The following is a 144,179-nucleotide window of genomic DNA, read 5'->3' on the forward strand; positions in this document are numbered from 1 at the left end:
GCCCACCAACTTCACAATTCACCCCCGGGAGGAGTCAGCACCTGTGGAACAGCAGAGACCCTCTTAGTCCATCTTTTCAGGACTTACATGTTGCAGTGATCTTATGTTGGTTCAGTATTTGAGGGAATAATTTTAGTAAGACTTGATTTAAAGACATCTTTTTAGGTAAGAGAGTCAACCTATGATAGCTATTGTTTGGTGCAAACCTTACTGTTTGTGGTTTGAAGTCTACCTGAAATATGTCTTTCCTGAGGGAAGGCTGTAGCATAATACATTTCCTCATTTCAGCTGTAGCATAATACATTTTACTCCCCACCCCAAGAATTTGCCAAAAGTGAAATATCTTTTTCTGCCGTATCCAGGATCAATGACTTTACTGACATCTGGGTTGTATCTAACTGAACATATAGTTCTACATACATTGTAAATATGCAAAATGAAAACTTTTTTGACAGTAAGGTAACCATGGAAGTTTAATAGTTTCATCCTTCTTCAGATACTTGGTGATGTATGAGAGTGTATCCTGCTGAATCTGCTAGCCTGCTTGTCTTCATTAGGGACAGACATTACACATAAACTGGTTTAAGCGATCAAAAACTGGTTTAAACCTGTAACAGAACAGAAGCTCAGTGAACACTAACCAGTTTGAAAATAGCTGAAACTGGTTTGAGATAGGTCTGGTTGAATGTAGTATCACACTTAACTGATTTGGCTCAAACCGGTTTATGAAATATCTGTCTCAGACCCCTCGCTGGTTTAAGATAAATCAGACTCCCCCAACATCCTGGCATGCTCTCTGAGCTGGGCAGGCCTCTCTGCTTCACAGCAGGGCTGTCCCATCCCCTCTGCTCCCTGGCTGTAGCTCCAGCAGGGACTGCAGGCTGCTCACCCCTCTCCCCAACTCCCTGCTAAGCAGGAATTCCCCCCTCCCCTCTGCCTTGGGGAGAAGTGTCTGTGTATTAGCTAGCAGATCACATGCTGGCTACGGTCTGTGCTGAGTCAACAGGCAGAATCAACAGATAGCTGGTAATATCCCTTTGTTATTTTCTTAATGGGGTAATAAGCACTGAGTTAAGGGTGATAAACACTGTTATCAATTCTCTGCTGGGCTAATCAGAGCCTCTTGCTGGGGCCTGGCCATACCCCTCCTCAGCTCAGTGCTATGGAAGGAAGGGAGGGCTGCTCTAGGGCTCCCCCTCCCCGCCACGCCTTCTAGCCTGAGCCACTGCAGGCATGTGCCTGCATTTCTAGGATGTCTGTATAATTACAAAGTGATTTAGACTAGCCAGATTAGACTAACCTGCAAAGCTTGAATCAATTCAGGCTCAGGTTTTTTGAATGTCTGTCCCTAGCCCCTATGCCCAAGCAAGATGGTATTGTACTGAGCGTATGCACAGTGAAAGGAGAGCAAATTATCAATGAGATAGTGGACTCATGATGCTATTTTACTGACAGGTCAGTGTCAAACAGGCAGGAAGAGATTAATTTAAAAACATCTGGGTGCAGATTTGAGTCACATGAACCTGCTATTAGGCCTGATCCAACCTCAGTTGAAATCAGTGAGTGTTTTCATTAATTTAAATGGCAGTTGAATAAGAATAATCTTTGACATTCGTTGCAAATTCTGGATCCCCCATTTATACGGGCAACAAAATAACATGGGGTTGAATATGGTGGGGGAATGGGACAGGACTTTGGGTACAGGCCTTGTCGATGTAGCATATAAATAGTGGATTCCATAATAGCTTCAGGAAGCCCTGAGTCTCAGATACCTGCTTGAAATAAAACTTGTTTGCTGCTTGCCCCTTCTTTCACAGCATTGCTGACTTGCTGTCAAAGTCTAAGGTGCCTGCCAACCCTGTATATGAAAGGTGGCACTGACCTAGTTGGCACAGTATTATTCTGTGCTATTCCTGGCTGGAGCTAGAGCTATCACTTTCAAACACATTCAGTTCACTTGTGGCTATAAAAGAGCAATTACCTCACATTTTACCTCTCTTGCTGTATTATCTTTCTCAAGCCCCTTGTTTGCTCTGTCTCACCTTCATGTCCTCCTTTAACTGTGGGCCAGCTGCAAACTGTGTTTTGGTCTGCAACCTTGGAATGGTCCTTTAGTCATGTTCATTACACCAGCAAGGGGTTTGGCCCTTATATGGACGCTATGTGCTGGGAGATTATGTTTAGATTTAAATACTTTCTGTTTTCTTTTAAAGGTTTAGTAGTTTAATCATGCAACATGAAAGAATCTCAACTGATAAGAACAAGTGAAAGATAAAAGGTGTTCTAGGGAGAAACTGAAAAGAAACCCTTTTGGGTTTCTGAACCCAGGGCTGACTGCTTTATACATGACCACCTGATAACAAGCAAGGGATTAGAAATCTTGAGGGCTGTAGAACACTCCATTTTCACAGCAGATCAGCACAAAGTTATTTTGCACAGATGTTTCTGTAATTGTGATACACTGGGAAAATTCTCCATGTTCAAACTTCAATGGCTCCCAGACTCACACTTCCACTTGTGTGTTGTGGTGGTCCAGCCCTAATACTCTGGGCTGTAATGTAAACCATGTGGTAACATGTCTGGCTCAAACTTGTTAAGGTTTTTTTTCTCCTTCCTATGTTTTCCACACATCTTTAGATATGGGCCTTTGTTTCTATGTATATGTTTTAAAAGATTTACAAAACGGGAAAATGAAGACCCAGAGCAGCTTATGGGATTAGTTATGTAGGAAGGGCCTAATTGAAATCCATTCAATTTGGTAGTGATCAGAACTCATTATCCTGTGATGTCTGCAGTGACCTCTGTGGTGGTGCCAATTAAAGCTGGTGGGGCTACTTGTAGGGAACAACTTATTTGATTCAGTTGCTTCCTCTTCATGTTTGTAAATTATTTGTGAAGAGACTTTATGCTTTAAAAATATACTTATTTTTGAACAAATAAAAGATGCAAATATATTTCAACTTAAGGATATGGCTTGTGAGCTATTTATTACAGCTATTATCCTCTTATTGCAAGAACAACAATATCAAATGGCTCTTAGCACTTTCCCCCAGTAAATGGCAAAATGCTTTACAACAGAAGGTCATTCTAAGCCATTTATAATCAAATATTTGTTCTTTGTGATTGGCTACTTAAGCTGTATCATACTGGTTTTTAATGGATGATTCTTAACCCTATGTGAGTGTGTTCTTCTAAGGCACACAACAAGATGATGTTAGAGTTTCATTTTCCCTCGTTTCGGTGTCAATTTTGCCTGCAACAGCTTTGATGGGAGTGATTAAAGGGGGACACCACACGAGAGGAATGCTCACTTAGTTTTAGTAACGAGCATCAACAATGCCCGCTCACAAGAAGTACAACTCGGCTAGCTGCCAGCTATAGGTCCCTCAGCCGGCTCTCCCTACACATTTCCAATTCACATATCAGTCCCACAATAAACACTCACCAGGTGGGCATTTGCAAGTCTGCCCTGCTTATCAATTCACAGCAGCAACGTCCCTGTCACAGATCCGGATGGAGCTGCAATCGTCCGGCTGAATCAGCAACTCGTTTTCCAACAGGTCGGATGCCCAGCACTCGTTGGTTCAACAAGAAGTTCTTGGCAAATTTCTCTCTCATCGCCTGTGCCTCCGCACAGGCTGCTTGCCATCTCTGGTGTCTAAAGCCTTGGCTCCTCTTCCCCTTCTGGGGAAAAGCTGATCGCACCGACAGTCCTTTATACAATGTTTCCACCCAGCTGTTGTCACTCTCTGGTTGTCTGCCGCCAGCCAGGAAGACTTAATTGGGAATGAAGCCTTTAGTTATCTCAATCTGTTTGAGCATCTCATCACTGTCAGCAAGTAATGGACACTTCGCCAAAGTCCATAGCGGGTATTTAGCATCCTGGATGGGCAAACAGTCAATATGTTGTCCAGTTCCATGGGTCCGACAGAAAGTTCTCAACAAATTGGGTGCTTTTCCTGAACGTTCCCATAACAGGCAGTCTCTCCCTGTTATACCCTACAAAGAGCTTTCAAGGTGGTGTGAACATTTGTATTGCAAGGGCTTTTACATATATATATAACTGCATGAGTGCTAACATAACTATCTTTCTTTGAAACTCTTGATCTAAAAAGGCATCACCTGTACATATATTAGTAGAAAACAAACAAAGGGAAATTAAAAAATCCAATTAATTCAAATTTACATTTTTCCTCTCCTCCCAGTACCAATTAAAGGGATATATATGGATATACAATATGGCTGCTTACAGAAGTACAAAAAACCCCAACAAAAACAAAACAAACAACCCTTCCTCCCCCCAAATCCTCCATCTCTTTACTTTAAGTTCTGCATTCTCAGAAGAGGCATCATGTTAGTTGGACCTAGCTCACCCAACAACTGTATAGATTGGGTGCTTTCCTGGGGCTTCTGTGATGCTTTTAGCTAATTGCTGATTGACTCAGCTTTAGATAAAAGTGCCAAAAAGCCTGAAGTGCCTGTTCTGCACAGACGCTGCAGTGAGGGTAGAAGTAACATACTGCTTCTTCCAGTAAAGCACGTCACATTTTAGTTTGTTTGTTTTTTTCCACATCTGTCAGCAGCCTATATTCATAGCCCCAGTTAGTCATCCTCTCTCCCATGCCATGAGTAACATTCACATTATGCTACACATGGATCAGAGTTGCCAACCTAGACCTTTTTTTTACTGACAATCTGCACATTTTTACTGATATAAAACTCTTTTAATGACAGATGTTTAACATGATATAAATGTAGTTCTTTTGCCAGGCCCTGGAAAGCAGTAACTGGCACCATGGTGCTGTACTTCAGGGGGCCCCTTACTCACTGAACACCCTGATATCCCCATCACACCCTGTACCATGCTGATCCCCACAGCTATCCCTATCCCAGTTGCACTGCTTTCCTTGCTGTCTTGCCCAGTGCCTCAGACTCTCCAGGACTGAAGCCCTGCCAACCTTGGAGGCGAGCAACTGATTACAGGCCAACAAGATGCAGTAGCAGCATGAAGCTGAAGGGGGAAAAGGGGCTATGGGGGCATCTGTGGGCCACAAAACATGATGGAAAGCACCCTGCAGGGCACTGAGCTTCACTACTGCTTAGACACAAGGTGGTACTGCTCTGCTCTGTCCATCAGCATTTGCATGCAGTCTCATTCCAGCAACTGATCTTCAATCAAGCTCATTATTTCTTAGTTTTTTTTTCTTACAGCTAGCCTTTTTCTTTTTTTTTTTGATAGACAGTTGGTAACCCTGACAGACCTATGCAAAGTATACAGTTTCAATTAACTATAATAATGCTTCCTCCCTGTATATGCAGTTCTTGGCTTCCTACTCACACCCTCTAATATAACTGCCCCGTTTCAGCTATTCTACTCCTCTCCCTGACCTTGGGCTAGGCACCATTCAAGTATGAAATAAAAATAATTGATAGATTTGTTTAAATAAGAGTGTGCACTTCAAGGCTTATAAAATTATGAATAACATTTTTGTTAAAATAGCGAATGAGTCACAGACAATTTGAAAACAAAAGGTACAAGTGTATTGAATAACCTGTTCACAATGAATAGTGTGGCTAGCTCTAATTTACAGGCCCAGCAGATGATTGAACACAGCTGGTCAACCGATTTGCAAAACTTTTTTTATTATTCTTTTTGTTAAAATTTGACATTTTTAGACAAACGCTTGGAATATGTTCAATTTAGAAAGTTTAACTGCAATTTTTTTTTCACAGAAATGACATTTTGACAAAAAGTAAAACCATAACAATTAAAGATTTATAACTAGAACTTCAGTGGAACATCTTTCATAACAACAAAGGACACACCTGAAACAATTATATTAAATAAAGAGGCTGTCTCTCTGTGTATGTTACATGCAGATTATTACTATTTGATATTAGGGGCTAGATCTTACTCCCTAATTCTGTTTTCCCAGCTCTGTAATGCAAAACAAAATGGTGGCCTCCCTACCCAGAGCAGATATCTATATACTGCATCTTTACATCCCCTGATGTTTTATAGGACAGTCAGGTATATGGCACAAAGGATATAGGTTCTGATCAAAATCTTGTTAGGAACTGTTGCATTTGGGTGAAATTAAAGGAGCTGCAAGGCAACTTGTATTCTGTCAGGAATCAAGCGACCCCCACCATCAGCTCCAGGAATGTGAACAAAGATAGCACGTGCTCACCTTTTTTCCTGCACTGTAAGTAGTCTATAATTGTCAAAGATATAGGTAACTTACTCTGGTTTATATTTTCTACAAGTTGAAGAAAAGATTCATGTCCTAGCGAAATCTATAATATTGACATTTTCATTATTACCCATTTTTTTTCTATGCAACCTATGTCTCCTACTCCAAGATACACAGAAGGTTGTGATAATTAATTAGCACTTAAGCATCTATGACATAATCATTAATCACAACTTAATATCACACAGAGAAAAAAAAACAATAGTCACTTCTTGACTTAAACAAGAGTTACATTCATTTAAAAGTCTAAATAAATTCTCTCTCTTCCCTGAAAACATATTCTTACAAGAAGCAACAGGCCTATTGAATCACTTAAGTGCTTAGTCTACAATTCATGTGCTTTGTCTTTGAAGCATAGATTGGATATGCGTCTTGGAAAAGACGTTTGGGATCTTGTGCAAACAAATCTGAAGATAATGCTGTGCTATAATGATGTTTGTGTTTACTTTGTGAGCTGCAATGGAAGCCTAGTAACCACTGGAAAACATTCATCTTTCTAGTATATTCACCTATAATGGTGAGCGATCAGACATGGCAGAAATGAACTGATATGATCTTTCACTATAATTCATGGCCTGCAGATTAAACTGAGAGAGAAACCAGCACACTGCAACAGCATGAGTGCTGGAAGCTGTTTGCTAAATGTAGATCTAAAAGAGATCTCACATATTCTAACTAGGACTATGAACAATGGACTCAAGCTGAAGCAGTGGAAATCTAGGTTGGATATTAAGAGGGTAGTCAAGCATTTGAACAGGCTACCTAAGAAGTTGTTAATGTCCACCCCTGGACATTTTTAAGAGCAGAGGTGGAGAAAGACCTAAGCGTACTAGTTGATCACAGGATGACTACAAGCTACCAATGTGATGTAGCTGTGAAGAAACAGATCAGAAGAGGTATTTCTGGTAGATACATGGATGTATTGATTATGTTGTGAGCTGTTGATGATGTTGTGCAAGGCTCTGGTACAGACCTCCTAATTTTCATGGGGAATTAGCACATAGCTTATGCACCATGTTGGCACATCCTACTCATCCTGCAGAACCACATAGCTCTTGAGTTTATTTTCATAGGAAGAACTTCAGCTACCTCCAGGCACAGATTAGAACAGTGGTTTTCAATATTTTTTCATTTGCAGACCTGTAAAAGATTTTGAATGGAGGTGCGGACCCCTTTGAATTGTAAGTGTAGGTAGTCGCATATTTTGATCATAGTCATCTTTCATAGACCGCTTAGACATAGTCTGTGGACCCCAGCTTGAAAACCATTGTATTAGAGCACTTGCTGAGGAGAGGGGAGACCTGGGTTCTAGACTTCCTCTTAGCTTGAGGTGGATTTGAGCCCACAACAACTATGTCCCAGCAGAGTAGCCTGATCACTAACTTGTGAGACAGGCATGACTATGAACACATTTCATTCCCTTCTTCTTGAAACTGGGCAGCCAAGAATCTGAGTCATGAGATCAGAAGGTGAGCAACTAAAGGGCGGCTATGTCTGTGACCCAACGAGGGGCTCTGATTTCTGGCTCTTGCTCCCAAGGTTGTTATGCATCTTACTCAAAGATTATGCCAAATGAATCATGTACATTGGTGCATATCTGGATTTATGCCAATATAAATCATGGCAACATTGTGGATTACATATTAATGACAATGGGCAGGATCTGCCCCCATGGAGTTAGATTCATAGATTCATAGTTTCATAGATGTTAGGGTCGGAAGGGACCTCAATAGATCATCGAGTCCGACCCCCTGCATAGGCAGGAAAGAGTGCTGGGTCTAGATGACCCCAGCTAGATGCTCATCTAACCTCCTCTTGAAGACCCCCAGGGTAGGGGAGAGCACCACCTCCCTTGGGAGCCCGTTCCAGACCTTGGCCACTCGAACTGTGAAGAAGTTCTTCCTAATATCCAATCTAAATCTGCTGTCTGCTAGCTTGTGGCCATTATTTCTTGTAACCCCTGGGGGCGCCTCGGTGAATAAATACTCACCAATTCCCTTCTGTGCCCCCGTGATGAACTTATAGGCAGCCACAAGGTTGCCTCTCAACCTTCTCTTGCGGAGGCTGAAAAGGTCCAGATTCTCTAGGCTCTCCTCGTAGGGCTTGGTCTGCAGGCCCTTAACCGTACGAGTCGCCCTTCTCTGGACCCTCTTGACTTCTCTGGACCCAGTGATACAGAGTTGTATCACTGCAAGTGGGAGGGGGCTCTGGCTTGCAGGGTAGTGCACAGTGTGATCTGAGAACAAATAGTTCAGCAATCTTTAGTGTGAACACCCTTCCATACTTTGCAATCTAGATGTGTAGTGAGGGAGGTCAGAGACAAAGTGTTATTTCAGGAGAGATTTGACAGCTGCTCCCACAGGAGTTAGGAAAGGGGGCTAATGGCAGAGGGCTGGAGAATGCTGAGTGATATACATTTGTGGCCTTGTTTCTCCTGAGCAGGAAGTCTAACACTATGAGGTTTTGAAGGCTTTCCAAATACTGCAGTCTGGACATCTACTTCAGCTGCATTGATAGGGAGCTCCAGGCAGGTGATGCCTGCTCTTTGTTTCAAGGAGGTTCATGTAGTTCTTCCAGTGACCCTGGAATTGGCCTTCTGTCCATAGTTTCATAGTTCCATAGTTGGTAGGGTCGGAAGGAACCTGAGCAGATCATCAAGTCTGACCCCCTGCCATGGGCAGGAAATAATGCTGGGGCAAACGACTCTGGCTAGGTGTCTATCTAGCCTCCTTTTGAAGACCCCCAAGGTAGAAGCGAGCACCATTTCCCTTGGAAGTAGGTTCCAGATCCTGGCTGCCCTGACTGTGAAGTAGTGCCTCCAGATATCTAGCCTGAATCTACTCTCAGTCAATTTATGGCCATTATTCCTTGTTAATCCCGGTAGTACTTGGAGGAACAGGGACTCTCCCATTGCCTGCTGGTCCCCCTTGGCCAGTTTGTAGGTGACTAACAGATCCCCTCTCAGTCTTCTTTTGTGGAGGCTGAACAGGTTCAGGTCCCTCAGCCTCTCCTCATAGGGCCTGCCCTGCTGACCCCTAATCATGTGAGTGGCCCTTCTCTGGACCCTCTCCATGTTGTCCACATCCCTCCTGAAGTGCAGCGCCCAGAACTGGACGCAGTACTCCAACTGTGGCCTAACCAGTGTCACATAGAGGGGGAAGATCACCTCCTTGGACCTGCTTGAGATGCATCTGTGGATGCATGACAAGGTATGGTTGGCCTTCCTGACCGTGTTCCCACACTGTCGGCCCATGTTCATTTTGGCATCAATAATGATTCCAAGGTCCTTTTCTGCCTCTGCACTGATGAGAAGGGAGTTCCCCAGGCTGTAGATATGCTGCTGGTTCTTCCCCCCAGGTGCAGTACCCTGCACTCGTCAGTGTTGAAACCCATTTGCCCACCCCTGTAACCTGTTTAGGTCCGATTGCAGCCTAGTCCTCTCTTGTAGTGTGCCCACTTCTCCCCACATCTTAGTGTCATCTGCGAATTTGAACAGGGTGCTTTTTACACCCTCGTCCAAGTCGCTGATGAAGATGTTGAACAGTGCAGGCCCGAGCCCTGCGGAACCCCACTGCCCACATCCCTCTAGGTTGAAAATGACCCATCCACCACCACTCTCTGGGTGCAGCCCTTCAGCCAACTAGTGACCCATTTGACTGTGTAGGTGTTGACACCACAGTCCCATAGTTTTTTAATGAGCATGGGATGAGAGACAGTGTCGAAGGCATTCCTAAAGTCCAGAAAGACTACGTCCACTGCCTCACCTGCATCTAAGGATTTTGTGACCTGGTCATAGAAGGCCACCAGGCTGGTCTGACAGGACCTGCCTCTAATGAACCCATGTTGATTCTCCCTAAGTATAATCTCCCCTTCTGGTCCCTCGCAGATGTACTCCTGGATAATTTTCTCAAAGAGCTTTCCCAGGACCGAGGTAAGACTAACAGGCCTATAGTTTCCTGGGTCCTCCTTCCTCCCTTTTTTGAAAATGGGAACCACATTGGCCATTTCCCAGTCCTTTGGCACCTCACCAGAGCACCACGAGTGCTCGTAAAGCTGTGCCAGGGGTCCAGCAATGGCCTCTGCCAATTCCCTCAGCACCCTGCGGTGGAGATCATCAGGACCAGCTGATTTGAACACATCTAGTCCCACCATAAGTTTCCTGACTAGGTCCTCACTAACCCTGGGCCTGCTGCGCCTCCCTTGGGACCAGCCGGGATCCCAGTGTGGGGGGATGTCCCGGTCCCTGCTTGGAGAAATGGAGGCAAGGACATTGTTAAAGAGGTTAGCTTTGTTGTCTGGTGTGACCACCAGATTTCCAGAGTTGGAATCCTTTCCAGTTTCATTCCCTGTGAAAAAACTATGTGACTAAGTTAGGTGCTTTAAGGTGTGCTGTGGGTTCAATGAACCCCCACTGATTATTCTAAAACTACAGTTACTGTGTGACATGCCAAATCTTTGCAAGGAGGAGTTAAGTGGCCAAGAATTTCATGCAAGAGATATTGTTGCTTATGACATGGAGGCCAAGTATGGTTTCCCCAATGCTTATATATCAACTTGACATCATCACAAATGTGCTTCTGAGCTTTTTCTGAATAAAGACTGAAAGTAATGTTGGGTTGTATGTGTCCTGGCTTGGTTGGATGCGTGTCACTTATGAATTCAGACTGAGACTATACATTTTACTGTTCATCTGTGACTAAATACAAAAGCTGAACCTTAAGACATAAAGACTGATTCCTAAATTCACTCTGTACTGGCTTTATGCTGTCTCCACTCCGCTTCTCTTGTAGCTGGACTGTATAACCTCAGGCTTCCTTCAGTCCTTGTAAAGTGCCATTCACCTCAGACCTGACCTGCAGCAGCCCTTCCTGTTGCCAACCTGTAGAAAAATTTATTGCACTATTTTATCAGATTACATGAGGCAATGCAAGCAATTTCTCCACTGCTATCTGATTGTGATCAAACAACTCTGTATCTGTAAATTGAGCAAAGTTATATTGGGTACTATTGAACATTTTTGACCTGTAAAGTCTACTGGTCATGTACTTGTTTGACAAGAAGTAAATAACAGATATTTAAACTGAAAGTCTGTCAGAGACAATGCTTGGAAAAGTCTCATTTTTGTACATCAGGACTGTGCAGTATCTTTCTGATTTATAGTTCATCCCCTTGACATTATTTTTGTTTATGGGGTAATTTCTGCAATCAGTCTTAAAATGCATGCCCCCCACATCAGTAATCAGGGATGAAGAAGATTAAATAACAACGTAAACCAAACTTTTGCATATGTTTGTGCACTGTGTCAGTTTGTATTTTTTGTAAAAAATATGATACATCAGAGAGATCTTCATTTTACTTGTGAGACAAAATATACAAATATCATTTCCTAACATTCGCAGATATTTTAAAGACATCTCTAAGTTCAGTGTTTGTCACAACTTTTTACATAAAAAGAAAACTAGGATTTCTTACGGCTAAGGTACTTTCATGGACCCCGTGTGACTGCATAGTACATTTGTAACTGCACTGCCAGACCACTGATTTAGATTTGCTTCTTAAGTTAAGGTGCCTAATTTTTAGGCCTTGCAACTTGCAAGTGGAGACACCTAAAAGACTTGCCTAAGTTCTCAGGGAACGTGTCTATATGAGACATTCACTGCAGAGCTGCCTAAATAGCTCCACAGTAAGGTCTCCACATGTACACAAGAGGTCTTACTAGGCCGCAGTAAACTAATAAATGCTACCTGTAGGTTAGTACTTGTGTTTACAAGTACTATCCTGTGGCAGCATTATTTACTGTGCAGCAATGTATATGTAGATGCAGACATGGCTGGCTGATGTATGAGGGTGCTTTAATGGGGGTGCTGCCTGCTGGCTAGCCCCACCATGAAGCACCCTCATGCCCCAGCCACCCCCTGTACAGCACGTTGGGCTGGGTCAGAGCAACCCCAGGCAGCCAGGCTGATCCTTTGGATCCCCTACCAGCTGCAGCTACTCCAGCCCAGCTCAGCATGCTGTGGTGCCAGGCACATGTTCAAACAGTGTGCCTGGGAGCAATAAACTCCAGCATGATATGCTTCTCATTAATCATACATGTAGGTGCACCCAGGAAATCTGAAGCAATCAGAAAACTGAAGCAAGTTAGACACCTGTTGAAACCATTGTACTATATTCTAATATTTTTTTAGGTAGAACAAAAAGTAGAGGGTGCATCTTATACTATATTTTAGGTTGAAAGCCAAGTACCATTCCTGTTTAAACCAGTGCACATCTTGCATATGTCCACTATAGTCAGTGGAAGAATTCCCATGGAAGGTTTTTGAAACTATGAACTCAGTAGTTAATAATGAACACTTTAATGAACGTATCTCCTGTCTATTGCTTTATTGTGTATTGTCTAGTTTTCTATGTGTTCTGTAAAATGAATATACTATTTAGCAATACACTTTATAAATGAGAAATGTAAACACTAAAATAGCACTAGCGACTTTTATTCTGTAGTTAAATTCAAGGGGAGTTTTGCACATACAGGCTGCATCTACACGTGCTTAATTGCGGAGTGAACTAATTAGCTGTGGAGTAAAGTATCACCATCTGATTAGATGCTAGATTAGTGTTTTCACATTATACAAGCTTCACTCCTTTCTCCCCAGTCTCCACTACATATTATAGTTTCCACTACTGTATATTGCTTACTTTAATTTAGTAGTAGAAAGTATACTCCAAATCTAATTGGAAATCATAGTACAGTGACTTAAATGTATTACCCTTCATTTTCATAGCTTAGTTTTCTATGTTTATTTTTGGTTATGTTTGCTCTTCCTTTATTTTTTCTTTTCCATAGTGGCCTTAGCTACTTTTGCAGGTTTTTATAAATTTACCTTTAGAATAATATTTGGAAACAACCAACCTCTTATAATTAAAGTTTTACTCACTCTTTCCCCACAAACATGTTGGCAGCTGAACAAAATCTAAACTATCAAGTAGTATTTATTTAATTGTGATTTTCTGGAGAGTTATTTAAGAGGGCTTATTAGGTCAGAGCTATTTAAACCTATCTGCATTGAACAGAATATGCTTTGTACTGAATTAGATCAAAGCTGTATTGCCCAGAATATTAGACTAATATAGCAGCATTTATGTTTTGCTTTAATATTTCAGGGATATTTTTATGGGGAAGAAGTAGACATATGCATGGAAAAAACCCAACATCATTAATAATATTTTACCATGAACAAGCTAGCTTTCTTGGGTAAATTCTGTGAATTAAATATGACTAGCTATGGAGATTAGTGTTTTCACATTATACAGGCTTCATTCTTTCCTCCTCCCCCCCGGTCCTCTGACATTGTCATGTGAGCTGGACAAAAATGCCTGTACATATTTTGGGATTCACACAACATGTCCACCCAAGAAAAGGAAGGAGCTGAAGATATCCTGTTACTTCCCTGTGTAGGTTATGCATTTTGAATCTGGTGCGGGGAGAGCATGTTAATCCTGATCCATGTAGGTGGGAGTGGTCAAAATCTTGGATCCATTTCCTTAGTGTACCAGCCAACACAGATGAGTTGGCACATGGGAGTAGAAGTAATCTGGGCCAGGTGCAGAGCTGGCATAGATTCCTTCCCCCAGGAGTAGGATAGAAACCAGGCACTATATTGTGACTGACAGGGTCACAATGCAAAGGTCTCCTCTTGGGGCAGAATAACTATCACTCCATTCTTCCCCATCCCCAGCACACGAGGCAAAGCCACAATTTAGTCCTCATATACTCCATGACATTCATTGCAGACTTTTGTGGCTATCACACAATGTAAACTTGTTGGCCAACAAAAAGACCAGGCTAGCAAACTTGCTACCTATAAATGTGATAGCTTTGGCGCTTGTGGTTGTGAAAAGTAATTCTTTGTACATAATAAACATTCATAAAATATGGAAAATGGCCCTGAGTTTCCTAAAAAAAAAATTAAAAAATAATAATTTCATTTGAACGAGTTATTTGCCTGTTGAAAATCTTTTAAAAAATAGGGGGCTAGCTTAGAGGAATTTTAATGTGTTTTTGTGCCTGATTTATTGTAGGAACTGTGTTCTGATGAGTTGTTAGCAACTTGGTGAATGCATGTTTGTCTCCATGGGAAGGAAGATGGATGTGTGAAGAGACACAAAGTTCCAGGGAGAAACTGAGCAAGACTGATTAGTTCCACCTCAGCATGACACCTGGACCATGTCCTTATCTAAGGGGGTAAATGGATCAGAATGTTACTGCCCGTTTATTTATTCTCCTTCTGTTTGGAGACTTTCCCTGATTAATTGCTCTCTAGTAATTGCTGCTGTTAACTAATGTCAAACCTCATTAACCTGGAGTTCCTTCATCTAGTACCTCAGTCATCCCGCTTTCAAAGAAGGGAAGGTCATCAGCTAGGAGGTTCTGAGGATGGCCACACTTTGCCCATTCGTTTATTTGCTTTGGGCCTTGTTTGCTATTCCTGCTGCAATGCCTGGCGACAGCTTTCTCGAATTCCCATCAAGTCTAATTGGCCTGCTGAAGCAGCAGTGAACACAAGATTTAAGAAATGTTTTCTTTAAAAACTTCTGGTCCTACAGACACTTTGAGATCAAGTTTCACTCTGCTGAAATCACACACGATTCCCTGTGATTTTCATGAGAAATACTGTAAGAAAGTATTAAAAGAGAAACACATCTCAGTGGTTTGGAGGGACTGATGGCCAGGGGGGTTGAAGAGTGGGTGGTGGTAACATAGCAAGGCATCTACAGAATCTTTAGAGATTGCCAAAATTAACACATACAAGGTATTCAGTATCAAAGTTTTCAATATTTGGCTCCATAAACACAATACCGGTTGCAAAAACAAAGCTAAGGATTTCATGCTGATTACTTAAATAAAAACTGTTTAATTATGAACGTTTGGGAAATGAAGTTATGAAGAACTGACCAATATTGCTATGGCTTCCTAGTGTTCATACCAGACTGTGAACACTGTGCCAGCATCCTACTGCTCAGCATACTGGAGATTCAGCTATATAGGAAGCAGTTTCTGAAACTTAGCACAGCTCAGGCACGTAGCTTAATGCAGGAGGAGTGCTGTCTTCTTGGGCATGCTTATCTCTTTTAACTTTAACTAGTTGTCTGATTGATGCAGCCTAGTTGTAGTATAGCCTAAATAATGAAGTCTAGAGATGCTGGTGCTAGTCAGGCTGATTTTTTAAAAGTTATTCCATATGAGAGAGGAAGATTTGTGGTAGAAATAATACCCTTTGGTAGTTAGGATATACCACATTCACTGCAGGCATAGTTGTCACACTAGATCCTATTTTTATTCTTTCTCTGCTGAAGTAAATCCTTGGTTATACTAATAAATATTTTACTAACATTGGATATTATAAAATAGCACTGGCATGTCATTTCCTTTGTGTTGAAACATCTTAAAAGAGTTTTCCCTCAAAACAAAATGTAACGACGTGATAGTTGTTCTTTCCTCTCTGTGGGCATTGCCAAACTGCTTGTCTATTCCTCTCTCATTTCTTACCTTGATTGCTTCTTTCATTTTCGTTTTGCCTATTTTCCCCCGCATTCATCAGGACCTCCCCTAGATGTTTTTACCACAACAAATTTGTTCAAATATTTAAGGATTGACTTTCCTTCCTCTCTGCTCAGGTCTCCTGTTTCTCTCTCTTTTGCTTCATATGGCCTTAATTCAGTAAGGCATTTAAAAATGTGCCCAACTTTAATCATGTGCACAGGCAAGGACATTATAACTACTCTTTAGCTTCAAGATCAGCATGGGCTTTGGGACCTTGTTGCATTAGGGTATGCACTCCCCTCAATTCCTCTTTTTATCTCCTACCATGTTAGGCTTCGCAGCCTCATATGATCAAGCTCTTAAGCTCAAAACAGTCACTCTTTTGATAATCTTTGCTTACTTTCTTCCTCTCATAAATTCATTTCAAATTGTCTGGAAATATAAGTGCCCATCAGCAATTGCATAACTAAGGAGGAGCAACCAGGCCAGCAGGTTCAGGTGCCCACTTGGCTGGGGAGGTGTGGGGGTCATAAATATACAGTTGCTGCAGCTGCCAACTAGCTACATTGCCACTGGCGGTGGCCCAGCATCCATCACTGCCCTCTGCGCTGCTGCTGTCCAGGGCACAGAATTGCCTTGTCATGTGTCTGTCATAATTGTGTAGTAAGTTCCTGTGAAAATACTATTAAAAAAAGGAAAAAGAGCTGGGAGCAATCAACCTGAAGGAGACAGATATTCACAAAAGTTGCTGCTTCTACGTTAGCCATATCACTGTAAATAAAACAAAGTTTATATAGCATGATAAAAGTTATAGAATTTCTATGTTTAGCAAAAGGATACAAACATGGTTGCTGGCATCTTAAAAAAAATTAGGAATAAATATATAGCAAAAATATTCTCCAGTTGTTTTGAGGTGAAAGAATGACCCAGTATGGTTAGTGTTAACTAGTAATGCACTATTATCATGCCGATTTTTAAAAAGAGTTAAGAAAAAGGTCAGCGAAAACATGTCTATTTTTTTAGTTATACTATGTGGCACCTTTAAAATGTCATCAATCCTAAAGAAAGCAAATGTCTTTTATATAAAAACTTGTCAATACTGAATGAAATTCATATGGTCATGTAGAGAATTCTCTACTAAATATGATGAGTTTCCAGGTTGCATGACTATAGTCCCTTTTATCACATTTCCATTTTAGCTCAGGCTGACTGGACTGGCCTGGAAAATAAAAAAAAATAATTTACATTATCCCAGAACTTACACCTGGCCTTGGGAACCAAACTTAAAGTAAACGTTTTGCTGAGGTTCTTAAAAACTTGGAACTTCTTGAGTTCTGGTGTCTGGGAATGGGCTGTGAAATAAAGAAATTCTAGAGAAAGACTCTTTTCATCTTTTTAATAGCTAGAGCCAGAAGTAATAGTAACTGGAAATTGCAGAAGATTTAGCCAAAAAACCCCTGGCTGAGGAATCAACTTTTGGAAGTTGGTCTGAACCCACCCCTCCTTGCAATTTTGACCCAGCTAGAGATTATTCCTTGGCTTTATACATAGATTTTAAACCTGTCTAAACACATACTACCCACACAGCATTTTCACATATAATATAGCCACTGCCACTATAGAAACTGAGGACCAGATTCAGATAGTTCTATAGTGCCTGCCTGGGATATAGGTGGAATTCAGGTTTCTAAAATCCCAAGTGTGATCCAGATTGTCACTACTCCACAAGTCCACAAAACTCGGTAGGTATCTAACAGCACATCCATTTGGGAATGCAAACTTCCTTCAGTGCCTATATTTGGGTTTCTGCATATTTTCAGAGGTCACCAATTTTGATTCCTGAGGCATCTAGCTACCACATAAGCTCCATTATGGTCCAGGTTGATGGTGGGAGGTGCCTAAACCCAGGAGGGCCCCTGTGCATTACACATACTTGAAGAATACCAACTTGCACACAGTTCAGCTTGGAGATTTTGGTGCTGCTGCTCTACAACTTGTCTCTAATAGCTCAGTGGTTATCTCACTTATCTAGGAGGTGGGAGACCTTGGCTCTGTACCTTCCTTAGCCCAAAAGGTCTCCACTTCCCAAAACAGTGCCCTAATCACTGTGTGCCAATTTTCACTCCACCTCTGTGCAAAGGGAAATTAAATTCCACCCTTGATGCATCCAAATGAATGTGTATGCATGTTTCTCTGGGGACAAATAGCAGTGTCACATAGTTGTACTGCTGCTTCTTGTCCCCAAGGAACACTTGGGCATGCATACTCTGGCATGTGGCAAGTTGCTCTGGCTGGGGCCAGCATCTAAGCTGGCCCCAGTGGCTTCATCTAGGATCTTAGGAGGCTCCTTGGGCTCTAGCAGCAGTGATCTGGGTGTACAGATGGAGTATGGCTTTGGCCAACCAGGCTCCACTTTTTTGCAGCTCATGCGGCTGCCATGAGTGCCACCCAGCTTTCTTCTGCCATGGGTTTTTTTGGCACTGGGATCTCCTGGTGTAAAAAAAATCATACCATACTGAAAATTCCTGCATGTGCAGCATGTGCAGGTTGCCGTGTCGCAGACAGGTCTGCACCTGTGCAAACTGCATGTTCACACTCATCTGAATGTGCCCTGAGATGTGTGACAGGTGGAACAGAATATAGCTCCAAGAGGCTATATTACTGCACCAGATCTGACTGGGTGTGTCTACATGTGCAATTAGTGCATGTGAATAAACTTTGGAGCTTATTGTTTTGGAGTTTTTGCTCCTTAGCTTGCTGTTTTGAACATGTGCCTGGGAGCAGTTAACTCAGGAGCAATCAGTTCCAGAGCTTATTCATGTGCAGCATGTGCAGCCTGGTCGGAGCAGCCCTGGGGGTCGGCCTGCCAGCCCAAGGCTGCTTCAACTGGGCTCAGTGTGCTGCGGAGGGGCTGGCTGGAGCATGAGCATGCTTCAGTGTGGAGCTAGCTGACATGAAAAGACTCTTCAGCGGGGTAGTACTTATATTTACAAGTACTACCCTGCTGTAGAGTTTATTAGTTTCCTGCGCCCATGCTGCACCATGCCCAGAAGCTGAGACATTTACTGTGGAGCTAATTAGTCAGTTCCACAGTAAATGTCTTGTGTAGATGTGTGCACTGAGTGTCACACGATCTACTAAATTTATCCTTAAACAGCCTTGTGAGCCAGGGAAGTGCTGTTCTTATTTTTAAAAGGGAACTTAGGCACAAAGAGACTAAAACCTACAGGATTTAGGCACCTTCCTTCCATTAAATGTAATGGGAATAAGGTGCTTAAATACCTTTGAAGATCTGGGTCTAAGTGATTTTTCCCATGGTTACACAGGTCAGCAGTCATGGTGTCAGAACTTGATTTATTCCTTTCTCTCTGTGCCACCTATATACATGCCCGCATAGATAGTAACAAATTTACGTTCTTTCTATTTATGTAGATAATGCCATGAAGCTATAAATATCATTCTTCAAGACCCAGGCTGGAGCTTTTGTATCATACCAAGAATAAAGTTTTTTAGGGTTAAAGTACTAGTATGCTAAAAGAAAATGTGAGAAGCAAGTTATGTTTGGTACTGTCTCTTATTGGACCAGCTAAAGAGTTTGGGGAAGTATTTTACCAGCTTTTGGGCACAAAGAGCCCTTCCAAAGACATATTTCAACTCCATTGTTACTTCTTGGACAATTCCTTTATTTCTTTGTTTTTATTTTCCCCCTATGAATAAAAATGTAAAATTGATATGCTTACAAACAAATGGTGCACAGCCAGATGTGTGTACATAAGACTACTTTTGCTGCCCAGTGGAGATTCATCTGTGCAGCTGCTGCATCTCGGAACCAATGGGGGTGAACTAAAGATACCAGCAGCAATTCTCTAAAACTGATGGAATTACTTAAAGTTTACACTGGCGTAGCCGAGGGCAAAAATGACCCCTTGTTACTGGCCTGTGTTTCAATGTACAGGTCTTGTAAATGCTTAAACATTATGTCAGTAAGAGGGCTGATACTTTTCTGCTGTTTTGTAATCGCAGTTGCTATGTAGTTAAAAGCCCCATAGCAGATGCAAACTAACAAATCCTTCTGCTGATATAACTTATTTATCGAGGGAACTAGTTTAAGGTAGAGACTTACAAAAACTCCACTAGTGGACTTTGATGGTATATCTCAGTATAGCTATATAGACAAACCCTTTCAAGTGTAGATAAGGGCTAATATGCCTCTGTACAATTTTCTTGATGAAGATCAGCAGCTTGTTAGGTAGCCTTAAAAGTGTCTGTGCCTGTTGAGGGGTACTATGGGACAAGAGAAAAATTGCCCATGTTCTATCACTGAAATACTTACGCAATGAGTTGTGTCACAATGGAGAGTGTGTGGGTGAAGTCTTCTTAGGAGTCTTTGTGTTTACTAGGTGCCTAAGGCAGTTCCAGTCAGGTTATCCATCACAGTCAAACATGTCTACTCTAGCTTGTCTGTAAGTGGATACTGTATGTTTCACTTACCATGACAGATTCATCTCCACAGCTCTTAGTGGCAGCTCATATCTTCAACCAATCTTTCATTACCAAACAAACTGGAAGATTGAAAAGCAAAAGATATAAGATGCCACCTTTATAGCATGTGGCATAAGAGTTTCCTACTTGAGTGAATATAAGCTGCATAGATCATATTAGGGAACCTGGTGGTATTAACCATGCCTGGGCTAAAAGAAATGCTTTTGTGTCTTCAAAGAGAAGTTAATTGACCAGAATGGGAGAACCTGGGCACAATGATGTGCAATTAATACAAAGCAATACATTCTGGCACTTATTGTACCAGAGTTTATTGCTCCTAGGTGCCATGTTTGTACGTGCACCTGGTACCGCAACACATTGAGCCGGGTCAGAGCAACCCCATCTAGTAGGGGCCTTGGGGACTCAACCTGCCAGCCTGGGGCTGCTACAACACAGCTCAATGTGCTGCAGACAGGCTGCCAGGGCACAAGAGTGCTCCCTTGAGGGGCTAGCTGGGAGACAAGGTGTGTCACTACTACTTGTCCCCAGGAAAACACACGTCCATGCTTGAATGGCCTTGCCCAATGAGTAGAATTGTATTTGCCTTTTTCCATCCAAGTGCCATTGTTGACACTTGCATGCAGGTAGTGATTCTACTTCCTTTGTAGTGTGAACATAAATGTGAATGTGTATACTGATTATGGTCAGGAGGGTATGCACTGGCCAGGAATGTATGCATCTATGTATGTACACCCATTCTGGATATGTACCTGCATCCAAGTCACAAATGTGCTTTCCAGCTGGCCAGAAAACTTAAACTAGCAGCTATTGGACTGTAGAGGTTGAGGATGGCCCTCTCATATTTTAACTTAATTATCTCAGTGGTTAGAGCACCTGCTCAGGGATCAGGAGACTTAAATTATAGGTCTCATTTCCCACAAGGGGAGTATCCACACAAGTACATACATGTGGTTTGTGCTGCCTCAAAGCTGTTTGAAGTGCCACAAACCACATGGCACATGTTGCACAGCTAATTTACTGTGCAGTATATTTTTTTGACACCAGGAGATCCTGCTTATGGGGATGTGCCCAGGAGGTTTAAACCTGTATCTCTCTGATTTTCTTCTGACAAGGTTTTAACTACCACACTACAGGTCAGACATTATCTAGTGTCTTCTTCAGCATTTCTTTGAAGGCTGATCCCCTCAGTAGCCAAGATAGAGAGATATATAGGGGGATGAGAAAGTGAATGAGCCACTAGTTTTGTGATTCATTGAGATGGATGCTGCTCTAAGTCCTAGTGTAGAATTTCTAGGGGAGTAAAAGTTTTCCCACACCATGGCTATTTATCCACTGGCTTTAAAATTCAAAGAGCAATGACTCAGGATCAAAAGGAGCATGGGAGAGGTGCTTTTGCCCTAGTGTTACAATATCTTGTTGGAAAATCAAAGAAGATGCAGGTTCATTTAGGTTGGGGCGGGAAATTATTTTGGGCGGAGGGCCACTTACAGAGTTTTGGCAAGCTGTCGCAGACTGCATTTGTAGCCCTTCCCCTTTACAGATGCCCCGGCCCCGGTTGCCATCTTGTGACCAGAAGTCCTGCCCCCTAACGCCTGACCTTTGCCACCAGAAGTCCCTCCCCTTGCCCCCAGAAGTACTCCTTTTAGGAAGAGGTGTTGCCATCTTGGAACCAGGAAAATACTAAATTATATTTTAAAAAGCAAACATCTACAGCATTCATTAATTTGATTTCAGAAAATATTTTTTTCTCAATGTATGTGTGTTTGTGTAGTCTACATAGAGGTGATTGCACAGTATTTTAAAATGAAGTTTTACTCTTGTATATTGTGGGGTGTGGGCATAGGTTTGTGGGGGGATGTGGATGTGTGGGTATGTGAGGTGTGGGGGAGGGTGTGGGGGGGTGTGTGTGTGGATATGTGGAGTGTGGGTAGGTATGGGGTTTATAGGGGATTGGGTGCCTGGGGTGTGTGAGGTGATGTGGGGGTTTGCGTGTATGGCAGTGCAAGGTAGGTGTGGGTGCATGTATATGGTGGGGTATGCATGTGGGACTCAGCCTATGAACACACACACACAATCTGTCCCTGCCTATACACACGCACACACACACACACACACACACACACACACACACACAGACACACACAGAGTCCCTGTCTTCTCCCCCACACCCCACACACACTGTCCCTGCCTTGCATACATACACACTGGTGCGGCCCCATGCTCCCTGGTCTGGTGATGTAGCTGGCAGCCACATGGTGCTGGAGCAGGGTGGGGGCAGGAAGGGAGTGAAATGGCTGGGGGTGGGCAGGGCTGGGCTGTTCAGTCCTGCTGAGGCTTCCCCTGGTCCTACTGCCCTTTGCACTTGTCAGCTTTGACAAGCTGCTGGGGCAGATAAATATTAATTTTCTAAATTTTTTAGGAGCTCTGTGGGCTGGATAAGATGGCCTGGCAGGTCGGATCTGGCCCACAAGCCATATTTTGCCCACCCCTGATTTAGATGTGAGGAGAAATTGAATTCTGCCCTAAGTCTTTTATTTAGGTGCTTAAATGTATTAATGTTTGAAAATGTTTAGTTATTTTTTTCTGTTGTTTTGTCCATATGTAAAATAAGGATAATTATTTGCTTTGTAGACCTTGTGCGGGCGGGGTCAGACCCCGGGCCCTTTTTGTCGCTCTGCACGCGGGCTGTGGCCAGCAGCCCGGGCAGGCCAGGTCGGAAAGGGAGGTTGCTGAGCTAGAATTAGGCACAGACACTTAACGGTTGATTTTAAGATTGTTTACTTACACCGAGATGGTAGAGATGGTCGTGGTGTAGGCTGAGAACTTGCTTGAGTTGCGGTTATAACAGAAAACACAAACACATGTGGAGTTTGCAAGGCTCCACGCAGACAGAACACGAACACACGTGGAGCTTGCTAGGCTCCACGCAGACAAAACTCCAGATGTCCAGGACAAGCGCGCATAAAACTCGTCGGTACATCTTATAGTAGGCTCCGTTCGAAGACAGGAAGAGGTGGGCGGTGGATCAGGCCGCCAAACTCCTCTGGGCAACACACAGGGTTTCTATTACCCTGCTGTGCACACCCAGAGTCCCCACGAGATGGATGCGGAGTCCTCTTCGGCTTGGGCGGAAACTGCTCAAGCCTCTTATATGGCTAGCAGGCCAATCGCTAGCCGCCACGTGTGAATAATTTAGCACTAGCCAATTGCGGGGCGCGAATTTGCATGCGACAAGCGGGATCTCCTTTGCACCGTGCATTTCTGTGTTGCAAAGGAAATGCACCCTGCAAAGATAGCTGCAAAGTGGCGGGAACACTCCTTTGCACGCGGGTTCTCTGCGCAGCAGAACTCCACCGTGCAATGAAGCTGTAAACCCACGGGAATAATTCTTAGTGCTGAAGCACACACAAAAAAAATCAGACCTTTGGGTCATGACAGACCTGAGATAAAATTATTGGATTCACTTAGTTGCAAAAGTAAGTCGAGACTTGAGTCAAACCAGAAGTTCTGGATCTCTAGCCTTATAGATTCATAGTTTCATAGATGCTAGGGTCGGAAGGGACCTCAATAGATCATTGAGTCCGACCCTCTGCATAGGCAGGAAAGAGTGCTGGGTTTAGAGTGCTGGCCTTCTGCTGTTGGCCACAGAGTCTTTAGAGCAGTGGTTCATCTCCATTTTAGACTCAACACCTATTGATACTCAAGGCCCCTGTCAGAAAATTGCAGCTCTTAGTTTTGAAGCCCACAACCAGTCAGAATGTTTTTTAACACTATGGATTCCTGTTTGAAATATCTAGGTTTAACTTGTGAATCATCTTTGCATACTTACCAGTGTTAACACTGCCTGGCTCCCTATGGCAGTGTTTCTTAACCCATGAGTTGCGACCTAAAAGTGGTTTGCAAGAATATTTGAAAAGGTCACAAACAGCCAGAGAAAAATACAGGAAAGAATGGGTTTTCCCTTGCAGGCTGGCAGAGTTCCAGCCTGCAAGAAGCTGCTTAGGTCTGGGTGGAGTGGGAGGAGGGCAATTAGGCAGGGGGCACTACATGCATGTGCATGTGCACACATGCACATGGTAACCAGGCAGGGTAGAGAGCAGTTTCTGTAGCTGCCCATGGGTAAGTCTGTGGGGGCGGGGTGGGTGGGGCATAGACAATGTGTCAGGGCAGCAGGACAGGACACAGGCAACTTGCTGGGTGGGGGGGTTATGTGCCCTCCGCCCCCATTTGTGCACCCATAGTGGGCATGGGACTGCAATCTGGCCAGACCAGAATGGGCAGGAACTGTCTCTGGGGTCCAGCAGGTGGCTCCCAGCATGGGAGGGTGGAGCAGGGGAGTAAGACTTGCTGCTGCCATTGCCATAAATCCTGGAACAGCTGGAGCACCAGTGGCATGAGGAGTAATGGATGAGATGGGGTGGGGGGTGGGGCATGCTGCCCTCACCATTTCCCACCACCAGCCACTTGCACACTGCACCACAGCTCTACCCTGCCACCATGGCCCGGCTGCCACCACCACCAGTCCCTTCAGGCCACCCATGATGCTCACCATCCCACTTTCCCTGTGGGGTAGAGCTGGGGTCAGGGGGCAGCAGTTGAGTAGTTCAGGAGTGGTGGGTATTGGACTGTGGGTTGGGAGTGAGGGGCACTAGCAGGGCCAAGGGGCTATTTTCAACCTAAACTATTTACTGGTCAGAACTGGCCATTGATGTTTACAAATGGGTCCTGGTATAAAAAAAGTTGAGAACCACTGCCCTATGGCACCCTTGGATGGTTTTTAAGGCAACCCAGGGTTGCATAGCACCTGGCTGAGAATCACTGCTCTAAAGGAATACTCTCTCCCTGGCTACTATTAAATGGTCCGTGCATACTAAAAAATTATAAAGACTTGTCTTCCTTAAATGTCTTAGAAGGTCTCAATTATAAACCCAAATTCTATATTACCCTTCAATGTACCATACAGTTTTACATTAAGAAATATGTAAATCTGTTGACCATGAGAGCTTCCAAAGAATTAAGTCTGAGATCAGTTAACAAACCCTAACAAGAAATCCAGCCAGGCATACACAGGAAACAACCTTTCAGTTTCAGTGTTGTTTCCAGGACTGAACAAGTTAATGTTATACCTGATACATTATTAGAGAAACTTGGATTCAATAGAGTTTTGCCTAAGCAACATTTCCAACTGGAACATAGGGGAAAAGTAGTGTTTTGTTTTGGTAGAGCCCCACGCACAGCATTATAATATAGTCAATTATTTATTATTAGTAAGTTTGCCAGAAAGTCCTAAACAATGCCTTGGAAACAAGAGAAATAATAACTGAAAGATGTTAGTTATTATTAAACTTAAACCCTTCACTATAAGCAGACAGGCAGCTTTGAGTGTTGACACAAAAATCAATTATTTTAGTTATAAAAAAAATCAGTTTCACATACATAAAAAGGAGGGAATAGGCAATCACCAGGGATCCTGGCTTTCTCTGGTTAAAAATCACAAATTGTCTGATAAAAAACACAATTTCTCTGATTAAGACCCCCAAATCTGTGATTAAAATGAAATGCCACTATACAGGTATCAACTGAACAGTGTTTTATTGATATATGTACAATTTGAAAGCACTTTGGAAGCCTACCAGTGCCTCAGTCACTATAATAAAATACATTCTAAGTACTTATACATTTTGGTATTTGATTTTGGGGGTTTTGTCATGGAAAACCACAGCTTCTCTTGTCCTGTTTGCTTACTAGGATGTGGGTCCAGGCCCCTCACTCCCAACCCACAGCCTCCCAGCCCTGCTGGTGCCCCTCACTGCCCACCTGCAGCCCCCCAAACCTCAGCCCTTCCAGAGGGGGGCCCCAGCCATGGGGCCAGGGACCTGGATCGACAGCCCCCTGCCTTTCCCAGCAGCACCTGAGCTGCAGTTGCTGCCCATGGGAGGTGGAGAATGCTGCAGCAGAGAGCAGGGTAGAGCGTGGCTCCTGCTCCTCCACGGGTGGTATGGCCGGTGTGGAGCCTGATGCGGGGAGCGGATGTGAGCTGCCCATAGCAGACGTGGGCTCCCTGCTCTGTTGACCTCCCCCAGGGGCCTTTGTGGCCCAGCGAGTGGGACCCGGCAAGACAGGGCAGACAGGGCCAGGTGGGGAAGCTCGATGCTGCCACTGGGAGCCCTGCACTGCCATGGTGAGGTGCTGAGCCACTCAGCAGCAGCAAGGGGCATGACTCTGCCCCAACATGCCCGCTGCTGCTGGGCAGGCAGGGCACGTATCATCAGGGTGGCTCAGGGCTCGCAGCAGCAAGGAGCTTCCGCCACCCAGCCCCACTCTGGTCTGCTGTGCTGCATCCTGCCCATTGGTCCAAAGAGACCCCAAGGGAGGGCAGCAGGGCAGGGAACCTGAGCCAGCAGTGGGAAGCCTGCACCCACCCCGAGCACAAATCTGGGGGGCATGTGCTCCCCATGTCCCCTGGTAGTGCACACAGTGGTGGGGAGCCAGCCTCACTCCTCCTACCCCCTGGATGAGCTGCCTGCAGCCCCATCTCACTCTCCACTAGGGCCCTGCAGTTGTGCATGGCTCCAGGCCCCAGCCTCACACACCACCCAGCTGGGCAGCATCCCCAGTGCCAGCCCCAGCCCTGCCCAACTCTCTCCCTTCCTATGTTAACATGAAAATTCAGTGTTTTTCTCGGTCAAGGGGGAAAATCTGTGGTTTTTAAAATTTTTCTGTGGGAAACAGAAAACCCAGATCCTTGGTAATAATTACAGACCAGTGTATTAATTAATCATTTAATCATGAATTAGATGTATATTCTTCTGTATCCAAAAGGCTCAGAGTGGCTTATAATAAGCAAACAACTCAAAGTGTACCCTGACTTTCTTTTCTCAAGGTATATCCAGTCTCATGAGAAAGGTTTATTTTTATTATTATAATTATAAAAAATTATTTTCATGTTCTGTTACTGATGACACTCTCTATCCCAAGTATATTTTCACTGAAGACATTCCTGGCTTTGTAAATAGAGAATTTTGCCTCAATAGCCTCATACCCAAATCTGAACTATAAATGAGGCACGATTTTTTCAGCGGTGAGGGTAATTGAGTGAATGGATAACTTACATAGGGATGTGATTGATTCTCCATGGCTGAAAAGCATTAAGGCAGAGCTGGATGTCTTTCTAGAGGATATGTGAGACAGGAGAACCCTGATACTGTGCAGGGTTTGTGAAGTATCCAGGGATATACTGAGCTGCAAGCAGACAGCTGCTCAGAACCACTGACATCCTTCCCCCTGTTTGCTTCAGCTTTTGTTTCAGAGTGATGATTCTCCTGGACCACCAATGAGCCCCAGAGGACTGGAGAAGTGGTGCCCTTTGAACTGAAAACTGCAGCAAACAGCAAAGCAATTCTTCCCTAATTTGGCAACCCACTGCAGATTAAGTGAGTTTCAGACCACTTGGATAGGAATGTAGGAGTTTCAGACCACTTGGCTTTTAGTGTAATTCAAATGAGCTATGAGTCTGATGCACACCTTACTGGGTCCTGTGTCCTTATGTAGGCGGTGAGAACAGATGTCCATAATAGTCCTTTTGGCCCATGAAATCTGCACTCTAGTGTTCAGGATGCCGTCAAGTTATGCTTCATCTTTCAAGAATGGTTCTGCTTTGGTATGTAACAGCAGACATAGCAAGGTTTGTTTTGCAGTTGAATGAACAAATAAGATGCTTTAACAGGGCTGTTAAGTACTACAAGCAAAATGGTTATTGCATGCAGTCCACACAGGTCAGCTTTGTTTGTTTATACCTGTCATCAGGTATCACAAAAATGCTATTCATTGTTAGTGTTAGAGTAAATATCAGAAATTTTCATCAAGATTAAAGGTCAGTAATTACCTATAGTGTCTTTTCATTGGACAAGTAAACAACAAAAACAAACAAACAACGCCTGTCTTAACATTTGCCACCATGTAACTATGCATGTTGTTAGCTTTTATCAATGTGTAATTGGATCAGAATATCCCTTTGCTTTTTACTGTTTATTATATTCACTTTTATGTCTTAAAATATATGAAAGGCACAGATTTTTGGTGATATCTTTTATTGGGCAAAATTAAAAACAATTGCTCTACTTTGTATTTAGCTTGGATGGTAACTGCTTCTTTTCTAGACCCAGTAAATGGCCCTTGGTGTGGGAGACAGCAGACAAGCTTTTAGGCATCAATATGATCAAAGCATCTCGATAACGTACTCCAGGCTCTACAAGTATCTGTACAAATAGAACGAATACAACTGTTGTGCTCAGTTTGTTTCTTTTATCCCAGTTTCTGTGTCAGCAGGGTAAAAGTTTGTTTCATATTTAAATACATATTCCATCTGTCTAGCACAGAAAATCATCTATTACATGCTTTGGTACAAATGTCTCATGTGAAGATCCCTTGAAATATCTTTGATGTCACATTTGTATCTCAGTGAAGCACTGTCTCCTTTCCTGTGCATTCAGATCCCATCTCTAATGGCTTTCCCATATGTGCCCACTTGTCACCCGTTCCTCATCCCCCTAACAAAGAAACATGACAAGATATTATCAAGGCTCAAGAGATGTATTAAAATTTAGCATGTCCTTAAGGATGGATGTATTTTACTTCATCCATCTCTTTGCCTTCCCCCCAGGTGGTAGAGAGGGACTATCCCATCTTGGCTCTGACCCTCCAGTCCTGCTACTGTTGTTGATACTGCCGTTGACTCTGTTGTCATGATTGATTCCTTGCTGACAGGCACATAAATCATGTCCATTCATAATGAATACTGTCAGCATTCACATGTATTAGGCATGTTTTTGCTCCAGCACACTTAGCGCCATGTGTGCAGCTTTCTGTTACATCAGGGTTTTGAGGGGAAGGGAGTTAGCAGCTTATACATATTTTTGTTTGGGCAATAGGGAGAACAGAGACCACTGTTAAGGAACTTTGGAGATGAAAGGGGATGAACTTTGCAGCTGGAGCCCAATTGTCTCAGACAATGAGGCCCAACAGGCTATTCTGTCTGGCCCATTGCATATCAGCAGCTGCACAAAAAAAAAAAAGGGAAACAATTCTTTCCCACTGACACACAAACTGGACAATGGACAGCTCGCTGATGATTCCTGAAGAAGGCACAATTCCTTGGATTTCATGTGCTTGACCAGAATAATCTCACACACACATACATACATACATACACACATATATAGAGATCCATAGGTATATATATGACAGAAATAACTAAGAAACTGCTCTTATTTGGTTACAAGATAATTAGCAATAATCATGACTCCTTTGTTCTTGTCCTCTGCCAAACGTCTCAGAAAGGAACAATGTGTTCCAGAATGCAGCAGCTCTGAGTGGGCTGTGGTTTCTATGTAACCTCTTGATGGGGATAAAGTTTAGGCAGAGTGTGGGGCCATGAAGACCCATGAAAGCCAAGACGGCAGAAAATCCAAATGCCAAACCACAGATCTCCAAAGAGAGCTGCCCTTTGGGTACCTCTAGTTCTTCAATATCCCCAGCTATGACTGTGCCTTCTGGCTATAGGAGAAAGGGTAAATGCAGCATTAGTTCACCATCTTCATTTCTTCTGCGTGTCTGTCTTTGAGGAATTTGCAGCTGACAGTTTCTCTCCTGGATTCTCTCCCATTCTCTGGCCACTTTCCTTTTCTCCATGATGATCTTCCTTCACCCTCTGTTTCAATCCATGGCTTCAGTTCCTTCTGTGATACAGGGTGAGGGAATGAAGAGAAGAGAATAGGGACCCAGAGAAATACATGATGGATAAAGCAAGGGGAAAAAGCCCTGAAAGAAAAGGAGGAATGGGTCATCCTTTTTCCCAGTAAACATACAACTAACAGGTATATCGGTCAAATTAAAATAAGGATACAATTAAAACTAATGTTCCAGAGTACTTCCCTACTTGGATAGGATTTAAAATCCTCTGAATTTTCAGTATCATGATTTTCAAAGATTTTTAAAGAAGGGGGCCTAAAATTAGTCTCCTAAATTAATATTTTGGCATCTATGGAACTTGATTTTTAGAAGTACTTAAACCTCCCAACATGTGCCACTGATTTCATAATCAGGTAATGTCCTTAACGTCTGTTCTGACCTGGTAGCCAAGTTAGGATTTCACAATGTCCCTTTCATCTGATATCAGTACTCATGGGTTCTATTCAGTACCAAAAGGAATTTGGATCAGTGAAATGAGCACTAGCCGCAGTGGTGAATGAGCTTTATTTAAAGCACTCCTGCCACCATTTTGAAGCACAGAGACACTGATACACAAGACAAGGAGGCTGGGTGGAGTGCACTAATTAGCACGCTCCAGCAAACTTGTTTAATCAAGTCTGCTCCAATGCACTGTAATTAAAGTGCATCAGAGCAGCTTCCCGGCACATGTACTGGCACCCTAGAGTTAGTAGGTGAAAAAGTGAGAGCATCTTCATCCTCTATTGTTTTACTGTGATTTATATGAAGCTATGTGCCTTTTGGGGGAAGTAGAAACTAATATCTGCATAAGTGGCCAAAATGCCACTTATGGGTACATCCACATTCAAATAGAAGTGGTGCAAATTTGAGCCAGGGCTTTTTGCCTCAGTGCACATGCTTGGATGTGCATTTTGTTGTGGAGCAAATTGTGCCACTTGGGGCAAAATAACCCTGCCTGGCTCCTCCCGGATCTGCAGCCAAGGGGAACTAAAGCCCAGGGCCAGCACCTATGCTTTCCCCAGAAATATAAAAAGCCACTCTGGCAAGTAGCTCAGGGCTGCTCACTCTCAGGAGCTTCTGGGGCCCAGCCAGTTGGTGCCTGGGGACACTACCCCTTATCCCAGTTGGACTGCTGAAACAGCCCTGAGAGTTCCCTGCACCCTTTACCCACTGCAGCAGTCTGGCACTGGGGGCTGCTGTCTGGCTGTGATCTGCTGTGTACCTGCCAGACCCAGATGGGGACTGCAGAGTCAGTAGAGGCATCTGCCCCTCTGGGCCAGATATCAGTGGGCTGTGGCTACAGGGTTGGCCTCTGTTCAGTACTACTGCCACATGTGCCCCCCGCCCAGCTGTCTGGGTAGCTATCACCTGGAAGATGTTCCCAGTGTGGTGGCCTGCTTTGAACTGTCAAAGCATGTCCTCCTGGCCCCATTTGGCCAGGAGGTCAGCCACAGCCAGCTGGGTCCAAGGTGCCAGATCTGAGCAGGCAGGATCCTGCCACTGGCCTCCCTAGCAGGATTTCTGGTGTCCCTATTGGAAAACTGAAAAATCCCTGATAAAAAAAAAAAATCCCCAAGTCACTCTGTAAAATACCCCAAAATCCATGTTCCTCCACAAGTAAAACAAAAGACCACTATAAAGAGAGTGAGAGAGTGAGACAGAGACAGCAGTCAGTTGGGCAATGTTTTATTGATATATCTACAGTGTTAAGGTATGTCTCATCATAATAATTAAGTGAACTCTAAATACACATTTCATGAATTCATGAATACATGAATATATATTTTGCTGCCCTCCCACAGGGGATATGGCCCCCACAAAGGGATTACGGCCTCCCAACAGGGGATTTGGCCCCCACACAGGGGCTACAGCTCCCCAACAAGGGCTATGCACCCCCAACAGGGGAATCAGACCCCACACAGGGGCTATGGCCCCCCAAAAGTGGTTACGGCCCCCACGCAGGGGCTACGGCCCCCAAAGAGGGGCCAAATGGCCCCTGCAGGGGCTACTACCTCTCCTGCAAGTCCCACATGCCTTACTCCAGCCCCCTGATTACTGCCCCACCTGGCCCCATCCCCCATCAGCTGCTGCAGCCCCCTGATGACTGCCCCACCCAGCCCCACCCCCCACTTGCACCCCCAGGCCCCCATGGCTACCCCCCCAACCCCAGGCACCATCACTTTAAAGAAAAAAAAAGCATCTTCTTACCAAAGAAGCAGGGGTGAGGGGTGGCTCCAGGGCCTCCTGGCAGAGCCCCCCTGGGCAGCACAGGGCAGTGGGGCAGGAGGGCCTGAGCTGGGGCTGCTGGGGCTGTTCCTCTACCCTGAAGTGTGCGGGTGGGGCCTCAGTGAGACAGACAGCAGCCACACTGATGGTAAGTGCTGGGGTTTGTCTTTTGTTTTTTTTAAACTATGAGGTGGGGTGGCAGGGATTGGGGTGACTTTGAGGGCTGAGGCCAGGCAGGGCAGGGTTTGTAAGATGTGTAAGTGTTACTTATGCAATAAAAGTGGACTTGGCTACGGACCTAAGTGTCAGAGTGTCTCTCATGGCAAAGCAGTAGCAGGTGATATCTCACATAACATCTCACAAAATCTGTATGTTACTCAGTGGCTTATTCCATCTGCATAAAGTCCCTCACACTACTGTATGGACAATTGCAGCATCATTTTTGAGGATTAGTTTCTCTCATATCCTTGCTTGGTTATTGACCCACCTACAGAAAGAAGAACAACAATTAAGCATGTACTGGACTGGCTAAGCCCTACACTATTGCTTTCTCCCAGAAAGGAAATAGAAAATGGAAAGACTTTGTCTACTTCCTCTTGGTAATCAGCACAAATCCCTACAAACACTCTTATAGTAACCTCCTTACTCTTAAAATGATAGCCCAATAATAACTGTATAAAATGGTCTCCACCATGCTTTGTGTCATTCAAATGGATATTGCGAGAGAAGGAGGTTCACAGAATTGTGAATGCCATACACACAATTTAATATGGTAGGTGCCTACTAACCATAAAGTACAATAAGCAGAAATTGTTGTTGGGCTGTTACTGTTTAGAGAGTTGTATTTTTTTTTCTTTTAATTGCAGCCCATATCACTGGTCTTTAGTATTTTCCCACAAAGTAATGAGTTGTATTAAAGAGAAAAACTGTCATCGCTAGTGGTTGTAATGAAACAGGTTTATATGCTGCTGCACCCCAGGGATATGAACCTAAGTCCTTTGGTACACCAGATACCAGTGATTCTCATAAATGTCAGCCTTGACTAATTAATTAAGGATAAGGTCTGTCAGTCTTTATTTAAAAAAACCCCTGCCATTTACTCCAGAGGGAGCTTTGGCTGAGTAAGGAGCGCAGACTTGAACCATACATAACTGTGAAGCAGAGTAACCTTTCAATTTTAAAATACTGGAGTTGAACTTTGGCAAATGCTGAAAGCCTGTACTGTGAATACATGACCTCTTTCTGAAAATGAAACATAGCCATGCCTGAAACTGTCCAAAGACTAAGTTTTTTTCACTCAGGCAAATTCAGAGCCTGGCCTGAACTGCTCTGGCCAGGGCCTATGAGAGTAGAGTGAAATTGGGGTACAGTTGTACCATGTCCTTAAGGCTGGTGGTGGTGGAGAGAAAATCAGGTCACTCTTTATTTCCTGATTCCAAAATGGGGCCTCCCTACCCAATTATGTGTATGGTTTAAGGGGGAAAGCTAAATAGTGTGCATTTGTGGGGCTTCAAAAGTTTCTTGAAGACTCCCATGACAAAAGAGAGAGAAGGCAAGTACCATACTATTAGAATAATACACATCAAATATAGCTTTAAAATGATATATTTTCTCTGCCTTCAGTGGTAGATGATGGCCCAGGGAAGTAGCAATAGACCTCCTTTAATATACAAATCAAGACATGATCATTCATCATCTTTGTGTTTTATAAACAGCCCAAGGAACAGACCTGCACCTTCCTTGTATATTCCTCTGACAAACTGCAACATAACAAAGCCTTTATGCTGATTCTCCTCCAGAATTAAACTGCCTGACACATCATTTTTCAATGACATTTCCCAAGAAATTTCCAACTGACTTCTATATTCTGAAAGCATTTTGGATACTCTCCCTTGTACACAAGAATCCTCCAGAGGTAAAGAATGTTCTGAGACACCCCAGGAGTACATTCATCTTCACAGTGGCCAATAGCATGAAGATTGTGCAGCTAACAGGATGTGGCCTCTTCAAGCAGCCAGGAATCTGGACTCCACCCATCTTCAGAGCATGTGTAACCAAGCTGTCAGGCAGATGAAGAGAGTAATGTGGGACTTTCAAATGTGTGGCAATGGGAAACAGTGCAAAACTCACATACAGAATCACTGTAACATGTTGCACTGCTTTGATGAATAAAGTGAAAAAAATGAGGTCCTGCTTGCCTGTCATTGCATTTTATTCCTGAATACTTTACTCCTTCAGGCATCCTAAAAACATTTGTTTTCCAGGAGACTGGGGAAATTGTAGCAAGTAACCCTTCTCCTTGTACAAGAGCAAAGATGAGAACAATGACAGGTGAGCAACATGCATTACTGTACTGGTGACGTTATAACAAGTTTTATGTAGAACAAATCAAATGAGTTTTCATATGGGGCATTTCATCCCAGAAGGCTTCACAAACCATTCATGTACCATAGTGTTAGTACACATCCCACTGTGGAGCAGAGGTAGAAACATATAGCAAACTGTGCACTAGGTAAAGGAGATTTTTTTTGCCAAGATCTATTCTCATTAACAAAATAGTCCTTCCCCAGGTGTTTTTAGTAACAAGATAGTCCCTCCCTAAGTGTTTCTGCCTAGACTAAGTGGGAAATGATCACTAGTTCTACATCAGGCATGTCTATACTGGTTAACTATAGCACCAGGCAGCATAGTATGCTCCATGTAATTCCTTCCTTTAGCTATTTGGCTTGCAGGGTCCAGTTTGTAGGTCTTACCACAGAACATCTACTGGATCAAGCTCTCCACAAAGCACATATATGCATGTGTAGAATAATTATGCATGTATTGGGCCAGTCAGGACGAGTGAAACATTATTTTTGATAACTCGTAGCTGGTAGAGATATCTGGGTTCCATGTACTTCTTTAGTAAATATAAAATCTTGGCTATTTATTGGAGCAGTGACTAAAACATACTTCTTCCCTCTCTTTTCCAGGTGAGCACCCAAAGCAGTAGAGTCCAGGTTTTCCTACACAAAACTCTGCTTATTTATCCACAAATGGCTGGTGTGACCTTGTCATTATCTGAATCTGAAACTCCAGGGATGCTAGGTATTTCATAAATAAGTCTAACACCTCCTAATTTACATTAGACAGGAGTTACCTACAAACCTCACGGTATCTCTTCTATCAGAAATGCTCTTCAATTTTATGTTTCAAGCTGGAACATTGCAATTTCAGCTGGAATAGCAACTGAACAAAGGCATGACTAGCACATTTTTGCACACTGGGAAAACCCTGTTGGGGCGTGTGGGTCAGGGGTGATGCGCACTGAAGTCCTTAGCTGCTGCTGTTGTGGTGTGGGCTGCATGACCCTGCTTGCTTCTGCACCCTGCTGCTGCTGCTTACAGTAGTGGAGCCATTCTGGCCCCTTTCTACAGTAGCATGCGAGGCTGGTGCTCTGCTCACCCACCCATAGTTACGCTACTGCAACAGAAGTTAAAAAAAAAATCATTCCATATTGCAAGGCTTTTAAATGAATATATGTTATAATTAGAAAACTATCCCTGTGTATTTAACAGAAGTTTGTCACTCACTCCTGTGTTCTAGATGAAAACCTTATTTTGTGTCTCCGGAAGTTGCGGTTTATTTCTTTGCCTTGGCTGGAGAGCCACAATTTCGTACATGTTGCATGAAGTATGAAAGGACCCTTTTTAATGATCCATTAATTATGAAGTACAGGTATCATTGCCAACAGGCACACCATCTAATCAACCATGCACTCCATAACTCTTTTTCGTACTGTTTTTGATGGGAAATTTCCACTGAGTGGGCTGTCATCTATTTTATAAATTAAAGAATAAAAACAAGCAAACAAATAATTTATCCATAATCCAGATCTGTTCTAAGATTCAGGAAGTTTATTTAAGTAACTTAGTCCTAAACTGGGGAACCGTTCTCTTTTTGATGTGTTCTGCTGAACATTAATGGTAATTGTGCATATTCAGAAAAGGGAGAAATAAATTATAGTTCCAAAATCTCTCTGTCAAATGGTAACAGATTTTGGGAGCCTTGCAGGGCAATTTATTTTGGGGAAGACTTGGATGCTGTAATGTAGAATCTGACTTTTTAAAAGCAACTTGTTTATTTATCCTGTATATATTAGTCATTTAACACAGGTAGTCTCAAAAAGCATGCAGGAAATACGTCTTGTAGAAATCTCAGTACAAAAACTACTGCCACATTCCCAGAAAGTAATCGAATCCAGTTGAATCTAGATTAAGGTAGGAGGAAAGCTCCAGCTGTTTCAAAGAGGTCCACATGAATCCAAATGATAACATCTAACAATAACTGGGCATATCTATGTGAGGCGTTTACTGTGGAGTTGACTAATTAGCTCTTCAGTAAAATGTCACTGTCTACATGTATGGTGCTATTAGGATGGAGTAAACTAATTAACTCCACTGCGGGATACTACTGCCAGATACAAGTACTATCCTGTGGTGGAGTACTTTACTCCATGCCCCAGCCAGCCTAGTCCCCTTCTACATATGCGTTGGTTAAGGGCCTGCAGACCAAGCCCTACGAGGAGAGACTAGAGAACCTGGACCTTTTCAGCCTCCGCAAGAGAAGGTTGAGAGGCGACCTTGTGGCTGCCTATAAGTTCATCACGGGAACACAGAAGGGAATTGGTGAGGATTTATTCACCAAGGTGCCCCTGGGGGTTACAAGAAATAATGACCACAAGCTAGCAGAGAGCAGATTTAGATTGGACATTAGGAAGAACTTCTTCACAGTTCGAGTGGCCAAGGTCTGGAACGGGCTCCCAAGGGAGGTGGTGCTCTCCCCTACCCTGGGGGTCTTCAAGAGGAGGTTAGATAGGCATCTAGCTGGGGTCATCTAGACCCAGCACTCTTTCCTGCCTATGCAGGGGGTCAGACTCGATGATCTATTGAGGTCCCTTCCGACCCTAACATCTATGAATCTATGAATCATATTAAAAGCTTTGCTAAAGTCAAGTATATCATATCTACTTCTCTCTTCACATCCACAGTCAGTCATCTCATCACACAAGGGAATCAGGTTGGTCAGGCATGACTTGCCCTTGGTGAATCTATGATGACTGTTTCTAATCATCTTCTTCTCCTCTAAGTGCTAATAAATGAATTATTTGAGGACCTGCTCCATGATTTTTCCAGGGACTGAGGTGAAGCTGACTGGTCTGTAGTTCCCTACTTCTTCCCTTTCTTCAAGAAGGGCACTATGTTTGACCTGGTCCAATCATCTGAGACCTCCCTCAGTTGTCATGAGTTTTCAAAGATGATGGCCAATGGTTCTACAATAACATCAGCCAACTCCCTCAGCACACTTGGGTGTATCCCATCTGGCCCCATGGACTTGTACAAATCCGACTTTTCTAAATAGTCCCTAACCTGTATTTTCACCACTGCTGCCTGCTTACCTCCTCCCCAAACTTTGCTGCCTGGTGCAGTAGTCTGGGAGATGACCTTTCCTGAAGACTGTGGTGAAAAAAGCACTGAAGTACTGAGTACTTCAGCCTTTCCCACATAATCTGTCACTAGGTTGCCTCCCCCATTTAGTAAAGGACTCACACTTTCCCTGATCTTCATCTTGTTGCTAACATACTTGTAGAAACCCTTCTTGTTACCCTTCATGTCCCTTGCTAGCTGTATCTTGAGTTTGAATGGTAAAGAAGCTACCAGCAATCTCTTTTAGACATTTTGACAAAGAACTTGTTCAGAGTGACCTCTATTAATTATAAAAATACTTGGAGCTCGATGATGCATTTAATCTGAGAATCCCTGAGCACCTTGTAGATACAAAGGTCAATACATTCAGAAGTGTCCACTAATAGTTGGTCTCATTTTCTGGCTCACCCTGAGCCACCTGTGACCTGATTTTCAGATCTAAGGAAATGCTTAACTTTCATCAAACTTAAGGAAGTTCATCTCTTTTTCTGAAAAATCCTTACTGTCTCGGGTTGGACAACCAAATTTGAAAACTCCCCAAATCAGCAAAAATTGTTCATGTCTCTTATATTGTCTAGGCATCAGTTCAATCAGCTTTAAAAAACTCACTGCTTCTACACCAGTTTAACATGCACAGCAATGCTAAACAACAATTAATGGGAAGAATTTTTAACGAATACCATATTGAAATGTATTCTGACTCACCATCATTCTCGGTGTCACACCAATGACCCAAGTCAGATTTGGGCCTCAACACCAGGGTAAACATCTCCACTCTTACAAAAAAGTATTTTAGGATCAATAATTACCCACTATGTGACTTGACGGGTGATGCTAGTGATTTTTTCAAGATCCTAAAGAGCCTTGTTATTTGAGTTACCTAGTTAAATAGAGTTAACTGGTTACATAGAGCTACAATCAAAGGGAAATCTCAAAAGGATTTAGAGATTCGATCTGAATAAGCATACAAATGATTGAAAACTCATCTGAGTTATTTAAATGCCTTTGCTCTTTACTATGGGGTTGGAAAAATGTCATGATAGCATTCTTATTAACTTTCTGTTTAGATAGAGTGTAATGCATGAATTGCTGCTGGTCTTGTAACAGGTCAACCATAATATTTGAAGCTTCTGCCACAAAATGAAGAGCCTTACAAAAGTGTTGCTATCTTTGGAATGTCAGAAATGATTCTGTTTTGATTTTAGTTTCACATGTAAAAGTTCAGGTAAAAAGGAGGCATTATAGACTGGTTAGCCTCTCTTTGACACCAAGGAAGTTACTGGAGCATATCATACAGAAGTCCATTTGCATGCATCTGGAGAATGAAAAGGCTCATCACAAGCAACCAGCATGGGCATACTAAGAATAAATCATACCAGACAAACCCAATCTCCTTCTTTGACAAAGTAACGACTTGGGTGGATGAAGGGAATTCTGTGGGCATAATGTATCTGGATTTGAGCAAGGCCTTTGATAAAGTCCCACATGACCTTTTCATAAATTGGAGAAATGTGAACTAGACAAAATTACTATAGGGTCGATAGACAACTGACACAATAGCCACAAGCAAAAGGTAATTATAAATGGATGTTCATTACTTATATTTCTTGGTGGAACATTGGTATTGGGGTTCACCAAACACAATAAATACACAATTTATTATATCTTGTATTAATAGAGATGGACCAAGCTGACACAACCCCTGAATTTTCAAGAAGTTGTGATTAATTAGAAATATGCACAGGTTTTATCATGTCTATATATGGTTAAATAACCCTCAAAAATCTGGGAAAGTTTGGCCTGAAGTTTAGTTTTACTTTTACTAATAAATAAGTAGCTTACACCTAAGAGAGTTTCTATTTCAAAGGATCCAAAAAGACCACATTATAACCGCATACAAATAGTATAATGTACCTTATACACAGAAGGACTCACATACTATATTTATAGAGGCTTATACTGACCTCAGTCTGTGAAAGAGGCATCAATGGTATTTTGCTTAAAGGCAGCCTATATGTTTTTAAATCACCCTTTACCACAGTATAAATGAAAAACCCCTAAAAGTATGTAAAAGACACTGACAAGGTGGATCCATCTTAAATTTAATCATGTCCATTATGTTACTCAAGGTATAAATATATGTTGCCAGATGAAGTGGATCACCTGAGTTGGGGTATGTCCGGAGCCATGTCTCTGTTACTGGGGAGCACTGACTTTCCCTGATTATGGAGATGAACCTTGGAGATGCTGGGGGCATGTCTCGGTAAGCGGGCAAAGCCAGGCAGGTGATTCCAGAGCTTGAAGGGCCTGATCCTGTGTGGGAATTCCCATAGCACACAGGACTTGGCTTCTCAAGCCATGGGAGTGCTTGCCCAGGGTGGCTGAAGAGTTTGGGCAGCCCCAGACAGCCTGCACTCTCCAGCCGTAAGGGAAATAGATATCTGCCACAATAAAGCTACATAAATTATTACTCCCTTTGGGGCATTTATGGCACGACAAACAGTATGGATGTCTATTCGCTTTTGCTTTGTGCTGTCATAAGAATTGTTATGGTGTCACAAAATCAACGTCTGTTTCCAGTCTCAAAGTCAAGTAGTTTCAAATGAAGACTCCAGTTCATAATTCCTTTAGTCCTATACTGGTAATTGTTACTGGAACAAGATGGCTATACTTAGGCAAGTAAAAGTCATGTAATGTTTCTGTTTAATTTTCTTGGCAGTAGTGATGAAAATTCTAGACTGAAATGATATTGTATGACATCTGAACCAACAGTCTGGCTAAATAGAGCATTTTCCCTCACTTCTGGCTGTCTGGATCAATTTCTGAGTAGTTAACTAACCAAGAACAAGCCTGATTCTGATATCTTCCTGTACTTGTTTACACTAATGAAGCTCTATTGACTTCAGAGAAGTTACTCCTACTTTACACCACTATGAGAGCCTCAGCTGTAGGCTCTACATAAACAGCTGTAGCTCCAGGGAAAGGATTTGGCCCTTTTCTCTAAACAAAGGCAGAAGTGAAGCTGAAGTCTGATCATATTGGTCCCTCTCTCTCATCTGAAAATTTACGTTTGCACTTTGATCACTTTAAAAGGGATAAATAAAATAATTCCATAAATTCTGCACCACGTTCCAACATTTTTACCATACGAAGTGTACACAGTTAAGCTAAGGAATGCTGATGTCCACCTGTAAAATTATTTGTCCCCATAAGCAACAATGACAGGCATATGTTCAACATCATTTCGGGCCCAGTTTCTGTGGCACAGAACCAAAGTAAACACATTTTTCTGATGTAATTGTTGATATTAGTTGAGTTAGTGCAATTCAGTCATAGCTGTGTGAAACATTTTATTTGGATCAGCCCTTAACTAGCACTAGGAGAGGTTGCCTACCTGGCAAGTCAGCTACAGTAGCTTGTTTTCACAAAGTTCTCCAAGTTCTGTACTCTGTGGAGAATATAAAAACATTTTAAAGTACAAGACATGATCCTTCTCTAACTTACACCTGAGTAAATCAGGGGTAGCTCTTAGCAAAGCCCTTGTAGCTACTAAATGTGAGAAGCGTATTAAACCTGCTGTACTTGGGGTTTCTTTCCTTGGCATAGAACTCAGAAAGACATAAGCCTATAGGAAGGGACTTGTGTTCCCTCTCTCCTGTTCTTCTCCCCCGCTCTCTCTGATACTGACATCAGAAACCAACACAGTATATGCACTTCAATGTGTATCAGCCTCTTTAAATGCACATTAAAGCATTACTAAAATATGCTATTTTGTTAATGCACATTAAAAGAGGCTAATGCACATTAAGAGTCACTTAAAGGGTACTTTTACATATGCTTCAAGGGTGGGGGGGAGACAGCCCTTTAATTAGAGCCTCTCTAATTAAAGCACCACAGCGTCTTGTGTATTAGCGTCTCCGCGCTTCAAAATGGCAGCTGAGGCACTTGAACTAAAGCTCATTCGATAAGCTTTAGCTCAAGTGCCCCCACCACCATTTGGAAGTATAGGGATGCTAATACACGAGACGCAGGAGGTTGCTGGAGTGTGATAACTATCATGCTTCAGCAGACTCGATTAATCAAGTCTGCTCCGACATGTTGTAATTACAACGTGTCAGAGCAAGCTCCATGCTCATGAACAGGCACCCAAAAACTGTGCTCTATAGTTAATGCACATTAAGACAGGCTAATGCACATTTTCTTAGAACTTCATAATCAATTTAACCTTACAGTAGATTTAATGCACATTAACTAAAGCACGTTAATGAACATGTAGATGCGCCCACTGCTGTGTAGCAGTAAAAATAATGGTGACAATTCTGACAGTGCTTCACCAACACTGCGTGGCACCAAAATTGGTCTTTTATAATGGTACTGATGTGTACACTAACTGCTCTAATGCAAATTCCTGGAAATAGGGAGAATATAAGAGAGTGGAATACATGGCTGTTTCTCTCTTTGACAGCGACAATGGTTTTACATTTTCAAGAAAAAAAGTCAGAGTTAGAATAGTAAGAATAAGAGAGGGAAGGTAACTGCTGGATCTGTTAGAGTCAATGGAAACTCTTTTGTTTGACTTTAGTACAGTCAGAAATTCACTGAGCTCTGGAAGGGATATAAATTCTTATGCTTCAGGCCATTGGTCTATTAAGTAATAACTCAGTCGTAAATAATCAATGCTGGGTGAAAAGAAAATTTCCCTGTGGTAGTTTATTCCTTAACTTCCCGTGACTGGGTTTCCTGCACTTTCTTTTGGAGCAGCTGGTATGGACCACTGTCATAGATATTCTCCTGATCTAATCTAGCCCGTCACTAGAAATGTAGATGAAAAAACAAGAAAGTGGAAGGAGGATGTCAATAGTCATATTATTGGATTTTCAGGCTCAGAGGCCACCTCTGGGTATGACCTATGGAAAAAGGAGCATGTTTTAACCACAGCAGTTCAGAGCATCTCAGAATAGAGGAGCCACTGTTAGAGACTTGGACAGGCACTCCCAGTCTGGTTTTAAATATTTCTTGGGTGAATGTTCTGCAGGTCCATTGGCAACATGCTCTACATGGTAGTTGGTATTCAAACTGCAGGCTCCTGAGCTGATCTCACATTCACAGAAGGTATTTACAGAAGGCCTCATCAAAATTCCATTGAGTTAATTTTCCTTACTAGGCTGAGGTCAATCTCATAGTTCCTCACCCACGCTGGAAAGAGGCAAAGCTTGAATAATCACAGTACCTAGCTGTTAAACTGTACTTTTAATCTTCAGAGCTCAGATCGGGGCCTGATTCTTTCAAAAAGAAGGTTATTTTGCTTGAATGATGCGTGCCTCTGGAGGCTGGTGGGCATGGCAACTGCCTGCAGGTGGCGGTGGCAGTGGCAGTGGCAGGGTATGGCGGCAGTGAACCGGGAACTCCCACAGGTAGCCGCGGTGGTGTCAGTGGTGGTGGTGGGGGCAAGCGCTGACTACCCACAGGCACTGCCAGCAGCATCGGTGACGCTTTTTTTAGGGGTTGCATCGCTAATCTCAGGGGGTGCACATGCACCCATGTGTGCCTTCTATGCATTGCCAATGATATTATGCCAGATTTACAGATGGGGAAACTGAGGCATAGGTAAGTGAAGTGGCTTGCTCCAGGTAACTCAGCATGCCAATAGTAGAGCCATGTACAAAACAGTGCCTAAATCTCAGTCCAGGGCTTTGTTCAGTAGGCCACATTGTCTTTCTAGAGGATCAGTAATATCTCAAAATTATAACAATAAAATAATTGAGAGGAGTTGATTATTAAGTTGTTTTTCTACTTAGAACAAATTGTAGAAATATTCAATGTATCTTTACCATGAGACCTAGATGTATATTTTTGGTGATCAGTAATTTCCCCAAGAAAATGGAGTTTCCAGTTTCCAAATCAAGATTATTTTTAAAATTAATCACATTTGGTGATTTTTTTGTTCAATTAAAGAAAAAAAATCAGAAAAGTCAAAGTTTATTTTGGTACATATTAAAAAAAAAAGGTTTGACTTTTAATTTCAAAATGGCATTTTTAATTTTTTTAAAAAGGGGGGAAGTTAGATTTAGCCTAACAATTAGGAAAATCCAATCAAGTTATGTATCCTCATTTCCAAGAGTGAAAGAAAGGAACGAACATGGGCACAGGTGGATCTATAATAAAGGGCGGGGTAGATGGTGTAATGCATCATCACATACAACATAACACACATTTTTTCCAGTTAAAAAGAAATTAGAAGCTTTACTAATAAGTAAGGGCCTAGATATATATTATTCTGGTTAAGGTTGGAGGGGACAAATCTTTATTGGAATGTGCATTAATTTGATATACCATATGTTATATATAAAAACACAACAAACAGCAAAAATAATCCAAAGGTGTTGTTTCATTGGTCCTGGACTCATTATCGTTACAAGTATATCTCTTTTTCAGATTCATAAAACAAAATCAAGCATTCTTGAGCATCTGAGCAGTGCCTCCAATGTTTCACTGAGAGTGATTTTCACACCTGAGCTAATGTTCATCTGAGTTAATATTTCCACACCTGAGTTAATGTTCATAGCTAGAGGTAAGAAACAGTCCTCAGGGTTGTGAAATGGGAGGTCTGTTATTGGACTAGCTAATAGACAGCAGCATTGTAGAAGTATACATGGAGTAGTGGAACCATTTAAAAACATCTCAAAAGAAAGAGAGTCATTACCACCTGTGAAATGGAGAGTTTAGAAGGATGATAACCAAGCAAATTACAATGAGCCTTTATATCAATTGACTCCCTCACTGCTGTCTGAATAGAAATGCGGCTGCCGCTGCTAGGCAGTTGTCTTTAAATTTTGAATGGACCAGGAATCAAAAGGGGGTGCAAGGGCACCAGTGCACCCCCACTGGATCCACCTCTAAACATGGGTTGCTGTTACTTCTATTTTTATATACCTGGAAGGTGCTCAGATACTGTACTAATTGGTATCCATATGTACACCCAGATCTACATTGCATTTGTATCTACAGTTACAGGAGCAAACACAAGTGCTGTCAATAGTAGAACCAGTGTAATTACTCCAAAACCAATACTTTTCTGATGGTAAATGAAACAGGAATTCTTTAATGTGTGCTCACTGTGTGCTGACACTGTGCATTGACATTTCTTGTGCAGAACCAGAGAGCATAACATATTTCAATATCTTCAAATTATTTACAGAAAGGCTCCCAATTGCCTAACAGATAAACAGGCATTTTAGACACAAATAGCTAACACTGAAAGTCATCTTTTACACATTCTTTATAACATGGTACAGGTGGCTCAATCATTGGAAACAACTTGTGCTATTCCAGATAAATTATCATGCAAATAAACAATAGTGACCTTCTGCCATAAAGAGGAAAAAACAATCATTATATTTGTATGTGTTCTTTCCTTCTCTTCACTTCAATCAAATCCTTCTGTGAATCAAGATAACTTATCCTTTTAGCATTTTAAACAACTGAAAAAGGACATCTGGAAACAGATTACCTAAACACAAAATGTACAACAAAAGTCTGTGAATCTCACAGTAATCATGCTTTCTGGGTTCCTGGAAAGCAGACATTTTATGTCAAAATTACTAAACTAGCATGCTTGTTCGCTAGGTCTCCACCAAACGTATTTGTCTGTGAATTGAAGGCACTTGAAAAAAAATGGTTCTAAAACCTTAGATTTAAACACAGCTAGCTCACACATTTAAAAAGATTTTCCTTGGTGTGGGTGTGGCCTTAGCTGAGGCATCTAACTAGCCCTTTCTGAAAGTATTATTTCTGAAAATAATACTTTGTTGTTTCCTCCTCCTTTCATAATTTTTTAATTTTTGGACATCATGGAACAGAAGTATGATGTAAATCTTCAGTCATAACCACTGTGATTTAAGCCTTTAATAGAACACTTACTAAAACCGGGGATTTTGCCATGTCCTTGTTGAAAATCATCCCCCAAACAAAAGAATGGAGAATGAGTAAGACAAAGTCAGAAATGAGGAGGGAGGGCAGTTTGGAAGAGGCTATATAACACCGATGGAGGCAGAGCAGTTCAGGGCACATATATTCTCAGGCTTGATAAGAACTGTTTTCTTTGCCAACATGAGACTATGTTACTGCTAATAAAATTCGAATTTAGAAAGGGTTTCTCTGCCAAAGGATGAAATGAAGTCAGGTGCAGGACACAAGTTCAGGCACACTTCCACCACTTGAGGACCTAAGGAGTAAACACAGCAAGCCTGCTCTCTGAGTGTTGTAGACGTGCCCTACAAGGCTGTAGTACTGAAATCAGAGCCACAAACAGATGGTGGGAATGGGGGGAGGGACCACTGGGATTTCAGGGCATGTCAAAAAAGTCTAAGTGAGTTTGTCATGTCCTCCACCATCTGATGACAAGGATATTGATGGGACAAGCCTGGAGAGATCCATAGGAAGCCTTGAGCATTGGGATTAAGTAATACTGGGTGCATCTAACACGTGCAATTAATGTGAAGCAATCAACTCTGGTACATACCAAACCAGAGGTTATTGCTCCCAGGTGCCACATTTACACACATGCCTGGGACCACGACACACTGAGCAGAGTTGGAGCAGCCCAGGGGGTCAGCCTGCGAGTCTGGGGCTACGCTGACCTGCCTCAGTGTGCTGTGGAGGGGCTGGCTGGGGCATGAAGGTGCTTCATTGTGAGGGCTAGCCAGCAGGCAGCCCCTGCACTGAGGCACCCTTGTGCCCTAGTCAGCCCTGCCAGCATCTACACGTGTTGTTGCACACAAAATAACACTGCTGTAGGTCAGTATTTGTATTTACAAGTACTAATTTACAGCGGTCTTTATTAGTTTACTGTGGTCTAATAGGGCCACATGTATAGACACTGAGACTTTACTGTGGAGCTGTTTAGGTAGCACTGGAGAAAATGTCTGGTGTAGGTGTACCCAATGTGTAGATATTTGTGTTATGATCACCATTTTTCACATGGGGAAATGGAAAAGGTCATGTGCCTTTCTGTGTCACACAGGTTTATTGTTATTAATTTTTTTAATCAGAGCCAGAAAAAGAACCCAGACACCTTGACTCAAAGTCCTATAAGGACCAGGATTTGCATGTTCATGAGGGAGTCCATACTCCGTCCAGTCCCATAGTTTATTCACATACATTAATTAGATTTGACTATTCATTACTCTCTCATCCTATGAAAATATAGTAGCCTAAGGAGAGCTGATGGATCTACTGAGGCTATGCTGTAAAAACTCCACTGATCTTTGTTAATTGTCCTTTGTATTACAAACATGGATAGCATTGATGCTGTTGTGGCTTTTTTATTTCTATTCACTGAACAACTTCTGTTGTGATTGTTGAATATCAACATTAATTTAAAAAGGCAGGGGGAGAAGAGGGAAGGAAGGGATATTTTTTTTACTGAGAGATTTTTGTAAGGACTGAGTCTCTCACTTACCCAATCCTCTCAGTTCATACATTCAAGTCACTTTGTAGTACACCGTTGAATTTATTTTTAAAAATGCATTCACTCTGTTGAACTTCCATTTTATTATGTGGATACCAGGTGGATGAGAGCTTTTAAGAAATTATTTTTGCAGTTGTGTTTTTGCGATTGTTTTCCTCCTGGATTTATATTCCACATACCAATCTTTATTAATGGAGAGAGAAAAATGTAAAAATATAAAGGTCCTGCTCTTTCCTTAGTGCTCATTTTGGAGTTGTATCAGGGGTATACTGAACAACCATGTTTAAGCCATGAACTTATGAACTGATGATTTTATGAAATCCAACTCTCACTGTTATTATAATATAATCCTCATTCACTTCATCACCCAATTTTTCTGTAAAGGCAGAACTCACTTTCTTTTCCTGTATGGAGACATGGACATCTATGCTTAGCTCCATTCATCCTACTCCGAGGCAAACACCTAATGCTCAGATAGGCAGTAACTGAATATGAACAACTCCTGTTGATGTTAGTGGGTGGAAGCTGCTCACATTCAATAAGTGTATATCAAATCCAAGGATGACAATGCATTTGGTCCTATCATCTGCTTCCCAACAGAAGACTATAAAGCTGTCTCTGGCTCTTCAATTCCACATTGAGTGAATTGTCTAGCCATTTACATTTTTTAAAGCAAGGAGAAATGGAAGGTATTATTAATTTACAGTGGCTTTCTTTGTGCAATTGATGCATTTCCATCAACCCTTCCACCTGGTAGTTTACAGGTAACATATTGTCAATGCTACCCTAGTGGCAAACATTTTTAAAAGCAGCAGAGTATGAGAATTTGGAAGCCCACAAACACTTCATTCACTCATGCTCTACTTAGGGAAAGTCATTAATACAATTAAAGCTTGTTCTCAGTCCTGTCATGCAGGTGGAAAAAATTTGCCTGAAAACCCTTAGTTATGTTATAACCCAACAAAAAAAAAGCCATGGCATACATCACCAGATGGCACTGTGATACATAGTCCTGCAAGTTCTTTTTCTTTAGTACACAAGAAGTGTTCAGGCTTTCAAGGAATGCTCTATTGTTGTTAATTTGGAGATGAATGGCTTTTTGGAGGAAGTACCATGTAGGGGTATAGATGCAAATGTAGTTTTTTTCTGCTTTAATCTCTATGGGATAAATTCTTAGTCTCCACTAAGGCAATCGTACTCCCAAAATGACATGGCTGTGTTGGCAAATCTGATATGGATGAGAAGAGTGCTTCTGTCAGCTTCACTCCTGTTGCCTGGGAAGGTGATGTAGCTATGCTACTACAGAAACCTCCTTTAGCATATGCTGGATCCATTACTATGGAAGTGGCAGACATCCTGCAGTGTACCCCAGCCTCCAGTGTTGTATTAACTGCCTTAATTCAAGAACCAGGGCAGGGGGAGTATAAATAAAACCATTTACATTAAATACACTCAGTTTCCACCTCACTGCGTTCTCATCCACCAAAAAAACTGATCTGAATCTACCATGTAGCAGAAAAAGATATTGAAGTCCATCCTCAAAGTACAACTTGTCCTGAAATTTAGTTAATACAACTGCTACATCTTGGGGCTTGATTAGTTCATGCACTTCAAAGGGACTTGAGACTGAAAACTAGGATTCTGAACATTCAAGATGCAAGTCTGGTTCAGGGGTTTGGTTTAACCACACAACTCTCATCCATAATCACACTCAAGAACAAATCCCAAAAGTGTGATTTTAAGAAGTTAATGCATTTTCCCCTTTTGTGCATTCTGGGATTTGAATATTGAGGGTACCCTTTTTTTTAGGGGTGCACTAATAGAGATTTTGGGGACCAGTACCAATAGCCGTTTTTTAAGAAGGCGTATTGGCCAATACCGATCTGATTTCTGATACAGCTGCGTCCAGCGGGTAAGTCTGTTGTGGTGGAAGGGGAAGGGGGAGAGAAGGGGAATGGGCACGGGGGGGGGAGGGCAGACCAATGCACCCTGTGGTGAGGGAGGGAGTGGGACTGAGGGGAAGGGCAGGGTGTGATATGGAGCCATGGTATGTCTGGAGAGTGTGTGGGGGGGGTGGCTCCCACCACTGAGTGCACTGCCAGGAGGGCATGGGGGAGGGGGTGCCCCCCAGATGTGCATGAAGTGGAGCAGGATGGGCTGCCACTGTGGGCTGGGGCCAGAGCTGTGTTGGGCTCTTCCCAGAAGGGGCTGGGCTGGGCTGTGCTGTGCTCAGGGTGAGCAGTGATGGCGCTGGGAGGGGGGCTATGGTGGGGCTCTGGCAAAATTTCGAGTGGCTGCAGCCCCGCCCCCCCATAGCCTCCTCCTAGCACTGACGCCACCCGCCCCAACCACAGCCTGGCTCAATCCCTACCAGGAAGAGCCCAGCATGTCCTCAGCCCCAGCCCCAGCCCCAGCCCCAGCCCCAGCCCACAGATGCAGTCTGCCTTGCCCCCACCGGGAAGAGCTTGGTGCAGCCCTGACCCCAGCTGCAGCCTGCCCTTCCACAGTACATGCAGATCTGGGGTACCCCTCATGCCTTCCCAGGGTTCATGCAGTGGCAGGAGCTGCCCCCCCAATCCGTGCTCTGTCCCGTGTCTCGCCCACCCCAGCTGGGCAGCGACTGCCTCAGCCACAGCCCCACTCCCTCCCTCACTGTGGGGGGCATTGATTTGCCCACCCCCACACACTCCTTCCACCACAACAGATGTACCATCTGTATGCAGCTCTCCAAGCTGCCGGGCTGCACTCCTCACTGCCTGCGTGCATGGATGGACTGATATTCAGGACAACTGCACACTGACATACAATATTCTCTTTCATTGGGGAGGACCTACAAATGCCTTACAATTTGATAAACTGTCTAAGACTCACCTCACTCAGTCCAGTCCTGAAATTCAGCCAACTCTAGGGTACAATAAAACAGCAAATGAAGAGGTAACATTGTGCATAATGGTTTAGGACAGGCAATAAGGAACAATAGGCTTATACCAATGGAAACCCCAAAGATCATAGATATGCCTCATGCATGCTAGAGCTAGTAAGAAAAAAAATCCAGTATAAAATGAATTTTCACAGAATATATATTTTCTACAATACAGTTTAATCTTGTTGATTTCCCCCCATTTTTAAATAAAAATACCTGGGGGGATTTTGTAGAGAAATTGGAAAACTTCTAAGAAAGAAAACATGAAAATGTTCATTCCTTTTGATACTTTTGGTAGGAAATATTATTTTTCAATCAGCTATAACATCTACCTGCCTACTGACTTGGGGAAAAGGATGTCACTGTACTTTCTCACATATAAAAACACCCCTGAATAAAATATGCATCTGATTTTTGAAAGACAGAATGTAGGTAAAAAAAATATTTTCTGAGGCTCTGCTTGGCGGTGGCAGTTGGGGCAAGGGAGAGAAGGTGTTTACAGACAGCAGCTAGAGAGATCTGGGGTTGCATAGAGATTCAGGGTGGCTAGGGGGAGGCTAGATTAAGTTAAAAATGGCCACCTAATCTAAGGTAAGTAAGGATAGGGGGGCTACTGGGGGAGGCTTGGGGGGCTTGAGGGACAGCTTCCAGGTGGGATCAAGGGAATTGGAGAGCAATCAGGGCCTGTGGGGAACGTTAGGGTTGGGGCAGACAGGGTCTGCAGGGTGGTTGGTGGGGTTCAGGAGGGTTTGGTGAGATCAGGGAGGCTACCAGGGTCCACAGGGAGGCTTGGGGGATGGAAGCTTTCTCCCCCACCTGCCAGGACCAGGGGTTATTTTTAGCCCCCCAACCCCCACCACAGACTTCATTTAAGGGATCTGTGCAAGATGGCTATGATCAATCAAAAGTATGTAAATACCCACACTTACAATTCAAAAGGGTCCACTCAAAATTTACAAAGGAGTCTTCACCTTTATTCAGAATTTTTTAGGGGTCCATAAATGAAAAAAAGGGTTAAAAACTGTTGCTCTAAATTGATAGGATCACAGCTCAAACTGATATTGAAGGACCAACACCTCGTCTAAGACCTGTGGAATCTCCTCAAGTTCTCTGTGGTGAAAGGGTAAACGTATCATTCCTCACAGTGGTATCCTTAAGCACACTATGCTTTTCTAGGGGGGTAATTAGCTGAGTGACTGTACCAGTTGGTCTACCCCAAACTAATGAATCCACCTGTAACCACAGCACCACAGTAAGCTTGAGAGAACCATCCCTGGGAACAGTTTGTGATCCACCCCCCTGTTGCTAGTAGGTGTTATACAGCTTGAATCCTTTCTTGCCTGAAAGAACTAACTCTACCTCCTTGTGACATCAGGGTGAGCTCTGAAGAATGATATTACCTGCGAGTCCTGAGAGTGGTTTTACTCTCCTGCCATGTCTTGATGTTCTTGCTGGGAGACAGTACCTGCAGGAGCCTCATGAGATCTCACTCCGTTGGTTTCTTCATGGGGCTCCAACCCCTCCTTTACCCCATCCTTAACACATCCAGGGCCTGACTGGTCACCATTGTCCTAGGGCTCTCTCTTTGCAGGTGATCACTTCTCACCCATGCCTCCCACTGCCAGGGAGAGATGCTCTCCAGCCATTGGCTATTCATCAGCAGTTAGCTATTTCAGCCCAACGTCCTGGTGACTAATCTCATCATGGCATAGCATCAGAAGAGTTCTTTAAACACAAACTTAGGAGAATTAAATAATATTCTAATGTCCAGCTTCCACTGGGATACATTCATGGATAATGAGTTCTTATCCTAAACTGAACTTTAGGGTCAGCCTGGGTATTGCTATGCCTTTTGATCCCAATAGGGTCTTCACTTGGGTCCCTTCCCTTTATGGCTGCCAACCCCAGCTTTGATGTTGTATGGGACTTCATGTCCTGTCTTGATGATAGGCCTTGACCCTTCACAGGGATTGCTCCCTGCTAGCTGATTTGCCTCCTGACCCCAGTCCACTGCAGGACCATAAGGGGTCTTCCTGTCAGGGCTCGCATTGTTTCCTGACTCCTGTCCCCACTTTTACCTGAGGGGTACCTCAGAGTCCCAATGTTTCCAGTCCTGGCTGTGTTCCGGGCCCCTCTGCAGCTCCTGGTTGGACTTCTGTTCTCTGGTTCTGGTCATTCTTTGGTGGTACGCACAGTGGCCTCAGCTCTATGGGTGAGCCACGCATGACTTCCCAGCCACACCCTTCACAAGTGGGTCTGTTCTCTGCCGTTTGCAGTCTGCTCCATCTGCATGCTGACTCCCAGCTCTCATCCCACTCTCCTGGGGTGAATCTCTAGCTCCACCCCTCTTGCAAGCCACTCTGAGCCTCTGTTCGCCAGCTCATCTTCCCCTGTGGCATTTTCTGGCCACTTCCTGGTTTCTCTCTCTTTGATGCACATTGTGTCATTTTTTTCCTGTCCACTCCTCTTTTGGGCTCTGCCCCTTCTTTCCTGATCCACAGGCTAGGGGAGCTGTGGAACTGCCATGCCAGAGCCCATCTTGCCTGCACCATTTTGCCTGTTGGGTGAGGGGAAATCAGGGAAAACCCCCATTTTTTTCTCTTCCCCTTTCACATCCCCACAGACCAGATCCATACACAGCACAGTAAGAAGGACAGATCCAGGACTCCACCTAGGGGCTGCAGCCCCAATCCAGATCTGTATATAAACTTGTTTCTCCCTTGGTGCCCACTCCCAGTCAATCAAGAGCAAGTTTACCATACAATTCTAGCCTATATAATATAAATATAATTATACACATATGCATGGATAAAGCAAGGTGGTGAGCACTTTGACTTCAATCCAGCAAAGCACTTAAAACCTCTGCTTATCATGAAGCCATTGGGACTGAAACAATAGAAAATTTAACTAGGCTTATACTGTCATGTATATTTATATTTAGATCTGGCTAGAATATGAGAAAAGGAATGAAACAAACACTGAAATTTCATTTACATCAAGATTTCCTGGCCAGCTCTATTTATGGCATTATGGGTCACATTTAAAAAATGTTCAGAAGTGCTTAAGTGATTTAGAAATGTTACTTATCATACACATCTTTAACACTGTTACAATGTTCTGATCCTTTTTTTTTATAGAACAAAGTAATCTTTGAAAACTCCATTAATGCTGCACTTTGCCCTTAAGAACCTTAAAAACATATCTCAGGGCACTGTGTATTTTCAAACATGCACAGTGGGTGTGTCTACATGTGCATTTGATGTGGAAGCAGTTTATTTGCAAATAAACTATGCATGAGTAAATGCTTCCAGGCAGGCATCTATACATGCACGGCAGTGGGAACAGATTTGCTGCTAATGGCAGCAAACTGTTCCCACTTCCTGGGGCCTTGCAATGGGCCCCTGCTGCCACCAGGGTGAGATGGAGGCTCCAGCCACAGCTGCCTGCAGCTGGAGGCCATTTTTAAAAGCCAGCCCTGCTCCCTGCTCCCTGCCCAGTTGCATTTCTGGCCAGGACCAGTGTACAGAGCATAGGGGCAGCATGTAGTAGCTCTCTCTGCCTCCCTGCACCATGGCTGCTCCTGCCCCTGCCCCTGCCCCTAGCAGTGATGCTCAGTGCCCCAGGCTCCTGCTGTCCTCCACTCTGGCCCTGATGGCCCATTGCATTGACCACTGGCTGGCATATGAGTGTCTGGGCCCTGCCAGCTCCTCCATGTGCAGCAACTGGCTGCCTGGCCACACTGCACCATCCCAGGGCCACCACCACAGCTGCTCAGCTGTCACCTAGACCACATCCTTCTGGCTGAACCCTGGCAGGGATGAAGATGACATGTTCCTAGATGCTGCTGCTGGGACCATTCACACCCTCCTGGGGCTCCAGCTCCACCACCTCTGGGCCTGTCGGCCAGCCAGAACTGATAGCTGTATGCTGTTCAGGCCACCTGGGATGATGAATAGTAGCTGGAAGCATTCTGCATGACCTGGGCCACTTTCCAGGACCTCCTGGAGTATCTCTGCCCATACCTGGAGTGGCAGGACACCAAGATACAGCAGCCCCTCCCTACAGCTGGCCATACTCACCAGCCTCCTCTATGGGGGCCAACTCTTTGGTGTGGGCAAGGCCAACACCAGGGAGGCTATTTTGGACGTGTGCAGTACCATTCAGGACATGCTGGGGCACACCATGCTTTAGGAGCATGAACCCCTAGAGGTGGTGGCAGGGTTCCATACCCTGGGAGTCCCCCAAGGCATCCCCATCACCTGCCTACCCAATATCAACTGCCCCTACTACAGCTGGAGGGGTTTTCACTCCATTGTACTCCTGGCCATTGTCAACCACTGTGGCACCTTCACCAATGTGAGTGCTGGCTGGGGGGAAGTGTCATGATGCCTGCATCTTCAGGAACTCTGCCCTGCGAGCAGGGTATAGAGTAGGTACTTCGCACCAGTGGTGCTGAACTTCCAGCTGGGAGCAGTGGTGGTTCCACCCTTCCTCATTGGGGATCTCACCTATCTGCTCCTCCCCTGGCTCCTCCCCTGACTCCTTTCAGTGGGTGCCTGGGTTGGACCCATGTGCTGGTGAAGTGCACCTTCTGCCACCTCAAGGCGCACCCTCACAGCCCACCTCAAGTTCATTGAGGCCAACATCTCCCAGGTCATTGTCAAAGCTTGAAGGCTGCATAACATCTGTAAGGCCTGGGGGGAGTGGAGGTGCAGTGGGTGGAGGACACCTGGCAGTGGGAGCACCAGCTATGATGACAGCAACAGTAGTGGCTCCCACCCCCACCGAGGCCTCAGCCAAGCCAGACACCTGCCAGCAGAGGCCAGGGCATGGGGTATAAAAGGTACTGGCCAACCACCTCCTCCTGCACTCCCTGCTATAGCCCACCTGGACAGCTACCCATGGAGTCCCCACCTCATCACTATCCCCAGCATCATGCTCACTGCAGACAGTTCCCAGGAAAACACTTTATTGCCCCTTTCAGGCAGACCCCTTTCCTCCCATCCTCACCAACAACTGAGTCTATCCCCCTCCTCCCCAACAACCAAGTCCCTCCACCACCCACCTCACCCACCAACAATAAAACACCCTCTTTCCCATGCAAACTATTTACAATGTGGTTTATGTGTGTGGCCTTCTGGCATGGGCAGATAAGGGGTGTGGGCACACAGGGGACAAAGCCCTGGGATAAATGGCTTACACCTCAGCCTCTGTCTATTCCCCTGCAGGTGTGCATGCCATGGTGAGCCTGGTGAGTGGGGGCTCACCCACGGGTAATGGTGGCCACTGGTACCCTAGCATGGGTAGGTTCCTCTCCAACAGCAGATGCCCAGTGCCAGCAGGACTGGTGCATGGTCCTGGCCCTGCTTCAGGCTGTTCCATGCCCATGTGGAGTTTGTGTGAGTGGAAGTGAGGGCTGGGCCCAAGTGGGGGCCTGGGTGGCAGGGGCAGGGGCTGGGGCAAGGGCAGGGGCTGGGGCAGGGGTTCCTGGCTGGTGGAGGAGGTGCTGGACCTCCACCCAGGCCCATGATGGGGCCTGATGCTGGGCACCAGCTGGTTGCTGGGGACCAGATGGGGATACTGTCAGGGTCAGGGTACTAGGTGGCATGAAGGTGACTACCAGGGCCAGGATGGTGTCCAGCAACTGGTGGTCATCAATGTTCCCTCTAAGGAGCAGCGGTCTGTGAGCACACCACCTCAGTCCATGAGCAGGCCGTCTCAGTCCATCAGCATGCTACCTCAGTCCGGCATAGGACACTTACCGAAAGGGGTTGAGAGCTGGGGGCCAGAGAGCGGGGGTTGGGGCCAGGGGCCAGAGGCTGGAGCTGGGGGCTGAGGCCAGATGCTGGGGGCTGGAGGCTGGGGCCATGGGCTGGAGGCTGGAGCTGGAAGCCAGGAGCCAGGGGCTGGGACCAGGGGCCATGGGCTGGAGCCAGGGGCCGGTGGCTGGGGCCAGGGGCCAGGGGCTGGGGGCCAGAGGCTGGAGGATGGGGTCGGGGGCTAGAGGCGGGGGTCAGGGGCTGCAGACCAGGGGCTGGAGCTGGAGCACTTCCCTGGAGCCGGTGGAGCCTGTGCCAGCCGCCCGCCCCAGCCTCCTTCCCTGCCTTGCCTCACCTTGGGGAGGAGCTGCTGCCTGCCCCAAGTGAGACTCTGCCAGTTCCAAGACACCGCTCTGCTCCCCAGCCCTGACGCCACATGCCTCCTCACTCCCCAAGGTGATGCAGGGGAGTGGAGCCGGCGGAGCCTCACTGAGGCAGGCAGCAGCTCCTCCCCGAGGTGAGGCAAAGCAGGGATGGAGGCTTGGGTGGGGGGCTGGCATGGGCTCTGCCGGCTCCGGGGAAGTGGTCCACTGCCCAGCCCTGATGTGGAGGAGTGGAGCACTTCCCTGGAGCCGGTGGAGCCCGTGCCAGGCTTCAGCCCCAGCCTCTCCTGGTGCACAGCCTTGAAAAGTCTGTGCACAGCCACACTTTTAGTTGTGCGTGGCCATGCGCATGTGCACCTTTGAGGGAACCACGGTGGTCATCCTCTGTGGCCTTCACTGCCCTAGCCCTGAGCTCAGTCTGCTGCCACAGAGCCTCCACATGTTCCTGTTCCAGGGTCAAAAGCTGTACCCTTAATTCCCAGTCCTCCCAGTCCCATGAGTCCTTGTAGATGATGTCCATTGCCTGCCATACCTGCACATCTGCAAGCCGGTCCTCCACAGCCATCACCAGACACCAGCTGGTCCAAGAGGAGGGTCCACATGAAGTCTCTCCCCCACATGAAGCCTTAGGGCCTGCAGAGCCATGAGAAACAAGCTGTTTGTGAGAGTTTGCAACATTTCTGAGATAAGATGCTCTCTACCAGGGGCCCATGTGCTGCCTGGCCTCAGATTGGGGGTCATGTGTGCACGGGTCTCGTGGCACTACCTGCTGCCATGGCTCCATCCATGGGAGACTGGTGCCTCCCAAGTATGAGGGGTACCAGTGGGGCATGACCAGCGGGGATGTCCTCCAGCAGCTGGTTGCTAAGCGCACCAGTGGCATGGGGCGGCAGAATTGCCAGCACTTCTGCATGTGGCACGGCGGCTGTGGAAGTGCCTGGACTTCTGCTGCTGGCACTTCTGCCACTGACGTCCTGCCAGTGGAGCCAGTTTCAGGAAGGACACGAGTGTTCTTCATGCCCCCTACCAGCCAGAGTACTCGTTCTCAAGGGGTGCACCAGCGCTTTTGGGGGGGGGGGCACATATGGCCCCACCGTGTCCTCTCTATGCATCGCCTATGGTTCCTGTGCCTCTCCCATCCCCTTCTCCTCCTGCAGGCCAGTCTATCTCCTGTGCTGCTACCAAGACCATGTTACTCTGCCTTGGGGTGCACAGGGCTCCCAGACAACTTGGATACAGATTTTCCCATGCCTCTGCCCTCTCCATAGAGGGCCTCTTCAGGGATGTGCCCCCAGGGTCAGCCCCACCAGCCCTGGCCACTCTGTGCTCTGAGCATGCCCCTGCTGAATGTGTCCCAGGTGCAGCATGAGGAGCTGTTTGAGCAGACCAAGGGCTGCGCAACCCACTACACCTTGCTGCTGCTGCTGGCCATGATGCCCCAGGCACACCTGTGCACCTGACATGGGACTCTGTGCTTCAATGGTGTGGGGGGGGCAAGCCTGTGCTGCCCCACAACCTCTGCTGCTGCCTGGAGGGCTACCTGTGGCTGCACTTCACATCCCTAGCACCTGCAGCTGAGGAGTACATAGATGCCAGAATCGGCACATGCCTTGGCATGTGAGATCCCTGTGCCCAACTAACTGCAGAGGCATGGGCTGCTCGATAATGTTTTGCACTGTTTCCCAGCTCCCTGTGTGCTGTGGGGGGAAATCTGAGGGTCAGGATAGCATGGCCAAGCAGGGAAGGGGGCAGGGGCTGGGGCAAGGCTCAGAGCTGGGAGGGCCCTCTCCACAGTGCAAGGCTTATTACATGGGTGGGGCTGGCATGCCCAGATGCTCTGGTCGGTCCCACCTGACAGCAATGATGTGCATCTCCCAGTGAACTCACCAGTTGGAGAGATGTGGTGTCTGGGTGCCTGGGTAGCCCACCCCCCAGGGAGGAGCTGGCACTGCTGGTGGACAGTGGTGACATGGCTAGCTGTGCCTCGTGGCTGGGGCTGAGAATTTGCAGCTGCTAGGGCAGGTGCTGGTGGAGGCTGGGGGCAGGGAGTTTGGCAGGACAGGCTGCTTGGAGTCCAAGGGCCCTTCCCTGGTGCCAGGCTGGGGTAGGGGCTCAGGCAGGGTGCCTGTACTACATTACACAGCATGGCTGTGGCCTGGGTATTGGGGCATAAGCATGTCACTCAGCTCCCTCATAAAGGGCATGGACTTGTGGGCACTCCTTGCCTGACAGTTGTGGTCAGTTATAGTAACACACTGTGCCCTCAAGACCTTGATATTTATATGGCATTGCCATGCTGACAGATAGTGTCCACACACCCACATCCAGCCTTACAGTCCCTCATAGATGTGGGTGTTGGAGTGACTGCCATGTGCAAACTGCCGCTGTACCTCCACTTCACACCACAGCACCATGAGGTTGCCAGTTTTCTCCAGGGACCAGTTGAGGCCTGGGAGGTGGTATGTGGTGTCAGCAATGCCAGTTTTCTGGGCCTCTGCATAGCTGTTCCTATGTTTCTGGCCCTGGGCAGCTGCCTGCAGTGCCCAGCGCAGGGGCATAGTATGGGACTAGCAGCCACATAGTGAGACAATGCCCCACAACACCTGCAGAGTCTGAGCAGGCTGCTGGGGTTTGGCTGCAGTCAGCAGGAGCTGGCCCCGGTGGTCAGGAGCTGCCTGCAGCTGGGCCTGAGTGCTGGCAAGCCTGGCAGGAGCCTGCAGCACCTTGCAGGCCTTGACAGCATGGCTCTGGTAGCCACACAGCACTGCAGTGCCAGGCAGCAGCACTGGGGTGCAGGCAGGCTGTCACAGGTAGTCTGTAGCCTGTGCAAGGGGAGCAGAGGGCAGTAGTCACCCCAGGCTCCCTGCACATGTGTCCTAGGGCTCTAAATGACTTCAGGTTTTCAAGAGTTTGGGGCTGGGGCTGCCATAGATCCAGCCCAGCCTTGGGTCAGGAGAGGCTCCCAGCCCTGGGAGCCTGGGGATAGCCTGAGGCTGGCCCTCTAGTTGCAGGGCTGACCAGGAACAAATTTTCTCCCAGTTGGCATCTACACATGCGTTACTGCACAGTAACTACTTGAGAGTAAATTTGCTACTTGCATTTGCAGGTTGCAAATTTAATACATGAGTAGTAAAGTTCACTGCACAATAAGCTTGTGCACATGTAGCTGTGCATGCTTCCTGCATAGTAAACCACACTACTGATCAGTAAAGTGTCTCTTGTAGATGCACCCAGTTTCTCCCTATTCCCTAAGGGTTTTTTGTATCACACAACAAATTTTTAGTAATACTGAAAATGAATTCAGCTTTATGTATTTCTAAGTTATCTTCTGATGTGTTGTTTCTTAATTCTTTACACAGCACAGTAGTTTCAAGTAGATAAACTGTTGACTGACTGAACAGAAACTTAAGTTGTAAAGTGACCAGGATACTGTTTCTTTAATAGCTAATGAATTATGGTGTACTACAGCAGGTGATCATGCATTGTGAAATGCTGCAAAGTGACATGGCAGTATATGAAGTCATTTCAGGAAAATGCTTTTGTGGGCATTTGAATTTGGGCTGTCACCCAGTTTTTGATTCTAAGGCCATTTTCTTCCAAATGTGTCTAACCTTACTCATGTGAAGTCAATAAGAACTCTAGATTTGATTGCAATGAGAACAGGATTAAATCCACTATGTTGCATTTTGTAGGAGTGTGTGACCCTTGGCAAACACCTGACATGAAATAATTTTGGGCCAAAGATAGTGTCATCCACAAACTCCACAGAGTAAATAGTGCTTAATAGTACCTGACTACTTAGCAAAATAGGCAGGTAGGTGAGTCTTGCATATTTATCCCTGCTTCTTGGCCTAGCATTTTTAAATATTCTCTACAGACATGAACTCCAATTTCTGTTCTCTCAGTGATGCTGCATTTGATAGCCCTTTTGTCAGTTTTGGACAAGAACCTTTAAGAATTCCTTTCTTCTGCCCAGAAGTAACTCCCCCGTAGAAGTCTGCAAAGCCACAGCATGAAAAACCCACCTATGTGACAATGATTAGTGCTTTGTGAGTCTATTACCTTTTTTACTGTTCATTGTCTCTTAGGTACTCTTCCTTATCTGTTTTTTTTTCATGCTTGGCATTACTGTAAATAAGAAATGTTATGCAATGGTCCCTTCTCCTTGGAGATCAAGGATCCTCTGCCAACTTTAGGTATATTGCATTTACTTAGACATAACTGAGACTGGCAGACAACATGAGGCTCAAGCATGCTTCCTTCTAATGTGCCCTATAGTAAATGAAGGAAAAAACCCAAAAGCTTGAGCTCACAGTATAGTTTTAATCTAAAATATAAATTTGTAAACCTCTGTTGGTTGAAATTAGTACACTTTTCATTGTTTTCTTTTTTTACAATGATTTTTTACAATGATAACATGATGTTTTAAAAAGTCAAAGGAAAAACTCAGCAGTGCTGGCAATAAACCATCATTCTCTGGAGAGGTGGTATATCTAGATGTTAACAAAACTTCCCATCCAGTTCACAGTAACAAAACTGAATATTCTTCATAAGGGTCCTTTTCTGGCCCATTCCTGCCTCTACAGCTGCAGGTCCTATGCAAGCATCTATGTTTTCTGAGATGCACATCTATGGAGGCTGTTGTTGGCTATAGTTTGTTCTGAGGTGGTTTTTCTGAACACGATGGAAAGGGAACTGTTACCAAGAGACAAGGAGATGCTGGGGCTGAAATTCACTTCCAACACACATACACACATAAACTTTCTTCCCTTTCTTCACACTTCCTTCCCTTTCTTAGGGAAAAAAAAAATTATACATTTAAAAACTCTATAATAGGGCTTGGAGTAGACCAATAGCACCTCAAAGAATGACAGGGGGGCACAACCCATCCTCCCATCCATGTATTTTACAGCATTACTGGAGATAGGAAAGTAGCATAATTATCAGTAGAGAAGGCAAAAGACTTCATCCCCAAGAAATACGCAACTTTTTTATTTTATTTAATAACAGAGTAGGCTGAAAACACATGCTCCAGCTGTGCAGCCTTTGAGCTGTGGTAACTCCTGCAGGCTGCTCAGGCCCAGTGGGGAGTGGAAATACAGACCTGCTTCCCAGAGATTCTGTATCTCCCAGGCATGCAACATATGTACTATTTGCTTCCTGCCCCTTTGCACCATGGACTGACTTTCCCCTGAATCAGTCAGCCCAGCAGGAGAACAACATATCTTGCCTTCTGGGAACTGCACTCTCCACAAAGCTGTATCATTTTTAGGTACATTAGGAGGTGCACTAAATGTAACTGTCCTCCCGTTGAAATCAAGAGTCAAATTCCATTGGCTTCTAAGCCCTAAGCTCATGTGTGAGACAGAGTTCCCTGAGAGTCCAGAATATCTGCAGTATGCATAAAAATGAGTATTTAGACTAGCTGAAATGCCCATTGGCTGGAATATGCACAGTTGGAGGTAATTAGCTGGTTTAGTCTAAAGTCAGATAGAAAGCAGGATAGAGATACACCGTATGGACTAAAGAAGTCAGAGATGCAGAGGCTTCTGTGAGCCCAAGCTCACATCAGGTTGTCTGAGCGAACATGCACCAAGCAGTCTATCCAACAAAGAGCAAGAAATCATCCACAGATTAGACTGTTAATTATGGTCTAAACCAGAGGTGTCACAGATATAGCCTGTGGGTTTGATCTGGCCAGTAGAACCCCATCTTTTGGCCCTAGTTACTGCCTCGGAGTCTGAGCTGACTCACACAGCACACAGCTCATGCTGGATGAGTCCTGCAGGTAGGGCCTGGGATATGCCTCACATGCCCCATCCCCTCCAGCCGGTCTGGGATCCACACTGATCTTGGAACCCATTCCAGCTGGTCCAGGATCCCAGCTATGTGTGGTGTGCCCCCCGCTCTGCTCTGCCTGGTCCAGGACTGTGCCACACATGGTGCCCACTCCAGCTGGACTGGCACAGTCCCAGACCAGCTGGGGGAAGCAGGGGCGGGGGGACGCTGCATGCGGCATGGATCTCAGACCAGCCACAGTGGGTACTGCATGCAGCCTGGATCTTGGAGCGAGCACCATTTGCACTGGATCTGGCATGTGGGTGGGGTAGGGATCTCTGGGTTTGATCTGGCCCATGGACTGGCCCCATGCCACTCATCCAGCCTGCAGGGCCAGATGAGTTTGACACCTCTGGTGCAAACCAAGAATATCGATTCCCAGCCCATTACTTGGATTAACTGTTGTGACCCCTGTGTCCCTATAGATTTTTTACCTGTTTGCCTCTCCAAGCACTGGCCCCCTCTCCTTCATGCCCCTGTCTTTTGTATTCAGATCACTCTATTTGATTGATTGCTCTGTGCATGTCCTTTCACAGCATCTGATGAAGTGAACTTGAGCTCATGAAAGCTTATGCATCTCCAGTTTAGCTAGTTTGTAAGGTACATCTCTGCCCTGCTATACGCACAGTCAGACATTTGATTGTTTCTCTGCAACTATAGTTTCTGGCAGGCCAGATTTGTTATACCGATATAATATAGGCAACAGCAATGCTTGAATGTCCTTGTTTATACTCTTAGTTTAGTTACACTTATAACTTGGAAAAAGGAGCATTAGTTTTGGTTTTACTTTTTCTTGGTAAAAATGGATATAATGGATTGGCCCTGACCGTCTTTTGTAAAGTACTTTCAGAACAACCGATGGGAAGTGTGACATGCAAGGTTGGCACTATCATCAGTTGAAGAACTGTTGGTGTTTCTGTGCTGTTTGTTTTCTAACAGAGATCAAAGCAATTTTTCATGAAATGAATTAAAATATCTTGATGCTAAGTAAAAAACAGTAATGGTAGCGGCGTGAAAAATGTAACAGTAATAAAAATATATATTTTTCATGGGAATACAGAAAAGCGTCCTAAAATGGCAAGAAAAAAATCTACTGCTAGTTTCTTTCCAAAACACAGTTTATTCGAACATTATTGTGAAAACAGAACCAAACAAAAAAACCCCAGCCCTTATCTGTTTACTTATATCTTTCTTCAAGACTGTATAAATGAAATAAATCAGGCTGTACAGTGGCAATACTGACAGTAAACTGTGAGAGCAGAAATGGGCATTCCAAATTTCTCTCTCTTTGTCTGAGAGAGAGATGTTTTTCTGCAGAAAGAAAAGTCAGGCAATGTGCATTTTAATTAAAATCACATCCTAAGCATTTTAGTTTTCAAAAGTTGTTAGGATGACAGAGGTTACTTTTCCTTGTGACTACTATTGTTAGTGTCAGGCGGCTTGCTTCGAGTAGAGGCTGAAGGTTACATATGGGATGGGGGAATGTAAAGTTGTTTGGGAGGGGTTAGAACACAGGACTGCAGATCTGGAATGCTCTTGTTGGCTAAAATTCTGCTGCTGTCTTGTCTACAGCTGTGCAAAAGACCCCCAAGGACTTTTCTGTATAGCCCTTAACACTGACTGCAATGCTATAAAGTGCAGGTGACTCCTGGTCAAATCCAACTTCTCTTCCTGAACAAAGTACATATCATCACTGTGGCATTTTTGTTGCCAAGGAAAACAGGAATAATATCTATGTGGATTGCACTAAATATTTTCTTGCAAATCCATATTTGAAGTTTTGCATGGGTTGCATTCCAAAACTTGGAATGGTTGCTAATGAAATGAAATGGAATAAACAGACGTTAGAAATACATGTTAATAATCTCATTGAGAAGAAGATGAGAAGTTTGGCTCAATAAAGGATGAAGGTTAAATTTCACCTGATGAATCTAACATCTTGAACTGACATAGGATTTTTAATTCTTCCCATATAGGTCTGGGAGTTAGTTCCTCCCTAGTCACAAGGAGGGTCAGATTCTCCTCTAATTTACACCTGTTTTATATAGGTGTGGATTACTTGTGATTGAAAAGTAAATAGGAAGAGAAGAACACACAGAGGGCCAATTTCCTCTGCACCTTCTATAGTCATTTACAGCTGACTGAAACGGGTGTAAAATCTCTCTACCATGGAAAGTGCACAGGGAGTTCCAATTCAGTAGCATTTTGTACCTACTTTGCACAGGACAAAGCACTGGAGAATCAGCCTTAGAGTAGCTAAAAAACTTAAAGGTCTGACCAAAAGCCCTATGGATTCAGTGGGATCCTAACAATAACTGCAGTGGGCTTTGGTTCACTGGTTAAATCATTTCTAGTTATAACATTAGGGCTCAGTCTTTTTTAAGTGAAGAGAATGGAATGTATGACAGTAAAAAAAGGTTTTGGCTCAGATTTTATTAAACATATTTTTTTCTTATAGAAATATACATTAGCTACTGCAAGCTTAATATGATATTTAGGAATCTAACTGCTATAAAAAGTTATTGGGAGTTTCAATCTTAAATGCTCATATGATTGATTTACAGTCATATCAGAGAGCCTCACAAATTGTATATTTCTGTCCAACACCAACATTTCTGTGACACACACAATTTTTATTATCCTTTTTCTCCATATGAAGAAACTACCGAGTGGTGGTGGGTAAGAATGACAAAGGACCTTGGGCACCCTAAAAGGGGCTTTGCAGAACATTTGGGCACTGAAGGCTGAGAAAGTGATTCATATAAATCCTGTTCGACCTACTTATGCAACTGAAACTCCTCAAGGTACTAAATTACTGAAAAAAACCTGACTTGGGCACCTTGCACATATTTAGAAATGCTGCCACTTCAGCTGAGCCAAGCATCTCAGGGTCTATGCTCTATGTAAGCCTGTTTATAATTCACAAACTAAATGTTCATAAGCCTAAGTCCCCTTAGCACCAAGTTTAAATGCCATGGCCACTTCTATTGAAAAACACTTTTGCATAATAGCTTAATGGCTAGAGAAGATAGCAAGAAAATAAGTTACTTGGGTTTTCTACCCCACTCCTCAGCATAAGGGAGTTTAGAATTAGAATGTGAGGACTCTCATCAGACATCAAAGGGAATTTCACTGGGGCTGAGTGAAGGAAGGAGTCTTAGGTTTTGGGTTGATTATGTCTTTTGCATTAATAGTTGCTTGATAAATGGCTTTCTTGATGGGCTATAGAGCCAGGGCTACCATCTTGTGTACAGAGCTGGGCTCTACCCTTTTGATTTTTTCTCCCTTTCCTTCTGGATCTTGAATTCTTTGCTACCAAGTGGCCCAGCTTTAACAAGAGGGATGGATGGTCCCATCAGGTCTGCTTATTTCATGGTCTCATGATTTACACACTCCCCTGGGAAGCTAAAGACTCAGAGTTGAACCACCACATGCTGAGTTTCCACTTCCTGGGCAAGTGGTTTAGATGTGCAGTAGCAATACCCTCTTTCATCTGTACAAAGGGGTAATGTGTTTGGTGCCTAAGTCTAGGTGGACTTTCAGACTTTGGTGCCTAAGTCTAGGTGGATTTTCAGGCTGTACTTCACAGTCTCAGAGAGGTAAGTACCTTAAAGCTTCCACAAGATACCAAGCAGCTACATATATCTAGGAGAAATGTGGAATTCAAGACAGACACCTCTCTTCTGCATTTCTATTGGCTGGCTCAGTCATCTGTGCCCTCAAAATGCTGAGCATTATGAATCCCATTGCCATTCCTGCATTCTTAAACATTCCCATTTAAACCAGAGAGAATTTAGACCATGTTTACTATGCACAGTCTGACAGTAAGCTTATCAGTGGTAACCTCCAACTCACTACACTGCTCTGTGCAGGCCGCCTCCAGAACTGGAAGCAGCTTAGTCAGGTCTGCACAGCCATCATCATTGCTGGGCGGCAGGGCCAATTCATCCACTTGTGGCACCACTCAGATATGGTCAGGCTGTTTCTAGGTTGGGGCAGCCAACCCAGAGTGGCACAGCAAACCTAAGGAGGCAGCTGCTGAGCATGGTGAGTTTACCATGCTGATATAGCCTTATGTACCTTGCTCAGGTTTGTGAATTCTGGTCCTGGATCCAAAGCCTAACATTTAGGTATGAGGATGTTCAGCATCCCACTTCAGTTCCTGTAGGTATATCCAACACTGGATCCTCAGTGGTCCCAGGGAGTGCTTCTGTTAGTTGTACCATGATTACTTGCTCCTGCACATGTTACCAAATCTGGAAATGAAGCAGTCAAGCTCTAGAGTTTCCCCTGCTAGCCACCTCTTTCCCCTGCCTCTTTCTTTGGTGGGCTGGAAGTGGTTGGGACAGGACCAGACTGGTGGGTGCTCTTTTCTTGGGTTGGCATTTACAATCTTGGGAATGGGGGCAGGACATGGTCAAAAGTGGCACTCACCAGCAATGGCAGGGATCATAGGATCACTGGAAAGTAAGGATGGAAGGGACTTCACAAGGTCATTTATTTTAGCTGAAGGCAGGATCATTCCTGACTAAATCATCCCAGCCAAGTTTCTGAGTAACCTGATCTTGAAAACCTCTAAAGACAGAGATTTGACAGCTTCCCTAGGTAGCTCATAGTCAGTAAATTCCTCCTAATCTCCAAACTAAATTTCATCTGCTGCAGCTTGAGGCCACTGCTCCTAGTCCTGTTCCCTACAGCCACAAAGGAAAGCCCAAAATAATTGGCTGCAACTGGGAAGGGCCCTCTGCCTAGTCAGGAGATACCATAAGCAGTCTTGAACTCTTGCTTTTATGCCTCCAAGGCCAACATCTAACCCCAAAGCCAATGACAACATGCGGTCAATGTAAGCATACTTTTGTAGATCTTGACTTGAATGACTTCAGCAAGGTTAAGAGGAAATTCGTAGAGAGCGCAACTGCATCTGGTCATTAGGTCCTAGGCTGGCATCCTAACAACTGTTCGATCTTTTTGGCTGGAACTCAACTTCCTCTTGTGCTTTTGAATATCTTTTCAGTTGGGAAGAAGCTTGGGTAAATTTATGCAAAGCATGAGTAGTTTTTTAAAAAAGGAGGGAAAAAAACAGGAAAAAGACATTTTTGGGGAGAAAACAAAAAGAATAGCACAAGAAAAACCAATTATTTCATACTTTTAAAATTCATTCCACTTTGATGTGCATTTTGGCAATTTTCAGATAAAATTCTAAGAAGAGAATTGGAATGACACTATATGTGTTTGATTCATCGCTCTTTTTAATGGATATTTTGGAACTTGCCTAAGTTGCCATGAGAAGTCCATTTTTATCATACCCTATTGTAAATAATTTAGTTCTAAAATTGGCTTTTAATAAAATTAGCTAGAAGTTCAAAATGTTTAATGGACTCCATGGCAGTGAAATTAAAAAGCATGTCATTTTGTCTGTTTAATGTGCCCCCAAAACATTCTTGCAATGAATTAGAACGCTGATTGTTATTTTTTAGCTCAGGACTTGGCAGGTGTGTAACGCGACTCCTGATAGCAGGACAGCAGATTACATTCTCCTATAAAACCATTTCTAAGGGACTTGGCTCCAAAACTGTTATTGCATGTCTGCAGGTGTTTAGTAATTGGATTAATGCAGAGCAGAAGGAATGTCTGACGCCCTTGCACTGAGAAACACTGAGGAAAGACACATTCATTTCTGAGAGTAACCTGGAATGTATGATGACAGGCCTGTTCACACACATAAAGCCAGATCTAAGCCTGCAAGTTTAAAATTAACTGCTGTGAGCAATCACCTTCCAGAGAAAAGTTTATTCAAACTTAAATACAATAACAGCAGCTCTGTAAGTAAGGGGGTAGGGAGCTTTGGACTATGTTTTGATCCCATTCCAAAAGCAACTTACATAACCTTAGCAAACGTCTTTATATCATGCATATCACAGATCCCTAAAATCCTAGGTGTCTAATAAAAATGTCCTTGATAAACATAATCGACTCTTGAAAATTCTGCAAAGGTACATAGACTATAATATAATCTTGGATAAAGTACTTTCAAGGTAAATTGATGTTCTTTTAAATACCTTGATCATGAATTAGATAGACTTTTGCTATGGCAAGGGACCAAAGCCATAAATATAGCTTCACTGATGAAAACTTTAAACTAAGAGGACCATTCGAACTAGTAAACACCAAAGAACATATTTTAATAAGGCTCCAGAGGAGCCACCATTAGTCCTCAAGCAGCCATTTTATACATGATTTTTTTTCACTGAACCTGCACACCTAAATAATAGGTTGCATATGTCCCAAATCCGTGTGAACATGAGCTTAAATAGGCTTTCTTAGGCACACAAAGAGACCATCGTTGGAAAATGTGGGTCCGCTGGTTAACCTTAAGAACAGTAGAAGTCAGGAATAAAACTAATGCAGTGTGTTATTTCCTTATTTTGAATTCAAGGCCTAAGACAACTCACCTTATCTGGAACTCCAAGAAGGATGCAGTGGTACCACGGTGCATGGATCAAAACATAGCCTTGTAAGAAACATCACCTGGTAAGCTAGTGGGAATTAATGATGTTAAACTTTAACTCCCATCCCATCTCACTCACAATTCATATAGGTAGATGTATTTATTTATTTGGTTGGCTAGTTAGTTAGCTAGTTAGTTTATATGCCACCCTTCCCTATAGAGGCTCAGGGCAGTTACAATAAGAGAATTGAACAATTTATAAAAGAGGGGAATGACAACAGAAAAGTGAGGGATGAGAACAAAACAATCTAAAAACAACTTAAAAAGGGGACTAAAATATCAGCACAGCATAAAGATCCCTAAACACTATCCACCATCTTGCAGAGGTGTAACGATATGGCTGAGCACCCAGGGCAGCTGCTTCAGACAGGGGCATTGGCCACTATTGGTTACCTCTGAGCCGCTGGTGCAGATTGTGCAGCTGTGGCATCAGTAGTTTTCTTCCACTCTCCCTGATTCAGCACTCAGGGTAGTTGCCCCAGTTACCTTGCCCTAGTTATGCCACTGATATCTTGATCTGATTTTATTTGCTGCATGCCTTCCCAAATAGGAAGGCCTTACAGTGCTTCTCAAAGATGTCCAGGCTCAGGCTCAGATGAGCCTCAGGAGGAAAGGAGTTCCAGAACTGGGGAGTGGATGTGGAGAATGGTCTTGCGCACTTTTTTCCAAGTGGACATGATGTATTGATGGTATTTGCAGGAGGTTCTTTTCAGTTGAGCTTAGGGGTCATGGTAGGGTTAAAGGGAGAAAGTGGTCCCTTAGGTATTTTACTTCTTTGTTTGATGTATATGCTGCCTATCCAAAAAAAAGGTTCAGGGTGGCTTATAATAAGAAAACAGAATAACTTAACACTTAAAAACAGAAGAATGACAAGAGAACAAAAACAACTTAAAAGGGAACCTGAACATCAATGTAAAACAGAGACCCCCCTAAACGGGATCTCATACCAGCTTTGTTCAGTAAACACCTGCCCAAATAGGAAGCTCTTACAGAGCTGATGAAAGATGTCCAGGCTTGGACTCTAGCAAGCCCCAAGCAGAAAGGAGTTCCAGAGCGGAGGTGCAACTGTGGAGAACAACCTCTCATGCATTTTCTTCAAGTGAACATGGTGTGCTGATTGAACTCATGGGAGGTTGCTCTCTGCTGACCTTAAAGGTCACAGCGTGGCATAAGGGTGAAGATGGTCCCATAGGTATGTAGGTCTCAAACTGTTTTAGAGTCTTATAGGTCAGAACCTTGAATTATGCCCAAAGAGTTACTGGGAGACAGGGCAGATGCTAGAGCATTGGAGTTACATACTCCTGGTGACTCACCCCATAGAATCATAAAAACGTAGGCCTGGGAGGGATCTCTAGGGGTCATCTAGGCCAAACTTCCACAAGAGGCAGGATCGTTCCTATCCAAACCACCCAATCAAATCCATTATCTAACCTATTAGTGAAACAACACAGTCAACAGACACAACCAGAAGGCATAACATCTTAACCTGCCACAGGTAAAGCAAAAGAACAATGGTGGCCAATGTCTTGCAAATGTCAGAAGGTGGAATACCGCATTCTACATGAGCTTTCAGATGGTTTTCAAGGGAAGACCCTGTGTAGAGCAAATTATAGTAGAACACATGCGCTGCTATGGTAAAAATACGCTTTGGTCTCCTGGTGCCATACAAAGCTGAGGGATAAGCACAGCATATCAGGACTCAAGCTTCTACCATTTATATATTAGAAGAGACATTAATTCCACCCAGATGGAGTCCATGGTGGTGCTGGTAGCCCCTCCCCCAATCTGTGGGGCTGCCTGACTGGGACCCAGATGCTGTGGGTGGGAGGGGGGTCTGGAGGCTCTCTTGACTGTCCCTCTTGTGCCCGACTTTGGGCCCTGGAGGAGCAGGTAAGGGAGCTCCAGGCTGAGGTGAGCAGGCTAAGGGGAATCAGGGCTGTGGAGGATGAGATTGACACATATTTCCTTTCTCTGCAGGATCAGTCTTCCAACAGACAGATCTCCCACAAGAGATGCACAGCCAAGGAATGGAAGAAGGTGACCACCAGAACCAGGGCTGCTCAGGCTAGTGTGGAAGTAGCTCTCCAGGTATCACTGGGGAACAGATTCAAGGCCCTGGCAGACTTGGAGGAGAAGGTCGAAGGAGATGCCTCCAGGGGAGGTGGTGCCACTCTACACATGGCACTGTCTGAACAGAGATGGAAAACCATGAGAAAGAAAGAAGGAACACCACAAGACAATCACCTACTGGAATTCACCGTCCAGCACAGGGTGTCAAAGGCCTGCAGCAAGGCAGCAGCCCTGGACTTCAGGAGGGCCGATTTCAGTGAATTAAGGAGATAAGTCGGGGAAGCACTGAGGTCCCGGAGGGGAGGGGAGTTAGGAGTCCAAGATGAGTGGTCGTTCCTTAAGGAGACGATCCTTTGAACCCAAAGGGTAACAATCCCAATGTGATCAAAGAGGGCAAGAGTGCTCAAAAGCTCCCATGGCTCACCAAAGGCATTCAGGATCATCTGAAAGCTAAAAAAGCAGCATACATCTGATGGAAGGGAGGGACCATCACCAAGGAGGATTATACCTCCATTGCTTGAGACTGTAGAGGGGCTGTTAGAAAGGCTAAGATGGACACAGAACTGGGACTAGCAACCTGGGTCAAAGACAACAAGAAGTCTTTTTTTAAATACATAGGGAATAAAAAGAAGGCACCGGGTAACGTGGGGCCCCTGCAGGACACACTTGGCAATCTGGTGGTTGCACCAGATGATAAAGCTGACCTCTTTAACAAATTCTTTGCTTCCATATTTCTGAGCAGGGACAGGGACAGGGACAGGGACAGGGACAGGGACAGGGACAGGGACAGGGACAGGGACAGGGACACCCCCCCCCCCCACTGGAATCCTGGACAAACTCAGGAGAGGCACAGCCTGGCCCAGGGTCAGAGAGGACCTGGTCAGGGAACTTCTGGTGGGACTGGATGTCTTCAAATCGGCAGTTCCAAATGATCTCCACCCAAGGGTGCTGTGGGAATTAGAAGAGGACATTGCGGGACCTCTGGCACAGGTCTGCAAGTACTCATGGTGCTCTGGTAAGGTGCCAGAGGATTGGAAAAGGGACAATGTGGTCCCCATTTTCAAAAAAGGGAAGAAGGAGGACCCAGGACCCTATAGGCCTTTTACCTCGATCCTGGGGAAGTTCTTTGACAAAAATTATCCAGGAGCACATCTGTGAGGGACCAGCAGGGGAAATTATGCTTAGGGGCAACCAACATGGGTTCATTAGAGGCAGGTCCTGTCAGACCAACCTGGTGGCCTTCTATGACCAGGTCATAAAATCCTTAGATGCAGGTGAGGCAGTGGACGTAGTCTTTCTGGACTTTAGGAAGGCCTTCGACACTGTCTGTCACCCCATTCTCATCCAAAAATTAGGTGACTGTGGTGTTGATGCGACCCATAGTCGGATGGGTCACAAGTTGGCTGGAGGGCTGCACCCAGAGAGTGGTGGTGGATGGGTCATTTTCAACCTGGAGGGATGTGGGCAGTGGGGTTCCCCAGGGTTTGGTCCTCAGGCCTGCACTGTTCAATATCTTCATCAGCGACTTGGACAAGGGGGTGAAAAGCACCTTGTTCAAGTTTGCAGATGACACTAAGATGTGGGGAGAAGTGGGAACATTAGAAGGGAGGGACAGGCTACAACTAGACCTGGACAGGTTACAAGGGTGGGCAGATGAGAACAGGATGGGTTTGAATACTGACAAATGCAAGGTATTGCACTTGGGGAGAAAGAGCAGCATACCTACAGGCTGGGGAACTCCCTTCTTCATCAGTACAGAGGCAGAAAAGGACCTTGGAGTCATTGATTCCAAGATGAACATGGGCCACCAATGTGAGGATGCGGTGAGTAGGGCCAACCACACCTTGTCATGCACCCACAGATGCATCACGAGCAGGTCCAAAGAGGTGATCCTCCCCCTCTATGTGACATTGGTCAGGCCACACTTGGAGTACTGCATCCAGTTCTGGATGCCACACTTCAGGAGGGATGTGGACAGCCTCGAGAGGGTCCAAAGGAGATCCACTCGCATGATCAGGAGGCAGCAGGGCAGGCCCTATGAGCAGAGGCTACAGGACCTGAACCTGTTCAGCCTTCACAAGAGAAGGCTGGGAGGGGATCTGGTGGCCATCTATAAACTTACCAAGGGGGACCAGCGAGGAACGGGCAAGACCCTGTTCCCCCAAGCACTACTGGGAGTAACAGTAATAATGGCCATAAGTTGACAGAGAGTAGATTCAGGCTGGACATCAGGAAGCCTGATGTCCATCCTGAATCTAGCCTGATCCTAGCCTTTCACAGTCAGGGCGGCTAGGATCTGGAACCAAATTCCAAGGGAAGTGGTGCTCGCCCCTACCCTGGAGGTCTTCAAAGGGAGGCTAGATAATCACCTAGCTGGGGCCATCTGACCCCGGCATCCTTTCCTGCCATGGCAGGGGGTGGACTTGATGTTCTGTTCAGGTCCCTTCTGACCCTACCAACTATGAAACTATGAGACACCAAAGTTTGGATCCTGAACCTACCCACGTCAGGTCCAATTACCTTAGCACCTCTTCTAAGAGGTAAAGATTCATGAGGTGAGCATCTCTGACTTCCAGGCTCCAGTCTCATCCCTTGGATGTTTACCATGGGGGCAAGGCAGTGGACAATGTAGCCCTACAGCATCTTTTTATGTTGACTATGGAGAAAGGCAATCAATAGTAGTTAATGATGGGGAACCTTTATGTTTAGATTATTGGCTTGGATAAGAAACTACCTCCCTGATCTGTAAAACTTGGAAGGAGATCTTATGGAACTCCTCACACAGCAGAATTACAGCAGAAATAGCTTTTCTTTTGAGATTACAATACTTCTTCATCTAGGGCAAACCGGATTCCAGAACTGAAAAGTTAGTAATTAAAAAAGGCTAACCAAACTTTCTGAACCTTGGAAAGGTTTGATTTCAGTCTGGGATGGGTTATTCTATCTCCACTTATTTTATTTGCCAGAAATGAATATTGTGGGTTCAAGGGATGAGAATGTATGCTCTTAAGATATAAATGTATACAATATAGTCTATTTTTCATAGCTTTCTTCATTCTGATTTTATGTGGGAGATAGTATTTACCTTGTGCCACTTAAATCAGAGTGACTTGCCTTCATGATAATAGCTTCACCGAAGTCCTAATAACTTAATCCTATCAAGAGAATGACATTTTATCAGGGGTCAGCCTGACTCTTTAATGACAAATGTGGCTTTGCTGATTTCAACAGAAGCCGCACACTAGCTTCCAAGAGCAGCAAGCACAAATCACTCTCATTGTTACAGTTAACATTGCCAAATGATTTCTGTAGGTGCCTTGTATTTTACGTGCTCAGCAATTTCTGAAGCGAGTTTATTTCATGATAAGCTTTTTGTGGTTTGGTCTCTGCCTGAAACTTATTTTATTGTTGAGACATTTGAATCATTAGTTCTTCCTGAGTATGTTTTTTTACATGGAGCAAACAAACACATTAAGGCTCTCTTCAAGGGCACTAGAGGGAAGGCACCAAGGAGCATCTCCTAAGCTGTCTTTTTTGGAGTTTAGATGTATGTTACTTGCACAGAGTCTTGATATGGTGACATCAGTTTGCCAGCTGTTATGGAAGAGATAGGCAAAGTGCCCCTAAACTGGAGTTGGATGGATAGCTGAGGGCATTAGTATCACGGGAGAAGCATAAAATAGTCTGGGATTGCTGCTTGTTTTTTGGAGAGGCTGCCTCAATATAGTCTAGAACTGGACACAACTCAGTTTTGTGCAGCATCAGTATGTTGAAACTTCTTCCCAATATCCAAGCTAAATTACCTTAATCCTCTACTGGAGTGTAAGACCATTGCTCTGAATCCTATCCCCTATGGCCATAGAGAATAGTCTATCTCCAGCTTCTTTATAGGTACCCTTCAGATATTTTAAGACTGCTATCAACCCCCTCTTCTTTTCTCCAGACTAAATAATAATCCTAGTTTTTTTAGCCTTTCCTTGTAAGTCATGCTTTTAATAACTTTTGTAGTGCTTTGCTGGGCTAATGTGTCCACATCCTTCTTAAAGAATGGTGGCCCAAAACTGAGAGACCTCACCAGTATTGAACAGAGCAGAAGAATCATTTTCCTTGATTTTCAAGTGACACCTCTATTAATAAAATCCAGTATGTGGCAAAAAGAGCACACCATTTGCTCATATTCAGCTTATGGTCAGCTTTGTGTCCTTTTCTACAGTACTGCAGTCTAGACAATCATTGCTCAGTCTTTATTTGTGTAATTGTTTGGGTACAGGACTTTGCACTTATTCCTTATTCTTGCTGAATTTCATCCATTTGGTTTTGGAGTATTTTTTTCAGATCTCCAGGTTGTTGTTGATCTGAGCCCTACCCTGTCATCTGCAAATTTGCTGGGTGTGCACTTAATCTGATCTTTCAAATTGTTAACAAAGATATAAAACAATACCAAAACCAGGATGGATCTCTGGGAGCCCTACTTGATACCTCTTCCCAACTAGACAATGGTTGAGTCTAAACAAGATACTAGAAGTGCAGTAGACTAATTCTACTGTGCATTAGCACATCACAGTGAAAGCCATGCTAATGCGCTAATGTGCAGTAGAATTAGTCTACTGCACATTAGCACCATGCAAACAATGTGCGCTAGTAATACTGCACAGTAATACCAATTACAGCACATTAAGTAAGTGCCTTTTATTATAGGTACTAAACTTAATGCACCATAATTATGACACGTTGATACACATGTAGATGTACCCATTGAGCCATTGATGACTGCTCTTTAAGCACAACAATCCAACTAGTTAAGTATTCACATTACCATGCTTTAGTCTGTATTATCTAATAAATGAGAATGTCATGGAAGACAGTGTCAAAAGTCTTGATAACAATGAAGGTTTATTATCTTCACCACTCTTCTCCTATCTACAGAGCCTGTCACCTTGTTACAGAAGGAAATCAGGTTTATCAGGTATAACTTGCTTTTGGTGAATTCATGCTGGCTGTTCCTGATCAATTTGTTCTCCTCTAGGCACTTTGAAATATAATCTTGATGACCCGTGCTGCTGACTTGAAAACATCTAGCTTCTATAAGCAATCCCTAACCTGTTTTTTCATTACTCCAGGCTGCTTGTCTCCTTCCCTATCTTTGCTGCCAACTCTGTGTGTCATCTGGTAGCTGACATTATTCTTGAAAACTGAAGTAAAAAGGCCATTAAATACCTTGACCTTCTCTGCAACATCTATAACTAGGTTGCCTTCTGCATTTACTAAAGGACCTATCATTTCTTTGGTCTTTCTCTTACTTTTGACATACTTACAGAGTCCTTTTTGATTTTCTTTTACAAGCCTTGTCAGTTGCCTCTCAAATTGTGCCTTGACCTTTTGGATTTTTTTCCTTGTGTGTGTATAGCAGATGCCCACTGTGAAATCCCCACTGCTGTTTTTCCCTCTGACCTTAAGGCTTTCAAAAGGCCTAACTCCTGCATTGTCATGTGCATGTGACAATGAACACATGTGCATCTCCTTTACATGTAGGGCAACATTTCCTCTCTTTTTTCCTTGCCTGTCCTTCCTTGCCTGCTATAATGGTATTAAGTTGATCTCCATAACTTGTTAAATAGAAGGCCAGTCTGAAGAAATGTGTTATTAATATCAGTACCTGGGAGATTAGAGCATTGAATTGTCCCCAGTGGTGCTGTGAAGTACAATAAGACATTGACCATTTTGAACCAACTAGCCTCATTATGGAGGCAAATAGGTAAGAGAGGAGAAAAGGAAAGAGCTGTAACCAGTATCACCAGGATCCACTCTTTCCTTCTGGAACTGTATGCCATGTCTGCAGTGAAACATGAAGATCTCCATTAGCCTCTTCAGTCATCTCCAGACCCACCAAAACTTCCCTGTCTACTGAAAGCAGGATAGCCCACAATTTTTGGTGCCCCCTGCAAGATATAGTTTTGGGGCACCCGATCCATCAGCAGAGATCATCATAGCAGGGTGTGGGGCCCGCTGTCCATGGCACACTTACACCGGTAAATGAACGTCCTGGCACACTGGACACGGTGGGAGGGGTGATGGCCAGGATTTCCAGCCAGAATACTTAAACAAACATCCAACCCGCCGGGCAGGTGGGCTAGCTACACTGCAAACACGGCAGCCACCGCCAAACACAGGAGGGGACTCAGCCTCTCCGCCCGGCTGTGTGGGATCCCTTGGCTGTGGGGCCCCCTGCGGCTACAGGTTCTGCAGAATAGGAAGGCCGTCCCTGACTGGAAGACTGTCTTCCTTGTATTGACTGCTGTTGCTGCTGCCAGTATTAAGTTGCTCTTCACACTTTTTAAATAGCAGTAGCTATGCTTAGTAATGTATCTGTACCATTTTTAGAGTGTACTGAAATTTCTTCCAGGCAACAGTTTGCTTTAGTTTTCTTTCCCTTATTTTTTATCCATAAGCCTGTTAGCAGATCTGTTCAGACCTGTAACTTTGCAGGTTCAGGAAAATTTCAAAGTTGAAACTGGTAGGACTTGATTACATTTCATCACAAGGAGTAAGTCAATACTTGTAAGGTCAGTCTTCTGCTTCTAACTGGGTGCATCTACACATGCATTTGATCACTATGCTACTCACAAGTAAACAGTCCCAGGCAGGCATCTACACATACGGGGAACCGGGAGCAGATTTCCTGTTAATGGCAGCAAACAGCTCCCGATTCTTGGGGCCCTCAATACCACCAGGGGGAGCTTTAGGCTGCCCCTGGGTGATAGCCCAGGGGCTAGCAGGAAACACTGGGCCAGGAGACAGCTGTCTCCTGGGCAGAGCTGGGGCATTGCTTTCTGCCCCCAGGGACTGCCTGCTGCCAGGCAGGGAGAATTCCCCCCTGCCCTGACAACAGGGAGCTCCTGGGCCGGGATCCCCAGTCAGAGGCAGGAGACTTGGAAAGAGCTGTAGGGGAGGGGCAGGTCCCAGTCCTCTGCCCCGATGTGCCAGTGGGGTAGTTAGTAGCTAGCTCTCTGCCCCACCAGGGGATTGGGGCAGGGGACTGGGACCTACCCCATCCCCACAGCTCTTTCCAAGTTCTGTGCCTCGATCACCTGATAAGGGCATGGGGCTGGGGCCTGACTCTGACGAGGGCAGTTCCCAGCCCCTGCCCCACATGTGGGGCAGAGGCTAGTGAGCCTGTTCCCTGCTCAGCTCTGTGAGCATGGAGCTGGGTGGAGAACAGGCTGGGAAGCTTGGCAGGTAAACCGTGGGCTTCAAAGTGACAGAAAGAATTTTTCTTCTGCCCTCTTAAGAGCACAAAGTGGTCTTCTTGCATTTTTATAGACATGCTCGAGGGCATAGGGGGGCACTTTAATTAGTACGGCTCCAAGAACCATGCTAATTAAAGCACCCAGATCATCATGTGTATCAGCGTCACTGCACTGAAAAGTGGCAGCAGGGGCGCTTTAACTAAAGCTCATCACATGAGCTTTAGTTAAAGCACCTCCACTGCCATTTTTCAATGTGTGCATGCTGATACACGTGATGCTGGAGTCTGATGACGCGCAGTAATTACCATGCTCCAGCAGACACAGTTTATCAAGTCAGCTCCAATGCGCTGTAATTACAGTATGTTGGAGCCCTGCACATGTATAGGAGCCCCTTGTTCCGGTTCTGCAGTCTGGAACAAAGGTACTTATTTCAGCTGCTGGCAGTACCTTGAACCATGAAGAGCCTTAAAACAAACATTTTTTTGTCATTCAAATAGTCCTGTGTGTCTGATAAAATACTATATAATATCACAGGTTGATCATGATAGGAAAATCCAATTTCATAAAATTAAAGCAGGATGCACAGAGCCCCCTGGAAGTTGACAAGATTTTCACATTTCAGCCTTGATATTTTGAAGAGCTATTTCTCACCCATAATCATTTTTTGAAAAGTCCTTGAATGCATGGTATATTCAAGGGAATACTTTTCATATGAAATTTCCTGACTTTGTTTATTGTCCGCTAATAGTTTTGGCACAATTCTGTAGTATTCATTCAGAAATCGCTGGACTATGACTGCATGTGTGTGATACCACTGTTGTTCCTCATGTCTCTCTGCATGCCTGTCTTCATTTCCAAAGCTACTTGGGCTCTCTTTGGTGTTGCCTCTAGTTTTGTCTTGTTGAGGAACAAATCCTTTTCAATTTAGTTTCATTGTGGTTTCAATTCAGGCTAGCTGTTCCCTCTGGCTGGGGTATCAATTAATGTCCAAGTGCCACTTTCACTTGGGTTATAACCCACCTACCATTGACGCAGGGTGGATAACTCAAGTGACAATAGTCCTTGGTATATGATGAGATGACACTGGAAGGTAGTTATGTCCTTCCACATTTCACTGAGGCAATGAGTGGCGTAGTCCAGTGTAGCACAGAAACACCCCAAAATTCTGTGTACAGGCAAGGGCAGCATGAATGAGGACACAATAACTCAGGTACAACATTGCAGTGTGGCCACTCACAGCCCAACTAGAATAATTCAGGTGCTCTGATTTGGATCAACTCTACAATGAAGACTTACCTTTTATAATTGCTTTTAAGAAATGATGCTAGATCCTGAGCTGACCAAGTAGTTATAGTCTTTTATAGGGGTCCTACCAGGTGCCCAGCCTGCACTAACTGGTCAGCTGAACAAACCTGCCAAAGGGTCTAATAGCCCCACCCTACTTGATGGACCTGTTGGCCACTTTTAAGGTCTCCTAACTGGATTCTGGGGAGAGCAACCTCCCCATTTAAGTCCACCTATAGCAGCAGACTGCAGACCAGCTAACAATTCTTTGTGTAGATCTGCTGTGGTAAGCTTCTCTGGATCCTGTGTACTTGGTTCTCTGACTTCTGACTCTGCTCAACTTTGCTTCTGGATTCTTGTATTTTAGAACTTTTTTCCTGACTTTGGTAACTCAGACTCTGCCTCTAGAGCCCAGATTTGGCTTGTGACTTGGACTCTGCTCCTGGAATTCCCTCTTGAATTGGATACCTTGGATTCCAGCTCCTGTCTTTAGCCTTCCCCTGGTGGCCTACCCACTAGACAACATTGCCTACCACAGTCCTTACATCTAGTTTGCTTGGCCAAACCTGAATGTTTTATAATTATTATCTGATTTGAGTTAAAGACGTAGTTAGCTGTGTTAGTCTGAAGTTGGGTGGAAGGCGAGGCAGATTGGTACCTCAGAGACTAATTCATAAACTTTTGTAGATGACAGCTTACTGAATCAGATGCTATGACAACCATCTATGAAAGCGAATTCCTCTTTGAATCAGATAGTTTCTGAGGTGCCAGCCTGCCCTGCCTTCTTCCTCAGCTGAGCTTGAAAACAACCCTGCATTTAATAACCTAAGGTAACTTTATGTAAAACACAACCATATTGGCAAGCAGTGTATAAAGAAAAGCATAGCACAGATGGTTCCTTCACATGCTACAGGCCAAAATGAAGCCACTAGCAAACCTTACTGCAAGTAAGATATACAAAATTGCATAGCCAATGATAACAGAAAGTTTAACAGTAGATCAACAGAAACATAATTAGCTGCTTCAAGTAGAACCATTATTCTTCATTTCCTGCCCTCAGTTATTGCTGTGCTGTGTTAAACAATAGATGTGTTTCATGCAAAAAAGGGTGTATTTCAACAGGCAGGGAAATGATTCCAGTACAGAACCTGATCTACAGCCAACTCAGCTGATGGGAGAGTCACCAGGTTCTCCCGGGTGGAGCCAGATGACCTGACCACCTCAGAAAGGAAGTCAGCAATGAAGAAATTATTGTTAAGAATATTCACCACTGTTTGTTTTACCTCTGTCTACATTAGGTTGTTTTTATTTCCAGTTCTCTGTAAGTTCCTCCTACCCACAATAGGTAAGGTCCTCATACCCACAATGGGTATGATTGCCATCCTTTACCTTTCATGGCAGTCTAAGATATCTGTAAGGGAATGGGTCCTCAACTGCATAGTCAACAATCCACACTCATTACTCTCTTTTTAAGATGCTGTTTCTCCTCACTCTGACTGACCTCTTGGACCAGCTGCTGCCTTTTCACTGCATACTTTCTGGTAGCATTGCCACCCCTCTCACTGCCTTCAGAGTGTGTGGAACCCATTATATATAGGGCCCAGACTTCTCACTCCCAGTAGGCTTTGCTAAGAATTACTAGCCAATACAAACCATGGGGTCCACAACCTAGTTGTAATTCCTCAGGGTGTCACAAACGTTTGACAATTGTTGACAAGTCCAACTTTTCAGGGAGTTCAGTAACAGTTTTGTGGGCCACATTTCATTAGATCCAAACCCATATCTCCACAGGTAACTGCAACCCAAATGTAGTGTCTCTGAGTCTTTCTACTGACTGCAGTCAACCATACTTCATGCTCAATAGTATGAGTATGCTAAAAGGTTGGGAAATTCTGGGCATGTCTACACATCCAATTGGTCACGACTAAATTTACTGAGCATTGAGCTAATGGACAGTAAGCAATTTTGGCAGGTGTCTACATGTGCAAAAACTTTGTACTGAACTTAGTGCCAAGTCCCTCAAGCTCTGTCATGTGCCCCTGTGGCCACCAGGGTGGGGGGGAGGGGGGGAGGGAGTCTGGGGATCTCCAGGGTCCAGCCCAGCTGTCAGTGCTTGGCAGCCATCTTGGAAACACAGCCCCACCCTTTGATCCCCGACCAGCCCCTTCTCTGCCCAGGAGCTATGTGCCCATGGATAGCAAGAGACAGTTCCCTCCTTGCTCATCCTGCCTCCCTGCCCCTAGCAGTGATGACTGGCACCCTGCACTACAGCTGGCCATGGTGCTGGCCCTGCTGGCCCCAGCAAGCCCCTCCCCCCAGGCCCCCTCTGGACACACAAGTGGGGGCCAGGACATCATCTGTGGGAGGCCCTGGGCAGCCCCTTACTCCTTAACTCCCCACTCCAACCTGCCTACCCTGCCATGCACACCCCCTACCCCCTGCACACTCCCAGCACCACTCTCAGGACAGGTATATGTTTGAAACAAAAAAGATTTATTCCCCTCACAGCACCCACCCCCATTCTTCCCCCCTCCCTCCTCAAAAGACAGAGCCCCTCCACCACCCTTCCCACCCATCAACAATAAAAACCCCACTTTACAATATTAAAAATATTTACATCTCTGTTTTTATGTCCCAGAGTGGGGTGCCATGGGGTGGGGGAGCCTAGGGGGCAAAACGTGCCATGGATCCAGACCCCCCTCTCCTCTCCCGCTGCAGGCCACCCACTCTGCTACACTGCCACCCAGCCCATGATGTCAGGGCTCAGGGCACCTGAACAACTGGGGTGAGGGGCTGGCCACATCCCTGCCCTCCCTACTGGGGGCCTCCCCACCAGCACTGCCGCTGCACCCTGAACTTGCCCCTGCTGCACATCCCCAAGCGATGTGTGATGAGATGTTTGTGCAGGCTGAGGTGTGCCCAAGCCACCATGCCCTGCTGCTGATCTTTCTGGTGCCCCAGGCATACTTGCACTCCTAATTTGGGACCCTGAGCTACAATGGTGTAAATGGTGCCTGAGTTGCCCCACAACTGCCATCACTGCCTGGAGGGCAACCTGTTGCTGAACTACATGTCCCTGCCCCCAGCTGCCAAAGAGGACGTAACCACTGGCATCAAAGCTTTCCTTGGGGTATGAGAGGCCCCTTCCCACACAGCTGCAGGGACATGGGCTGCTGAATAAAGTTCTGAACTTTGTCTCTCTTCTCTGCATGCTGTAGTGGGGGAGAACCAGGGACTAGGGGACTGTGGGTGGGATAGGCAGGGAGCAGTGGCAGGGGCCAAGGCCAGGTGCAGGGGCCAGGACCAGGGGCAGGGGCAGGGACTGGGAGGGCACTCCTTCAGTGCAGGACTTACCACATACCCAGTACTGGTGAGACTGGAAGCTCAGTGTGGGCCTCCCCATTGGCAAGGGCATGGCCCCCTCCTCCAGTGATGTGTCACTGGAGAGGTCAGAATGGAACGGCAACTCAGGCAGGCTTCCCTGGCTGGTGACACTCACAGGGGTGCAGCCTGGGTCCTGGGATGCCAAAAATCCAGGTCAGCTCCCACATAGAGGCCATGATCTTGTGGGCATGACCAGATTGATGATTGTAGTTGTTCACAGCCATCCGCTGTGCTTGCAAGGCTTTGACTTTAATGCAGCACTGCTACACCAACCAGGAGTGCCCTTGCTCACACATACCACCCAACAGGGCATCATAAATGTGGGTGTTTGAGCACTCACCCTGAACAAACCTCAGCTCTAACCCTGAGGGCCAAGAGTTTGACAACTTCCTCCTGGATCCAGTTGGGGGCCCAAGTGGTCAGCACAGGAATGTGTACGTGGGTGGTGCCAGGGCTTGATAGGGAGGATTGTGAGGACATGATGTCCTGTGACAGCTCTCTGGACCCCCATGAGGCTGTCCCTGTGATGCTGGCCCTGGACACCTGCTAGAAGCACCCAGTGCACGGTCAGGGCCAGGGACTGGGAGCCGCGTGGCACTTTATCACAGCACCTGCAAAGAGACGCTGCTGGGGGTGTGCAGCAGCAGGGAGCAGGTGTTGCCCTGCTGCCAGAGACAGCCAGGCAAGTCAGCTCCCCATGTTGTACTGGCTAGTTCATTAATGACTACTGCCCTTGAGGTTACCTTGTGCTTCAACTTCTCCAGGTGGTGGTGGAAGGTTATGCTTCTATCTAGTGACACCCAAGTAGGTTGGTGTCTGCTTGAACAGTAACCCTTTCCCCTCCACAATAACTCTTATCTTGGCATTCATGGCATGATTGTTCAGGTGAAAAAGTGTTGAGGTTGTCTTCTATATATTCAACTTCAGTCACTAATGTTTTAGGTAGGAAGCTATGAGTTCCAAGTCATGGTTCAGCTTGGTCTCTATTGATGATACGTTATCACTAGCAGCAGCAAGTGCCAGGTCATCTGTATACATGTATTTGGTTGATGTGGTGCTTACGTAGCCTGCCATGTAGATATTGAACAGAGTGGGAGCTAGGACAGAGCCTTGTGGTACTCCTTGAGTCTCTTGTGATGACTTGTCTTCCCACATGATGTACTCAGAGTGTACAAAAGGACCAATTTGAGATCATCCCCATGATAAAGTTAACCAGACTTCTGTCTAGTAGTGTGGTAAGTAGCTTTGACTGAAGGTTTGGGTGCCAGACTGTGTCCTAGGCTTCTGTTAGGTCAGCTAGAACCACTCCAACCATTTCTTGATTCTCAAAGGCTCTCTTGATGTCAGTTGTAAGAGCTGCCACACAGTCAAAGGTTGATTGGTTTCTTCTGAAACCTGCCTGCTTATGCGGCAGCTGTTGTCAACAGTTGGTGCGACCCAGTTCAGGATAAGCTGCTCTAGGAGTTTATAGAGCACCGATAGAAGTGATATGGGTCTGTAGCTCTTTGGGTCTTTCCCTGGCTTCTGTATTGCAATGATGTTGGTCTTGCGCCAAAAATGTTGGTATCTTGCAATGATGCATGCATGTTGACAGAAAGCTACATACACATAGCTATAGGCCCATAGCTATAGGTCCAAGTTTGGTGAGGGGTTCAGGAAAAATGTGGTTAGGGTGAGCAGCTTTGCCTGTTTTAACGTGGGATAGTGCCGTGTTCATCTCGTCTTAAGTGAAAGGAGCTGTCAGGTTTTTATTTGCAGTTGGTGATTTTAGGATGGATGTGGTTTTATACTTGATGACCTTGTCAAAATTCCTATCTGATTCTGGAAAGTTGCCGTTTGCAACTAATATACTTGCAATGGCATATAGTTGGATGCAAGACATATACCTTCTCATGGTGCATCCTGTGAGTAGCTGAGGAGTTTATCCCACAGTAAAATGAAATACATCATTGAGACAATTTCAGAACAGACTAAATTTGATACTTGCATTTGTATTTGAAGGTATCAAATTTAGTTGTGATCAGACATTTTTACTGCACAGTGAGGGCACACACATGTAGATGCATGCTCTTACTGCATAGTAAACTAGGCAAAGGCACATTAATGTGTCTCGTGTAGACGTGGCCTCTGAGATGTAAGGTTATGTATGGACACCAATAATTATGTCGTCCATACAGTAAGCACAAGTATATAATTTTGTGTGCTTTATATTTATAAATATTTGCTGCTTTTCTCTCTCTGACCCACATTTTCAACTTGGAGCAAGAAACTCACCTCTAAGCATGCAGAAAATAAGGTATGATTTGCATATCCCAAATGCTTCTAAGTTCTCTGTATTCACATATGTAATTTGTGGGTGGTAATTTGAATATCCAAATATGCAAATGATAGTACACACAAAATTTGGTGTTCAAAATTGGGCTTATGTCCTTTGGAAAGCTGTCTGCAAACAGATGAAACCTATATTAGTAGGTGTCGTAAAGAACTTATATGAATATGTGTAGTCCCAAGGTTACAGTTTTACTCCTGGTTCTTTCAGGAGAAATTCTATATTAAAGTGGGTGAAATAATCCTGGTTTCAGAAGGATATACATTATCTGTTGACTCAGAATGTGTCATTTGTCTAGGTTTTTTGTTTGTACTCCCATTTAAAAATCAGTCATATGGATTTTAATTTAGAACTTGGAATAGCAGTTCTAAATAGAAATAAAAAAAAAATAGATCAACTATACAATGATAATGAGTCTAAGGCTGATCTTCTGGAGAGGAATGATGAGCTTGTGGCTAACGCACTTGAATGAGTCTCTGGAGAGGTGGTTTATTCCTAGCTAGCTCTGCTACAGAATCCCTCTATCACCTTGAGCCAGTCACTTAATCTCTCTGTGCCTAAGTTGCTCTTCAGAAAACAGTCCTTTCTCTCATAGTTACCTGGCTTGTCCTTGCACATTATGAACTATTTCATGGGAATGAGCACAGTGAGGCTTTGATCCAACTTAATATAAATTATTGAAATATACAAAATAGCACATAGAAGGTACTATAAAAAAAATAACATCACATTTACTTCAAGACACTTGTGCTATTTGTGAAATAGCACAGCATTTTTTCTCTCCCCATCTTATTTTTTTTTGCAGGTATTTTGTCTTGACTTGTCTTTTCTTTTAAGAAACATACAATGTGACATGTTACCAACGTGGTAGGAACTGGGACTTGTAGGGTAGTGAGCCTTCCCCATTATAGGTGTAGTAAAGATGCTGCAGAAGATATATAAATGGTTCAGGAGTGAATATAAGGACTTTCTCTGCATCTCTAATCTTTAAGTAAAATCAAACCAGCTGCATTAGGTCTTTTACATTGCAGATGTTGATTCTGCAGTCTTTCAAATGGAAACATTCCATGATTCATAAAGAATTATGATTAAAAGACGGCAGAGAGATGAGAAACCTCACACCATTATGAATAGAGATGAACATGTGTGAAAAGTTACTGCAGAATGCTGTGCAATCTACTCCCAGAAAAGGAAAAAAATGTTCCCTTTGGTTGAATGAAATCTATAAATTAAGTAAAGATGCTCCTCTCCTACTGTTTGAGTCTTTCATATTGGCTTACAGCAGTAAAATCATAAGAATTGAGTACGGAGTACAACACTACTGCTACTCAGCTGTCATTTTCAAGAAAACAGATAATATAAATTGGTGAGTAATTCTTTAAATCACTATCTTAATTGTAGAAATTAAATGTGATATCATTCTATATATTTGGATATGAGTTTTCAGATGCTAAACAACTCTTGGGATATAACTTGGTTTAGTTACCTAAACAAATGGGGCTGAATTTAGATCAGCAAAGGCATTATTTAGTCCCTTTCATTTTTACCTAATGTATTCTCAAGTTTTCACATTTTTAACATAAAGATATTTAGAAGGCATAAACGAGTCTTGCATTTTCTTAGGGTAGCTTAGGTCATCATCCTTTCAGGAATTATATGATTTGCCTAAGCGCAACCGAACAAAAGAGCTAGTTCTGAATATTCAGTCATTCCCTCAAACAAAAATATTGAAAAGAAATGTCAGTGAGTTTGGAATGTAGGGTTTAAACATGACCTTCTAATTCACTTTGATTTTTTCCCAAACATCTTGCTAGATCAAATGCTTGTGGAAAGGAAGCACAAAGGATTATTAATCAAGTCACAGTGAATATCTATAAATACTCAAACTAGTATTCACAGATTTTTTGTTTAATCATTTAATCAGCTTTGCCCTCCAGTCCTTTGTTTATCTTACCATTCTCTAAATGGTTGATTTTGCTTTTTTTTTTCCTTTGCAAAATGATTTTTAATGCCCCTGTAAGTGGGAAAGGCTCATTCTTCATCAAAATTACTGCAAGAATCTGTGTACTTGTTTCACATTGATGTCAAACTTAAATGACTGAATGTTGTGTTCAGAGCACATCCAATAACCAGAAAATATAATCTGATGAACTCTAGCATTTCAGCTCAGAGAAGTTGCCATACACCCCCTTGAGCTATTGTATCCAGTGCTCTCACTGTGGTTTCGTCTGCTGTTCCAATTGACCTCTTTGGTTGAATCTTTCAGGGACTTTGTAGATAAAGAGCCTGATTCAAAGCCCTTGGAAGTATTTTCATTAACTTTAGAGAGATTCCTATGTGGACCACAGTGTCAATGTTTTAATTGGCTCATTTCCCCTGGAGGTTTTGATTTATAAGAAAAAATATGTAACATAAAGCTCACCCTAGGAAGGGCAATATTCTGTCACACCACGTCCTGGGTAGCCAGTATGGGGCCAGTCAGGTATCTAGGTGTTGACCAGGATAGTGAGCAGAATCCAGCAACAAGCCAGGTCAGGGACCCAGGAGGTCAATCCAAGACCAGGGTCTAGGACAAAGGTGAGTCATGAAGCCAGGAGAGGAGAGTCAGAGAGCAAGCCGGATTAAGAAGATAAAAGATGGAGAGGGAGCAGAGTTAGAGCACAAGCTGGAGGGAACAGCAACACAATCTAGGACCAAATTAAGCCTTAGTACCCAGATACTTCCAGTCTCTGCTCAGACACTGTTCTGGGGGAAGTAGAGGGTTCCTGACCAGCTACTCCAGTAACAGGGAGTGGGCACAGGGCTAAGCCCTGATGGAGACTGCAGGACATCCATCACCCCTGTGCAGGTAGTCTGCTGTGGGGCTGCAGGCCTGGCTTGAATAGCTGGGGCTGAGCCCCAAGTTCAAGGCTGTAGCCTGGTATATCATTCAATTGCTCTATCACTATAACAATAAAGTGGCAAAATATGAAAAGGTCCTTCCTACCATAAGAATGATAATCACAACACTGTCTTCCTCTAAAGCTCTACCAACCACAAACAAGTGAAAAAAATCAAGGGTATTCATAAGAATTTTAAGAAGCCACAAACCTTACCTCAAGCTGAGTTTTGACCTCTAAAAGGAAGGAATGTTTCAGAAGCCCAGGAGGGATTTTGCTAGTATTAATTTTTTTCCAAAAGGATCTCAGTATCAAAACTGAAAATGACAGATGGCTCCTTGGGAACGCAACAATACCCTCTGTACCATCCTCAACAACTTTGTTGGCATTCACATTTTTTAAATTCAGAGATCCACCCATACACAGAGGCTGTTTTATCTTTGGTTTTCTCCTTTTTATATGCCTTATTTAATGGCATGTAATATCCTAGCCTTGAATCCAAGGAGAGTAGCTGGGAGACTAACCGCCTTTCTGAAGGAGAGTTTGGGAATGTTAGATTATTGTAAAACCTTGGCAAAGCAAGGAGATTATCTCTATGGTAAAGAATCACCCCGATGTCCTCTTCTGGAAGTAAAAGATAAGCTTCTTAAGTGAGAGACTAGACAAGGACATTTTTATTCCCTTCTGGACAGGTTGCAATAATTTTTGTAGACTTTTTGGATACAGTTGCTAAGTTAAGATATAGCTGTTTATCAGTTAAGGCAGTGGATCTTTGATTTTTTTTTATAGGATATTCTAGAAACATTTTCTCAGGTATCCTTGTCTGACATTTTTGAGATAGTACAGAATTTAAAGCCAACTACATGTTTACTTGATCTGCTTCCAACGTGGCTGCTAAAAGAATGCCTGCCTTTTCTCGGTCATGCTATCCTGAGAATTGTGAATTGCTCTCTTGGATCTGGGATGGTTCCAAAATAATTTTAACTAGGATACAATCATTCTTTTGTTAAAAATATCCCTTTGTCCATGGATGATTTGTCTAATAACCACCCAGTTCATAATTTATACCTTTGTAGCTAAGGAGTCGGAAGAAAGGTGTTTAAAGTTCAGTCCAGATTTTATATACAATGTAATATTGAAATGGCATTGTGAAGGTCTGCTGTCATCTCTTGGTTTTTGCTGTCATCTTTCTTGGTCTTGGTCTTACTGCGAGCAATAAGCAGTCTATCACCAATATTATAAAAACCTTAAGTATGTACATTAGCATCAAGCTCAGGAGTGCCCTTTTTGCTATTTGACTACTTGCATGTTTTGAAGAGACAGGGCCAGACTGCAAGACCATTTCTAGAGACTTTACAAAGAAGGTAAAAGACCAAGCTTTTAGGCTCACTGCAAGATGTGGGATTCAAGCCCACATCTTAGGAGAATACTTTGGGCACAAAGTAACAGACTAGTTTGTGTGGGGGTACAATCCCTATCCCTTCTGCTGGAGCTGGGTCACTGGGCAATCATGAAGGCAAGAGCCATTATGGAAAGAACTACCAAGAAGATGCATGCTTCTATAGACTGTAATTCTGATTCCCACTCTCAGGCTTATTTCTGGTTTTTACTCAATGACCTTTTATTTTAAAATATATAAACCGTCCAGGGAATGGAGCTCCCATCTCACAGACACCATTTCCCCTAGGGCTACAGAGGCACCCTCCCTCTTGCCTTTTCTCCTTTTGGCCCCAAAATTTTGTGTCTTGGCTGCCCAGTGGTCCAATATTAACAGAAGGATTAGAAGGTGCCCCCACCTATCTATTCCATACCCTAGCGATTAGAGTACTCTGTAAGTGTGAGATTTGGGGTTGAATGCTCTAAAGTTGAGATGGACTGAAACCCAGGTCTCCCACTAAGTACTCTAGCCACCAGGTTTGTGAACACAACTGCCACCATCGTTATGAGCTGAATTCAATGATGTCAGTGTGGGTTATGTGTATTCAGAGCATATGTCATGTATTCCTACCCCCCCACCCAGCATCAATCTAGACTGCAACAGAGCTTGTGAGTGTTAGACATCTAGAACTTACTCAACAGGTTAAGCGGAGGCACTCAGGAACTTTGCAAGTTATTATGGCTTATGGATCGAGGCCAAGCTAGATTGCTGGTATGCAATTAGGTGCCAAAAATTGCTTATTTGGACTCAGATACAGAATCAGGACCTTATTTAGCACTTCTGCTTACCTAGGCCTAATAGTCTGATGATCTTGTTGAATTAGCTGAAGAATGATCCAATGTTGCCAATTCTTATTTTTTAACAGGAAGTTTTGTGATTTCTTATCGCCAGAACTTCTGGAGTTGTAGTGTATTAGAAAATCTCAGACTACATTAAAAAAGCAAGTTTCTAGTCCTCATGGCTACAAAAAAAAGAAAGAAAAAAAAAAAAGAAAGAAAGAAACAAAACCCCAAAATATGCCATAGTATATGAACTTCAAAGGTACAAAAGCTAGAGGGATTTTTCTAAAAGTATCTCTAAAAAAATAATTTAAACTGATGTGATTATTACATGATTCTCATGATTGTATGACACCAACTATCTGAGTTTTCAGGGTAGTATTGCTACTCCAAGGATTAATACTTATGTTTATGACAGTTCTAATGAAATTTTAATTACTGAGGCAATTTCTTAGGGACAAGTGTAGTTAATCATCAAAAAAGATGCTGAATTCATGCAAAGGACTCCATCATAAATAAAGAGGTGATATAATCAGAGGACAAGGTTTCTTAGATCAAACTTTACTAACATGAAGGAGTAATTAACTGGGAATATAAGACTTTCTGGGAACCTACTGAATGAGATTATACAATGACTTCCAGCTTCTTCAATATTGGTTGAAAGTATGTAGAAAATGACATGATTTTAAAAGATTCAAAGTATTGAGCATTTTAGATATAGGAGCAGTTAGTGTATTAGCCATCATGTGAACAAAAAATCTTTTTTTCACAACTGTCCAAAAAATCAGCCCTTTGACAATGCTTTGATGCTGCCTAAGGGGGAAATAATCCAATGTGTCTGAATAAAAACTTTGAAGGCTAGATGAGGGGGTGGGAAAGAGGGAAGATGGGAACACATGATAAAATGAAAACAAAATATCTTATTTAAAAAGGTGTGATCCTATTTATTAGGAATGGGGAACAATGAAGGCTAAGGAGCCACTCAAAAGTGAATGCATTTAATAATTCCCACTTGATATATAAATAATCTCTAAGGGAAAATATTTGCTTTGTTAGTTGAAATTTAAAATGTTGTTAAGGTAAAGTTACAGATATCGGAAATGTGTAAACCTAGTACATATTTTTCTAACATGGTGTCCACAAAGACCATGAACGTGCATATATATTGCTCAAGGAAGTTATAAACTATGTTTGTGAAGCCAGTTGCATGATGGGATTATTTGAGACTACAGTGGCTACCTCATATTTGTATATGTGCACTATGTATAATCTTGAACATTTAAAGCATCTTTTCTAAGATTCATGCATTGTACTACACCAAAAAAAATGTCCTTTAATATCATGTGAACTGCCCATGCAGGGCTGTATTAATACATGTACAATATAGTAATCATGTTACTCATGAAGGGAATTTTAAATGTGCTTTATGTAGTTAGATATGGAATTTTAATAGTACTTAAATGTGTAACTTTTGTCAGGACAAGATCTAATCAAAAAGATGTTGGACAAGCATGCGGCTGGATAATACCAAAATAGTGCATCCTATATTTGTGCAGGGGATTAGACTAGATGAGCCTCAAGGTTCCTTCTGACCCTTTGATTTCATGATTCTGTGCTCTCTTTCAACTCAGGGTCGCAAAGAAAAGATGTTTATACTTTATAACATTCTCTGAAGGTTAGTAAATATGTGTGTTATTGGGTCAAGTGAGGAATGAGTTTCAGAGATGAAAAAGCCAGGCTAGGAATAGTTTTCTACCAGGTCATTCCAGGTAAATTATGAGGGTAAGTATAGACATTACATTTAGACTGATCTAACTAGGGTTAGGTTTATCTAGATGTACATTTGTGCAGACATTTGGGGGTTTATATTGGACCGAAATGGTGGACCCTATCTAAATTAGATTACCTATGTGAACTAATTTAGATTGGGAATGGCTAACCTGATCCAGAGACTGTCTGCATTTGGAGCGCAGTCCTGGGACTTGGAAAGCCTAGTCACATGCCCCATCCCCAAGGCTGTGTTCTTCCTACCTCCCAACCCTGTCCAGGCTATTTTTAGTCCCCTGATCCACACCCCCACATAGACAACTACCCCTCCACAGACCCACCAGTTCTCCCGATCCCACTAACTTCCCTGTGCCACAAGATCCACCACCCTCTGCTGACTTGCTAATTCCCCCCAATTTTGCCTGCCCCTTCTCCCACCCAAATTACTTAAACCCAGTTCCTGAATGGTTCCTGGCACTGGCAAATGCCTATGCATGCTGGTCTTAGTCTATAGTCATGTGATTTAAACCAGGTTCTCCCCGTGATAGTAGATTGAGTGTGACAAACTTCTGTAAGCTCCCTGAGGCTGATAACTGAAGTTACCCATCTGGTTGTAACTGTGACTATATGACATGGGAAATCAGATGTTTGACAATCTTGTGTTGAACTTCAGACAGTTAGCTAAGCTCATTTAGCCAGGGATTAAAAATTACAAGTGTAATATGTAAGTGCCACCTGGAAGCTAAGAGTGAAGACAAGGAAGCCCGAGTCTAGTACTCTCTACATGAGAGCAAGCTCTACTTAGTAATTAGGCAACCACTTAGCTTTCACACTGTCCCACTGGTATAGAAGTGCACATTATATTAATCACATTTCAAAGTTAAAAAAGACAAGTAGGGCTGTAGCAAGAGCTACATAAAAATGATAAGGTTATGATGGTCTTGTAAGGTGCAGATGAAAAATAGTGTTCTTAACAGGCACTTCTTCCTGAGCATCCAAGACCACCAAGCAGCAAACCTGTGAAACAAATGAAGGATGCCTTCCTTTCAGGCCAGCTGATGTTATCTTTGTCAGCTCCTCCAATTGCTTCCTTCAGTTTACTGGCATTTTCTCAGTCTTGTTTGGCAATCTGGTGTTAATCTTCAGCCAGTTAGCTAATCTCATTCAGATACTGGTTTATTCACTCCATTACACCAGTGAGATGAGGCAGAAGGAGACAGATATTCATATATTGAAGCCATTAGAGTCCATGTGTCCTTACCCTTTTTCCTGATGGCCTCATATAGGAGTACAAATGGAAGTATATGAGTAGTTATATACAGTTGACCTCTAGAATCTGTCTCAAATGAAAGAGCAGTGCCTTTCTTAGTGTGTATGCAATAGCAAAAATAGCACATATAATTCACTATTACTGTACTCCACTGGTAGCAGTGGTGGTAGAAGGCAAGCTCAGAAAAACAATGGAAGATCTGAAGCCAAAGACTCCAAATTAAAATTGGTAACTACAATGCAAATTCTGGGCCTAATCTAGAGGTCACTAAGTCAAGATGATGACTTTTGCTGATCTCTTTATGGTTTGAATTGGGTCTTGTGTGGAGGAAATAGCTATGGTATAAGCCTTTAGTGTTCAGCAAAGATTGAATAAAGCTGCTTCAGCAACAAAAACTTGCTTGTAAAATACAGATTTTAAATTGGAATTTGTTCTTTGCAGTGTTTTTCAGGCATGATCTACTTATAACATTTCATTAAGGAAGCTGGGTTAAAGCAGTGAGCCATAGTTTTTATAAGCTTTGTCTTTTTCAAATCTTATAAAAATAAATTTAAGTAGCTTACATATCCCTAAATAAACTATAACAATACTATAGCACAGTTCAGTTGATTTTGTATGGAAGAAAACCTTTTCTTGTTGGTTTTTAAAATGTTAGTGATTTGCCGGATATATCATTACCACCAAGTTGGTACTGACTTGTGGAGGCTATAAAACAAATAAAGTCATTAAAAATAATTTGAACAAAAGGGGTAACTTGATATCATAATGCCATCCACATTTGGTTAAAATGACTTATTTTTAAAGCTCTCTTTCATCTTACTAAACAGATTTCCAAAGTTAAAAAAAATGTGATTAATAAATTATCCGCCATAAATCTTATGATAACTATGATAGTCTTTGGAGAATTATGAAGCCACATCTGGAAAAAGTATTTTACTGCCTGTAAAACAGCATGCCATGCATTTTACTAGTGCACAATAGTAAGTAAAATACGGTATATAATTTTTGCATTCATCGGTGTGAGTGCAAAGCACTTCATTTTCTCCTCCCCAAAATGCTTAGATTTATTTCACAATAAAAGATTCTTGTAAAGTTTATAAGGAGCTTGTTTTCTAGTATTCATGCAGAGATATTTCTTCCTTGCATTGGTAGTAATTTATAGGAGTAAGTGAAGAGTACCTAACATCAGGACAGAAGTGAATAAACAGTAAGAGTAATAGGGTTCATTTGTTATTATTATTGCACCAGGGTTTAAAGAAGTAAGTCCCAGCCACTGAATAAATGCCAAAGCACTGATCAAAAGAGAAAGCAAAGAAGTTCATTTTCTGCTACATAATCCAACAATGGGTATTACGTTATTCTTTTTCATTAGTGACATTTAAAAATATATAGATTTGAGTAGCAAGTCATTCAAGATGAGTGGCTGTAATATTTCTGGAATTAAAAACTTGATTAAACTTAAGTATTTCTTAAATAAAATGAGCAAAGTTCTCTTAGAGCCAAATATGTCCCTTGGAAATATAAAACCCTTTTTATTTCCAAGCAGATGTTTGCAATAAGAAATGGATGGTGAGTGAAAAGGAAGAACACCATTAAGCTAAGGTAACCCCTAAAGATTTTATATAGTTCTGCAATCATGTAAGCTCCATCAGTGATAAATATCACAATACCAGTTGTAATGTGCCTGGTTTTATTTACATGTAGATCCTTGAATATGCTTTACCTCAAGTAATATAATTCACTTAATGACTACAGAAAAGCTATTTTTTAATGTAAATGAAAGCAACATGGCTTTTTTTTTTTAACCTGAAAGGCTTCTTTCCGTAAGGATAATTTACAACAAGTCAGGACAATAAAATCTGTAAATCCATGTTTTGGTTTTAGGATATAGGTAGATTATAAGAAAGTTCATGCAAAAAACTAAAAAAAAAAATAGGGTCTACTTCCTGATACTCTTACTAATGTCAAGTAGTAGTCAATGGATACAACTACATATGCAATTAATGCTACACGATAAACTCCAGAGCTGTTTGAGCTAGAGTACACTGCTCCCAGGTGCAGTATCTACACATGTGCGCAGGACAACAGCAATCTGAGCTGGGGCAGAGCAGGCAGGGGTCAACCCCAGGTTTTGGTGGCAGCTGACCAGGCTTAATTTGTGCCCACTGGTCACTGTCTACATTTGTGCTTGATCACAATTAATGACTCCACTGTAAGATAGTACTGTCCCTGATAGTATTACCTTACAGAGAACTTAATTAGTTACCCTAATATTAGTGCCCTAATACGAGTGCAGGGCAATGTAGACTGCAACACTTTACTGTGGAGCTAATTAGTCAACTCTGCAATAAAGCACACGTGTAGATATGCCCAGCAGGATGACTTCTGATATCTAATGCTACTCAGGATGAGTGAATCTATCACATGTTTCAAACTATGGTACGTTTAGACCCCAGAGCCAAATGCTGTGAGACTATTGTTTTATTGTAGTGTCATCATGTTGGTCTTACTGCTCTTTTAAAATAGTTATAGCAGAAAATATCTTGTACAAAAAGTATCTTCACCTTCTAGGCCTGCTATTGCCCTGAAACAGAGATTTCTTTTATCACAGTGGTTGTTGAGGTAGGACTATACCCTCCCTCCCCTCTTTTCAAACGGTAAGGAAACCCCAGGACTATTTGTACAGCTCCACATGTACGTACATAGCTGCTATGTTGTTGTAATAAAGGTGGCATAATGCTGATATATGAGATTAGGAGCATGCGACTGCAAATAGATAGCTCTTGAACATGTACTAGTTTTTAAACAGGAGGTGGCGTCCAGTCAGCATGACCCCAAAACAGTCAAGCTTACAAGGGATAGCAGTTACAGAAGTACAAATTCAATGTGAAATAGAAATATGTCCCCCATCTGAACAAATTCATTCCAAAGTGCATTTAATCCATATCCAGAAGGGATTTTTAGAATTTTCATTACCTGGCCAGTTCATTTGCAATAAGGTTTGAATTGGGCTGACACATGGTATTTGAAAAAAAAAAAAGTGTGAAATAACCCTCCTACGTTCTCCCCCTTAAAGGTGGTGTAGACATGACCTTTGCTATTAGTCATGGAATCATCCATGTGTTATATCTTTTACTACTAACTAAACTCTGATCCTACAAACACTGAAGCATATGTAGGAAGAAAAAGAATCAAGTATAACATGGGAAATAATTGACTAAGCAGTAGTGCTGCAGAAAAGGCTCTAGGGGGTTATAGTGGACCACAAACTGAATGAGTCAACCACAAGATGTTGCAAAAAAAGATGTAAATCTCATTCTGGGATGCACTAACAGGAGTATTATTAGTGAGCCATGGGATAGAATTATTTCACTTTACTTGGCACTAGTGAGGTCTCAGCTGAATTTCTGGGCACTGCACTTCCAGAAAGATGTAAACAAAGGAGACCGAAACCAAAAATGAGAAGAGGCATAGAAAAGATGACCTACAAAGAAAGACCAAAGCCACTGGGTTTGTATACAAATGATAAGGCTAAGCTGGGTAACATGACAATAGTCTTCAAATATATAGACTCTTGTCATGAAGAGAATGGTGACCAATTGATGAGATATTAGGAAAAACACTTTCTTAACTGTAACAATGGTTGCACTGAACCAATACAGATTTTTTAAGAGTAGTAAGCTAAATAAACATCTGTCAGAGGTGGTCTAGGTACATTGATCCTGCCTCAGTGAAGTAGGTTGGCCTAGATAATCACTTGCAGTGTCTTCCAGGTCATTTCATTGATAGCTATTGTATTCTCCATGCAACCATTTTGAAGTCAGGCATCCATATACTATGGGGATGAGTTCCAGTATGAAAACCTGATCAAATGGAGAAAAATAACAGCAGAACTCAGCTCTTGGAGCCCAATTTTGTAAACCTCTCTTGCAATCTATAATACTGAAAGAAACATCTCAAAATGAAGGAATTCAAAGTGATTACTTGAATAAACACTCTCCAGTACTGGTGAGTACAGTTTACAGAACCAGTTCTCCTGAGTAGCCATCACCTTTATTTCATAGTGATGTGATTAATTATTAGAACAAACTCTCAATAAAGTGGAAGATTCTCCATTTCTTGATGACTTCAAATCAACACTAGATATCTTCTGGAAAGTGTATTTAGACTCAAATCTGAGTTCAGTACAGTAGTAACTGTGAAATTTAAGGGACTATGATGTACAGGATCTACTTGTCTTTCTGCCTGAAACCCAGTGGACAGATCCTAATCTGCCTCTAAATGGCTAGCCCCAAAAGTACACATTTTGCCTCAGGAGTGCAATTCTGATCCATCCAGAGATACAGATCTCCTATTCTGAGTTGGTGCAGACTTGCCAATTGCTGATTCACCAAGAGAAGTACTAATCTTTCAGTGGGTAACCATACTTGCCTAGATCCAGATCTAGCTCATTTTGAGGGAGGCATCTATAAGAACAGCAGAATAATGATAATGACCAACATAATAGTGTTAGTGGTAATGTGACTTGCCTGGGTGGTAGCAGATTCCTGTTCTAGGCCCTGTCTACAGAAATGTTTTGAATACACATTTTCTACTTCCCAGTGAAATATCCTAACAGCCAAGTCATAAGCTAAACAGGTCTGAGAATATCAAAGCTAGGCCACTAGGCTGCAAACAGTAAAAGGGGTACGGGGCTGGAAAGACAAGAAGCTATCAGGAGTGTGACTCTATGGGGCCCTATCTTAGAGAGTAAGGTGTAATGGGTTTTGGTCCTAGCTCCATACTGTTTATGCATTTTGCATTGAATTATCAGTAGATAAAATTATAAACCACATTATAAACAAGGCCAGAGTCCATGGAAATTTCCTTCCTAGACCAGTCCCCTTCTGTGTGGACCACAAAGTCATACATGTTTCTTGCTTGCTCTTCGTCTAGCCTGATGACTTTTTTCACCCTTTGTTGACCAGTGGGCTGGCTTTAACTGAATGGGGTTGAGGGATCAAGATGAACCAATGGCCTTGTGATTAGGGCATTTTGCTGAGAGGGAGGAGACAGGGTTCAAACTGCCTCCAGTCTAGAATGTAAGTCTCCTACTTCCTGGGATAGTGCCCAAACTCGTAGGCTAGTGTGCAAACCATAAGTGAGTCCTACTTCTCCTTCTCATATTGTACGCTGAAGATAATGCTGCTATCAGGTAGGCATCTCTTCTCTGAGTAAGCTTGATGTTGGCATGCTAGAAGCTCCTCGCCACCCTGATTGAGACACCTTAACTCTGAGCTTCAGTTGGTTTCTGACACAGCCCTGTGCCCACCATTTCCTGTTGGATACTAACTGGGAACTCTGGACTGGAGTTGAAGTTGCCATGCTAATAGTCATCCATGAGATGATTCTTCTTCTTCCCTAAATTCCTCCATGAATTCAATTCAATCTGATATTCATATTCACATTCTTACCAAAACAATTGTTTATAGGGCTATTTCAAACTCTAGAATTTCAGAAATTTGACTTTCAGAAAACTTAGTGACAGAAATTAGAATGAATTTTTGGTAGTGGGGTAATGTAGGTGTCAGAGCCTAGGAAAAATGCAAAAGGTAAGAATTTTTGTGGGCGATACCATTTTATTGGATAAACTGGGAAGGATATTGAAAAGTGTGACCTGGGAAAAAGTACTGTGGTACCCAATAGTTTGTCTGTCCTTCCCCCCTCCCCCCATTGGTTCAATAAATGATATCAGCCACAACAATCCTTTCTTGTAAAGAATTCTTAAAATATGTTTCCCCCCATTTTTGGTATCTACATACCAAATCAGGATCCAATCAGGACTGAGCTGCTAGTGGGGCCCCTCCACCAATCAGCAGTGAAGGGGAAGGTACACAGGGGAACCTGAAAGATTAAAGGAGCTGTAGCACATCCCACTGCTGCCATGAATTCAGTAGGGTTCTAGTATAAGCTTACCAGATCCTGCAAGTTGTTCTATGCAGACAAAACCTTGCACTGAACTCATTGGGTTTCAGCTTGAGTGCAGATGACTGGCAGTACATTGTAACTGCAATTTCAATGCCATAGTTTATTAAAGCATATAATTCTTTGAGGAGTCCTTAGAATAAAAAAAAATGTAAAAAAGAAAGGTAATTTTTAGTTCTTTAAGACTGACAGCATTACCTCTGTCTTTGACCCTGCCAAGTATGCCTGGAATATGTTTGGTCAAATTGTCTAATAATTTTCCTACTCAAGGTAACATGAGCAGATACATTTACATAACTAAATGATGAAATAATGATTCTGATCTTGCCTTTCCTTCCATTACTATAACATTAGTTATTTTTAATTTCTAAATTTGACCCCAGGCAGCACTGATAGCCAGACACCAGGAGTGTATGTAGCCATGATGAACATTATTTGTAATTCAGGTACTGCCTAGAGAAGGAACAATTGTTGGCACTATGCCTGAAGAGCCTGTCAAATTATATTAATCTGGACACTAAAAAGGAAACTTGAGTGAACATACACACCTCTGCATTAGCACATGTGTGAGTGCATTCACTGATTGCAGGAAGGTAGACCCAATGGTTTAGATTATATAATTATTAAGCTACTAACATGGCACTTGGGAGACCATAGTGCAATCCCTTTCTCTGTCACAGATTTCCTATGTGACCATGTGCAAGTCACTTAACTCTCTTCATGTCTCTATTCCCCATCTGATCAAAGAGCGTTTCCCCACTCTGGAAGGAGTTTGTGAGGAAAATAAATATTCAGATTGGGAGATGCTCAGTTACTACGTGTTGCGGGGGGGGGGGGGCGTCAAAATAGCTATTGTAACATAGCTACACTTCAAATAAAAATGGATTTTCAACTGTGCCCTTTGTTCAAAGAGCCACTGATAATTTAAACAAAATTCACCTGCTTACAAAGAATGTATTTACCATTCCTTTCATCTTTAAAAAAGCAGCACCATTTCTTCAACCTTCACCATCTCCTTGGGCTGAAATAAAGGTCTTTAAATTCCTTATAAAAGGTACACCAAGTACGTTTTCCCTTAAGCTTTCCTGACCTGTACAAGCCTTCAAGGAATTCTGGACTAAATATGTTAAATAAAATCTTGTTTGGTTTTTCGTATCATTCAACCATAAAATAGGACTCCACTGAGACAGGAGACATGACACTGAAAAATATTAATGATACTGATCTTTTGATTGCCCTAGAAAAGTTTTCCTGTGTTTAACTTTCCCATCTCTTTGCACAGAGAATCATAACATACCTTTGGGCTTGTAAAACTCCTGGAACTCAAGAGAAAGCTAGTGCCATTGATTTGATGATGTGTGAGACTCAAAAGATGACATTTTTCTAGGCTAGCAAGGAGGGTAATTTAGGCATTTTGTCCTTAATTTCCACATTCTTATAAACACAAAAATGATTTGTTTAAACAGTATTGTTACAAAATACACTGCAAGTTCTTTTAAAGTCTATTATTTTTGGAGAAGCCATGTGGGGCAGTAGCTTATGTTGTCAAAAATAGCTCTTCCTTTTGGAATTTAAGAGATCCAGACTGTAAAGATGATGAGAACTGCCACAAACATAGTCATGGGCAGAACATGACACCAACCACTGAGTGTTGCTCAATGTAGCCAATATTAGGAAAGAGGACATGATAAAGTGTATAAATACTTCCTTTGGGTCCGTGCATTTGGGAGTTCATTTTGAATATTCAGTTACTGGGCTTTTTTGGCAACTCTGTACTTCAGGGCTGTCCAATTTCTAAGTGGCCAGGTCTACACATCATGAGGGCTGCAAGGGGCCATGGGTCACTACACAGGTGGGTGCCCTGCCAACCCTGTTGCACCCCACAGGTGGATGGGTGCCCATCAACTACTGGACTGCACATGCAAGCAGAGCAAGTTCTGCTAACACTCTTACCCGGCAACAACAATGGATGGCCCAGGGTTACAGTCTCACACTGCTTTTCTCCAGTATGAGGTACATAACTGCTTTTCCCCTCAGGTCCTTATACGTGACATCCCTGTATGACCCTCACCATCCTGTCTTCACTTTTGTAACTTCATAAGGCCTTTTGGACAGCTAACGAGATTTCATGGATTTAGCTCATGACTCTAAATTCTATTCCCCATCACTGTCACTACTATAATACCAGAATGCTTTCAGGATATTAGCCTGTGAGTAAAGAGAAGATAGTTGAACTTAGACAAGACCAAAATTAAGCTGCTTAGGTGGAAGAAATGATTTAAAGAGCTAATCAAGCATTGGCCCAAAAGCATGCTGCCACACTCAAAGGGGCATGATGTTTTGCTGTCATCTTTGTCTCCCCTCCAAGCCTGAGTGACCAAGTGGCATCAATTTAAAAAAAAAGCCTTCTTTTGCTTCCAGGTTGCTAAAAAACTTCTTTCCTTCCTCCCAGATAATGAGATGGGCGCAGTTACTCATGCATTCATATCTTCCCTAAATGACTACCATAATTCACTGTATCAGGAACTGTATGTGCAAACAATGCCCAGGTTCAAGCTAGTATAAGTGTGCAACCACACACTTCTCTATGGCTAGTATTAGGGACTGGAACATGGGTGGTCAGGTATGGTCACCTGACATGTGGGCAAAGTCTGGGGCCAGGTTCTCATGAATCTGGGCCTTTGGAGAGGCCAGCAGTCAGACCTGGAAAAGCTGGAGTTAGGATATCTCAGGAGTTGGAACTGGCATCAGGAGATAAGAACAGAGTCAGGATATGCTGGAATCAGGAGCCAGCACCAGGGCCACAATTGCCAGAAGTGGAGCCCATCCACCAATCAGAAGCAAGCCAGAGAAAGCAAGGCCATACCCTTTCCCTGAAGGGGAAGGGGGGGGGGGGGGCAAAGAGCAGTCTGGATCTGGTTCAAGACTGCACCCTGCCAAATCTGGAGAACTTTGCGGGTGGACCCCCCTGAAGCATATATAAAGGAGAATGTGCTGTCACAGGCCAGTTGGGCACTGTTAGTTTATCAATTTAGTTGCAGACTGACTGAGCACTGCAACTTTATTAGCTACTGGGCTTTTTGGTTCAGGATCGAGGAGGAGAAGTTGGGAAGGAAAGCAATGACAAGTTTCACTTATAAAAAAGAATAAATTTTATTTATAACAACAAAAGATATAGTTTACACATATAACGGTTAGTAAAAAGGTTAAGCTAATAAACAGACAACATAACAATACACATTCAAATTGGCAGTAATAATAAAACAGATAGAAAAATTAATTAAGAGTTCCCACTTGGTTAGTAACTTATCGATAATCCCTCAGTTAGAAACACATCAAGTTAATTCAGCAAAATCAAGCGTCCCTAATTTATGCTGTCAGAAAGAGAACCAGAAGAAGTCCCTCAGTCAAAATCTAGTCTTCGTTCACACAGAAAATAAAAACAATCCGAAAGAATAAAACAGCAATACCCCTTCTGTTCCGGCCTTCCTGAGAGTTACTTAGTGTGTGTATTCTTTATATCCTGTTTATACTAATTTTTAGTTATATAGCTATTCATAATTTTACTCTATAGCTGTTATCCTATAGAGCTAAAAAGTGTTAGCTTGAGTTTACCCAATAAACAAATCACACCACATTACTTTAAAATTTAAAATTAACACGTTCTCACTCAAGTTCAACTCACTATGTTAATTATACCTTGTAATTAAGTCATTATTTTTTTCCTAACTCTAAGAAAAAAATTATTAAAATCAGGTCAGTTTGCAGTTTATTTCGTCAGTTCTGCTTTTTAAAGTTCATGCTGTCTGATGACTAGAGTAAACAGTTATATATATTCTTGTGAGTTATACTCCAAACAGGCAAGAAACTGTTTCATAAGTCCTATTCTAGATATCTTCAAAAAGCAGATTTCTCTGTTATAACCTGCTCATTAACCCTTCTAGTTCTAGCTATCACAGTGTGTTCAGCAGGCTGGAAAGAGAGAGAGAGAGAGACGTGGTGAGGGACAACGAGGAGAGAGGAGCTCTGAAGACAACCTTCCTTGGGACCCTGCCTGAGCCTTGGTGGTGTGTGGATCAGCGCATAGCGCTCAGGCTCTAGGAGCCACTCGAGGCGGCTTGAGCCTGCGAACCTGGCAAGTGGCTGGGTAGGCAGCGTGTGGATCAGTGCATGAAAACCGGCCTTGGGAGCAGCTCAAGGCTGCTCAGGCCCCACACAGTGTGTAGTCCAGCACATGGAGAGCTGGCCCTGGGAGCAGCTCAAGGCTGCTCAAGTTAGCCCTGGCTCTAGGCTGAGTAACCAGAGCCCCACAGTGCGGATCTGAATTAAACTAAAAGAGCCCCGGTGCCCGGAGCAGGACTCAGGAAAGGAAAGAACCCCCAGTGTGAGGCCGAGAAACCAGAGCCAGTGCAGGCTCAACTCCTATGGGAACACCCTGGGCGTCCACTGCAGGGCACCAGGCCATCAAGAGGAGCCGGAGAGAGAGTCCCTTATAGGACTGGCCACCAGGGGATGAGCTTTGGCTACTTCAGAGCGGGAGCATGAGTTGCTGGGGAAATAGGTCCCGCAGGGTAGATGGGCTGGGGGGAGGAGGGACTGCTGCCTCCACCCTCCTCCATTGTGGGAGGGGGCATGTCCACATCCCAGGGCCCTAAAGGGGGGGAGAGGCTCCAGGGAACACCCTGGGAGGTGCTGAGTGCACCCCCTTATTTTGTGATTGTTGTTTCATGCTGTGGAAGTTAATATAGTTATGGGTACTCCTTAAGGTAGTTTATATGCGTTTATCTGTCTTCATTGCCTCTAAGTGTTTATTGCCTATTACTGGACCATACCTGTAGTGTTGCCTGTGTACATGTATGGTATTGCTACCTCAGTGTACCTGGGTTATCTAAGTTGATGCTAATATGTGTTTATTGTGTTGATGCCTTGACTTACCTGTTCCAAAGTGTTAATGCTTATTTTGTACAGGGGGGCTAATTATTGTATATGCTGTGAGTCACAGCTTATATTTTTGTAGTCCCCTGAAGTGGTATAATATTATTATATGTGATGTCACATATTAATTTTGCTGTAAATATTTAATGTTCCTTATTTATATGTATTTATTGTAGAAATAAATTTGTATATAGTTAAGCGCTTGGTCTCGGCTTGGCTCTGTAAAGAAGAGAGGGAACTGCCCCCAGGTGGCAGGCCCCCCTCTCAGCACCCTGCCTGACCACCATCCCTTCCACTGGTGGACTGGGCACATCCCTGGGTCTACCCTGGCTACACATGCAATAATGTCCTCAGTGGCCATGTGCAGTTCCTGTAGTTCACCACTGAACTTGGTCAGCAGGCAGTCATCAACAATATGTGACACGGTGTGTGTTTTGCCACAGCTACAGTCTGGGTTGTGATGAAGACCCCAACAGTGGAGGCTGGCCATGCATAGACCTTGACCTGTCCAGAACCTATTCTGCAAGGCCTACTGATGGCATGGCAAGTTGAAGCCAGGTGAGCAGACTGTAGGGTCTGTGATAAGGAACTTGTTTGATGGTGATGTTGACCTCCATTCCTTGAGGAGATCAAGTGTGATACACCCTAGGAAACCTTGCAAAGTCTTTCTCTCTAAAGGGGTCTTTCCACTATGTGAGGCATAATTCAAACTTCTATTCCTATTCCCAAACTGCACTACTCCTCAAGCTCCTGAAAAACGTCCTCCCTCTACAAGAGTTCTGCTTACCTAATAGTACCAGGCACTTCATGACATCCTGTAGGGATGTTCCAATTTGTGTTGGGAAGCAAGCAAACTTTGCAGCGGGGTATAGAACATCGAGGTGTATAGATACATAGACATCTCTTACCACAATGATGCAGAATTTTCATTTGTAAAAAAAAATCCATGTTCTGTTGAAAAATCTTGCAATGAAGAAATTTCCTACTCTAAAATAATGCCTTGGGTTGCTTGCACAAGTTAGCATTAGTCAGAATTTGGGGTGAGAGGTAAACTTTCAATCGCACCAATGAGGAGAGCTATTGTGTAAGAGTTATCTTCACATATTAAAACTAATAGGAAAGTCATAATCATGGCTGATAAACCATTGATTGGATCATGAAAGACAATGAAATATGAGCTAAAGAATCCAAAATCCCTTAACAGGGGCTCTAATGGACTCACTTCTTTTGTGGATTGTATATACAGGCAGCAACCAAAGGCAAACGCTCCTCCCAGTGTGACCTGGGATCAAAGATGCCAGGATGCAGAAGCTTATCTTTCATTTCTCTAGAAAATTATTTAATGGTGAGTCCCAACCTCTTCATGAAAAGAGGTAGCTGCAAACCTATGTGAGACATATTGCATGTGCAAATACTCTCATTGAATTCAATAGTCCAAATCATGGAAATAAAAGTAATTTAAGTATTTAAATGCTTGCAGGAGTATATTTTTAACCTTTAGATTGAGCCAGCTGTTCAGTTTCCTCTGCTATTGATGGCAGAATTGTGTTTAAATATGTCTTTTTAAGATAGAATAATGCTTTCTAAAATGTAAAACATTAGTAAAAGGAAGTTGTATGGCTCATATCTCTGTTGACTTTTAATAATGGAAATAACAGCCCCATACAATTTTAAATCCAGTTCTTCTCCCAAGGAGATACATAAACTGGCACTTGTTTTGAACCCTGGAGGAGAATGGAACTCATTTACCCTAATTTGTCTTTTTTAATTTGGCTGTTTTGTCCAACATCATGCTCTTAAAGGGTTGAACTCTTCGTTTTCAAATTTAGCTTTCATTTTGGATGTGTACTGTAATGTAGATCAGTTTTCACTTTGTTTTGAAATATAAATAGCTGACTGATGAGTCTGTGTGCAATCATGTCACCCTAAAAGAAAAATACATATCTTAAAAGCAAAATTCTTTTATGGGCTGGAAAATGGCTTTTAGGATTAAAACCAAATTGTTTTTTAATAAAATGAAAGCTGATTCTTCCCACAGGCTCAAATCAAACACTTGTTTTAGGATTTTGAATGTCTGCTGAGCATAATTTCTTTTCTTTTCTTTTCTTCCCCTCCAATTCCTGGTTTTCGCTACCAAAAATGTCATGGGATAAAGCTGTTCTCAAAGTAGATTTCCAGCCTCAACAGAAAACAGCTAGTACTGGCTATTATGTGATCTTGCAAAATTCTCAGCTTGATATCCAGTCTAAAGAAGGTAAGAAGTGGTCGGATAAGCAACAAAATAATATTCATAATTAATTTTATCAAAATAACTCACTCATGATTTTAAGCCCTGTATCCCTTATATTAAATGTATTTAATAGTACTCATTAGGTACAATCAAGATCTGAAGAAGAACGTCTTTGCATTCTAAAGCTTTTCTAACTTTATTTCAACCATGCCATTGGTCCAGTAAAATCTATCATCCTAAAAAGAAGCCTTGACTCTTGCATAATTCCTGGACCATCTTGGCTACAACAGCACTCTAACACTCCCATAAAATCAAGACATATTCATGTGAATAAGACAAGAAAAAAATCAGTCTAGGTTTTGGCCTACTTTCTCTAGTCACACATCATCAGCTAATTTTCATGTGTACATCTAGATACCAGAGGGTATCTGTATAGGCCTGTGAGCATATTAAGACTCTAATTAATTTTCAATAGTAGAATTAATGCAATTATTAAATGAGGTCAACAGATGTCAGATAAAGTATGTTTACTGTTTCCTGCCAAATGCTACATGTGTGTACAATTAAAACAATGCTTCAGAATTAAACAATTCTAGGAGAAATCTTGAATCCCAGACTCAGTTCTCACTTGAGAAAGAATCCCATACAGCCAAATTCTACAGGCCTTACAAGTTTACTCTGTCCATACGCCAGAAGGCTTCCACTGCCACTTACCCATGAAAGGACTAAACAAAGATTGACCAAGAGCCACAAGATTTAACTCATTTACTTTAACAGGAAGAGGAGGAACAATTTCCTCATTGTTGGCCATGTACAATGTGTAAAGATGCTGATACCATAATTTATTTATTTTTTTGCAGGGCAAGTTAGAGTATGTTTTTTCCAAACAGCTAAAAAAATAACTTCAAAAGTTTATGCTTGAGAGGCTCAGAGTGGTACTTTATTCTTATGTCCAGTGTGTCAGTTCTCTCTGCAGACTGCAGGACTAGTCAGTCCTCTCATTAATTTGGTCAGAAACCTTTGAAGACTATCATGCCCTGTGGTCCATGCAGCAGGTAGAATTGGTATTTAAAGGCTGTCAGAGGTTGGACTGAAGTGCAAAAGTCAGCAGTGCAGTGTCAGTCTCCTGGGACAGGACTGTTCGAAATAGTTCTACAAGTCCGTGTCCACCACTACTTCACCACCATCAATTAATTACTATTACCAAATATTTCTGGTATTTGATAAATCGCTTCACATTTTTGTGGTTGGTTCAGCCTGTAATTCTATCCCTGAGTTCCTATCATGCTATTTTGCTTAGAGTCACCACTATCAGCACATACTATCTGAACCACAATCTCTTCTTGTTTGCAGGTTTAGCCACTATTAAATGAAAAGTACAGTTCAACCCCAATCTGGAAATGCTGTTCATGACCTATGTGTACCTCTGACCTATGTGTACCCAGGGATTTTAAGAATCCAGTCCTATCCTTTGTCAAGATTAGGCATCTAGTGTTTGAGCCAATGCCTTCAATCAAATCTGTAAGGAAGAAAGCTTGATGTGGAGGTGGCATAGTACTGGAGATAAGGCAGAGGTGGTGGAGTACCAAGAGGTGTGGTTAGACTGACAGTATGATTTTTTTTTAAGTGAACAAACTAACAGTCAAAGATCAAGGGTGATTAATACTTTTCAGTGCAGCATGTGAAAAAGTATATGTTACTGAAGAAATTCTTAGTAGCAGCCAAGTCTGGTGATATGTCTTATAAATAATTAGTTTAACTGATGTGGAATCACTGTAACCTCAAGACTTCAATAATTGTTTAAAGATTTAAGTTTCACAGTTGGGTTCCTAAGCCAGAATACTCAGGAGCAAGGTCTGTGGCTGAGTTGTGAAAATTAACAGAACACTGTGTCAGACTTCACTTTAAAAAATATTAAAGACATCAGAATATTGTGGGCTGTTAAGGCTTTTAAGAAGGATGCAAAATTTCACCTGCCACAGTTCAACTTGTGAGAAACCTGCAGGCTCCACAAGAAACAATCACCTAAATTCAAATACTAATTGCTTTAGATGCTAATGCATATACCACTCAGTTGTCTTTGAGTGCTGAGATGTCATCTATCAGCTCTGGAATACAAATTGATTTGAACTATTATACACCATGAATATACTAACAATGAGCAGGGAGGTAGAATTAAGTCTAGACTTATGAACAGCAAGTGACTTCTACTTCAAGCTATTGGAGTTGCAGTCACAAAAAATGTATACATGCCCAGAGACAACCCGTAAGCAGCATGGCTTCTCCCGGGTACAAAAGACTCCTATCTCAGGAAGTAATATGGAGAGGAAGTTCAGAAGTTGGGAGAGTCCCTCCGTGCATGAAGACAACCCTTTTTAGACAAAGTCTTGGCTGGGAAGATATAGGTGGGCCTGGGCCTGTTTTGGGTAGGGGGTTGGACTAGATGACCTCTTTAGGTCCCTTCCCTTTTCTATGATTTGAAGGAGAAAATAAACCGACTTATACCATTGACAGCCATGAGGAAGGGAAGTACCTCTGTTTCCTCTTCCAGTAGATATGATTCTGCTGTTTAAATGAACTTGTGCCTGTATTGTTATTCCAGGGACTCTGCCTGACTAATGAATTAACTCTGAAGTCATGTAACACTTTCATAAAAAGAACCATACAAAAGATTGAATAGATCTCCAGTGTCCAGTCATTGAAAATCCACTACTGGCAGGTGAGGAAGCACAGCAGAGGCACATGACACCTGCCCCTTCCCTCTACCTGAGGACATCAAGTCTTTCAGTATAGACCTAAGAGTAGCAAAGCATTCCTTAGCCAAATCTCCACTGGGGTCAAGCAAGCCAGGAGGTGAAATCTGGATTTATACATAAAGCACTTGTATCAAAAACAGAAAGTAAATATCTCATGCCTCTGTATGACATTATATGAAGTCAGTTTGGAGCTGAGAATGAAACAAATCAGGCTCCATTAGTTTCTCACCATGGTGTTCAAATTTCCCACTAAGTTCCTGCAGACCCTGAAACAGATGGTGAGACCTTTCACAATCTGATATGTCACACATCAAGATGAGGAAAATCTATTAACATTCAGTAGACAGAGCTGGTGACAAAGTATACTACCATAGCAGTGACAAGGAAATATTCTACTGTAACAGTCTTCTCATGGGATTGATATTTTGAAGTGCCACAAAAAATACTACCTATAACAAAATTCCAGACGGCCTCACTGATATTTGAACTTTTTTATGCAGGGTAAAATAGTTTTGAAGAATTGTTTTTAGGTGAAGAGAGAGAGAAAGAAAGAATGAATAATTCCCTGCCCAAACCTTGCTGCCTGTCCTTGCTCACTTTTGACACATCTGCATGAGATCTTTACTGCACAGTGGACTAATCAACTGCACAGTAAATGTTTGCATCTACACGTTTGGGCCCTTATTAGGCTGGAGTAAACTAATTTACTCCGCAGCAGGATAGTACTTGTACTATACAATTTGTACAAATACAAGTACTATCCTGCAGCAGAGTAAAATATTCTGCAGCACTACATGTGTAGATGCTGCCTCGGCTGGCTGGGGCAGGAGGGTGCTTCAGTGTGGGGGCTCCTTGCCGGCTAGTCCCATGCTGAAGCACCTTCATGCCACAACCAGCCCCTCTGCAGCATGGTGAGGCAGGGGGAGCAGCCCTGGGCTGGCAGGCCGACCTCCCAAACCTTGTGTCAGCCAGGGCTGCTCTGACCCAGCTTAACATGCTGTTATCTCAGACACATGTAAAGACGCGCCTGGGAGCAATAAACTCCAGTGTGATATTCAACAGAGTTTATTGTAGCTCATTAATATGCATGTGTACATGTGCCCATTTAAAACCTAACTGCAACCAAATATTTCTAAGGCTCTGGCTAGATGGATTTAAATATTTATTTCCAGTCCTCATCAAGGACTGGAAGCATATCAACCAAAAATGATGTTTCTGGCCTTTACCAGGCTAAAAAAAAATCTCACAAGAAATGCTTGTTTTCATAAGAGTGGTAGCCCAAATTGCAGACTTGAGAGATTCAGTTCTTTTGGATAAATATTCAGACTTTTGGATGATCAAATCTAAACTGTGAGCCTTTCCAGCTCAGCTATTTGGTGAATACATTTTTCAATTTTGACGCAAGCCTGAAGTGTTTTTCTAATTTTCTACCAGCAAACACAGCATTTGAAGAAAGTTGATATTTTGGGGATTTTTTTTGACAGGTGAAAATTTCACCCTTTTGGGGGGAAATTGAAAGTTAAAAAAAAAAAAGAAAGAAAAAAGATATCTTTTTTTTTAGTGCTGCAAAACCTCACCCCCCACAATTCTTTACTTTTTCTTGTTATGTTCACAACATATTTTTTACACACTTCCCTCATGCCCTGCACACTGTCTGAAATGCATCGCTGTGAATTAAAAACACTTGATTCCTCCGCCGCCCGCCCTCCCCCTCCCCCCCCCCCAAGTTAGTCTCATAGTAGCCACTTCTTGGTATTCTTTCTTTTGTTTTAACCAAAAAAAACATTCACACAAAATGCTGGAGCATGTTTTTATTATGTCCAAAGCTCGAGCTTTCTGGACGCACAGAGCTCGTGTTGAGCTACTGACCTCCATTATATCCCAACTTCAATTCAGATTTGTTTAAACAAGTTTTCCACGTGCACAGCCTCCCCTTTTACTGCCAGTGTAATGTACCCTTCCCAAAGGAGGCTGATCTTATAAATCACCAAAGTGCACAGGTTGCTGTTGCCAGCACTAGAGGGGTCTGGCACTATGAATTTGAGGGGTAATGAGGGAAATAGAATAGCCCACACACATTAGGAAAGGAGAAACCAGAACACAGCTTTAATGTGTGGAAAGTGCTGTATCTAAATTTTTTAAATACAAGCACATTCATTTTAGATATGGAGCTGTAATCTGTTAGCTGTGACCAAGTGGAAAGCAAAAAATCCGTAACTAAATGCAAAACATCTAATAACTGTACACGTGTGTGAGTGCACGTGTGTGCACATACAAATGCACACATACCATGAAATCTGCATTAATTATAATACAACAGTGTACTCTATGCATTTAAAACATAATTATAACAGCAAGCTATGGACCAAATTCTGAAAGATTTACTTAGGTAAGACTATTGATGAATTTAATGGAGTAATACCCAGTCTTCAGCATCGCTCAGAATTTGGTTCAACAAACATTTCGCTTGACCAAGGCTCTTAACAGTTAACCACGAGCAGCAGTTACAGGCTCTTTTAACTCCTCTCACAGAGCATACTGGTCTGAGATTATTTTCTATTGCAGTTTGCTACCATTCCTGTGCTCTGCATTGGACTCTGCTCTTTCTCCTCCCAGGGAAAGTGATGGTCTTATGGCATCCTGGATCCTCTCTGGACCTCCTCTTAGTGAATAGTTGTTCTGATCCTGTCTATGCTTCTGCCAATTCACACCCACTCTGACACCACCCTGGGTATGCAGGTCCATGTGTATCTCCATGGGTGGAGCCAGGATTTTGGAAAGCGGGGTGTGGAAGCAGTGACCTGAACTTCCAGGGCAGCTGAATGTGATCGCCCAGCCCCACCTCCCTCACACCAGGATGGAAAGACCATGTCACTGGAGCAGCAAGAGGGGACTTTAAGTCCCTCAATCAGGTAAGATCATTCTCCCTGCTCTTGCATCCTCTTTATGCCTGGAAACACAATCCCTCCCAGCCCCTCCCCTCTCACTTTCCCCCTGCCCCTGCTGCTGCTTCTGCCACTGCCCCCAGATGAACAGGGGACAGAGGCTCCAGAGCCACTCCTGCCCCACTGCAGCCAGGCTGCATGCAGAGCCAGGCTCAGTTAGAGTCAGTGACAGAAACAGGCAGGTTCCCTTCCCCTGTGCCTGCTCCCAGACCAACAGGAAACACTGAGAATCAGGTAGGGAGGAAGCACCTGGCTGCTGCTGCTGCTTTCCTTAGCTGCGCCTGGCTCTGGAGTGCAGCTGGAGCAGGCCGGGGCAGTGCTGGAGCTCCCCTCCATCCCTGGGGCAGCCAAAGACAAAGAAAGTGGTTGGCAGAAGAGTTGGGGGAAGGGGGGAGGTATGCCTCAGACCATGGAGAAGAACAGAGGAGAAATTCTTACTTGTTCCAGGGACCCCAAAAAAGTCCCCAGCTGCTTTTCCCACAATGCTGTTAACTGAAAAAGAAGTGTGTCCACAGCACTACACCCCCCTGGATACCTCTTTGTGGATCGTGGAGTACTCCTCTGAAGAAACAAACTATATCCTCCTTTGATGCACTGTAGTTGGTTCTAATAGGGAGGGATCTCATGGGGACTAGAAACAGTAGGCCAAATTCTGCCTTCACATCTATATGACTTCAGCTAACCAGTGGAGAAAGAAGGTATGCATTTACAACTACTCTAAGCAGATTTTAATCAAAGATTTTGAAGCAGTACTGAACTATGGCTTGCACTTAAGGCTAAACCATATTTGGCAATAGAAATAGATACATTTGCTGGTGCAGATTGGTTCTTAGATGCATAATTTCAGGAGGTTAGAGGTACTAAAAAAACCTCATAGGCTAATTACAGACAGTCAAAAAGCCCAATGCTGAATCGATTCAATCTTCTCAAGTTTCTGTAAGCTGGATAGGTTGAACTGATAACGAAGTGAACTGGTATTCACTTTTGAATCCAGAAATGCAGCCAGATGCCTGCAGTAGTTCAGACCAGAAGCTGAGGGGGAAGAGGGGGTGCTGGGGGGGGAAGGTGCTAGAGCACGACTCCCAACTTGCTGACCACTGCTAACGGCACCTGAATGCAGCTGAGTGGGGTCCATCCCTGACTGGTTGCCCAGCACGTGCCCCCCACAAACCCCTGCTGTCCCCCCACAAGGAAGCAGCAATTCCTCCAACTCAGGGTCCAGCTGGCACTGGGCATCAGTCCACATGGAGGGATTCCTGTGCCTCAGCAGAGGTTCCCCTGCCCTGGGCAGGGTCTCGGGAGGCCTGCCAGAGAGGGAAATCCCCCTTCCCACCTCTTAGCATGGTCCAATGATTGCTTAGCCCCACCTCTGCAGTTTCAGAGGAATAGTCCCTCCAGCCCAGGACCAAGTTGGTGCTATACATCAACACACATGGGGGAATCCTTGCACCTCAATGGAGGATTCCTCCACCCTGGACAGGTTCTCTCTGTTCCCCTGCCTACCGCTCCTGCCACACCGCCTGATGGGTACAGGTAGGACCAGAACTTCAAAACAGAGGCTTTGCTGCCTCAGCTCTGTGAGAGCCCTGGGATGGGGCTGGTCCTGCTTGGTTGGCGCAGACAGCGTGGGTCAAGGCTAGCTCACCAACCCTGGGTTTGTGGGAGAGGTGCAAAGCATCCTGGGATGCTGGGGTACTGTGAGTTAACTCATGAATGACATGTGCCCCCAGAGGCTGCGGGGGGGAGGGGGGGCACGGCGACTGCCCACAGGCGGCGGTGACAGTGACAGGGGCATGGCAGCAGTGAGTGGGGAGAGTGCGGCAGCAGGGCAGGAGGGGTGACAAGTGCCAACAGACAATCGGCAACTACCTGCAGATGCCACTGGCAGTGTCAGCAGCAATCAGCGGCAATCGGGGACCATCTGCAGATGCTGCCGGCAGTGCTGGCGGCAAGAGGGGGAGAGTGGTGAGCAGCGACTGCCCGCAGGCAACACCAATAGTTTCATTGGCACTTTTTGCAGGGGGTGCACTGCCAAGCTCAGGGGGTGCACGTGCACCTGTGTGCACCCCCTACACATCGCCAATGAGTTAACTTGAATCTGGAGGGTATGTGGACAGATTTTCAATAGACTGGTTTAACCTGAATCAGTTAAGTTTGATACTATATTTGTCCAGGTCTATCTTAAACCCATTTTGGCCTTTTTGAAACCAGTTGTGCGTGCTGAACTTCTGTTCTGTTACAAGTTTAAACTGGTTTCCAATCACTTAAAACTGGCTTATGTGATGTGTAATGTCTGTCTCTAGCCATGGTGACTTAGACTATATCTACATTTAAGCCACTGCTCTGATTGCAGCTTGTGCAGACACACCTGAGCAAGCTTCAGGTAGATCAGGCAATGCTTGCAGTGCAGCTACAGAAGCTCAGAGCTCAAGTCAACTCAAAAGCTGACTTGTTACGCATTATGCTGGGAGCTGAAACTGTGTTGAGCAGTGTTAGTGCTAGCTTGAGTTTGGAGCAGTCAACCATTCATGCCAGCAGGGGCCTGGAGGACTGAAAGGTGAGAATCCCCCCACTCCCATTGCAGGCTTCCCCCTGTCACGTGGGGCTCCCCCGGTTCCCTCCTCCTCCCCCAGCCCTCAGTGTTACCCATGCCTCCCCCCAAAACTGGGGCATTATTTATCTGTGGCTGTCTGTTCTGCCTGTCCCTGGGGAACAGGCAGGGAAGGGTAACCTGCCTGCGGGACTGCCCTTGCTGCTGGGCTGCTCCTCTTCTGGGCCAGAAAGCAGCAGCAGCAGCAGCAGTTGTCGGGGCTGGGCAGGCAGGTTAACCCTTCCCTACCTGCTCCCCTGGGCTAGACAGTGCAGGCAGCTATAAGTAAGCAAGGGATGGGGTGGGGGTGGTGAGTGAAAATCTGGGGTCCTGGGGGGGCGGGTGGGCAGTGGGTTGGATCTGGGCCAGCAGGGGAGAGGATCAAGTGGGGTGTTTAAAAGTGTAGCCTAAAGTGGCAACACCCTAGTGTAATACCAGCTGGGTAGCATGGATCAGAGAGAATCCTGCTGTGGAGCAGTGTAACTTTGAGTGGCATAAGGAGTGCTTAAAACCAGCTTCAGATGTTAACGTATGGACAGTCCAGGGGTTAGGAGCTGCCCAGAATTACCGTGTAACAAGGCCCTGAGCTAAAGTCAACACAAGATACGAGTGCATAGTACTTTGGAGAACTGGACTATTCTTGCTTCAGATTCTCATATCAGAAACAAGATTAGTCCAGCAGAATGTGTCAAAAGAAGCTGTGTTATATTAAGGAAACATGACAAGCATCCACATCAAGATATTTGCTTTTCAGCCTTTGTGTATTCAGACACTTCGCTCCATGAATGCACTAAATCACTGTGTATTGTTCAAAAAGCACTTTCTATTAACATGAACATTTGCTTTTGAAATGGCACCTCATTTTCAATCCAGGGAATTTTACAAAGAACACAGGATAGCCAACATACCAACAAACTTCAGACCAGTTTATTCCTTACTTTTAGAGATTGAATTTGTTTTAATTTTTGCCAATTATGGAGCCAATATTGAAATGAAAGTGTCCTATGGTGTTTACATACATGCCATAATTTTCCATTGAGGATTTTGGTGCTTAATTTCTCAACGGTAAGGCCAATATTAAACTTTATATGGCAGAGGCCCACACAATTTTCACCCACATTAGCCACTTCCTAAAATATTTACAATTCGTTACCGAAGGATAACAGCTTATTCATTCACAGGCAGTAAGTTCTGTATATATTGTAAAATCTGGTAGAAAAAATTTGTCAGGGTTATTCACAACAGACATAACCAACAGTATCATTCTGCGTGGAGTTTGGACAAGTGCTTACAGAATCCATTTTCGCATCCTTAAAGGAAGACATGAGTGACTATTGTGATGCTATCTATCCATTAGTATTACAATCTTCTTAAAAACTGCACTGAAAACTTTCAGACACCGTGGAAATGAAGTATCTATGAGAAGGGGATATATAAGGCTCTATAGCAGAGACAGCCTTTGAGCCATCTAACTGAAGGATCATGAATGACAACATGAAGATTTTGACCATGAAATAGTTTTTCCTATTTCTATATAGAATAATCCTCAATCATTGGATCTTAATAAAACAAACTGAATGAATAGACTTGATAGAAATTTAGTTATTTAAGATTTCACAGTAAATAAGTAAAAAGGCATCATTAGACCGTGTACTGTGACCTTCTGACGTAAGAGGGCCCTATGTATGAACTCAGTTCCCTATAACAAATCTGAGGACTATAGTTATAAAAAAAATTCAGTCCTCATAACATTAAACTGTGTGCCACAAATAAAAAACAATGATAGGGGTGGGTCAGGAAGGCTCAAGATCAGCAGCATGATACTAGTAGGCAAACCATGCCCCATGCTGACAAGAAAGGTGACACCCACCGACAATAGTCCTTACTAGTCTGACTTGAAGGCACATTCTTAACTACCTCCGAACATGGCAATAAATACAACTCTGAGCATGTGAAGTAGAAACCACTGATATGATTCTTTGTATCACCATAGAGAACAAGTCTGTCCTGCTCAGGACCAGCCACAATCAAATACTGGTTGTAGAAGGTTAGCAGGGGAGAAGAGAAACAGAAGTCAGAAAACAGAAGTCATCAAGGGGAAAATTGTTCTTGACCCCTCCTGGTGACAAACCAAAGCCCTGAAGCATGAGATTGATATAAGCATTATCATAATGTGAATCTGCAAATACAAATCTTTCAGGGCAGGCTTAATGGCAGTCTGAACAGTTAAAGAGATGCACAGACTCCACAGTCAGAAATGACTGCCACAGACATCTGATGCATACTCCTCCAACACAGGTGGGCTGAAGGACTTGTCCCATAGCTGGATGAGAATATTCCTTTTAGAAAAATAGCCAGGCTTTACCGCAAAGACCCCAAGTTATAAAAAGTTCATTCTTTCCCTTGGTCAGCCATTTCTGTAGTGGTAGGAAATCGGATATTATTTTGAGGTGGGACTTCTAATTGAATAGTTACAAATAAAGCTTACCACAGAACTAAAGAACATGGAACGGGAACCTATCTTTTGAATAGGGTTTGTTGACATATCTTTTGCAATGTCCAAAAGTGGAGTTTTAGCTCTACAGCTGTTTATAAAATGGGAAGAGGAATTTGTTAAATTGGTCCTCATTTATTTTTGATCTATTGACAAAACTTTAAAAGAAAAGAAGTGTTGGGTGGCTCTACTGTCAGTGTGGTCTGCCTTCAGACAACTATTCCTCACAGTACACTTTCGGTTTCTAAGGAGCTCCTCAGCCAGTCCTCCACAACTAAAATGCAGTCATTTAAGTAGAACAAACAAAACAAAAATCCTGCTGTCCTGTCCTGGACACGGGGAGGGGAGCCCCTTTGGCTCTGGCCCAGCACAACATCCGGGCCCTTCCATGCAGCAAGCAATTCAGTCCACAGCTTGCTTCCTCCTCCCTTCCTTACTCTTCTGGGAGCTGTTTTAAAGGCCTAGTAGGGCACTCCTTGCTTGTCCAAATGCCCTAAAGCTTGGCTTTCTCCACAGGCTTGACAGTTCCCTCTTTTAGGGTTAATATAAATTACGGATGGTGCTGATACAGAATAATGTCACTCCATATGATAAATGATGTGGTTGATGGATTGGAAACCTTAAAATCATAGAATCATAGAAAAATGAGGGTTGGAAGGGACCTCAGGAGGACATCTAGTCCAACCCTCTGCTCAAAGTAGGACCATCCCAACTAGATCATCCCAGCCAAGGCTTTGTTTATCCAGGTCTTAAAAACTTCCAAGGATGGAGAGTCCACCACCTCTCTGGGTAACCTGTTCCAGTGCTTTACTACCCTCCTAGTGAGAAAATTCTTCCTAATATCTAACCTAAACTTCCCTTTCTACAACTTGAAACCATTGCTCCTTGTTCTCTCATCTGCCATCACTGAGAATAGTCCAGCTCTATCCTTTTTTGAACCACCTTTCAGGTACTTGAAGGCTGCTATTAAGTCCCCTCTCAGTCTTCTCTTCTCTAGACTAAATAAGCCCAGTTCCCTCAGCCTCTTCTCAGAAATCATGCATCCCAGCCCCTTCACCATTTTTGCTGCCCTCCACTGGACTCTCTCCAATTTGTCCACGTGCTTCTTGTACTGGGGGGGGGGGAGCAAACTCAGACACAGTACTCCAAATGTGGCTTCACCAGTGCTGAATAGAGGAAAATAATTACTTTCCTTGATCTGCTGGCAACACACATACCAATGCAGCCCAGTATGCCATTACCCTTCTTGCCAACAAGGGCACACTGATAGCTCATATTCAACTTCTTGTCCACTGTAACCTTCAGGTCCTTTTCTGCAGAGCTGCTGCGCAGCCAGTCAGCCCCCAGCCTGTGCTGGTGCATGGGATTGTTCTGTCCTAAGTGATGGATTTTGCACTTGTTTGTCTAGGTCACTGAATCCTAGCCCAACCCTCCAGCATATCTACTACTGCCCCCAGCTTGGTGTCATCTGCAAACTTGTTGCGGGTGCACTCCTTCCCATCTTCCAGGTTACTGATGAAGATATTAAACAAAACTGGCCCCACAACTGACCCCTGGGGCACTTCACTTGATACCAGTTGACACCTAGACATTGCGCCATTGATTACTACCCTCTGAAACCGATGCTCCAGCCAGTTTTCTTTCCGCCTTACTGTGTGTTCATTCAGCTCATACTTCCTTAGCTTGCCTGCAAAAATGTTGTGGGAGACCATATCAAAAGCCTTGCTAAAATAAAGGTACACCACATCCACTGGTCTCCCCGTATCCACATCCTAGTCATCTCATCCTAGAAGGCAATCAGGTTAGTCAGGAATGACTTGCCCACGGTGAATCCATGCTGACTGTTCCTAATCACCTTCTTTCTCCCCCAAGTGTTTAGAAATGGATTCCTAGAGTATCTGCTCCTTGATTTTTCCAGGGACTGAGGAGAGGGTGACTGTTCTATACTTCCCTGGATCTTCCTTTTTCCCTTTCTTTAACATGGGCACTATGTTTGCCCTTTTACAATCATCCAGGACCTCTTCTGATAGCCATGACTTTTCAAAGATGATGGCCAGCAGCTCTGCAATTACATGGACCAACTCCCTCAACACCCTTGGGTGCATCCCATCTGGCCCCATGGACTTGTATATGTCCAGCGGTTCTAAATAGTCCCTAATGTGTTCTTTCACCACTTTTGGCCACTCATCTCCTCCTCAAATGGTGCTGCTCGATGCAGTAGTCTGGGAGTTGATTTTGCTTGTGAATACTAAGTGAAAAAGACATTCAACACTTCAGCCTTTTCTGCATCCTCTGTCATTAAGTTGACTCCTCCATTCAGTAAAGGACCCACACTTTCCCTGATCTTCTTCTTGTTACTGGCATGCTTGTAGAAATCCTTCTTGTTACCCTTCATGTCCCTTGCTAGCTGCACCTCCAATTGCACTTTGGCCTTCTTGACTTAATCCCTGCATGCCTGAGCAATACTTTTATAGTTCTCCCTAATTGTTTGTCCAAGTTTCCACTTATAACTTCCTTTTTGTGATTTAGTTTACTGAAGAGTTTCCTGCTAAGCCAAGCTGGTCTTTTGCCATACTTGCTAGTCTTCCTGTACATTGGATGGTTTGTTTCTGGCCTCTCAGTAAGGCTTCTTTAAAGTACAGCCATCTTGCTCTCCTGGACTCCTCTCCCCCTCAGACTGGCTTCCCTGGGGATCCTGCCCATGAGTTCCCTGAGTGAGTTGAAGTCTGCTTTTCTGAAGGTCAGGGTCCTTACTCTGCTACTCTCCTTCCTTCCTTTCCTCGGGATCCTGAACTCAATCATCTCATGGTCACTGCTGCCCAAGTTGCCATCCACTACTACATTCCCCACCAATTCTTCCCTGATTGCGAGTAGCATGTAACTGTGATGTTTTCTGCCTCCATGATCACTATTGACCAAGACTAGATTTTACCACCTAATTTTAGTAGCATTTTCTTTCTGAGTTAGTTGCATAACTTGGGTAGGGTGAACAGGGCACCAGCCCTTCGTGCTGACTTGGAGGAAATGCCAGAATCACCCCCTAAGAAGCTTTTGCCCTGCATCCAATATGTATGTATGGGGTAGGTGGGTAGTGAATGGGTACAGACCATATTATTTTTAAGAAAATCTGGGACACTGGAGTGATGCCCAGCCTGCCCCCCGCCTCCAGCCGCTGCTCAGGAAAAGCTGGGCAAGGCACGTGTGGGTTGGTGGTGCCTGCTTCAGTCCTCTGGCCTTGCTCCTACATAGCAGCACAGGTATCTGCCCACCCACCTGCCTGGTGCACTTTGCCACTCTACCTCTCTGCCAGACTGTGCACCATGACCCTGCCCAGGACTTCTGTTTCAATTTTCACCAACTGGCCAGGACTAGCCTACAAAATCAGGGACTGTCCCAGCCAAACCAGGACATACAGTCACCCTATGAATGGGACAGAGGATCATTTCTCAGGGAGCCTACCCATGGGGATGCTGCTGCTGGACTGGAGCTGAACTGCAGTAGCAGCAGCAGAGACAACAGCAGCAGCAGGCTGGGAAGTTAAGCCTTTCCTACCTCCCATCCGCATCCTGACCCTACCCTGACTCTACAGTGGTCAGCATACCCCTATTGCCACCTTCCCCCTCCACACCCTGGGCACTCAGTGAGCTTGCTGTGCCTCTGTTAAGAGCTGAAGTGTATGGACCTGGTGTTGTTAACAAGAACTAACTCAGTATTACCAGCTGCTTCTTTAGGAACTGTAAAACAATAACAGTGAAGCACCTTCTATGCACTGATTTTTAGGGGAGGAAATTATGACCTGTTTGGGCTGTTGCTGTCAAGTACTTAAACTCTCTCCTCCTTCTACTATTTATTTCCAATGTATTTTCAGTGCAGCTGGGACTGTTACTAATCATCAGTAAGAAAAGAAAGTGAGAATATAAAACAAGTGGTAAACACTACAGGTTAGGTCATTCTAGCAGTTCCATGATGCTCTGCTAATACAGAGCAGCCTCGGTTTAGTTCAGCCGGTTAGTTATGACTGCTTTGTGTCACTGGGATGGCATGAAGCTGTGGGACTACATCAGTGAATGCAGCCCCATGAAAATGTTTTGGCTAGATTTTCCTTTTCTTCCTATCTGTATAACTCAAGAGTGATAATGGCTTTGACATCAGTGGAGGGACAGTCTCAGTGAACTCTGCTATTTTCGGCATCATTGATTGGAGGAATGGCTTTGTAGCCATGGGTGACTACTGCCTCCTGAGCAGCCGATCATCAACCAGCCTCCCCCAGCAGCCGATCACCAACCAGGGGCAGGGGGTCCCCCAGTGGCTGATCACCAAGCCAGTGGCAAAACTGGAAGTGAACTTCCAGGGGATGCATGTGCATCCATGTGCACCCCCTACTCATCATCACTGTTTGTAGCTAAGATACGGGATGGGAATTAAGGAGTTCTGGAGTCAATTCCTGACTCTCACAGGAGACATTTGTGACCTTTGTGAAGTCACGGTCTTCCCATCCCTCGATTCTCAATCTGTAACATGATGTCTCTGCCTTTCTCTTATCCAGTGTGTGCCTTCTTTATTTAGACTGTAAGTGGAGGTAGGGATGGTCTCCTTATGTGTAGCAGCTTGAATAATGGATGTAGCACAAACAACATAGCTCCTATCAACACTGCCAGTGGCGCTCAGGCCCCAGTGACACCTGAGGATAACAGGCAGTGAAATCCACTTGCGCTGAACAGTGTCAAATATTTGGATGAGGGTTTTACAAAATGTATCATAATACCTATGTAAGGAGCCAAAAAAAGAGGGAACCTTTACTATATTATGGAGATGGACAACAACTGCCTTTTTTGCCATAATATTTTTACAGTATTTTATACTGTTAAAAAACAGGTTTTGAAATTTGCTTTTTTTCTCTACTGCTAAAACTCCTTCATTCCCCCCAAAAAACATTGCTTCTGTCTCAGGCACTCTTGGCCTTACAATCTATGTGAAGAAAACAGGGAGGAAAATATATGAGGGAGAAAAATACAGCCATATATATATATATATATATATATATATATATATATATATATATATATATATATATGACTTCATACTCCCCTGCCAGGATCTACCTCATCCATGGAGCCAGGTCCTGGAGGTATTGTTAAGTCCCTAAGCCATCCTTTTGTAGCCTGTAGGTAGTTTTTTCTCTCTTTACAAATCCCAGGGCTCTGGGATTGCTCCAGCATCAGTTAAAAAAAGACCTTTTTTTAAATGTGGGAGGTCTGACCTTCCCCACAAGGCCTGTGAGATCTAGTGCACACTCGTGCTTGGAGAACAGCTCTGGCGGCTTGCCCATCTGAGACAGGGATGTGGGATCCTTAACTGTGCAAGAGTTACTGCTATACAAGTATACGAGAGATATTGGTTGGTAGGTTAGATAGCAGGAGTTCAAACCCACTTCTTTCCTCAACTATCAAAAGGATTTCTTTTATTTGTCAAATCCTGGGGCTGTAAAAGTTTGCGTTTGTCGTGGTCCCTGGGCAAAGGTGGAGAAACACTTTGTACTGTGATCTGTTTAGGAAGAACTGGGTTTGAAAAGCTGAGCAGACAGGCAGGTGGGGAGCCATTTAGAGGCTCCTCACCTAGCCCCTCCATGAAATTTCCAGTGACACCACTTTCCAAGGTATCAGCCCAACTTGTGTATACAGCATTTCCATTCATTTTTTTCTGCCAAAGCTTTTTAATTTAGGAATCATATATTTGAATGATTGCACAATTTCTAGTCACCTTTTTCTTTTTTACATACTCCACCTTGTTCCGTTGTTTATTCCCCAGCCACACATGAACTGACTCACCTGTTGTAGGCTGAGAAGTCTGCACAGATGATGAATACCAGTTCTGTAAAGCTGCTCAGAAGAGGCAAATTACATGGCCATTATGAGCCAGTTGCATGAAAATCCTTGGGTAAACATCATGTAAGTCAATGAACAGAGCTCTAAGTTGGCACGTTTTCCTTTTAGGTAATGGATAACCCTACACACAACTACTAGAGTGTTCCCTCTGAACTAATAATGAGAAGGAAGCAAAGATCATACTTGGATTTAGTACAGCCAAGTGTGAGGGCAAGAGTTTTATTAAAGGAGTTCAAACAAAAGGGCAGGCATGACCAAGATGTTATGCCTAAGGATTTAAATTTAGTTTCCTGTATAAGTATGCAATGTCTGCCAAGAGACAAATTGTTTCCAGGGCAACATTTGAAAAGAGTGATCATATATCCCTTAGAGTCAGGCTGTAGAATGGCCTTAGAGCCAGACACCACCATGATTTTGTGTGCATGTCAAGATTTACACAGAAACTGTGCTACATGAAATGTCCTGCTCAGGACAGGTTTTCTGCATCTTCTGAGACAAAGGCCACTGGCAAATAGCTTCCAGCTAAGGTAGTATTCTCTTACTACTTGTGAGTGAGAGGACTGACACAATTTGAAGTATTAAAGGTGGGATATTTAAAGGAGTTTTAAGGAAGGGCTGTAGATGTTCAATTCGTACTGAATTTCGATGGGACACGTGTACACAACTCTTGAGATGTTCACAAAACTGAAAAACGAATGGAAAAGGCAATATATTCTAAAATGGAACAGATACAGGATCTCAGTGCCAACCGATAATGCCGTGTCCTTTATTTCTGATTCCTGATGACGTTCCTCTCTAAACTTGAATAGATAAGCAGTGCAATAGTTGAGTGAGAATGGATGAAGATGAGCATATTTACAGAGTACTAAACTCCCACAATTCAGACTATTTCAGGTCTAATGATCTAACATGGCACCTTCAGTTAAAATTATCAAGTTCTATGTGTGATACATATGTTCAATATGTGTTCTGTATGTGATACATGAGATATGTGGCCATGAGAGAATCACTGAAATGTATTTTAGTTATCCAGCTGTAGAAGAAGGATATCAATAACATAAGTGGTGTGTTATCACAGGATTTTGTTCTGTTCCTGCGATGTATACTGTGGCCCAGGAAATTTCCCATAGGCAGCAGGGATAGCATCTCCCTGTTCCTGCTTCTACTATTTGAGTTGAAGAAAAAATTCCATTAGCTTTTAATGCTACAAGGCCTATGATACATAGTAGAGAAACTCTGATAATAGCAGTAAATAGCAGTGGTACACTTGCAAAATAGGCAACTTATTGTAATAGCTATTACATCAGAGGTATGGTATGTGAATCTATCAATAACCATAAAATGTCTTGAAGATATAAAATGATTCAGTGATTATAGTTACAGATGAGTGCTAATAATTATGGGAATATGATATGATTAGCTCTTGAGAAACAGAGAGAGACAAACTCCCTGGTCTGAGAAACTTAGATGAATGATCAGATACAAAAATGAGGAGGCCAGGAAAATGGTGCCACCTTGCAGAAAGCTGATTGTTTTATATTCAGATGGTATCAGACGTATCAGACAGCATTCCCCGATACGGTCAGCATTTGTAGGCATCATGGATGAAGCCAGTTTAAAGGATAAATTTGAATACAGAGGGATGAAGACTTGGGCACTGGTATAGGAATGGACTGAGAGCTGATTAAAAGATAGGAAGCAAAGGGTTAAATGGTCCATTTTCAGGATAGAGGGTGGTAGAAAGTGGGTTCCTGCAGGAATTTGTGCTGAGGCCAACTTTTTTCAACATTTTCATCGATGACCTGCAAATAGGGGTGCAGACTGAAATCTCCAAGTTTGAAAATGATACCAAATTTTTCAGGGGAGTCAAGTCCAAGCTGATTAAGAGGAGCTGCAGAAAGATCCCATCAAGTTGAGTAAGTGGGCCAAAAATTTAAAAAAGGCAAACAAACTTCATTGTTGACAAATGCAATGTGAAGCACCTGGGGAAAAATAACCTCACCCGTAAGTACTCAATGCTGGCTCCTGAGCTAGCTGTTGCAATTCAGGTTAAGATACCTTGGAGCCATTATAGATAGTTCTCTAAAAGTATGAGCTGAATGTGCAGTGGTAATCAAAAAGCCAATACAATGTTGGGAATCATTAAACATGGAATTAGAAAAAAAATGAAGAACATCATCATGCCATGATACAAACCTGTGGTATAACTACATCATGAACTCTGTGTGCAGTTCTGGTGCCCACATTTCTAAAAGAATGTAGTAGAATTAGAAAAGTTACAGACAAAGGCATCCAAAATGATCAGGGTCCTGGAGCAGTTACCAGACCAGGAGAGACTAGAAAGGCTAGGACTTGTCAGTTTGGAAAAAGACTATGGTGGTAAAGAAGTGGACCAAGTGAACAGGGAACTATTGTTCACCAGGTCCCAGAATACTAAAACTAGGGGGCCCGACTCAAATTAGTAGGTAACAGGTTTTAAAATAACAACAGTAAATACTTTTTATGCAACACATAGTTCACTTGTGGAATTCATTGCTACAGAAGGTCGTAAAGGTAGATACCATAGCCAAGTTCGAAAAGGGACTGGATAAATTTATAGATGATGAATCTATTATTAACTATTGAATCAAACAGTTGGAGATGCTTCCTCTGGCACCTCTAAGCCTATAATAGTGGATGCCAAGAAAGGTACTGAATAGGGGATAGATCACTTTATATTCAATATATTCAATTCAATGCTTTTCCTTTATCCATTTCTGCCACTGGCACTTACTGTGTTCTTAGGAATGCAGCAATGGCTTGGAAAGGAATCTCACAGATGCAAGATGGGTTTCTGTACAGGAGTAAAGAAAGGAAGAAGAGCAGATGGGCTGAGTATTATTTATGAAACCATGCTAAAGTTAAAGCTAAGGACAGACAAGACAGAAAGTAACTTTTTATAAGGGATACTTAAAACCAAAAGGGCTTGGTTGCTTGGGTGCACTAGCAAGACCCCACAGGAGAGGGCTGGCACCAGAACAAGCCATTGGGGATTTCATGGAAGGTCAAGTTTCTTCAGAATCCACACACCCCCTACCTTGCTCCATAAATGTCTTGCCTCTGCAACTGCAACATGCTGCTTGTATGAACATGAGGTTACTTCCATCACCTAGCTTTGCAGACTGGGCTTCGAAGACAGGGACCCAAGTTCCAGCTCCCTTAAATACATGTAAGAGGAAAATTGACAAGAGTGGTTATGCCCTGAAGTGAGAGGAGTAGACTGTGGCAGCTATTGCACTGGCCCGGGTCATCAGATTTTTGAGAAACCTGGCCTGATGTTGAGACAAAATTGCCCATGATTAGGAAGAAAAGGTCTTCTGTTTCTAACCTTTTCCCACAACCCTAGGTTAGTACAAACATTAAGCTGATGGCTTCACACTCCTTTTTGAGTATGCTAGTTGTTAAGGAAAAAGCTATGCATGGAAATACATTGAAAAAAAATCCTCTATACTATGTGTAGGCTATCCCCAACTCTTAGGGACTTAACAATACCTATACTATGTGTAGGCTACCCCCAGCTCTGGGTGCCAGAGCATGGCATGCAAAGGCATTTTGGTTGGCATGCATACCTTGGGGAGGATGGTGGGGAAGGGGCCGGGGCTGCACTACCTCAACAGGATTCAGCCCCTCACAGCTCCCTTGCCACCTGCCCCTGGCATACTAGCATCATACAAGTCAAGGGTGTGGGTGTGTTTGTCACTCTTCCCCCCTTGCTCTATGCTTCCCTTCTGAGGTAAGACCTGTCTTTGGAAACCATCTTTGTATGGATTGGTTAAACCTGCAGCTCAGTGAATAACTGATTTTTCGGTTGCTGGCTGTTCCAAACTATAGGAAATAAATATTTTGGGTTGATACACCCCCCCCCCCCCCATTTTCACAATTTTGGTGAAACAAAAAGTTTAAAATATTTTATTTTATTTAAGACTATATTCATGGATTTAAAAAAATAAATAAAATTAAAGGAAAATGTTTCAAAACATTAACTACAAAATAAAGACATTCAAATTAAAATAACACATTTAAAAATATAAATAAAATGAATATATATAAGTACACTACATTATAAATACAACCAAGATATAAAACTAAAATAAAGATCAAATATATTAAAATATTTAAATGAAATGAAAAATGGTTTATTTTGAAAGTATCACAATGGGACATTTCAAGAGTATTTGAAATTATTTTTTTTATTTAAAAAATTGGCAAAGTGACTACAGATTGGTGCAATTTTTTGCTGTAACTGTGTGTGCATTTTTCAACAAAAGAAAGTTTTAGTGAAAAACCTTGCCTGGATCTAGTTAGAAACAGTTGAGATTTGAGCAGAAGTAGATGATGAGAAAGGATTCCTCATAGTGGGCTGCAGTTACCCTGGTGTAAATATAGGTATCAGCTTTCCGGTTTTCACTCTCCCTCTGGTCATACAGTATCGTTCTTCATGGGGTTGGTGAGATAGCACTGTGCAGATTTTAAATGTCAGCTCACGCTTCCCTAGTTAATGGAGCGTCCTTATTTCTGTCTTCTAAGGTTGATTTAGACTTTATTGAGAGACATGATGTATGTTTTGAATAGAAGTTAAGATGTTTGGCTTCCTCTGCTCAAATTCAAAGTGCCCAAGATCGCGGGCTCTTTCTGTAAATACTGAGATAACTGCTGCTCTTGTTAGTAGAAATGTTCAAAGGACACTGCTGTCTTAAAAAAAAAAAATCTTCTCAGGCATTTGCTTGAAAGGATGGGATTGGGGGGAGAAATCAGTTGTTTGTAGTTTTACGTCAGGAAGTCTAGCAGAAGCCACTGCAACATCTCATAAAACATCATGCAGCTGTGTGCAGACCTCAGTGTTCACAGATGCGGGGTGTATTATATTTCCTTGGAAAGGGCACAAGCTGAACTTTTCGATCTTGACACCCGACTGCATTCACAAAAGGTGAGGTCTGCTACTTGTGCTTAAGGTTTTTAAATTAAAACCTTGTGTGCTGCAGTGCTCACAAGACATAAATAAATGTATTAAAGAGGTTCAAAAAGGAGTACATTTACCTATCATTTAAATGAAACAACACACTTACAATCCTAAAATGAACACCTATGCTTTCCTACATTGTTTTTCTGAGTCCATCGTCTATAACCATTGTCTTTCTGGGTCCGTCCTCACTGATTTATCTCTTAGCTTGTGAGCTCCATAGAGGCAGTATATGTCTTGTATTTTCTGTGAAGTGCTTGATGAAGATCTGAAAAGGAGGAGGGATGATAGGCAGGCATTGCATACATTTGTATCACAGCTCTGCTAAGGCACTTTCTATATCACTAAACCATCCTGAAGGACTGTCCGTAGTACTATATCTCATTGTATTTCCAGTGGCCAGTTATAAGCAACAAAACCAGGTCCATAACTATGAGGGTCTACTAGGACCCCGGAAGTCGAAAGCAAGCAAAGTCAGTAATCCTGAAAAAAACAAACAAACAAACAAGGTAAAGGTCTACCTGAGCCAAATGTCCAATGGCGTTACACCCCACAAAGCAGGTAATTTGGTGAGTATTGTTCTGCTGTCAGTACTGACTGCAGGTGATAAGACCAGTAGTCAATGGTAAGAGCATTCACTTTCATTTTATGTCTCAAGAGTACTTCAGCATCAGTGCTTTGAAGAACTTACTGTAACCATTTAGGTTACACTACCTTTGATCTTGACAATTGGCTAGGATCCCATATAGATACTTCACCCTGCCTGCTTCTCCAGAATTTTCTAGCTTTTAAATACAATTGTTAAAAAGTATCCATTTCCGCAGAGCTGCAACAGCCAGCACCGTGAGCAGCAGTGGTAGCAGAGGCCAGAAGAGGTGTGGTGACTGTGGCAGCTAGGCTGACAGCAGCAGTCCTGCCATCCTTATGCTCGCTCTCAATTGGTGCTTGGCACTGGTCCCCAGTCACTCACTGCTCCTTTTGCCACGTCATTCCACTATTTTCACTTTATAATACCAACTGTCATCTTTCTTATTTGCGGATGTTAAAAACCAAATAATAAGAACATGTATAACATATACAGTGCCTTTCATTTGTAGATCTTAAAGCATTTTGCAACAAAGATCTTTACGTTTATCCCTATTTTACAGCTGGGGGAGCTGAGGCATGGGGCTAGAAAGTACCTTGTCCAGGAATCTAATAAGAGCATTAGTTTCCACTTAAAATAGAATTGGATGTTCTGGTTTGTGGCAGTTCATCTGTTACTCCTCATGACTACAGAGTGCAAGCTACATTATTCTTACACATGATGAAGGAGTACTTTCTGTGTGAGTATGTGTGTTACATTCAGTTGTTTGGCTTCAATATGAGCTGCATCTGCTAGCAATGAAATAAAGGCTCAAGTATATAAAATATGTGTTTTCACACACACACACAAATGCTGAGCCACTTAAAGGTGAATATTTTCAGCAGATCTGTCCCCCATCCTGTAATTTATAATCAGTGGAACTAGTCTGTAGTGCTCTAAGATCTTACAACAGATAGAAAATTATCACGAACAGGAAAGTTTATAATGTTTCCCAGATGATAATCCATCTGATCTACATGTTAAGAATTTAAATTGCTGACTTCTGTTACCTTTCTCAGTATCAGTATCACAAAAAGGAAGGAGATAATACGATTATAGATTTTAGGTTGGATAGTCAGCAGTGTAACTGGGCAGACTTCTCTTAATGCACGTGGACTAACTTTTATAACTAAAGACCAGCTTCTGTTATCTTTACTCATGATCTTTACATTACTCCATAATATAGCCTCAAAGATTAAAATTTATGGAACAGTAATATAACTGAGTTTTAAAAAAAAATTATAGAATCACAGAATTGAAGAGAAGTAGGGCTCGAAGGGCTCCAGAGGTCACCTAGTCTAATACCCTGCCTGAGACAGGATCTTCCCTATCCAAACTATATTATACAGATTTGTAATCTAAATTCTTTGTAACCCTAACCCAACACAACACAATGTGTAACATCCTAACCTGCTTCTACAAAAGGTTGTTAATATATGCTCAAGAGATCCCAGGTAGAGGTCCTGCTATAGAGGAAGCTAAAATCCCCCACTGTCAATACCAATCTGATCATGGGCTAAAATTCCTTCCTTATACCAAATATGGTGATCAGTCTGACAAAGGGGCAAGAGCCTTTAGCTAGGAACGTCCAGCTGTAAGTCCCAGCAGGAGCATTGCCACACCCCAGTCAAATTCCCAGCCTTGGCTGAAGCCAACACTCAATGCCTCTGAGGAAGGCTTAAACACACCCTGACCCATGTAGCAGAAATGCGGGGAGGGGGCAACCAACAAAGCCTAGGAGTATGGGAAATACCCATAGTAGAACATAGGAATATCTATGTCTAGATCATCCTGACACGTGGCTGTCCAACCTCTTCTTGAGCACTTCCACCGATGGAGAGTCTACAGTTTCCTCAGGCAGTCTATTCCACTGTCTTAACAGTGTTCTTTGAGTTAAGCTTGCTACTGTCTACCAAACCTACACAATAGGGCAGGGGTTGGGCCAGATGTAACCAACAAAGCCTTTGCTTCTAGCCTACAGAGCTGTGTTTTTAGCAGCATTTGGCAGCAGGAGTTTCTGCCAATGCCACATCACATTTGGGGTTGGCCATAGCTCCAGAGGAGGAGGAACTCTGCCCATGCCATACCTGCAGTCAGGCATTGGGGCCCTGGCAGAGGGGAAGCTCTCCTTGCAGCTGGGTATCAAGGAGAAGTAGCAATGGTGGCCAGGTCCTAGTGCCTGGCCACCACAGACACAAGTTGGGTCATTCTGGCTCCTGCCGAAAAACAATGCTGAGCCCTGCCATAGGACGTAACAACCAGGAAAAGAAAAAGGCATTGCCATTTAGTTGGATAACTCAGAATTTGTCTCAAGTTTCACTTTGGTCATCCACTAGGTGAAACAGGATTCTGCCCCTATCCATCACACTCAGGACTCAGGGACTCAGGGCCCACATAGGGCCCATCCATCACACTCAGGACTCAGGAAAAGCCAGTAGGGTTCTCCCCTGAGCACGAAAGTTTCTTGGAAAGGCAGTGTTCTTTGCTGTGTGTAGAAAGGGTCTTTAGAAATTGCCCATGTACTGATGACTGGCAGATGCAGGTCACCTGCTGGAAAGACCCCAATGCCAGTGGGACAAATGCCATGCATATCTTATTTGGAATTCAGACATTGAAGGAGTAAGTAGGCTCCAGACTGTCTCAATATACCTTGCAGAATTGCTGTAGACTCTTGGAAATGAGTCAGTACTCCTGGAGACAGTATGACTTAGGTCATAAAGTGCCCAAAGTTGTCATGGCAGCTTCACGTGGTTTTGTGGATAGCACCAGTCTTTGGATTCTGGCTTTGTTTTAGCTCCGTCTGCTCATCTTGGTAATAATACAGCTATATGTCATTGTGCCCTCCAACCACTGTCCACCAGCTCCACCCATCCTACCACCTAGTCCCCCATCTGCTGGCACCTACAAGAACCCATTCCAGATACCTGGCTTGAGCTAGCTAGGAATACCAAACCCTTGGCCTTGTCAGACTACCCCAGAATATCCCAGTGAATGCTTATCAACCTTCAAGTCCCTTTGTAAGCCTCCCTGCACTAACCCACTCCACATCCGTATTAACTTAGCCTATCACCCCTAGTCCCATTTCACTGCTTTGTCTGTTACCCACTGCATTCCTCTTGGTTTCTCTTGTTCAGACTAATGCTTGCTCTGACCTCCCAGGTACTCTTAAATGGGAAGATGGCATGGGAACTGGACAAATCAAGGGGTTTATTGCAGTGGAGAGGCACATGCAGCATATGCAAAGGTTCGACTCGATGTGCTGTGATCATGCTTAGTGATTTTTGGCAGTTCATGGCCCTTGGCTACAATTTGGCCTGGCCAGAAGCACAACAGGGTCATGACAAGGTGTAGCAGGGGCCTATGTGCCTGGTTGGAAGTCCCAGATTGGATCTGAGCATGTGCACAGCTGAGAGGCATTCTGCACACTGATCCTTTCAACTCAGGAATGTATGCAGAGAGTGCTTCAGGCCCATTAGGTATCATTCAGGTACTCAAGGAACCATCACATAGAACTGCAGAAACAAAAATGGGTGGCTAGAATTGGTTTGGGTGGGTCTAGCAGGCTTTGTATTTGGACTTTAGTTTTCGGCATGTGACATGTTATGCTACGTGAATATATTGTAGTACATGTGGGTAACTAGAGATGTCTGAACTGGTTCAATCTAAATGAGAACCATACCCCAACCTTTGCTCACCCCAAAAGTGACCCCAACACAAGCCTTTTTTCCCTATTTGGATTGGTGCAAAGAGATCAGCTGTTGTGTCTGTCAGCTGGTGGCCAGACCCTAGAACAGACATAACTAATTAGTACATATTCCCTCATCTGGAGACTGAGCATACCTTGCAGGCTCCCTGAATGTTACTGAAGTTGAAACTTAAATCAGGACCTTTGCAGGCTGAAGGTATCAGCTCTGACAATATGAACCAAAAGGCAAACCAGATGCAGCTGGAGATTCTCTTGCCTTTCTCCCAGTGAAAGCTCAGCCTGTGGCAGTCTCCACTGCTGTTGGGTTGCAAAATTTCCAGGCATTTCCAGACCTCTCTATTAAAAATTCCTGGTACTCCAGGACTTTTCTGCTTCATTGCTCCCTAGAGTGCACTGGAAGCTGTAAAATACAATCAGCTGCAGCCTTCAGAAATGGTCCATGTACTCTACCATGCAATAAAATGGGGGTGGCTCAGAGAGCCAGGAGATTCAACTAGGGCCGCTGAACTGGACCCTTTCCTACGCAAACTACTTGCTGTAAAAGGCTGGCGATGGCATCAGGAAGAGACACTGATCTGTTCCAGACCAGAAACAGCCACCAGTTTAATCTGACTACACCAGATCAAGTGACCTGGTGGCACTGCCTCACACCTGGGCCATTGGCACTAAAGGCCTCTGTCGTCTAAGCACAATTCAGATGTTGCTGTTGTTATTGAAGGAGACTGTGCAGAATGTGCAGTCTCCCCGCCATTGTAAAAACAAGCCTTTGCATTAGCTTGCATGTTAGTTCTGTGCTTAGCATAATTGTGGTGTACACATCTCTCTTTCAACATTTATTCTTTGTGCCCAGTTTTCAGCCTAATGCATGCACACAAAGATGTATCCAGATGTTTTTGTTTTAATTAGCTTGGGTCCTTGAAGCCCAGTTTAATTGGTTATTATAAAAGAACCGAATATAAAATATACATGTCCAGAGAGAAATTAGCCATCCAAAATTCAGAAAGGTGCAGTGTCCAAGTAAGATGGTATAAATGATTTTCTGGATGACTGGCTATCATGCCAAACTGAGGACTAATTATGTGTGAATGAAGGTTTTATGTAACTGGAACAGGAAATGGATTTCTACAATCCACGTGTCAGAGCTGTAAGACATCCCAAACAGGCTTCTAGAAACCCTGTTTTCTGATAGCCATGCCTATTTCTTTATTCTTTGTGCAAACCAGCTCCAACCCATGTCAAACTTTTCCTTGTGGAGTCAGTCATAGTTTGTAACAAAAGTCAGCCGTTGCTGACATTTGCTCTCTAATGGCACAGAAGCCATGATTTCCAGCTCGGTGTAAGAGAACTCCAAACCTCTGCATCAACAACCCATTAGCTACCCATTGGAGGGGCATAATTCATTTCAAGTGTTAAGAAGCATGCCGCTAGATTATCATGCTTTTACTTATATTTGGCAGCAGTTTATAAATACTTCCTCAAAAGTAAGTGGCAATGTCTGCCGAATAAAAGGTACTGCTCCTTGGGAACATGTGTATCTTGAACCTCTCTCATGGTGTTTAACAAATGTTGGTTTCATTTTGCCTCTCCAAATGTCTTATTCAAGAACCGTAGCCAAAGCTTTTAGGCTCATAGATGCCAGACTCTGCAGAGTTTGTCCATCTTTATTATAAATGGTAAGAGCCTGAGCCTGTATTGATGTTGGTAGGAGTTTTACTACTGACATGATGTATCAGGCTGTCACTAAACAGGAACAGCACAAATCCTAAAATACCTTTCCCAGGGCATTTGTTTAATCTGATTAAGTTTTCTGAACACTTTGTGGACACATCCAGCTGAGCGCACATGTGTGTGCCCCCAGGGACAAATAGCAGCAGCACATGGCTGTACAGCTGCTACTTGTCTCTGGGGGAATGCCCATCCACACATCCTTTGGAGCACAGCAAGTTACCCCAGCTGGTGTAGGGAACGCTGGGGCCAGCACCTGGGCTGCCCCTAGCACCTTACCTGGGGTCCTGGGGGCCTCCCAGGACTCCACTGGTGGCAATCTGGGTTCACAGAGCCTGGCCAGCAGCCAGAGTGTGGCTCTGACTGGCTAGGCCCTGGCTTTGGGCAGCTCACACTGCTGCCATGCGTGCCACCCCACTTTTTTCTAGCTGTCAACCACTCCATGCTGCTAATTAGGTACATGTGGATGCAGCACTGCAGATGGGTCTGCAATGCCACAAACTGCTTGTACATACTAGTCCAGACACACCCTGTGAGATATGCATCTGTAATATCCACAGATTGGATTGTGTTAAGTATAGTCTAAACAGAGACTAGATTCTTATCCCATTACCTAGACTAGCTTTCATAATGCCTATGTCCCTATGGGTTTCCTGCTTTTTTTTTCTCTTCAACCCACCTTTGCCTTTCAGAAGTGCCCCTTTTCCTTTCCTCCCCTCTCCCATGTCCTTTGTAGTCAAGTCTTTTCTTCTATTTGAATTGCAGTTCCCTGCAAGTCCTTTCATGGCATCTGATTAAGTAAGTTGTTGCTTGTAAAAGCTTATGCATCTCTGAATTTGTTAATCCATAACAGGAGTTTCAAACTCTTCTGGCTCTGTGGGCTGGATGAGCATCCCTGAACTGGTCTGTAGATTGGACCAGGATTGATACCATGCAGAGTGCCCATGGTGCTGGATCCAGTCAATACATTGCATGCAGCATGTGCCAGACACAGGGGCTGACACAGGTCTGTGGTGCATGGGCTGGACCTGACATTGCAGCCTGGGGCATTTGCTACATGCGGTGCCCTGGACTGACTCCTTGTGCTGGCTACAGCACATGCGATGCTGGTTCCAGCCTATGCACTGGTGCATGGCATCAATCCAGTGACCCATAGGCCAGATCTTATGACACTATGGGTTGGATCTGGCCCCCAGGCTATATGTTTGACACCCCGAGTCTATAACTTTCAACTCCCCCCCTGCGTTCTGCCTGACTTTAGACTACCAAGAATAACTGCCTCCCTCTGTTCATTTCATTGGATGTCCTGGGTATACAGGAGATGGGCAAATGTATGTTGAAGGGTGAAGTTACACATTACACTTAGACCATACTAAGGATGCTTAAAACATGTGTCCATACATGAAAGCTTGGTATCTCATGCTAAATGCTCTCTGAGCATCTCAAAATTATGCCACCTCAGGGAAGGGTTAACTGTGGGCCATGCTACCTAATTTATGTTAGGGTAGTTTCAATCTGCTCCATGGAGATAAAAAGAACAATTTGCAGTCCTCCAGCAGCCCAAGATGTACTGCTCCAGGCACCATCCCCCTCCCCCAACCCAGAGCAGGAATAAAGCCCATGGGTCTTGGCTCCTAGCCACATCCCATCTCACCAGCTGTTTAGTGGCAAGTCAAAGCTGTGCCGGCAAGAAATGGTGTTAACATCTAACGTGCGACTGCTCATAGCATGTTCTAACTTTAACACGGCTTAACGTTCCACAGATTTAGTATAGTCTAAGTGTAACATGTAACTTCACCCTAATCCTTGTGTACCTGAACTCTAAATCTCCTTTTGAAAGAAAAGAAAATGAAGTAAAAAGAACAGGCACCTTTAAGCAGATTTCTCAACTTCCTGTTCAACAGTGGTTGGTTTCTGATAAGAGAGGGTGAGTCTAAAAGCTTTCTCCACTTCAGAGGTAAATGTCTGACTTATAAATCTTTCTTTCATTACTCTGTCATAAGAGTTTGGCTATGTAACCTGACATACATTATGCTGCAGAAAATGCCCAACCAGCCTTTCATGTATACAAGTAAAATTAGTTAAACAGCTTTTGTGTGCTTCTTTTCAATAAAATGGACGGAGTTATCGAAGGGACATTTATTTTAATTAAAGAAGTAAAAGCTTTTTAGCAGTAAACTATATTTTGTCCATTTACATGATTATTTTAACAACATTAATGGTTGAAACTTTGTCTGCACATAGTGGAAAGGATCTCAAAATATTTTAGTAATACAAAATTAAGCCTCACCATATACTTGTACGCATTATAAGTTTGTTTTTCTCAGCTTATAAAATGGAAATCAGTTGCACACACCAGGATGGCCACAGAGGTTGGAGGAGAGCCAAGGATTTCTCTCCTTTAATCTGGTCACTAGAGATCTATACTGAATTCACATGCAGGCCATTTAGAAAGGGTTTAATGCATTGGGGTCATTGTGAAAAGGGAAAGAATTCAGTATTAATTCAGTTAATTCTCGTGCAAAATACAGAGAAATATGAATCAAAACTTACAAATTGTACATGTAGTTAGATTGGGCAAGAATAGTGCTGCTACGGACATCTTCCTTCCACATGGATCTTAAAAAGCAAGCAGCACAGTGGAAGATCGGGCAGGGAGCAGAAGCCAGAGCAGCAGGCTAGACAGGAGCCCACAGCAGGGAGCAGAGAGCAGAGTGGTATTCTGGGCAGGAGAAGAGGATCCGGGTGGCACTCCAGGAGGCACAGGGCTTAATATGTGGAACTCCTGCAAAAGAAGGTTGGCCTCCACAACCTTAAACCAAATGAGATTTTCTGAGTCAGAACCAATATTCTTTGTGTCTGCATACAGTACCTAACACAAAGGTACCCAAATCTACAACAGACTCTGGTCAAAATCAGCCTCCCCTTATCCTCTCACATTGCCATGTGTGACCACCAAGAGAAAGGAGCTCTATGTTGTGCAGTGTGGCTGTGGACTTGGAAGAGGCTATGGCTATGGAAGAGGGAGCCAGATTTGTCCTATAAATATTATAATAGCACCATAAATGTACTTGGCAACTCACAAAATGGACATGGCTTGGCTCAGCAGAGTCTGAAGCCTAAGTCATGTCCCCCTTAGAGAAAACTCCAATTGACTTATATTTACTCAAATGCAAGATGACCCTGACTATAAGATGACCGCCAATAATTAGATCCAATACATGGAACATTCATCAATTTGTTATAATTTTCCAGGTATAGAATCTAATCATTGGAGGGTTGCCTTGAATTTGTCCCCCTTCCAAAGCTACAACTATGAAAAGAAATCTGGGGTGATCAGGTATTCATTCCCCCTTTCTTTTTCCTAACATCTCTTGCCCCCCACTTACTGACAGATCCTGCTCTCCCTGAACACATGAAAGTAAGGGGAAAATTTGAAAAATGACCTTGAAATAAACAAAGCTCGTAGTCATTTAGTTAATCCAGAATTGATATATTGTACTTTTTTTGAAGCTGCTGCAGTTTTAGCACAGGTACTCTACAGACACACTTCTAAGCAGCACTTACTATGCATGATATTAGACCAAAGCCAAAAGGCTTAGGATTTACCATATAGTTCATTGGGGTGGGCCCCATCAGAGTCAACAGCATTTCAAACCACGGTGACCCCACAGTTCAGCACGTCACAGTACATGTGTGTACTCCAGATTACCTCCCCCACCCCACACAAAGGATCCATGTGCTAATTAGCCCTCCACTCATGACTGGGACCAGGTGCTCTTGTTAAGAGTCCTTGGATCCTCCAAAAATTTATATGCAGATAAGACACAGGGCAACCTGCTCTAGGTCCACCTTATGGAGGGCAGGGCCACACTAATCATATGTGATAGGCTAAGAAAGGGGGTGACAGAGGGATTCTGGATGAACTATTTTGAGGCCTGTTTGGTGATGTTTAAGACTTTTAAGGCTGGTGAAGAACAGGAATCACTGGAAATGGAAAAGAAAAGCACATCTAAGTTGTGGGAGTGAAGAGGAAATAAAAATATATTCAGTGTAGTAGCTCACCATGACTTGGAAAAGAGTTGGAACTTGTCTTATATTCAGGTTAATACTGTATTTCTTACTGTCTAATTGTTTGACTTGGGATAGAAAAACATGATGTTGATGATGGCCAGAATCCTATTGCTGCTTACAAAATGAGAGCAAGGTTAGTAAATAGGGTTGAATAGGAGTAGCATAGTAAAAACCAGGGTTCATTAAAACCTTTCCATAGTTTAAAATTAGAACTAGCACTACAATCATCCATATCTGACTTCCTGCATAGCACTAGCCTGAATACATGGATTAGAATTTCTGAATTGTGCGTATTGTTCGACTGGGTAAGAATAGCACTGCTACCAACATTCTCCTTCCCAGTGGGTCTTACAATCCCTTCTTTGATCATGGTTTAAACCAGGGGTGGCCAGCCTGTGGCACGTGTGCCACAAGGGTCATGGATAGCTTCTGTGCATGTCACATGGCAGACTGGGGGAGGGAGCTTGATTCAGGCTGGGAGAGAATTATTCTTTCATGTTATCTAGTCAATACGATTGAATTAAAATTGTGGCTGTAGCTGACATGGAGTTGATAGGTTTAAGTTTATTTGTTCAGTTATTTCCTGGAGAAGCTGCATGTGTCAAGGCAAAGCAATCAATTTTATCTTTTTAAATCTCCTTCCTCAATTGTCTTATTATAGCTGTGTTTATGATCTGGCCCATATTTATTGCATTCTTCACTAGCATAGGCTTTGCATTCCTTTTTTGATGTTTGCCATGTGTTGGGCATTACTTGAAATACATAGTTCTGGTTTCTTTTTTCCACAGTCACTGGACAATTAGCTGATATAATGTAAGCAGTTTTACAAACCTCATTTAAAACTACCAGTTCTGAAGGTAACATTCTGCTATAGTAATAGTACCATAAGGTTGACAGTGATGGAAGGAAGAGGCAATAAATAAGCAAGCTAATGCTGAGATGCATCAAGGACCTTACAGTGACATAAGACAGTCAAAAAATATTTTATATATGTGTACATCTGTATGTATATGTATTTTTTCTGTGTTGTTTTTTTAATGTCATGTGACTCTCATGACTGACATGGAACTGTTTATTTTTACCTAGATGCGAAGTGAGCAAATTGTGGGCTCAGATTTTTCATATATCTATTATTGTTCAGCACCTGTACTTCCACTGGTTTCTATCTACTGTATGAAAGCAGGTCTGTTCAACATCGGAGCAGGTACAATGAAGGCTACATCTAAAGCCATCGCTCTCTGTTTGGACAGGCGATAGGTACAAAGTGGACATTAAGCAGGCACCATGCTGTGTACCTGATCAGGGTCTGTTTCATGTCTGTAATTCTCATATATTTATTTTATACCTGCACTAGGGACTGTTTCTTGTTCTCTCTTCCTCTTTTTCATTTTTTTTTTTCTCAGGAGGGGGGAAATTGTGGGTGTGGGAGAAGAGTGTCATCTTTGGAGAGCTCTGAAAAACTCCAGGAAGGGTATGCAGGGGAAAAAAAGGATGTGGCTTTATTTTATATATAAAAGTATAGATCTCTTTATATAAAAAGAGACATACACTTGTTCTGAGGTGCATTGCAAAGTGGGAGGTAGGCCTATTGAAAGTCTCTTGGTCAAGGTAAAAGGGGAGAATGTAAAGGATGATGTCATGGTAAGTGTCTGCTATAGATCAGCAAGCCATGAGGAGGTGTTTGACAAGGCTTTTTTCAAACAACTAACTGAAGTAACCAGATCACAGGACTTGGTACTAATGGGGTACTTTACCATGGCATCTATTGGGATGATAACACAGCAGAGCACAGATAATCCAGCAGCTTTGTGAAGTATGTCAAGGTGCAGATGCTGGAGAAGCCATTTAGGGATAATCTCTTCTTGACTAGCTGCTCATAAATAGGAAGGAATTGGTGGAGAATGTAAAGGTGAAAGGCAATTTGGGTGATTGTGGGCATGTCTATACACACAGTTAATATGAATGAATATACTCCAGCTCAATTTGAGCAAGAGTAAACTAATCCCAACATCACCATCTACATGTTCATTTAAGCTCAGTAATTTACTGCACTGCCAGATACCACTTGTATTTCACTGGACTACACAACAGCGCGGTAAATTAGTCTACTACACTCTAATTGCCACACACATGTAAATGATGTTTAACTATGCAGCAAATTAGTCTCCTACACAGTAAAGCATCTTGTGTAGATGTGCCCAGGGAGCATGTCTACCTGTGCAAATGCTCCAGGGTGGGTTTACTATACAGTAATTTACTATAGAGTAAATCCACCCCAGGCAGATGTCTACATGTGTGGGGAACCAAGAGCAAGTTTGCTGTTCATGGCAACAGTCTGATCCTACCCCTGCTAGCCCTGCTCTGGTCACAGAGCTAGTGCTGGGCTATTCTTATCTTCCAGCCCCAGCTCCTCAGCTCAGTTGTGGCACAGGGCTGGGAGTTTCCTGCTGCTGGAGCAGGGGTCATTGTCCCCACCCAAGCTCCAGTGGTGGAGCCCACCCTGGCAGCAGGCAGCAGTCAGGAGCAGCGAGCTATCTCCCACCCCTGCTGCCAGGCTGGCTGTCTACACATGCTGCATGGCACAGTAAGTAATCATGAGTAAGTTTGCTACTTGTATTTACAGGTAGCAAATTTATTCATGATTAGAACAAATTACTGTGCAGTCAGCATCTGCACTTGTAGACAGTGATGCTGACTGCACAGTAATTTGCTCTAATTTTGAGTAAAGTGTCTCACTTAGATGAGTCCAGTGACAGTGAAATGAAGAGTTCAATATCCTAAGGGAAGGAAGCAGAACTGCAGAATTACAACAACAGACTTGAAAAGACAGACTTTAACAAACTTAGAGAATTAAGATAAAACTAGCAATAGATATAAAATCAGCAACACAAGAGCCTTCTACTAGTATGAAGTAAGAGGAGGACAAAGGAAAATGTAGGTCTTTCACTGAACCTGGAGGCCAAGCTAATAATGGATCATGCAAAGAAGGCAGAAGTATTTAATATCTTTTGTTATTTATACATGTTGTTGTTAGGGGCTGGCAGGGACCTTAAAGATCATTGGGTCCATCCCTGCTCCACTTGAGCAGGAAAGACTGCTGGGATCAGATAACCCCTGCAAGATGGGTGTCAAGATGCCTTTGGGAGATCGCCAGGGTGGATGACTTTACAACCTTTGAGGTAAGCCTGTTCCAAACCCTCAGCACTCAACTTGTAAAGAAGTTTTTCCTTATGTCTACCCTGAAGTGTTCCTCAATCAGCTTGTGACCATTATTTCTTGTCTTCCCCTGGGGGGTCTTGGTGAACTGATGCTCCCCCAGGCCCTGATGTATGCCCTTGATATACTTATAGGCTGCCACCAAGTCCCCTCTGAGTCTTCTCAGACTTCTCAGGCTGAAGAGGCCTAAGTCTTTTGGCCTCTCCTCATATGACCTGGTCTCTAGGCCTCTAATCACGTGCATGGCCCTCCTTTGGACTCTCTCGAACTTCTCCACATCCTTCCTGAAGTATGGTGCCCAGAACTGGATACAGAACTCCAGTTGTGGTCTCACCAAGGCCACATAGAGGGGGAGAATGACATCCTTAGCCTTGCTCGAGATGCCTTGGTAGATGCATGCCAGTGTTTGATTAGCTTTGTCAGCTATGGCATTACATTGGTGACTCATGTTCATTTTGTTGTCTATCACAACACCCAGGTCTCATTTAGATGTGGTGCTAGCAAGCATAGCACTGCCAAGCCTGAAGTGTGTTGCGGATTATTTCTTCCATGATGGAGCACTTTACATTTCTCCATATTAAAGAACATCAGGTTGAAGTCCACCCACCTTGAGCCTGTCGAGGTTGACCTGCATAGCCAGCCTGTCTTTGAGCATGACCACGCTCCCCCATAGTTTGGTGTGGTCAGTGAACTTTGCTAGTTTGCTTTTAATACCCAAATCCAAATCGTTAATTAATATGTTGAAAAGCACTGGTCTGAGTACTGAACCCTGAGGGATGCCACTGGTCACCCTCCACCATGATGACTAAGTTCTGTTCTGTCAATCTATAATATTTGTGTCCTACCACAGAGCCAGTTACCTAGCCACTGGTCTGTAAAGTGGTCGAGGCCACATTTTCTCAATTTTTTCATGAGGACTTTGTGGGAGACCAAGTCAAAGGCCTTTCTGAGTCTAGGTATATGACATCAACCTCATTTCCTCCATCCAGGTGGCAAGTAACCTGATCATAGAAGGAAATGGGGTTAGTCTGGCATGACCTGCCCATAATGAAGCCATGTTGGCTATCCTTCAGGATACTGCCTTCTGCTAGCCTGTCTGTAATGGATTCTTTGATAATTTTCTCCAGGATTTTATCAGGGATTGAGGTCAAACTGATTGGCCTGTAATTTCCTGGGTCCTCCTATTGGCACTGGATTTAGGACCCACCCTTTGTACCTTTATTCCGGGTAAGCACAACTCTCAGACTGAGCATGACCTTTCCATTCAATAATAGGCAAATTTATTGATACAGAGTAATAACAGAAAAGCAACAATACAAGCAATCGAGCAATTCTATATCTACCAATCCTAGGTCTGTCATCAGAGTCAAAGTACATCTGGTCAGGATGCAAGCCCTATTCTGAGGCTCTTTCTCTTAGGTGTCAGCAGTCTGGAGGTAGGATGCTGAGGTCCACAGCCCCCCTCCAGTGGGGTGCATGAGACGGGCTGCTGGTATGCCCTCAGTCCATAGTGGCCTTGGGGACCCTTCCCAGGGGATAGGGACAGGGACTGGGACAGGGACCCCTCTCAGGGCGGCGGAGGAGGAGGAATGAGACAAAGAAAGAGAAAGAGGGACAGTAAGGAGGGGCAGGGTGGGATGAGATAGAACAGAGAGGGACCCTTTGTTAATCTTAAATTTCTGCTTGTGTATTCTCCTTCCCTCTTCATGACTCTCTGTCACACATCCACATAGCCTTCCAGGCCTTCTCCTAATTTGGTCTGTTCCCCCAAAACTGGAACTCAGCCCCGCACCTGCTGCTCTGGGGCTTTGTAGTTGGTGTCACTTATCTCATGTTATGGGACAGTATGGTATATACTTCCTTGGCTCCCAGGCTGTCTATCCTTGTTGTGTTAGACAACCTATCTGCTTTGAAGGCTGTGATCTCATGTGTCAATCCATTGGCCTTGTTGTGCTAGGCAGCCTGTCTGCTTTTAGGGCTGTGAGACACATTGTGTGTGAGACCCAAGCTTCCTAAAAATCAATTTAACCCCTGCTGCCCATCTTAAACCCTTACAATGCATATGTCTATACCTATAAGCTAATTCCCAAAACACAGACCTTTAAATGCCATTTCTCAGCCAACACTCCTTTCTCCCTTCCTCCAATCCTCCAAACCACATTGGCCTTCCTCCAATCCTCTAGGACTTCTTCCAAGTGCCGCAAGTCTTCAGATAACTTTACTGTCAATCACGCAATGACATCAGCCAGTTCTTTTAGCACCCTCGGGTGTAGTTCTTCTGGTCCTTCTGACTTGTAGCTATTTAGCCTTTGTAGGTACTCCCCCACAAGAGGAAACTTTCTGAGCAATTGGATCTAGCTGAGTGCTCATCCCACAAAATGTCTGGGTAGTTGACCATGGTGAATTCCTGGTTCAGCAGTTCCCTTTGGTTTTGTCTGGAGGTCTGTAATAATCTCCTACTGTCAAATCCCCTTCCCTGTGCTCTCCCCCTATCTTGACCCAGAGGGTCTCAAGTTGCTCTTCTTTGTTTCCAATCTTCACTTCTAGGGAGATGTAATTTTCCTTCACATAGAGAGTAACTCTACCACCCTTCTTGCTAACATGATGCCTTCTATACAGGGTGTATCTCCCTATGCCTGTGTTCCAGTCATACGTGGAGTCCCACCAGGTTTCCATGATCCCTATGAGATCATATTGGTTGCTGGTTAGTAGGCGGGCCACTTCCTCCTGCTTGCTTCCCATGCTTCTGGTGTTAGTGTGCAGGCAGCTAAGCCTGCCATTGGAGGCCTAGACTTTCAGGTGAGCTGTGGAATAACCTGCCCATTGGCCAGTGTCAGAAAAAGCTTCCTATTGTACCCTAGGATGCTGGTTTTGAAGTTTCCATTTTTTGGGCTTGTGCTAGTGGTTGATGGCCCATCCCCTGGTGATCTCAGTTTAAAGCCCTATTTAGGAGGTCCACCATTCTAGCCAAGAAAAGCTTATTCCCCTTT

The 144,179-nt window shown here is 43.5% G+C and overlaps 2 long non-coding RNA genes across 3 annotated transcripts; one reads left to right on the forward strand and one right to left on the reverse strand.

Annotated features, from left to right (window-relative positions):
• Window positions 1-29,360: 29,360 nt before the first annotated feature.
• On the reverse strand, window positions 29,361-88,302 carry LOC109281692 (uncharacterized). Of its 2 annotated transcripts, XR_002088455.2 has the most exons (6): window positions 88,008-88,302; window positions 56,785-56,885; window positions 50,059-50,091; window positions 41,113-41,166; window positions 32,236-34,312; window positions 29,361-30,117 (listed from the first exon to the last, which is right to left on the reverse strand). It is a non-coding gene; the product is annotated as an uncharacterized LOC109281692 (long non-coding RNA). The 2 variants fall into 2 exon arrangements; XR_002088449.2 differs by lacking the exon at window positions 50,059-50,091.
• Window positions 85,833-104,142, forward strand: LOC132251014 (uncharacterized). Its single transcript, XR_009462829.1, has 2 exons — window positions 85,833-86,278; window positions 102,954-104,142. It is a non-coding gene; the product is annotated as an uncharacterized LOC132251014 (long non-coding RNA).
• The last annotated feature ends 40,037 nt before the right edge of the window (window positions 104,143-144,179 follow it).

Source organism: Alligator mississippiensis, chromosome 1 (genome assembly GCF_030867095.1).
Source record: "Alligator mississippiensis isolate rAllMis1 chromosome 1, rAllMis1, whole genome shotgun sequence".
Lineage (NCBI taxonomy): Eukaryota > Metazoa > Chordata > Crocodylia > Alligatoridae > Alligator > Alligator mississippiensis.